At 33.4% G+C, this 135,062-nt stretch overlaps 12 protein-coding genes, 1 long non-coding RNA gene and 1 pseudogene across 20 annotated transcripts; 6 read left to right on the forward strand and 8 right to left on the reverse strand.

Moving 5' to 3' along the window:
- Nucleotides 1-349: 349 nt before the first annotated feature.
- Nucleotides 350-3,000, reverse strand: LOC114737554 (uncharacterized oxidoreductase At1g06690, chloroplastic-like). Its single transcript, XM_028925503.1, has 3 exons — nucleotides 2,677-3,000; nucleotides 472-562; nucleotides 350-387 (listed from the first exon to the last, which is right to left on the reverse strand). The coding sequence occupies exons 1-3, from the start codon at nucleotides 2,891-2,893 to the stop codon at nucleotides 378-380; spliced, it is 318 nt and encodes a 105-aa protein (XP_028781336.1). The 5' UTR covers nucleotides 2,894-3,000; the 3' UTR covers nucleotides 350-377.
- Nucleotides 3,001-3,791: 791 nt separating this feature from the next.
- On the reverse strand, nucleotides 3,792-7,802 carry LOC114737569 (reticulon-like protein B8). 3 transcript variants are annotated; one of them, XM_028925522.1, is made up of 6 exons: nucleotides 6,776-6,787; nucleotides 5,565-5,754; nucleotides 5,302-5,482; nucleotides 5,067-5,208; nucleotides 4,560-4,629; nucleotides 3,792-4,200 (listed from the first exon to the last, which is right to left on the reverse strand). In XM_028925522.1, exons 2-6 carry the CDS (start codon nucleotides 5,737-5,739, stop codon nucleotides 4,031-4,033), a joined length of 738 nt encoding a protein of 245 aa, XP_028781355.1. In that variant the 5' UTR covers nucleotides 5,740-5,754; nucleotides 6,776-6,787; the 3' UTR covers nucleotides 3,792-4,030. The 3 variants fall into 3 exon arrangements, with proteins under 3 accessions (XP_028781355.1, XP_028781353.1, XP_028781354.1); XM_028925520.1 differs by lacking the exon at nucleotides 6,776-6,787 and adding an exon at nucleotides 6,631-6,769; XM_028925521.1 differs by lacking the exon at nucleotides 6,776-6,787 and adding an exon at nucleotides 7,749-7,802 and having other exon boundaries at nucleotides 3,794-4,200.
- A 4,427-nt stretch (nucleotides 7,803-12,229) lies between these two features.
- LOC114737570 (uncharacterized) lies at nucleotides 12,230-13,859 on the reverse strand. The gene is made up of 3 exons (XR_003739442.1): nucleotides 13,804-13,859; nucleotides 13,107-13,174; nucleotides 12,230-12,342 (listed from the first exon to the last, which is right to left on the reverse strand). It is a non-coding gene; the product is annotated as an uncharacterized LOC114737570 (long non-coding RNA).
- Nucleotides 13,860-15,050: 1,191 nt separating this feature from the next.
- On the forward strand, nucleotides 15,051-21,392 carry LOC114737572 (uncharacterized). Its single transcript, XM_028925524.1, has 10 exons — nucleotides 15,051-15,579; nucleotides 16,210-16,412; nucleotides 16,797-17,066; nucleotides 17,159-17,254; nucleotides 17,916-17,995; nucleotides 18,134-18,209; nucleotides 19,111-19,527; nucleotides 19,680-19,791; nucleotides 20,130-20,219; nucleotides 20,599-21,392. The coding sequence occupies exons 1-10, from the start codon at nucleotides 15,051-15,053 to the stop codon at nucleotides 21,390-21,392; spliced, it is 2,667 nt and encodes an 888-aa protein (XP_028781357.1).
- A 2,933-nt stretch (nucleotides 21,393-24,325) lies between these two features.
- LOC114737568 (oxygen-evolving enhancer protein 2, chloroplastic) lies at nucleotides 24,326-26,304 on the forward strand. Its single transcript, XM_028925519.1, has 4 exons — nucleotides 24,326-24,625; nucleotides 25,164-25,396; nucleotides 25,534-25,584; nucleotides 25,957-26,304. Exons 1-4 carry the CDS (start codon nucleotides 24,382-24,384, stop codon nucleotides 26,215-26,217), a joined length of 789 nt encoding a protein of 262 aa, XP_028781352.1. The 5' UTR covers nucleotides 24,326-24,381; the 3' UTR covers nucleotides 26,218-26,304.
- Nucleotides 26,305-28,811: 2,507 nt separating this feature from the next.
- Nucleotides 28,812-39,090, forward strand: LOC114737564 (WD repeat-containing protein 26 homolog). Its single transcript, XM_028925516.1, has 5 exons — nucleotides 28,812-29,142; nucleotides 29,601-30,500; nucleotides 33,363-33,464; nucleotides 36,618-37,247; nucleotides 38,710-39,090. The coding sequence occupies exons 2-5, from the start codon at nucleotides 29,706-29,708 to the stop codon at nucleotides 38,923-38,925; spliced, it is 1,743 nt and encodes a 580-aa protein (XP_028781349.1). The 5' UTR covers nucleotides 28,812-29,142; nucleotides 29,601-29,705; the 3' UTR covers nucleotides 38,926-39,090.
- Nucleotides 39,091-41,215: 2,125 nt separating this feature from the next.
- Nucleotides 41,216-55,560, forward strand: LOC114737558 (DExH-box ATP-dependent RNA helicase DExH6-like). Of its 4 annotated transcripts, none has more exons than XM_028925510.1 (14): nucleotides 45,430-45,756; nucleotides 46,047-46,137; nucleotides 46,292-46,604; nucleotides 46,753-46,827; nucleotides 47,053-47,097; nucleotides 49,000-49,090; nucleotides 49,194-49,252; nucleotides 49,720-49,875; nucleotides 50,489-50,541; nucleotides 51,091-51,124; nucleotides 51,268-51,357; nucleotides 51,437-52,438; nucleotides 53,455-54,573; nucleotides 54,968-55,560. In XM_028925510.1, the coding sequence occupies exons 1-14, from the start codon at nucleotides 45,633-45,635 to the stop codon at nucleotides 55,232-55,234; spliced, it is 3,519 nt and encodes a 1,172-aa protein (XP_028781343.1). In that variant the 5' UTR covers nucleotides 45,430-45,632; the 3' UTR covers nucleotides 55,235-55,560. The 4 variants fall into 4 exon arrangements, with proteins under 4 accessions (XP_028781345.1, XP_028781343.1, XP_028781342.1 ...); XM_028925509.1 differs by having other exon boundaries at nucleotides 45,432-45,756; nucleotides 47,050-47,097; XM_028925512.1 differs by lacking the exons at nucleotides 45,430-45,756; nucleotides 46,047-46,137 and adding an exon at nucleotides 41,216-41,221 and having other exon boundaries at nucleotides 47,050-47,097.
- LOC114737559 (pentatricopeptide repeat-containing protein At5g27110) lies at nucleotides 41,245-44,095 on the reverse strand. The gene has a single exon (XM_028925513.1). It carries the CDS (start codon nucleotides 43,452-43,454, stop codon nucleotides 41,325-41,327), a length of 2,130 nt encoding a protein of 709 aa, XP_028781346.1. The 5' UTR covers nucleotides 43,455-44,095; the 3' UTR covers nucleotides 41,245-41,324.
- A 1,801-nt stretch (nucleotides 55,561-57,361) lies between the features above and the next one.
- On the reverse strand, nucleotides 57,362-63,238 carry LOC114737555 (transmembrane protein 56-B-like). 3 transcript variants are annotated; one of them, XM_028925505.1, is made up of 9 exons: nucleotides 63,125-63,238; nucleotides 61,938-62,147; nucleotides 61,730-61,818; nucleotides 61,507-61,642; nucleotides 59,212-59,286; nucleotides 58,891-59,012; nucleotides 58,735-58,810; nucleotides 58,552-58,611; nucleotides 57,362-57,934 (listed from the first exon to the last, which is right to left on the reverse strand). In XM_028925505.1, exons 2-9 carry the CDS (start codon nucleotides 62,070-62,072, stop codon nucleotides 57,806-57,808), a joined length of 822 nt encoding a protein of 273 aa, XP_028781338.1. In that variant the 5' UTR covers nucleotides 62,073-62,147; nucleotides 63,125-63,238; the 3' UTR covers nucleotides 57,362-57,805. The 3 variants fall into 3 exon arrangements, with proteins under 3 accessions (XP_028781338.1, XP_028781339.1, XP_028781337.1); XM_028925506.1 differs by lacking the exon at nucleotides 63,125-63,238 and adding an exon at nucleotides 62,785-63,092; XM_028925504.1 differs by lacking the exon at nucleotides 63,125-63,238 and adding an exon at nucleotides 62,678-63,092.
- Nucleotides 63,239-82,954: 19,716 nt separating this feature from the next.
- Nucleotides 82,955-83,635, forward strand: LOC114737560 (agamous-like MADS-box protein AGL29). The gene has a single exon (XM_028925514.1). The coding sequence runs from the start codon at nucleotides 82,955-82,957 to the stop codon at nucleotides 83,633-83,635; it is 681 nt and encodes a 226-aa protein (XP_028781347.1).
- Nucleotides 83,636-86,531: 2,896 nt separating this feature from the next.
- Nucleotides 86,532-89,282, reverse strand: LOC114737571 (phytoene synthase 2, chloroplastic-like). The gene is made up of 5 exons (XM_028925523.1): nucleotides 88,827-89,282; nucleotides 88,369-88,419; nucleotides 88,082-88,254; nucleotides 87,618-87,853; nucleotides 86,532-87,091 (listed from the first exon to the last, which is right to left on the reverse strand). The coding sequence occupies exons 1-5, from the start codon at nucleotides 89,185-89,187 to the stop codon at nucleotides 86,719-86,721; spliced, it is 1,194 nt and encodes a 397-aa protein (XP_028781356.1). The 5' UTR covers nucleotides 89,188-89,282; the 3' UTR covers nucleotides 86,532-86,718.
- A 14,387-nt stretch (nucleotides 89,283-103,669) lies between these two features.
- Nucleotides 103,670-105,533, forward strand: LOC114737557 (shikimate O-hydroxycinnamoyltransferase-like). Its single transcript, XM_028925508.1, has 2 exons — nucleotides 103,670-104,160; nucleotides 104,434-105,533. The coding sequence occupies exons 1-2, from the start codon at nucleotides 103,732-103,734 to the stop codon at nucleotides 105,442-105,444; spliced, it is 1,440 nt and encodes a 479-aa protein (XP_028781341.1). The 5' UTR covers nucleotides 103,670-103,731; the 3' UTR covers nucleotides 105,445-105,533.
- A 6,330-nt stretch (nucleotides 105,534-111,863) lies between these two features.
- Nucleotides 111,864-115,950, reverse strand: LOC114737556 (shikimate O-hydroxycinnamoyltransferase-like). Its single transcript, XM_028925507.1, has 2 exons — nucleotides 115,481-115,950; nucleotides 111,864-113,019 (listed from the first exon to the last, which is right to left on the reverse strand). The coding sequence occupies exons 1-2, from the start codon at nucleotides 115,907-115,909 to the stop codon at nucleotides 112,000-112,002; spliced, it is 1,449 nt and encodes a 482-aa protein (XP_028781340.1). The 5' UTR covers nucleotides 115,910-115,950; the 3' UTR covers nucleotides 111,864-111,999.
- A 13,776-nt stretch (nucleotides 115,951-129,726) lies between these two features.
- Nucleotides 129,727-133,122, reverse strand: LOC114737562 (shikimate O-hydroxycinnamoyltransferase-like; annotated as a pseudogene).
- Between the last annotated feature and the right edge of the window lie 1,940 nt (nucleotides 133,123-135,062).

Consider the following 135,062-nt stretch of genomic DNA (forward strand, 5'->3'; position numbering starts at 1 on the left):
CAAGTCGAGCAAGGGAATCTTTAAGTGCAGTGAGAACACTTTGACGACCAAGCCGCCAGGGCAATACGGCACACTTGGTAGCAACATCAATCTCTGCTCCTGGATCTCTCCGTTTTCTTTCCTTGATAAACCTTATATAACAAACAATGAGAAGCATTGATTTGAAAATTTCCTTAGAGGGTGAGCCTCAGAGAGTAATAGTAAGGTTGCTGTCATGTGACCTAGAGGTCAGGGGTTCAAATCCGTAAAATAGCCTCTCTGCTTGTAGGGGCAAGGCTGAGTAAAAATATCCCTCTTTAACTCAAATTGTATGAAAAAGGCACAACTGAAATCTTAGCACATATACCTCCAAGAAAGAACCTCTGAATTTACTGCTCCTAGCATGAGCTGCAGAGGGAACAAAATCTTACTACTCTCACCAACATTGACACTTGTTGAAATCTGGGGGGAAAGAAGATGATAAATGCTCACATTAGAACCGTAATTTCAGCAGTATCAAAGAAGGTTAGACCTCCATCAACACTAGCATTGAAAGCATCTCTGGCAGCTTTATCATCCTTATCTACAGGAACCACAAATACTGATGTCAAAATTTGATTCTTATGGGAAATCTAAAATTATTTCAACCAAAGGAGGATCAAAGCGACTAGAGTTTGCCAATCCCCATCTGAATAAAAATATAAAACAGTGAGGTTCTAATATTTATCCATCCAGTAAAAAGGGAAAAATGACATAATGTGTAATGTACCATGGAGCATGCATACCAAGTAGTAAAACAAGTTTAGAAGTCGTGCTTACTGAGACTGTGGCAGGTTGAGATGCAGCTTGTTTCAGGCACCAAAGCCATCTATCTTGTCTCCTATAGAGGTCTCATATTTAACCTTGTCCCGTTTTTTCTTGTTTTTATATTCCATTTTGACCTAACCAGCTTTTTATGCCTCAATATAAGACTGAATACTGGCGTGTCGTAATGAATTCACTTGATTTAGAAGGTACTCCAATTATGATGGATTTCTATACGAAATCAGTTATTTGATTTTATAATACTTCTTCGATCCTTAATATAAGGCCTAATTAACTAATTTAAATAGATTAATTGATTAAAGATGTCAACTAAATTGGTTAATATAATATGTTTTTTCTAAAACACCCTAAGGATCTTCCTTAATTCTCTCTCTCCCTCTTCTACTTATTATTGCTGGGAGAACACCAATAGGGTTAATTTGAAAAAAATTTTTGATACACATGTAAAATAGATCTTATATATAAGATCTATAATAATTCCCTAATTAGCTTTTATATTAAGGAATGGAGGAGCATTCTTATTTGATTAGTTGGGGTTAGTTGAAGGAGTTAGACACTCACAACATGACGAATTAAGGACAGAATCCATGTTAGGAGAAACACTCATATTTAGTGTTCGGCAGTTGTTCAAATAAAATTGTTTCTAATAAAAAGATAACCAAACATTTTTTTTAAAAAAAAAAACTTAGTAGCTAACTCCTAAGCTTAAAAACTATTCTAACATGACCAAACAAGAGAAATCAACCATTCAAAAACTGCTTGGCCATGTTTGACATAACACTTTTAAAAGTAATTGGATACTCTATTTCCTCAACTTTCCGTGTAAGTGTCCAGAGTTTCTTTTTAAAAAAAAAAAAAAATACAAGCGTAAGCGTCCAGAGTTGTTTGTGCTCCTGCACCAGGCTCAATCTCGACTATATCTAATCCAACATTATGAGCCAAGTCTAACGTTTGGGCCTTGGGCTTCATTCAAGCCCATTCTATTTAGGCACATAACACACGCCCAAGCAATTTTGAACCATCAGTACTGGGCTCTTGATGATGGGTAAGAAAGAGAGTTCCATGTATACCGGGTCAGATCAAAACCCGAAGGGCCCATTTTCTCATACAGATTGGGTTTGAAAAAAGGCTAAATGAAAATGTGTGTTTTAAATCTTGGCCATTAAACCCACGGATTAAATGAGCCAACCCATATAGGTTACAAGTTGGCCCGTTTAACCTAGATCATTTTTTGCCTTTAAATTCGTTTTTTTTTTCGGGTAAGGAAAATTCATTTTATTTGGTTAGAAATGAAGATTTAACTTAATGACTAATAAGTGCTACTAATTTAATATGTCTTAGAAGAAGGTTTAGATTAAATCATGTTGATTATGTGAAATATGTTATTAAAATGAGAATTACATGGCCTAGGGATTAGATTTAATATTTTTTAAAATGTTTTTTGGAAAAAGTGTGGGTTGGCGGGTGGGTTAACCCGAATAACACACCAATTCACACCCAATCCACCCGGTTTGGGTTGAGTTGGTAAAATATCAAATTACCAATCCATATGAAAATGGTGATTAGTGCGTAGCATCCTATCGTTCACCCGATTTTTAATTATTTTTTAATCATATCCTTATAGTTTTATCTGATTTCAATCAAATTTATGTGGTTGTTTTTTATCAGGTCCTAATAATTTCACTTGACAAGATCTGATTAAACTACAAAAACCTAACTAAAAATCAAATAAAACTATAGAGATCTGATAATTAATTTTTAAACGTAGCACGACCGGCATGAATTCACTGTTTTCACTCATTACTTCACTATGGAATATGGATATGAAGGGGACACAAGTCAGTCATTCATAAAAGGGAAGTAGGAATGTACCAGTCCATTTGAAATTGTTCCAGAAAGTAATATCACCCCAGGACCAAGCTCCAATTCCCAGCTTTGTCACCTTCAAGTCAGAACCACCTAACTTGATCTTCTTCTCTTCCTCTGTTTTGAGAGTAGCAGAGCCCTTAGAAGCAACTGATTTTACTCTCTGAACTCTCGAGTGACCCAGAAAACTACCAAACCACGCACTGCTGAGATGAAGGGCCATGAATAGGAAAATGCAATTCAAATTCAACAAAAAGGGGATCTGAAGTATGAGTATGAAAGAGGAAAACCCAAATTAAACCAAAGAACAAATTCTGAGAACAACTGAGACACGATTGCTAAGCAGAGTCCTGAGAGTTTTGAAGGAAACGAAGTTTTTCTTCCCAGAAATTTGTGCCAGCACAATAATTGAGCCGAGTAGGACGTTACGTACTCGCATTTAATTTTGTGGTCACAGGCCAGTACAATAATTGCTTCCAATGGTTTTCCTTCCATTCATTTTATCGATTTTAATGATTTCATTAAATTTTTTTATAATCATTTAATTTTTCAAGGTCATTTTTTATGGGAAATAAATCCAATTTCATTAAATAAGTAGACAGATTTTACTTAGAAATTTGAATACTCAAAAGCCAGAGCTTAAGATCTTCCTGCGCTTAAGATTTTCCTGCGCAATGCTCACTTGCTTATGGCTTAAGATTCATCTAGTATTCTAAATTATTTTTTCAGGACTAACACTCTAAAATATTTTGTAGTTTAGTTAATATCCTAAAATAATTTTCTAAGTACGTCCAGTATCGTAAAGTATTCCATGATTCAATACTCTAAAATATTTTTCACATACGACAAGTACCCTAATTTAAAATTTAGGATAAGACATTTAAAATGTTAAATGTACTTGTAAAAATTCTTCAGGTATTGAATAAAACACAATGCACAATATTAGGGACGCACCTTAACCTATTGCTCATTGTAGTTATAAAAGTAGCACATTTATGTAATTTGCATATTTTTATTTTGCTTATACAATTATCTTTAAGTTATAAGATATTAATTTTCACATGTCTAAAAATTCCTCGTATGAGAGAAACGGTAATGGATATGGGACTCTATACAGTCTATGCACATGAAGATCTGAGGAAATCTGAATTATGCCATGAGAAAACACACGAAGTTCATTCATGACAGATAATTAGGAGACTAAATTTCTTTCTCGCAACTGCCTTCACAAACAATGAAGCCTCCCTTCCAAGTCAAAGACTAAGAAACAGAAGCAGAAACAGCATCCAGCACAATATATTGAAACAGAATATTAAATACAACTTATTCAAGTTAAAACCAGAAAAGCATTACTAGCAATCTAATCATGCTTCTTTCCCTTGAGCTTTCCCTTGGAGATCCTGCTGAGAAGACCGGCATCGAGGTTCCGGAATCGGTTCTGCATTTCATCAAGAGCTTTGTACACAAATTTGTCGACTTCATCCTCATGCCTTTCATACAGAACAGGGAGTGTATGTGCAGCCACAAAACCTTTCCACACAAAATGAAGTATCTCATAAATAACTGAATTTGAATGGAACGATAACAACTTCATTGTTGAATTTTCTACAAATTCAATCCTTGTGAATTTTCCAGAACAGGTCATGCCACATGAAATGATACTAAGCACTTATTTGACATAAGCATTAGAAAAGCCAAGCATAGAAGATTAAGGTTAGAAAAGTCAAGGTCTATACAAGTTCCACATTAAGATCTCATAATTTAAGATTGGATTGTCAAATTAAGATCTTATTTGTATGATCCTTGAGAAAGTTTTTATCTATGTTATGAGTCCTTAGATGTCATTTTCTCTACATACTAAGCATGGCAAGAGAAAGAAGGTCACCTACCAATATAAATGACAGTGAGGAAATTGCACCAGCCTCCAATCACAGCCGCGGCCATCAAGCTTCCAACAACCTGAGAACACTTTAGGTGTTAGTCACAAATTCCTTGGAAAAGGAGAAAATTAGATAAGGGGGGAAGGAGGAGGAGGAGGAGGAAGCTACATTTGAGGGTGTAGTAGAAATATGCATCATTGTGGTATTCAACTCATCATCCGGAGTGAAACTACGCTAGTTTCTTTGCAGTTTGGATAAATTACAATAACTTCTTTTTATAGGCAGAGATTAGTATCGTGCCAGGAATTTGAAGACCAAACAAGAAGCTACCACAAATAAAAATAATATGTCAAAATTGAAAGATGAAGTTCTAAAACAAAGTGAATAGAGTGAAAAGAAAATGCAGAAAGGAAAAAATAGTTTCAGAAAGTGAACAATGGTTTAACCTAGAAAGGTATGAATTTGTATCAAAATGACAATAATAAAGTACAAAAGAGGCATAGAAAAGCAACATACAACAAGAAATTGCTTCAAGTTTCCTGAACAAGAAACATCTTGAAGAAACCTCAAACCTCGGTTAACCTCAGCACCAGCTGTTGTTGCAATGTTGACAAAGAAATCTTCTGGGAGAACAAGGCGGGGTACTTTAGATGGCACACTGTTACCAGGAAGAAAAAGTTCACTTGAAGCAGTATATTACATCAGAATAAACTCATGCAAAAGCAGAGATGAGATGTTCTCTGATAAAAACCTGCTAGAATAGCCTGAAGCATTTGACCAAATAAACTGCACAACCATAACAAGAACCAGAGCGAGGCATGAAAGAGTCAGGAGATGATAATTAAGCCATTCAAAAAGCACCCATACAGATGTTGCACTAGTTAAAACACTAGTAGAAATCTTCTTGTCCCTCCATAACAAGACATCAGCAGCTATGACATCAAAGGATAAAAAAAGTAAACAAGGATAATTATAATCATAATAACAAGAATGAGACAGGTTTCCGCTTCATACTTTTTCCACCCCCTAAAAGATGGTGCACAGGCCTCTGACGTCCAAACAGTCTCCTAAACTGAGAGTTCACAGAGTATGAACTCTCTCCATCAAAGAATGAGACAGGTTTCCGCCTCTCAGTGAATGTGTCCATGAGGTTGTTGAGAAGGTTCTCAGGTGAGATTTTGTCAGACATATTTCCAGAACTTCCCTAAAGTGTGAACCAAAAAACAAAAACCAAAAAAAAAAAAAAAAAAAGGAAGGAAAGATTGTACATTATAATTATAATATCCGCTATAGCAGTATCATTCAGAAAGTCAACAGCAACAGCATGCTCACGGTGAGAGTGAGAACTAGATTGTTTTCTAATGCATGACAAATGAGAAAAGTGCTGGACATCAGAGAACACCACAATGTCAAATAATATTACACAATTCTTTTGAAAATAACTTATTTCCACACATCCTCTATTTTCTTCAAGAAGCAAGCTTCATGACTTTGCTTACTGAAGCTTTAATTCTTCTGTCAGCATACAGCTCTTCAAAGCCAATGACTTCTTTCATCTAGAAAAGTTAACCTCTGTTCAAGTCCTACCAATAAGAAAATCAAGCTTCTTATAAATTTTATCAAGATTAAATTTTGATTGAACCTTAAGCTCTTCATGTAATTGTGCAAAGCTCTCACGGAGACCAACACAACTCAGTGAAGTGTTATGGCCCAATCTGAGCCACGTTCTCTAGTTTTGCGCCAAAATGAGCCAATAGACCTTTAACACCTGGTGTAAGTGTAGCATGAACCATTCTTCCAGATCTGATTGACCATCACAGTAAATAGGGATTGGATGATATGCTAATAAAAGTTGGTAACAATCATATAAAACGTAAATAGAGTGAAACAGGCAGAAATCTGCTGTAGCTTGGGACTTCAATCCCCCAAGCTGTCCTACAAAGAAAACATAGTCGCCCATTTTATTCAATGTTGAATGTAGTGTTTTGGGCAGACAAGCGAGGAAAGCAGCTTACAACTCATCGTAAAAGTTAATTGCTGCAGAGTATTTCCACACCCAACCAAAGGAGGTCATTCATACCCATAGCTTTGATGTCCAAGTAAAACGATGCATCTGCCCCTCTCCCCAGGAATCTGGTTCTTCTGAACTCAAAATCCGTTGGGGGACAGAGAAAAAGAGAGCGAGTGGGGGCGAGAGAGAAATGGAGTGTACGTATGAGGTCCACCTTCTCAGTTGCCATCCACTTTCTCTTCTCTTCTACTTCCTTCATGCTTCAGATGCACTATGCAAACTTCCACGTTCAAAAGATTCAAATCACTCTTCACGGTCACTTGATCAAGTTAGCCCATTAGTGACCAATAATAGAGTGCTTGCAAATACATGGGAAAGAACCTACCCTACTCCTGAATTCTTCACTACATCCATGAAGTTAAAGAAACTTTCCATCTGCAGGCTATATCATGCCTTGAATTCTGCATATCAATTATCAACGTGGTAGGAATTTCAACATCATTCTTATAGCAGCCTGCCCATGAAAGAGAATTTCCCTAATTTATAACAGGTCAACAGTAAGCAGTGCACATTGCTTTTCCTTGGTGGCAAATGGGAAGGACAAAAGGTAAGCCTCAACGATGGAAAAAACATTTTGGAAGATCAAATAATTCATGTCCCGATTTCAATCATATTTTAGAGGAGCAGTACCAAATAGTGAAAAGAAAATTCGTTTTGAACTTGGCCCCATTGAAAAGTTGATAACCCTGGTCCACGGGTGCTGTTGGTCCTGGTGGGGCAAGAGGAAGAAAGGTAGTGGGAACACAAGATTTCTTAATCGCCTCATAAGCTGAAAAAGCGCATATCTAAAATAAACACAGAGATAAATCTTCGTCCTAATAGCACAGTAAACCGTAGAGCTTCCAAAATTTAAACCCCCATCATCTCAGTCATCTACAACTGCGTCATATTCAACGAATTTTCATCCTAATACATTCATCTTCCAAATTTTCGTCCCAATACCAAGAGAGAGATCAGTTTTCATCTCAATCATCCACGACTATATTCATTTTCATACCAAAAAAAATCGTCAACGATTTCATCATAAGCCACAAGAGATTAATTATACAGTAAACATCAATCAGAGATTAAAGGATTAACTAGGCATGCAAAAGATTGACAAGAAATGAATCAATCAGTGCACTAACCGGAGTGCGCAGAGGGAGAATCGACGGAGATTGGAGCAAAAGGAAAAAGTAGGGAGAAAAAGTTAGTGGATGATGAAGTTATTAAAATGGCATTGGAAGAATTTCTGGGTGTTTGAAAACTGCATGCGGAATCTCTTGCACGTTTCACCTCAAAGTGGAAACGGTCATCGTTGACCCAATACCAGTAATCCACCAACCCGGATTCTCAAGTCCCAACTTCGAAGTCATCAAATGTATCTTTTTTTAATTCTTCTTTTTTTTTTTCATCCTTTTCCGTTTTGGAGTTTGCTTAATGGTTTCATTAGCGTTTTTGAACTTTTGATTGATTCTGTCATAGTGAAAAGTTTAAGAGCTGATCAGACAAGATGATAAATTTTCTTATTTTCCACGTGTTCTCTTTTTTAAAAAAAAATAAAAAATAAAAGCTAAGTAAACAATCAATTAACGTAATGTGACCTATATTTACATAGGCTTTTATTTTAAAAAAAAAAAATCAGTTTGACGTAGATAACATGTTGAAAATGTTTCATTTTCACAAAGTTTAAAGATGGAGAAAAGTTAAATGTCATAAAAGAAAAAAAAATGCATCAATTTAAAGTAGCTGTTAAGTAATAGTTTGGTTACAACCAAAAGGTTGGTTTGGACTCAATTACAAGTATTTATAAACACGTTTATGTAAATCAAGATAAAACTTCTCTTATATATTTATTTCATGATATATAAGTTATTACAAATGAGCCTTAGGATTATCTCAAACATTAATGTTTTTTATTAACCAACTCTTTTGTCGCAATTGATTTTTAAGTTTTTAATCTTATCCAAACATGCATTTATGTTTACTTCTTAGTGAGTAAGTAAATGATCGCTGCCAATATTTATATTCCTCTGGTCTTAATTTTTTTTAATTTTGGTAATTTCTTTGATAACCGTTGACAAATGAAGAGTTATACTTTGAACAGAATAATATTTGAAGCACGTCGATTATAAATTGTCCTTCTTATTAGTTTATTTCAAAATGAACAGGTTCGCAATTCTCATATCTCATCCAAAAAACTCAGGTACATTTTCAATTGTATCCAAAAATAAATAATAATAATAATCAAGTGGATTTGTTAGATAAAATATGGCCTATATATAAGATTTTGGATTCGGATAATCTTCAATACACCTTATTTAATTTATACCAATCCATGGAAAAGAAAACTCCCATTTAATATAGCTTTTATGATAAATATGTAAATTTTAATATACTGCCTCCGGTCCTAATTATATAATTAGAACCGGAGGTAGCATATAAAAATGTATGATTTTTTAAAAGCAAGTAATTAATAATAATGCAATTGAAATATACACTTGTTTCTTTACCAGAATATACACTTGTTATGCTTTTATTAGAAAACTTGTCTCATTTTGATGAAAAACTTTAGTTTTAGATGATATTTAAGCTCTTCTTTCCAACATATAATTCTAATCCATACATGGAGAAAACGATATTTATTGAAATGATTATAACAATTATACTTATTTAAAAAATTAAATATTAAAATATAAATTTGAAAATACTAAACTACCTGAAATGATTACAAAAATTATACTTATTTAAAAGACTACATATTAAAATATAAATTTGAAAATATTAAACTATCTGTATGATATAAAAATAAGGACAATTTTAACAATATGACCACAAAATTATATTCTTCCAACATGGATATTAATTTTGTAAAGTTTTTATCTCACTAATATATCTAGAATTATCCTGTTTAACTCTAAATTTTATCATCTATAACCTACAAGAAATTTCCAACAAGGGAAAAAAAAGGTGTGAAAGCTCTCAACTTTTTTTTTTGTTTGAGTAAAAAAGCTCTCAACTTGCAAGATAGCATGGAGGATGAGAAAGAAAAAGAAAAAAAGAAGGCAAAAAAAGAAGATTCATCAACATATTAGGTGGTGTTATAAATATAAAATTATATTATTAATAAAATTATCTTTAAGATAAAAACATGCCAAATTTAGTGTGACCAATCACAGCGTGCGTTGGTAAAATTGAATAAAAAATGTTTTGTTAAGGTAGAGAGCCAAGGATGAGAGCTAGCAGAAGTCATAATAAGTTAATAACAGTTGTTAATCTCATTGCCAAGAACAATTGATATTTTTAAACTTGTATTTAAACAGCTGATTTTTTTAAATAACTCTAACTTTTACTATCTTTTTTAATAAATATTATTCATTTAAGGAATTTGCTTATTTTTTATTGTTTAACATTTAATATCTATTTATATTCCATCCTGCAAATTCTACAAATATAAGCCATTAATGATTCATAATTTTTAAATTTAATTTTTTTAATAAATCAAAATAATAGGATCACTATTTGATTAGCCATAATATTAATAAAAATTATTCAAAATAAATTATTATTAAATCGAACATGTAAGATTAATTTTGTAGTATAATATACATAATAAAATGATTTTACATTTAGGACTGGATTGTAGGGAGTATAGTTTTAAGTAAATCCAAGCAGAATATCATTTAGATTATCTATATTGAAATGATAAGTATGGTTATCTCATCATTCAGGTGGATAACCTTTTAATGATAAATTTATTTTTAAAATTTTATATTTAATTATAAAGAATTTAAATTTTAAGTTCATATACAGCTCTACATATTTTTGGGTCCCGTTCAAATAGACAATCAAATAAAATGCAGTTTTCAATAAATTAGTTTACTTTGTCATAAAATTAGATTTTCTAATTCTTTTGGATTTTTTTGGCCAATTTATATATATCAGATGATATTTTTAAAAATTCATCAATTTTTTAATAAATGATATTTATACATTTAATTAGTATTAATTTATTTATTATAAGCTATTAGCAATGTATATCTCATCTCAAACTTTATAAAAGATCATGTAAAATTTTGTTGGTTGTGTAAAAGTTATGTTATACATTCCAGTAATGTAACTAATAATTAATATAAATATATTTCCCTCCAATAAAAAATTGCGATGAATTGGCAAACATAGCAAAGATTCAAGTTGAGAGAGGAAGAAAACATCAGGAAGAGAATGTGAAGGTGCAGAGACACTAATTCTTTCTGGATTTATTTGAACATCTAATGATTATTTAAAAACTAAACGTGCACTCATACAAAATTTAAGAAATTAATTGCAGATTCCTTCGGCCAAAAAAAAATTGCAGATTCCTGGGTTACAAAGAATCAACGTTATTTAATTTATAAATATTGAGATTTGAGGTTCCGTTTGATATGAAACATTGAAAATAAGGGATTAGGATTGAAATTACAATTAAAACAAATCATTAAAATAGCATTTGGCATAAATAATTACTTATTATATGGGATTAGACAAACTCACAAAGGTGAGATTGAGGAATATCACTTCTTCCTATGGTATTCTCCAATCCCACGTATATAGGTTTGGCTAATCCTCTATAACAAGTAATTTCTCATATTAAACACTCTTTTAATATATTTTCTCAATTGCAATTCCAATCACAATCTCTTATTTTTAATGTTTCCTACCAAACGCAATACGAGAGTTGTTATTTATACATAGCAGCGAACAATGGAACACATGGATTGCGAAAATGCGGCACATGTGCGGACTTAGTTATTATTCATCAGATGATGGGGTGAATAAGCCAATAGCAAAAACAATTGCTAATTGAAAAGTTAATTTGGTCATATATATATATATATATATATAATAACTCAAATTTTATTTTCAATATTTATTAATTTGTCTCCAAGTAATTAATTCCTATACTAATTATATATGTTAATAAGTTTTCATCAAAGGGAATGCATATGAATGATGGGATATTTTAAGAAAAACAATATCTATTTAATATAAATAACTAATTTAATTAATTTTTTTAATATTTATAAATTAGTTATTTAGTTTTTATATTAATAACAGGAGGTACATATAGGTTATAATTGTAACAACGAAACTACTACACTTATAAAGTAATCAATATCAAAAAGTTAACCATGATAGAAAAGAAACTTTGTAAAAATATTTAGAAATACTATCATGGTTATATAAATATCCTAAATCATATGAGATTAACCATGATAGAAAAAGAGTTAAACCAATCCATAAATATGTCTATCATGGTTAAAAGAACTTTCCTAAATTAACTGCGTGCAAAAAGATATTCATAATGGATAGGGCTTTGGGTATTATAAATCTAGAATATCATTTTCAACCATAAGCCCATAACACGATTTTACTAAATAGTACCTTTCATAACTTTCAACAAAATCAAAAGTCATTTCATGTCAAAGATCACTGTGGATTCACCACTCATATCAAACAAAAGAAATCACATGCAAATACCTAAAGGCCTCCGGCCTTCTACCAGCATACAGTCCAGTAACAGTTCTCAAAAGTACACTGTCAAAATAATCAATCTCAAACATATCAGAGTATGTGGAGTGGGCCCTATCATGGCAATATACATCTATCCAACACAATCAAAAGAGTGGAAGCGCTACAATTTTGCAATAGCAGCTCAAGCTTCCGGAGCCTTCCCTGACTGACCCGAACGGGAACTATCACCTGGAAAAGTGTTAAATCAACGGGGTGAGACAAAAGTCTCAGTAACCAGCAATCCTACTTATCAAGCATACAAGTAAGTACTCGTGACGTGTCAAGTGAGACAAAAGCAAATTCATAGTATTCCAACAAATTTCATATTGTCAAAGCATATTAAAAAGTATAATCAATAATCTTTTCACCTCCCTTATATCCACCCACCTTATATCCTCTGACTAAACCCATGGGCTAAATCCTCATCCATGTGACTGGTAATTAGACAAGCTCACCGATCAAGTGATATGGACCGGCCAAAATCCACAGAGCACCAGACCGGACCATGGGTTTCCCCTCTAGTCTACTAGTAGGGTGTCAATGCCCTATAATGAATAATTGGGCCAAAGGACCAATCAGTGTACACCTGATGGCCCTACCACCTTATATCCTCAAATGTACATAATTCACCCCCTTATATCCTCTTTGTTATAGTACCCATCATCAACATCCGCCACCCCTCATATATCAACACTCAAAATATTGCATTCATAAACAATCATCAACATGTAAAAATCAATTGGGATTTTCCATTTTTCAATTGACTCATAATACCTAAGATCATCATAATAGTAAACATATATCTTTTGCAACAAAAGTCTCACAAGACAATTTCAATAACAACATACTTTCATAGCTCACATCGTAATTCAATAATATTTCATAAATTCCTTATAATTCAAAATCAATCACAAACAACCTACGAGCATGAATAATAAGTGGAAAGTGGTTACCTCTTGTCTAGAACAAGTATTACCACAAGGTTAACCCCGTGCTCATACCAATAGCCCAATAATTTAATCTACACAACCAATACATTTACATATCAATACACAAGCTATTTAATTAATTACTTAAACTAACATATATATATAAGTTAAAGTTTCTAATTCTATGCTAAACCCAAACCTCTCATAACCCATAATTAAGTCTTTTAGCACAAAATTTATATATCCTCACAATCCAAAATTTTCATTTAAACATTTCAAGGTATTTACTTTAATACAGATTTTTCTCAAATTTTTAAATCTGAAATTATCATATTTAAAATTCAAAAATCCTATTTTAACTTTAAATCTCAAAAACCAACCATTAGAAATTCACTATACATCAAATGCATCTAAGTAAATAATTTAATCAACAGTTTCATGGTATAAATATCATATTTTCATAAATAAATATCTGTTTAACTAAAATAATTCATTTAAAAATATTAGGTCAGTCAATAAACAAAACTAAACTGATAGAAATGATCTACTAAAATAGCTCTACAATATTATGCTTACCTATCATCAAAACTCAACACTTGCTTCAAACCCTAAACCCAAAAATTATCTCTAAACAGTATAAAACTACCATCATTAGATAGATTTAGATGAGTGGAAAAACTTTCATGAAGAGAGTTTAATGAAAAGAAGTCATTTGGCTTACCAAAATGATCTGCAAAGTTGAAACCCTACTGGAAAAATGAGAGAAGGCGCCGGAGAAGGTGAAAAAGAAAGACGTCGAATATTTTGGCAGAAATTCCAGTTAAAGACCCCATATTAAAATGGGACAAAATTATAGTTTGGTACCCCGTTTTTTTCCCTTTTTTTTTTTTTAATCCGTTTTATTATTATTATTATTCAGAAATTTCCTTATACATATTTTATAAATCTTATTTTCAATAATTCTCTTTTCTTAAATAAATAGAGAATAAAACTCATTTATCAAGCATTAAACTCCTTCTAAACTTAACTAAACACTAGGAATAATAATAAATAAAAAAAATTGGGATGTTACAATAATTAGTACTTAGCTAATAGCCATATTTAGAGTTCATAAATATCATAAATTTTAAGTCATCAATATTATATCAAATGTAAAATATCATATTATTTATAAATTATAATTAAATGGTATTTAATTTTATTCATCATGCAGTAGAACAATAAACTATATTTAGTTAATTGAAAGTTTGATTGAGAAGATCCATGTTCAATTATACTGGCTCCTTAGAGAAAATAAAATTAAAGACCAGCTACATATCTTTTTTAAATTATTGAAAAATTAATCAGAATAAAAATCATCGTCTTATTATTCAATAATAAAAAATATTAAGATTATGAATGATGCATGTGTGAGTATATTTTCCTGAAATGCATATTCTTTTGCTCAAAGTATTTTCAAAATTTATTTTCTATCTTCTTAGCAAATAACAAAGAGTCATTAATTAGCATGAACATGTTCATGTCATATTTCAATTTGTTATTAACTTCTCTAAATCTCAAAAGAATTATAAAATAAAATATGTGCCTATACATATTAATTTTAAAAAATGTGTACATATATATATTTTTGGAAAATATATGATGTTCTATGCCAAATCTTCTTTTAAAAAATATAATTAAATGAATAGAATATTAAAAATATCATCTCATTATCTGAAATATAATGCAAAATCTAAATGATCTTAGAAAATCTAAATGTATAACAAATCTAGTGCTTAAAGAATCTATTTGAACAACTTCTCCATAGAAGAACATGATGAGATCTGAAGAAAATTTATTAAAACAAGCCAGCAAACCAAACCATACATATTATTATTTTAATATATTCACAAATAACATTCTCATGGTTATATATATATCTAATGAGGCAGAAAGAGAACTGGCTGGTTTTGATCCAAAAGTGAGAAGATGAAGAAAGCTTTGAAGTTAGTGGTTCTTTTTCTCTTTGCTATTCCACTATGCGGCCATGCGGAGGAATTCCCGAAGACATGTTCGAACCTTCCTCCATTGGAATCATCTCACAGCTTTCGATACGAAGTCTCCAAAAACGAGTCTTTAAGAGTCGAAGCTATGGCTCATTATTACAAGCACGCCCATCACCATCATCATCATGAATCGCCATGGCCCGACCTTCTTCCCAGAAAGATGCTGAAACAAGAAGATGCATATGAGGGGGAAGCCATGTACAGAGAGATGAACAAGGACGGTGAATATTCGCCTCCTCAAGGTGTTCTTAGACCAGTGTCTCTGCACGATGTGAGGTTGAACCCAGATTCGCATCATCATACTGCCCAGAACACGAATCTGCAGTATCTGTTGATGTTTGATGTTGATCGTTTGATTTGGAGCTTTAGGAAGACGGCTGGTTTGCCTACTCATGGTGAACCTTATGGAGGCTGGGAAGGTCCTTATATTGAGCTTCGTGGTCACTTTGTTGGTTAGTATATATGTTTTTTTTTTTTTAACCTATAGCTATCTTTGTACTACCGGTCCTTCTCGTTTATAATTTACAAACGAGATCTTGTAATTAGGACTGGAGGTAGTATATTGAAATCACGAGTTGCCTCATCTCTGCTGCTGCTCAATTTTTCCACTACTTTCCAAATGTTTTTTTTCCGATTTCTTTTTTCTATTAGATTCTACATGTTGAAATTTTGATATCTCATGGTTAAAAAATGGTATTGTTTTTAATGTTTTATGATTTTTTTAAAAAGAGTATGCATCCTAAAATTAGTGTTGCTGTTTCTTCTTAATTTAGACCCAAATTCTTTGAGAAATCATAAAAATTGAAACAGCACCATTTTTGACTGATAATATGTCAAAATTTCACTAACTTTATTTAAAATCTAATATTAAAAAGAAACAAGGAAAAACATTAAACAAGAAGGGAAAATTGAGAGGGGCAGCTCATACCTCAAATCCAACACTGCCATGGGACAATTTTGGATTAACATTTGCAAGAGAAACTTTTATCTGAAAGTTGACCAATTTAAGTTAATTACAGTAATGTTATTTATATTTAGATGGAAAAAAGTCAATTAACTTTTGGGACTGATGATTATTTCAGGTCATTATTTGAGTGCAACTGCGCACATGTGGGCAAGCACTCACAATGAAGCAGTGAAGGAGAAGATGGATGCCCTTGTTGGCAATCTCTCTTTATGTCAGAAGAAAATGAACACCGGATATCTCTCTGCATTTCCAACCGAGCTCTTTGATCGTCTTGAAGCTCTGGAATTTGTCTGGGCTCCCTATTACACCGTTCACAAGGTACTTATTATATTATATTCTAATAACTCATCGGATATTTAATATAGGACCTAATTGTTAAGTTAATTTTTGTTCTAAATATAAGATCTATTTCTCATATTTATCATTTTATCATAAATTACTCCTATGGATACTTTCTCAACCATAATTAAGTAAGTGAGGGAGGAATAATATTAAGAAAGATGATTATGATGTTTTAGGAAAAACATGTCAAATTTCTTATAGTTAACTAACTTACCCAACTTTTTTAATCTAATTAAATTAGTTAAATAGGTCATATACCGGAGGAGTATTAAAAAAGGTGTTTGATATTATCCACGTTACGAGGCTCGGACTCATGATCAATAATAACCAAACATGTGTGTGTGGGTATGAATAATACAGGTAATGGCGGGGCTGTTGGATCAATATACGTTTGGGGAGAACGAGGAGGCATTAAGGATGGTGACGTGGATGGCGGATTACTTCTACGACAGGGTGATGAAGTTTGTGGAGAAGAACACAGTGCCCAAGTTCTATGAGATATTGAACGATGAGTTTGGTGGAATGAACGATGTGCTTTATAGGATTTACCACTTCACAGGCAATTCTAAGTATCGTACATTGGCTCACATGTTTGATAAGCCTTGCTTTTTCGGCTTACTTGCCACTAAGGTGCATAGCTATTTAATTAGTTAATTAATTAATTATAGTTTTGATGATTAATATTAAGTTTTGAATCTTATTGTTATTTTGCATTTTCGTAGTCTGGTGACATAACGGGTCTTCATGCGAATACTCATCTGGCCGTCGTTATTGGAGGTCAAATGCGCTATGAGATTGTTGGTGACCCGCTTTACAAGGTAAATAAACACACACTCACGTGGAATTAGTTTTGGTGCTCATCGTGGTAATATCGTTGCGGTAAAATATAAACCATTGAGATATAGTTTTAATGATCTAGATTTAAACTTTTTAACCAGTAATTTTTAAATAAAAAAGTTATTTTTTTAAAAAAAACTTACAGTTAAAATATTATATTTATTTTGAATTATGCACCTATTAACAAAAAATAATTTAAAAAAATATTAAATATTAAAGTTTGATCATTTATATTAAATTTGAATGGTTGAAATTTCATGAGCATCATGATACTCACCATGATGAGCACTAAACTAGTTCCATACTCATATATATCCTAACAGATTAATTAAATATCTCTGCATATCCTAAAACCTAGCCTGCTTTTAGAAAATTAAGGAAAATACTTTTAAAATAATTTCATTAATGGGAAAAAAAAAAGATTTCCTTCGTCTACAATGCCATTTGCCCGTGTTTCTTTCTTTCTTTCTTTCTTTTTTTTCCGGGAGGGGGACATGCTCCTAAATCTTTGTTATGCTACTATTTTTCTTTTGAAATATATCATCCAAAATAATCATCTTTAAAAGTTTCAACCCTATTGAAGTGGAATTATATGATTGTTTGATATTTGTCTAACGTTTGCTATTTTGATTTATATGTTAGGAAATATCCACTTACTTTTTGGACCTTGTTAACACTTCACACGCATATGCGACTGGAGGCTCAAGTCAGTCTGAGCATTGGTATGTTTAATATATTTTCATTTAGTTTTGCAGCCATTACTTCACAAATATGTATAATTAACACAAACAGTATTTCTTTTGTTGAAAAAAAAATCTCTTTCGTGCTATTTTTAAATGGTAACGGTTTAAATTTATCAGGCAAAATCCAGACAGAATGGGTGAAATTCTAAAATCCGACACCGAAGAGTCTTGTTCATCTTACAACATGTTGAAGGTACAATATACACACTTTTTTTTTTTTGCCAACAAATATACTCACATGTACACACACAAATTAAATCAGTTAATTAAGGACTAGAGGAGTATCATTTTCTTTAATTTTGGGAAAATATAGGTTCTGGTCTCTAAGGTTGTGTATATAGTCAACTTCAGTCCAGATTTATTAAACCATTAACATTATGGTCAGCTTTGGTCAAGACTTCCGAAGAGCTGATGAGATGTGTTGATTAAGCGGCAATGGCATGATGATGTGACGGCGATGTGTAGTAAAAGAGAGGAATTTAACCAAACTTAACGATAATTTCTCAGAATGGTTCCTTAATAGGATGAAATGCCATGCTCCCTCCTGTCCCTGTCATATGGACTTTCATGACATTTCATAATATAACATATGGCAACCGTTTTAGCAACATATCTGGCATACAAATTATTTGACCAACAGAAAGTTCCTTATAATGTGGCGAACTAAAATTTGAATCCTTATTAAACGAGATGTTCATATTTAATACTACCTCCGGTCCTTAATATAAGACCCCGTTTGACTTTTTGTTTGGTCCTAATTATAAGACCCCAATCCATTTTGTCTATCATATTTATGCATTTTTTTCCAAGATAGTCCTTCTAATAATGATAGTTCTAACCAATACACTTAATTAGCAAGGATATTTTAGGAATGACAACACTTATTTATTACAAATAACTAACTTAACTTACTTCCTTAATCTCCTCAAATAAGTCAACTGGGTCTTATAATTAGGACCGGAGGTAGTATATGACAATACCTTAAACAATATTGCCTTTAATAGGCAGAGGATACTTGTGCTTAGGAAAAAAAATCTTTTTATTTAAAGTCTACAATTTTGCTCCGAGTCTTAATTAACTGTGCTTTCCTATAGGTTGCTCGGAATCTATATAGATGGACAAAAGATGTATCATATGCAGATTATTACGAGAGAATATTAACAAATGGAGTGTTGGGCATACAAAGAGGGACAGAACCTGGGGTTATGATCTACATGCTCCCACAAGGTCGTGGTGTTTCCAAGGCTGTTTCAAATCATGGTTGGGGCTTTAAGTTTGATTCCTTCTGGTGCTGTTATGGCACTGGAATCGAATCTTTCTCTAAGCTTGGAGACACCATTTATTTTGAGCAGGAAGATACAGCCAATAAAAACCCTACTCTTTATATTGCTCAATATATCTCAACTACTTTCAATTGGAAAGCTGCCAACTTCCTCCTCAATCAAACTCTCTCGACTTATTCTTCTTATGACCCTTTTGTCCGTGTCACCTTCACATTTTCTCCCCACCAGGTATTTTATTTATTTATTTATTTATTCAATTTCCTATATTTTCTTCAGCATTATTCATGACTTTGAATAGTGTCATTTGATTATAGTATATATTAATTGCTAATTTTGTAGATATATATGCTCTAAACATGCAAATTAACCTACTTTTGTAGGGAGAAGAGGTGCCGTCTTCTACATTAAACCTTCGTATACCGACATGGACATACGTAAATGACACAAGTGCTTTACTCAACAACGAGCCTTTGAACCAGCGTGTTAATGGAGGTATGTAGAAATTCATTTACTTTCATTTTAAAGAAAAATTAGAGAAACAGACATTAATAGCCTGAAATTACAAGCGGAATCAAACCTGCCATTTTATAATTTTATAGAGACTATATTCATGCTATTATTCTATAAGGTCAATTCATTTAGTTAGATCCATGATACTATAGAAGAGCTTCCATTCATCAGTGGTTTAATTTTGCTCTTGTTGAAACTGATTGGAGATTAAACGAATATTGGTGCAATGATCTATATTTCTTAATTTGGTTTAATTTTTCTCACCAAGTATTAATTAATATCTAATATCTGATTATCTTTCTGTGAATATGTTCATGTAGGGTCATATTTGACGATAACAAGAAAGTGGAGCGCCAGTGACAAGCTCACCCTCATCTTTCCCATCACCCCAAGATTGGAACCCATAAAAGGTAACTAATATCTACATATTATCTCGGTCCCTAATATAAAAACTAGTTGACTAATTTGAGTAGATTAAGAAAATTAGTTAAGTTAGTTATTTGTAATAAATAAATGTTGTCTTTCTTAAAATATCCCTATTAATCAAGTGTATTAGTTAGAACTACTATTATTATAAGGACTATCCTAAGAAAAAATAGATAATTAAGTGAAAAAGTATATTAGAGTCTTATATTTAGGATCAAAATAAAAGTTAAATGAGCTCTTATATTAAGAATCGGAAATAATGTATATGATGATCAATCAATAAATCTTGACGAATGTAATTAATCAGTTTGAATTCATAATATCTCAAAACTGATACAATAATTCACTTGATTTATTTTTCAGATAACAGGCCAGAATATAAAACTGTAAATGCGATCATATATGGTCCATTCCTTCTTGTGAGCCACACGGTTGGGGACGAATGGGACCTTCAAGTTTCTGATCTGAACATGAAACCAGAAGATTATTTGCATGCAATCCCAGCCAATAATCATAGCCACCTCTTCACTTTCTCACAAGACTCTGCAAACTCAAGCTTCGTCTTGACCAACCTTAACGTCACCGACAGTAAAACGTTGGCCATGGAGAAATTACCTCAGACCGGCACCGTGAGAGCCACTCATGCGACCTTCAATCTGGTCTTACTAGACAGTAATAAAGACACATTATTTGCAGATATTAATGATGTTCTTGACAAGCCGGTCTTGCTCGAACCAGTTCATCTTCCTGGGAGGCGCTTGATTCATCAAGGGCCAGAGAAACCTTTATTGCTCTCCAACTTTTCCACTGGTTCATCAGATGATCAGTCTTCACAGTTCAGAGTGGTTCATGGGTTAGACGGAAGAAACGGCAGCGTTTCTATTGAATCAGTGAGCAACAAAGGTTGTTTCTTGTACAGTGGTGTGGATTATAGCGAAGGTGAAGAAGTGAAGCTCAAGTGCAAATCTGCAGATTCATCGAATGGTACAAGTACAACGTTGTTCAACAAGGCTGTCTCTTTCGTTGCCGCTAAGGGACTCAAAGAGTACCATCCCATTAGCTTTATTGCTAAGGGCTTAAACACGAGTTATCTCATGGAGCCTATTCACTCCTTTGCAGATGATTTTTACACCCCCTACCTCAATATTCATCCTTGATTATTAACTATATATTAGGTTTTTCCAAAATTTTATTAGAGCCTTAGTTAGCTAGTTAATTATAAATAAATAAAACTCTACTTTGATTTCTCTCAAGGTTTCTGCTTTTTTTTGGTGTTTTTTTTTTGGTTGCCAACAATTTGGGTGTTGTTATTGGATAACTCTTAGTTGAAGAGTTTGTTACATAATTAAATAGAAACAATGATTATTTACATTACGCAAGCTACTTCCTTGAATTTGACTAGAGTTGCGTGGTCAGTTTAATTTCTTGCGATCACAATCGCCTATGTTTTAAGTAATCATTTCATTAAGCAGCTTGTTAAATTGTATTCCTCTTATCAGTCAGATAATTAATTTGCAAATATTAATAAATTTAATTAAATTATTTGTCATAAATTTATGTTAGATTATTTAAAGGAGTACTTCATTTGATCCTCCCAAGTCCCGACCCCTTTCACATATTCAATCAAATAGCAAAAACAAAAAAATTTGTAAATTTTTTTAAAAAACATAAATTGAGATCTTATATTTAAGATAAAAGTAAACATTCTAATTAAATTCTATATTTATGGTGGCAGGGATTACTTGAATTCCTATATTTATGATGGAAATGATTACTTAAATTATTGTTTATGGAGTAGATAATGTTTGACGGCTTCTCTTCTCAAAAGTCAATACCAGAGGATGCACATAAAAGACAAAATAAATTTAATTTAAATTATCTATTCATCTTTTATTAAGATTTTTCAAATTTTAAAATTTAAAATTGCACTAGCCATTGATAGTCTCCATATTGGATAAAAATTAATTGAAGATTCTAAGAATTTTTTGATCCTACAAAGTTTGTTTTTATTAAATATAATTACTATATTTTTATCATGAAAAAACTTTTATATTTTATATAGATGTTAATATGTTAATTTATGATCTTTCATTAAAATTTGGGTTAAATCAAAGTTACATGTTTCATTCTCCAGTACATGTTTGATTCTCTAAGTTTTTCCCCCTAGATTGATTCTCTAAGTTTACATAAATTCCAAATTAGTCTATTAAATTTTTTTTGGGGCCTGAAGCAAAAGTAGTCTATTAAATTCATAAAGTGTAATTTTCGTTCTTAATTTTGATACGTTAATTTTATTAGTATAAAATACGAACTCAACAAATCTAAACAGTGATTGTGCAATTAAATGCTAACATGTTAATATTTAATTTAAAATTCGTAAATTGAAAAATATTTAATCACAAGACAATTTGATGAAAAATATGTTATAATTTTAAATATTTGTCAATTAACAAATTTTTAAACTGAAGAGCAATAATGGCAGCATTTCATTGCAAAGTGAACATTTTTAGTTAATGAAATTAACGATGTTAATAGTAAACGATTCCTGGCCAAAAAAAATATTAAACGATTGAACATACACTTCATAAGCGTAATTGAACCGAAATTTGTCATAAATTTAAAAGAGAAAGGTATACTTTAACTTTAAAATATGGAGATGGGAAAAGAAACTTTAAATTTTGGCATTTTATAAAACTATGAGAGAGCCACTAGAAAAGAAATATAAAAAATTCAATTTACTAAAAAATTAGGTAAAATATTCAATTAAGGGGAAATATGAAAGACAATCATGCTTTGATACAAGAACCGTCTACCTCTAGCCAAAGCTAATTGAAGGCTGCCACTTTTTTGTTTTTTTTTCTCTTTTTCAAATCAACGTTTTTTACTTTGAAGTATTTTTTTAATGCTATTCAATATCCTGCAATAATTTTTAGTACACTTGACATCCAGCCCAATATCGAGCAAGCTGCACTTTTAACTATTTTTTCAGTAACACCCATTATTTTTTCAGTACTAATTTTAGGATATAGAGTGTTATTAAGAAAAATAATGGGTGCTACTGAAAAAATAGTTAAGAGTTTTAGGATATTAGGTGTCATTACAAGAAAAATAATGGGTGATACTGAAAATATAGTTAAAAGCATAGCTTACTAAATATTATGTATTGCTAAAAATATTTTTAGGTATCGGGTGCACTAAAAATTATTTTAGAATAATATATGTTATTATATTCTTAACTATTACAAGAAAAATAATAGGTGTTACTGAAAAAATAGTTAAGAGTGCAACTTGCTAGATACTAGGCATAACTAAAAATATTTCTAGGTATCAGGTGCACTAAAAATTATTTTAGGATAATAGATGTTACTTAAAAATACATCAAAGTAGAAAATGTTGATTTGAACAAAAAAAAATGGCAGCCTTCAATTCTGGTCTCAAAACGGCGTAGTTTTTGGGTAGAGGAGGAGGGGATGGATGATAAGGGTTGAGGAGGGTGGCGGGTTCCTTTGATACAACCTCTGATTTTGTATTGGGGATTTATAATTTTATACTACGGTTCTAATTATAAGACTCAATTGATTAATTTGAGGAGATTGAAAAAAGAAGTTAAGTTAATTATTTGTAATAAATATGTATTATTTTTCCTAAAATATTCTTACTAATCAACTATATTGGCTAGGACTACAATTATTAGAAGGACTAAGTTGAGAAAAAATGTATAAATATGAGAGACAAAGTGGATTGAGGTCTTATATTTAGAACCAAAATAAAAATTAAATAAGGTATTAAGAACCAGAGGTAGTATTTTGGAGTTTGGACAGGTCATCACTTCCAACCCCTTGTGATCTTTTCTTAATTCCATCCTTGCCAAACACAGTCAAATGACGTGGAGACAATTGGCAAAGGTCTGCCACGTGGCAGCAAGAGAGCCCCTATAACCTGATCCATTGACAAGAATCTAATCCAAACTGAGCAAAAATCATCATCCATCCGTTTCCAAGCGCCACATTTCCATTGACTCATGAGTATCACAAACCCCGCATCCAAATTCAATTCCATTTCCAAGCTCACGATTATTACTACCATTCTCTGCAATTCACAGAGCGCTTAGGAGCTAGAGTGGTGAGTTTGGAACTGTTCACGACAATGGCCTCCACTCAATGCTTCTTGCACCACCACGCCCTCAGTACCGCTACTTCTTCTCCTACTCGTTCTTCTTCTCCTCAGCGTCTAGTGCTACACAACAAGCCAAACCAGATTGTTTGCAAGGCCCAGAAGCAAGACGATGACGGCAGCCTCGTCTCTCGCCGACTTGCTCTTACTGTGCTCATTGGGGTCGGTGCTGCTGCCTCGAAGGTCTCTCCTGCTGATGCTGCCTATGGGGAAGCTGGTATTGTCCTTTTTTCATTCTTGTGATGATGGAGAAATCTGTAGTGATTAGTGATTGATATGAGAATTTGGTATCACGCATAACCCAAAATTGGAAACGATGATGTTAATCAAGTTCTGGACAGAGAGACAAAGAATGAGTTTGTGATGATAGAGTCTACAATCTTCACTTTTGAACTGAAAAACCCATGTGGGGTGATGGAAATGCGTACTGTTTCATTTATTCGTCAAATGATTACTATACATATTACTCATGTCTTTGGTGAAATATTGCTGGTAATTAAGGAAGTTGGTGTATTGCTTTCTCCGAGAATTTATTTTATATCTGGTGCCATGCCATGACTACTTGAACTGCTTTGCTTTGCATTCTAACTGTTTGTGGTAATTAAAGCTTACGATTTACTCTGGGTCGATTGAGTAAAACTAGGCTGCAGATGTGCAATGAAAAAGGAACTGAGTTAATTGGATCTCGTCTGAATGGTTAAGATCAAGCGAATTCTTTGGGAAAATTGATCAAATTATGATTGCTTTGCCTGCAGCCAATGTGTTTGGAAAGCCAAAGACAGACACTGACTTCATTGCCTACAACGGAAATGGATTCAAACTCTCAATCCCCTCCAAGTGGAACCCCAGCAGGGAGGTTGAATACCCAGGTCAGGTTCTAAGATATGAGGATAACTTCGATGCCAACAGCTACGTCACAGTCACAGTCACTGATACTGATAAGAAATCCATTACTGACTATGGTTCACCTGAGGAGTTCCTCTCTAAGGTAAATTCGTGACAAGCTTCCACTTGTTTATGGATAAAGGGCTTTTTTTTTTTTTTTTTTTGTTATAGAAGCATACCTTTTTTGAATGACAGCAACTTCTGACTTAAACTCAAGAGTTGATTCTGCTTCTTTTTCAGGTGGATTATTTGCTAGGAAAACAAGCCTACTTTGGCAAAACTGATTCCGAGGTAATTAGATGGTTTGCTCTGTAACAGAACTATCTCGTGCCTACAGATTGTACACTTGGTTTAAAATCTATGTACAGACACACTTGAGTGTTTCATACAACTGCACTGCCATTGTAAAACCATCTTGACGAGAATCGTGAGATCATCAAATGGGAAATTTATTTCTTTATCATGTCCTTTGTTATTCAAAGCTGATATGTTAAAATGTGAGTGTTTCAACTGCTGATAGTAAAAGAGGAATGAGGCATGATGATCAGTTTAACAAGAATTCAGTCACAGACAGAGTTGATCACTTTTAAGCTTTGGCCTTATAAGAACAAACCAGACAAACTTGTGTGATTTAACGAGTTCTAAACTTTATTAACTGGCCAGGGTGGGTTCGAAGCAGATGCCGTGGCGACGGCAAATATCTTAGAGAGCTCATCGCCCGTGATTGGTGGGAACCAGTACTACTCTGTGACAGTGCTGACAAGAACTGCTGATGGAGATGAAGGCGGGAAGCACCAATTGATCACAGCAACAGTGAAGGATGGTAAGCTTTACATATGCAAGGCTCAAGCAGGAGACAAGAGGTGGTTTAAGGGGGCAAGGAGATTTGTGGAGAGCGCAGCAAGCTCTTTCAGTGTTGCTTAACAATTTTTAATACGTCAAAGGACAATCTGTATGTAAATCATCAACATGTGCATCTTAATTCCTAATTCATGTTTTGAGTTTCCTGGCCTTCCTTTTTTGTTTTTGTTTTTTGTCCCCCTTCCCCCCAAGGTTTCATTATTTTGAGGATATTTGTTATGATTTTAGCGTGTTTGGGATGAGGGAGTTTATAGATACTCGGTTGATTTTCACTGGGGTTCAATTCTCATTCACAGAATCTTTGTCAACTGCTAGCTTGAAGTGTATCAGCTCAAGCAAATTTGCAAACAAACACAATCATATATTCATATTCAATTAAGCATATTCAATCAAAATCAAAATGCACAATATCTTCCCTTGCTTTTTGCAAACTATACTGCTGCAAACAAAGCCTTTGAAAGGAAAATTTGTTATGAAAATTAAATTAAAGTCAAGATAATGTTATAGGTGGACTTCACCAAAGTACTAATAAAGCCAATCACGCAATAGTGCAACCCCAAATTGTGCGAGGGGCAACTTGCGTAATGGTAGAAATCAAGCAATGAACTAACGTGCAAAAGGGAGCAAAGCGGGCGGACTAAGTCAAAGAGTCAACAAAATCAACCCCAAGTACCGAGAATGGGTATCCAGATGTGAACCGTGCGGGAAGGAGAGAGCACAACGTGTGCTCTGTTCAAGATGAGGTAATTTTAACCCCTCCTACCTCTCATCCCTACTAGTTTGCTGGTAAATTGAATTCAATTATAAATATAAGATTTCAATCAATTTTATTCTTACACCAATAGGGAACGTGAGCTGAGTTAAGACCGTTGTGAGACAGGTTAATTTTACCCTACTGATGACAGTGTTACAATAGTAATTCAACCTAGTGTAAAAGAAAATGTTGATTCGCACAATTGGTTATCGCATTTGGTTTATCATTTTTTAGAAGAACTAGAAGATTGAAAAAATTTAAACTATGAAAGGCATCCGATTTAATACTATTTAAATAATTATATTTTTTTAAAAAAAAAAACTCATGAACTTCAAGCTCATGGAACACTTGTGTTCTGGTAATTTATGGTGATACTTTTCGTGTTCATTTGGTCAATAAATTTATGTATTTGGTTTTATATTTCGCTTCATAAAATTAAATATTAAGAATAGTTTCCAAAGTTAGATAGGGTTCGCTTTTGAGGTGCTTTAAATATTAATAATAAGCGCGAACTTCTTTTACACCCACAAAACACATTTCTGCAACGTGGTCCTTGAAGAAACATACAATGCTTCAATTTGGTCATCTAAATATGAATGTTCAATTTCCGCGCTTGATATGCTCACCATAAGATTATTTAGTGGAGATAAGTGACGGGTTAACAGAGAGTTTATATGATCATCAAGTAAATATGATGCAAGTATGTATGAAGTTTCAATAGGGCCATGACCAATGTGTTTAATTGTGAGGTTTTTAACTTGTAACTAATGAGAGTTAGTAGAAAGGGTTAATTTCTCACAACGTAGTAAATTAATATTTGAATTTTCACTTGAAGAAGCACTTACATTTAGTGCCAATAGTACTTCGAATGAGAGTGCTTCCAATAGAACGATACATATGTATAACAAAAAAAATTCTAATATGTGTTAATATAGATAACGTTTTAAGAGAGTTATTCTCAATTGGGTCTGATGATATTTAACTAATGAGAGTTAGCAAAAGGAATTGTTTCTCACAACGTGATAAATTAATATTTGAATTCTTAGTGGGAGAAGTACATACATTTGGTGTTCAACAGTACCTCAATAGGAGTACTTTCAATAGAAAGATACCTATGTGTAACCAAAAAAAAATTCTAGTTTGTGTTAATGTGAAAGCGTCTTTAGAAGAGTTATTCTCAAATAGTTTTGATAATACTTAAATACTCTTCTAGTCTTAAATAAAAACTCATTTTGTAGTGTAATTTATACTACAAAAAGGGTTTTATATCTGGGACTGAAGAAATATAATTCAATTAGATAGTCATATAAAGAAAAAATACAACCATCACCATATCAAATTATCAGGTGACTTATCCCTCTCTCCTCTCCTCTGTCCTGAATACAAATTCCTGTATAAGAGTTTGTTTTAGTTTTACATACAAGAACTTAATCTTTTTTATCTTTCAAATTTATAATTTTTTTTTGCTAAATTCTTTTTATTAACTGCACATATTTCAGAAAAAACCATACATATTTTTTTTTTATAAATATCTAACTATTTGTTTTAATTTTTACAAATTAACTATTCAGTTCTTACAGTATTATATATCAAAATATTTATGTTGGATGGTTTTCTTTTTCTCTTGGCGTAAACCTAACTAAATTGATACTATCAATCAAATGCTAAAAATGATTGACTCAGAAAATGATGCTTAATAATATTTGAAATTACACTAATGCATTTAGTTAGGTGAAGAATTAAGGTTGAAATTGAATGATGAGAGATTAGAAAACGTGGATGGTTGCGTTGAGGAACCAATAAAAAGGGTGATGGTTTGAGGAGCAAGGAAGGTATATACCATAGCCATACCAATACCAGAAGAAAGGAAGAGCCCAAAAGAGATTGGCAAAGGCGCAAGGGGGTGATCGTCATTTCGCGAGCGTAGTAGAAAGAAAGAAGCAGCTAAAGGGAAGGACAGGACAACAGAGAAAGAAAAAAGAAAATCAAAATTGAGAATTCCTGTGGGATTATTATTTATGTAATTCTCATTCCTTCCTTCCTCCTCCCTCTGCATATATAAATACCCCGTTCATCATCTGAAACCTTAGGGACAAGTTTTAGTTTGGGTGGGATTTTCGGCGTCTATTATCTCTGGTAACTGAAGCCAAGAACCGTCCAAGAACAAGTCGTCGGCGCGGTTGAAGTCACGATCGCGCCTCCGGCCTACTGCGGATCGTTCCCCTGCTGTTTGGGTAAGTCGGCGGATCGTTGTAACCGTCGTCATCTTATCCGGGTTCTTGTTCTGCTGTTTTTGGATCTGTAACTTTTGATGCCGATTCCTGTGTTTTACCTTGGTTTGATGGTATCTCTAATTTTTTGGGCCTTGGTTTGTTTGTTTCCGCGTAAAGTGGATTTTTTTTTTTTGGTTCCCTACTGTTGAGTCCAGCCTCTTTCTGGATGGGTGTTTTTGTATTTCACATAGTCTCTGCAGGACCTTTGCTGGGCATCGAGCTAATCTTTCATTTTTCGGTAGACTTTGTTAGTAACATTGTGCTTTGAAGCGGTACAGCTTGAATTTATTGCTCTTCTTCTTTGCCGTATTCATTTATTGTTTCAATGGAGGAGAAATTGAAGTTAAGATTATATGTTTAAACTCTGTAGCTTAATTTTTATGGTATTAACTGCTGATTCTTGGACCATTGATATGCAGGGATTTCTTTCTTTTGCGATTCTTCTGAGGTTTTTCCTGAGTTAAGTTATACTCTTGTATTGTTTTTCAAAGCTGAAAATATATATGGGCTGAGGTGCACATTTCATGGGAGGTGTGGAGGATGAAGAACCAGCCTTAAAACGAATGAAATTATCCTCTAAGGGATCAGTAGCCCTCTCAAACGGTTCATCTTCTGTTGAGCCCATTGGTGGCTCTAGTGATTTGATGGCTCGGCCCCTACAATCAGAAGGGGACGAAGATGTAGTTGGTTCAAAAGGAGTTATTAAAAGAGAGGAATTTGTCCGGATCATTGCAAAGGCTTTATACTCCCTTGGCTATAAAAAGAGTGGAGCACATTTAGAGGAGGAGTCTGGAATACCTTTACATTCATCTGTGGTAAATCTGTTTATCCAGCAAATAGTTGATGGTCATTGGGATGAAAGTGTCGTGACATTGCATAATATTGGTCTAGCAGATGAAAACACTGTCAGGTCAGCCTCCTTTCTAATTCTGGAACAGAAATTTTTTGAGCTTTTGGATGGGGAAAAGATCATGGATGCATTGAAGACCTTGAGGACTGAGATTGCACCACTTCGTATCAATAGTAGTAGACTTCGTGATCTTTCTTCTTGCATTGTGTCTCCATCTCCTTGTGGCAAAAATGGTTCCACTAAGCAAGGTATTGTGAAGGCGAGGTCTCGTTCAAAATTGCTGGAGGAATTGCAGAAACTGCTCCCTCCAACAGTATTGATTCCTGAGAGGAGGTTGGAACATCTAGTTGAACAAGCCCTTATCTTGCAAAGAGAGGCTTGCTTGTTTCACAACTCATTGGATAAGGAGATGTCATTATACTCTGATCATCAGTGTGGGAAAGATCAGATACCGTCTAGAACATTACAGGTTAGAGATGATGTCTTAAGTTATTTAAGGCAATACCATCCTTTTATTATTTGTTGATTGAAGAATTAAATCCTGTCTAATAGTTGAAGCTGTTTCCCTTTTCTTTTTTCCTCCCAGTAGGTATTTTATGCAGAGATCGTTATTTGGTTCTTACTGTTGTATGAAATACTGTATTTTCTTGCTACATCTGGTGGTGATACTTCATTTTTATGTTGCAAAGTTCTAGATTTGTGAATATTAATCTGGCTGTGAGTGGCAATGACCATTGGGTTTCATTTTCTTCTAGGATCTTCAATTCCCTCATTGATATTGGATGACTTAAACTATTCTTAGTGGATTATATTTACCGGTTTAATTATAACTAGACATGTTTCCCATGCATTGCAAGATAAGTTGCATCGTTCATGCTTATAATAGCATGACTTCTTATAGATTTCATTTTATATATTTATAATAGCATTACTTCTTATAGAGTTCATTATCTTGAATGTAGGACCTAATTTAAGAGTTGATGTTGATCTTACATGTAAAATCTATTTCACGTGTTTATCAATTTTTTCCCCAAATTAACTTTATTGATAATCCCTCAACAATAATCAAGTAGGAGAGGGAGAGAAGGAATGAATGAAGATGATTATGGTTTTTAGATAAAATATATCATATTGATGAATTTAACCAACATCCTTAATCTATTTAAACTAGTTAATTAGGTCTTATATTAAGGACAAGGTGAGTATATATTTATACTGGATGTTCCTGCATCACTTTCCTACTTATCGACTTTTACTAGTCTTGTGTTGATTCCTTTCTTTATTCAATCCGAGTTAAAGTACTTCTCTGGACATTGGGGAAGTGTCTGACTCTGCTACATTTTTAGGAAACTGCATCTACTTATAGTGATATGATGCCTTTTACCTTTGGTATATTGGCTGTTAGCTGCCCTACTTTAAATAGTAGCATCGTCACTTTTGTATGACACGGTTGGTGGGATCTCCATGGGCACAAATTTTTGACATTTCACCTAGTTCAACGACTTGAAGCATGCTGCTCAAAGCAGAAGGATGCCCTTCAGAAGACCCCACGTCACATGAATGATTTGCTTGCACTTTAGGTGCAGTGATGTACAAGTTGAAGTTTTGGTGAAAAAGATCCTTCTGTCCCCATCAGTTCTCCATCAATGCCATATCCAGCACCGGTAGTCACGTTGTGTCCCCTTGAGACGACTGGCACACCAGTGCGATACTTATTTAATCAGAATTTATCTTGCTGTACTGTAATTACTTTCCAAGTCCAGTCAAAGGATAAAGATCTGGTTTAGAAAAATTATTTTATTTTTATTTTATTTTCTTTTAAATTTCTTTAATGGTGGTGAATAGGAATAAAAGGTATCCTTTAAAAGCAAAGACAAACAATTTCAAACCCAAATCTGGGTTGGATGAAAGAGTAAAGCTATAGAATTTGTAGAATTTGCTGCTGGTTTAGTTGTTACCCCTTTGGTCTTATTTTTAGGGTATTTCCAGTGTATTTCACACAAAATAAAGAAAACTTTATACTGAATTTACTTTGCCTTAAAATATAACAACTTTCCAACTTTACCTTTATTTAATATATACACTTTCCAAGAGAATAACAAATAACAATCTATGCTATAATAAATGAAAGACATAATAATACGTTCATACTAAAAATTTAATGATGTGTTTTATAAATTTGACCAAGAAAAACCTTCTGTTTGCCTTATAAATAAGACTAGAGAAGTAAGCTGCCATTATTTGCATGTCTTTTATTATTCTTATAATATAGGTAAAATTAGAAAAGCCATGTGCTTGAGCATGTGACATGTTAGGGTTGCAAATCTGATTCTTAATTTTTCCATTGTAATCGAATATAAGTTCTGACTTACATTAAAGTCAAAAAACGGAGAAAAATATGCATGTAAGTTTTGAATTTTGTTGAATTTTATCAAACCAATGTGTAATTCTTCTTACATGGCATGGTTTGATTTAGTACAGCCTTTTTTTTTTTTTTTTGGGGTTTTGGGGTCCTTCCACTTGGTATTCAATCTTATGAGTCCTTAAAATGTGTTCATAATATTGAAGCCGCTAAAACAAGATCTGAACTGTAAACAAAACTGAAGCAAGTCATATGGAACTGATAAATTTTTGGGATGCAAAGTCACAGATGGAGGATTTGATTCTATGGTTGAAGCTTATTTTTTTCTCTGGTCAAATGGCAAAATCAATTCTTAAGTTTGCTAGTGTTCCATGATGGTGTTTATCACCATGTACTTTGCGCTCATTATTTTATCTGCAGAAATCATGCGTCATCTATTCTTTAATTAGTGTTTTAGATTATCATGGTTTTGCCGTCTTCTTACTAGGAAGGATAGAGTTCAGAATTTTGTGGGTAAATCATTTTAGGATGTTGATCTCCATTAAACTGTAAAATTAACTTATATAATTTCTGAGGGCTGACCACTGCTTTTTTGGAGCTGTGTAGATTAGACACCTTCTGAGAGCGTTAAACAGATGAGTAAGAAAATTGCATCCATCAATGGCAAGTGCGAATATTTTGATATAACATGTCAATTTATGAATCTATGGCACTGATCCTACTGAATTACCATTTGTAGCGGTTACTGAATACAAGAGCATTGCTATATGCCTGAGGCTATATTTTAGTGTTATTATTTTCCCTTGGTTGGTCTTTTTTTTTTTTTTTTTTTTATAGTTTTTAATTTTTATTTTCTTTCAAATTCTTCAGTGGTTTGGTTTGTTTCTAAATCTTGTATAACTTGGATAACAAAGTCCTTAATTTACAATGTCACATATATTCTAATTTCCTGATGCTCATTCCCAACAGGTATTAGAAGCACACAATGATGAAGTTTGGTTTGTACAATTTTCACATGATGGAAAATATTTAGCTTCATCATCAAATGATCGATCTGCCATTATTTGGGAGGTACATTGATACTGCTCTGGAAACATCCTTTTAAGTCTTTTGTCCGGTGACATTTATTTCTATATGATTATTTTAGATGTCCTATGTTATTGCTTTAATTCGCATACTTTGTTTCTTTCATTGTTCCAAGGATATCTGTATAATATAACTCTTGGTATTGTATTGCTGAATCGTTTCCAGTTCTAGAGCTTGTTTGGTTCTGTTTTTTGTTTTTTTGTTCTCAAAACAATTTTATGAAATTTTTTTGTAAAACAAGTTTTGGGGGGAAAAACCAAAAAAAAAGCGGTTTGGATAATTGTTATGAAGAATTACATTTGAAAATAAACATACTCAGATCGAAGGGTGAAGTTTTGATGAGAATTCAAATATTCAAAAGGAGAAAAAGCCATACCGAGTGAATGAGAAAGAATTTTCTAATTTTTTCAAACAAGAAATAAGAAATGCAAAGACAAAAAACAAGAAAACAACTAAAATTTGTTTTTGTTTTTAGTTTTTAAAAACAAATTTCTATTTTTTGTTTTTAAAAACACTTAACTAAAAACAAGTAGCCAAACAAGCTTTTTTTTAATTTTTAAAAACAAAAAATTGTTTTTAAAACAAGAAAACAAACAAGGCCTTGGTGTCTTCTATTTTTTATGTCGCGTCAATTGGTGATATTTTATTAGATGAAGTGGCTTAGCTCTGACTCTATAGAATGCCCTTTCAATGGGTAGACCTCCAAAAAAGAAGTTGGCGCTCTGGGTTAATGAGAACTATTATTGTTAGACCCAATGAATGTGTTGGTAAAACTGATTCCTGAAATCTCTATTTGCACTAAAATTTGACCACACAAAGAGCAGATATTTTTGACTTTGGGTTCAGTACAAGTGAAAACCCATCTGAACAGAAACAAAGATGAAAACCAACTCAAATTAGAGAACTCAATAATTGACCCAGGAATTTAAGCAATTAGTACCGTCTTTGCCAAGGTCTCTGGAACAATTGCATTTCTTGGCCACATGCTAACCAGGTTGCTGGAAGTGTTTAACCTACTTCCTATAAGGAGTGCCTCTGACCCGCTTCTAGTTGGTCTCCACACGTCAGTTAGTATTTTGTTCATTATCATTATGAGAAGCTTCTGCCTGTCTTTGATTTACATTCAACGTGATTTGAAATAGTGGTGATACATTCAATGCTATTTGTCAAGCCATCTCCAGGGTTTTCTAAGCCATGGCGTTACTTTCCTAGCTTGCTGTCCTTACATGGATCTTTCTGAAACAATGGGCTGGGATAATGAATTCCCATTGGCAAAGGTTTTGCAAACTCCTTCATAGATCTATAGTAATTTGTTAAAATGACCATTTCACTAATGGCTTAGACCCATTGCTGGCTAACTATTTGTGGTCATAGACGATTTGTCTGTTCCTCAAGTTTGTCATGATTTGATTGAAGGCAGATATAGATGGTGGAAGCAAGGAATGACAATAGGTTGAGCGGGTTAGAAGCAGCCTGATAGCACTAATTGTATCTGGTTGAAGTATTTATAAACTTGTAGCTCTCTAAAATGCTCACCAAATGACTCTTTTGCACCAGTTAAAATGCAAGGGATGCTGTTCTGGTGCAGGATTTTGGGCCGTTCAATATGTCCTCATTTGTCTTGAGTTATGAATACAGCTATTGTAATGTGACTCGCATGTTTTCCTGTTGTGTTCTACTGTTATTTTGATGTGGATTGACCATTTTTCATCATTAACTGTTTACTTTGGATATGTATCATGTAGTGGGGCTTTTTAAAGATTCAGGTTATCTCTGACATGATTTACTTCGCACTTAGAATTTACAAGGCTTGTTTTAAACCCAGGTTGGTCTCTAATGAAATATACAACTCCCTTAGTTACTGTTTGGTATGAGGAAAATGGAAAGAAGGGGAGAGGAGGAAAAATTCTAATGAGCTCTATTTAAAAAATTGGAGAAGTGGGGTTTTAAAATTTTAATAAAAAGAATAAGTAATATGAAAGAGTAATAAAAATTAATTAAAAGCTTTTGACCCTACTTGTTTAATTTTTTAAAGTGAGCTCATTAAAATTTTCCCTCCCCTTCTTTTCCCTCCATTTCCCTAATTCGAAACAGATATATAGTTTATTTCTGGATGATCGCTAATGAGTTTCATATCTTAGAATTGATATGTACCATATTGGACTCTCTCAAAGATTCAGGTTAGTCAATGATGAGGGTCTACTCTTCACTTAGAATTATGCAATTTGAGCTTTGCATGTTGACCTCTAGATCTTCTTCTTGTTCTTGTATTTAGGATGAGCTTCAATTGCCAGTATTAATCAATGTTATCCCTTAAAAGTTTTGCCCACAAGTAATGTCATAAAATTTCTCAGTCAGAAATATACAAGCATATATACATATTTAGGAGAGAAGCAATTGAATTATTGATGTTTGTAAAAATGATACTCTTCCGGTCCTTAATCCTTAATGCAGACCTAATTGTTGATATGATTTTGGTTTTAAATGTAACACCTATTTTTTATATTTATTATTATTTTCCTAAATTATCCTTATTGATACTTTCTGAACCATAATAAGTAGGATAGGGAGGGAGGATATTAAGAAAGATGACTATGGTGTTCTAGAAAAAACATGTTATATTTCTTATAATTAACTAACTTGTCTAACTTTCTCAATCTAATCAAATTAATTAAATAGGTCTTATATTAAGGATCGAAGGAATATATAATAAGATCCTCCCAAGCCTGTTCGCTTTTCAGTGTCTTCTGTTTCAGAATTTGAACCAGACTGTACCTGATATCCTGGTTCCTTCTCCAGTCAAGTAATGAGATTGGACATGTTGCAGAACCAGCTAACCCGTATATACTATATACTCAGATGGCTTTGAAGTGGTTCCAGAGGATCACTTCGATAAATCCTCTGATCTGAACGCCCTAATTATCACTGTTGGTCATAAGTTTGCATTTATCTAAATGGTTTGACTTACTGGATATGCCTTGTATTATTATTTTATTTCTTGATTTGGTTGTTTCCTTTATAAATGGCAACATGAACAATGTCTTCCACCCCCTGTGATTATTAGTGTTATATGCACATATCATATCCTCTCAATAGTAAATTAATGACAGGTTGTTTTTTGGATGCTTCCTTCAATAGGTTGGCATGGATGGTGGACTGTCTGTAAAGCATAGATTATCTGGTCACCAGAAACCTGTATCTTCTGTTTCATGGAGCCCTGATGACCAACAGCTCCTCACATGTGGAGTAGAGGAGGTCATTAGGCGTTGGGATGTTTCTACTGGTCAGTGCCTTAATGTCTATGAAAAAGCTGGTCTCGGCCTGGTCTCGTGTGCTTGGTCTCCAACTGGGAAGTATATACTTTCTGGCCTCAGTGACAAGAGCATCTGCACTTGGGAATTGGATGGGAAAGAATTGGAAACTCTGAAAGGACCAAGAACCCTCAAGATTTCTGACTTGGAAGTAATAGGTGATGAGGAAACTATTCTTAGTATTTGTAAAGAGAAGGTAGTTCAATTGTTCAACAGAGAAACAAAGGATGAGAGGTTCATTGAAGAGGACCAGACAATAACCTCCTTTTCTTTATCAAAGGATAACAGATTGATGCTGGTTAATCTTTCGAACCAAGAAATACATCTCTGGAAGATTGAAGGTGATCCTAAGCTTGTTGGCAAATACAAAGGCCATAGACGCTCCAGGTTTCTCATCAGGTCATGCTTTGGTGGACTGAAGCAAGCATTTATTGCTAGTGGAAGTGAAGACTCACAGGTATGCATTCATTAGCATTCTACATTTTACACATCGATGCTTCAAATGTGTGATCCTTTGAGAATATAATTGTCGAGAATTTGTAAGCTGAATTTATTTTACATCTCTTTAAATTCTGTTTCATGAGGGCGAATGCTTTTTTCTCATACATGTAATGCAGGGTTAAAATAACTAGGATAAATATTGGTATGAAATATTTATGAAATAGTGTTCTTCATGGATTCATTGGTTTTGAAACTTATAATTTAAGATGTCAGTAAAACTAAGAGTGAAGGATAGCTCACTATTCTCGGCAAAAGAAGTACCTCCCCTAAACGCAAGTGTCAAGAAAGTCTTAGGGTATGTTTGGATTAGCATTGGGCAAAACTGACTTATAGTCCAACTAATTTTTATAATTGAAGTTAGAGTAAAAGTCAGCTAGTGTAATGCAATTTATGTTTGGATAGGTGCTTATAAAAAGTCAGTTAAAAAAGTTAAAGTTGTTTGGATAATTAATAGAAAAGTTAGTTTAGTTATAAAATGACTGAAAATGACATCAACTATATTGAATAGTAATATTTGAAATTTTATGTTTTTAATGTGATAATAGTTTAAAAAAATACATAAAATTATTATGATAAAATATAAATAGTTTATGTGTCAAATTATAAAATAAAACTATTTGTTACGGAGAAAAATTTGAAAACACATTGTAGACAATTAATTAAATATACATAATAGACAAACATGAATATAAATTAAAATTCATTTAGTCTCTAATTAAAGTAAATGAAATCATATAACTAATTAGATTGTAAGCTTTTTATAATTTTTTCATAAGTCGGTTAGAAAAATTGATCTAGATTGCGTTGGATAAATTAGTTAGAAAAGTTACTTTTTCTTATAAGTCAACTAGAAAAGAAACCTCATCCAAACAATCTTCTGAGTCACAATAAGCCACAAACCTCAGTTTCATGTTTTTCCGTGTGCTTTTATCATTCCCAACGGCAATCAAAACGAGCCCTTAATGTACTTGAGTATGATTCCTAAGGCCTTGTATTTTGGTACTCTAACCCCAAGACATGGTGCATCGTTTGTAACCCTCAAGAACTAGAGTGATAAATCAGCATACGATTGTTACAATATGAAAATTTCAGCAGGCAAGAAGCTCGTTTCTCTTTGATGTGTAATGCAATATTGCGATCTTATGGTTACAAGTGTGACATAAGGGATCTTTTCTCTCTTAATGTTATATATATACTGCGTTCACCCTCAACTTCTTATGCTTTTGAGCACTGGAAGCCTCTAATTATTAACTTTATCATAACAATGCTTAAAGTGCTAGCTAGGCATTTTTCTCTCCAGCTTTTGTACGGGGGAAGGGTTTTACTTTCAAGTCAGCAGTCACTTCTGTTCAATTCTGTTGGACTACTCACTGAGTTTGAATTGATGGTATTTCCTTTTCCACTGTGGTTGTGTGTAGGTATATATATGGCACAGAAGTTCAGGGGAACTAATAGAGGCATTGCCAGGTCATTCTGGAGCAGTTAACTGCGTGACTTGGAATCCAGCAAACCCCCACATGTTGGCCTCAGCCAGTGATGACCGAACAATTCGAATCTGGGGTCTGAATTGTCTGAATGTAAAGTACCAAAATGCAACCTGCAATGGCATCCATTACTGCAATGGAGCAACTTAAAATTTGGAGCCATACTTATCATAATCACATTCCATTTCTTCTTTCTTTTGTCATTGCAATTGTGTAAATACTTTCACTAACACCACAAGTCGACATTCATGTCAAACATGCATCTGACTTTCTCATCTAGTTCTCATAATAAATTCATGTTTCATTTATCCTTTACCCTTTCTCGTTCTTTCCTGATGCATATGATTAGTTGACTTAGTTATAAAATCAAAGAAAACAATATATAAGCAGTTATCTTGATTATATTTATCAGGTTGTGAATTTACATACAACAAATATATGGTTTTTTGCAGTTTAGTGTTGGATGGTTATTTCCAAGTGTTTATATGCCTTATAATTTATTGGATTAATTGGCATATACTCCTTCTGATCCTATACTTAATTTTCAAATTTAAGAAGGCGTGTGGTTCATTTTATAAACCTTAATTTAGGTGTGTCTCAACATTTAATATAATTTTTTTAATTTTGCCTTTAAATATTTATTTTCTTTTCCTTGTCATACTATCATATCTTTTCATGCATTTTCTTTCCTCTTTTTTTTTTTTTTTTATTATAAGAGTATATTGACAAGTAAGATATTTTTAACTTATTTATTATTTTTAACTAATTTTAATTAACTGTTATTTGTGAATTAGTTATTTAAAATTTATATATTAGCTCAGAAGCAATAACAAATTGCATAAATTTTTGCCATTGTTTTGAAGTGTAGTTGGCATGAGTCTCATTGGAAATGCTAAATCTTTTTATTCACTCGAGAAAAAAAATATCAATGCTTTTATTTAGAGCCGTCAAAATGAGTCAAATGTGTTGACTCATAATTGGTTTGGGTTAACGAATTTGTTCATTTAATTTATCGTAGTTTGATGGTCTAAAAATAAAAATTTTGGTTGATTAGCAAATTCCATCGAACCAACTAAAAAATTGGGAGAATTATTATGAGATCTTAAGAGAATATCGTAATTATTAGTATGTTTTAATGATAAGTTAGAAGTATAAATTTATTGTTATTTCTTACACTAAAACTTGTCATTATATATTATTCAGTTGTTGTGAGATTTTTTAATGAATGTATTGTATAATTTTGATGTCCTAGCTTCAATATTTTTTTCCCTTAAAAAGTGTCATTAATCATCATTCATAATGCTACAATATAAATAAAAACAACTATCAATAAACATATTAATAAATTATCAGTTTATTGTATTGAAAACCATGCAAGTTATCAATTATTAGTATAAAAATGAGTGGCAACATCATCTGAAACGAGAGAATTCTTGTATTATTTAAAACTCGAAAAGGTTATTGGTAAAAGTTTATTTGTTGTCCATTTTAGTAATAGTTCACGATCCAGCTTATTCAAATTGACGAATTAAACAAACTAGTTCATTACTAACTATGAACCGAACATAGTTAGTAACAAGTTAGTTCATCATATTTAGCCCATTTTAATGGCTCTATCTTTAGTATTGACCTAAATGTTTTTGGTGTTTTCACTTGTACCATGAACAATATTTTTGTGAAATATACCAACAGGGTTGGGTCCAGCAGAAGGGACTAGTTCATCACAACGTAGCGAACCAAGATTCGAATCCCTGTTGGAAGAAGTACCCATATTTAGTACTTAACAGTGCCTTGAATAAGATTGCTTCTAATAAAAGAATACCTATGCTTTAGCAAAAATACATATATATATTTGCGAAATATTAGTTAACATCAATATAAATAATAGAACTGCTTGTTTATAAGCCGTATAAGCCAAGAACATGATTCTCTTGAGGTTTCATGCAAAAACAATGGCAACACTGCCTCACTGCACCTAGTTGGGCGATGCTTGTCAAATTGCCTAAATCACATCAGTTTTTCGACCAATGTAACTATTATTTACTGTTCATTTAACATATATAGATATGATTTATAATAAATCATAAACAATGCAATCTTTGGTTAATTTCTCAAACTTGAGGTAATGTATAAATAATTTGACTAATTTTAAGTTACAACTAAGGTCAATGCTTACAAAAACTTTTTTGAAAAAATTATTATGAGGTCCAGAGAATGAAGATAATCATTAAAAAATCTCAGTAACAGGTAAACAGTTGAAACTTATTGTTATTTATTATTAAGCTTTTTTTGTAAATATGTTTCCTACCTTTCTGCAATTCTCCCAAACTATAAAATTCTTTCATCTTTGACTAGATAGCACGGGAGAAGTCTGCAATAAAGCAGAGGAAGGCTAAAATTTCTGTTCATCCGTATCTCCTTTTTTTTTTAGCTTCCCATTTTTTGTGTTTGCTCTGAGATTTATTTGGGGGGGGGGGGAAAACGAGTTGCCTGGTACTGCACAAACGGATCACTGTTTCAGGATCCACGTCATGTTCGTCCTATGAAGCCTATCCATACAAGCAATAAAACCCTGCTTCATTATCAAGATGATCTATGAATGGCAAAAGCTCATCTTTTTCCATGTGATTGGTAAGATTTGCAAGGCATTCATTCACTGATTCTATTTGCCAGTATGAATTGTCTTCAACAAAGAAAGGATGGATCTTCTGATCAATCTCAATCCAGCTACATCCTGGTCTCTTCTTTAGTCCAAGCTCTCTCATCTTTGATCTTACTTTCCGCATCTCATCCCATTTCTGAACAGAAGCATAAATGCTTGATAGCATGATATAAGTTGAGTGATCATCCGGGTCCTTGTCGACAAGTGTTTCAGCAATTTTAACTCCTAAATCAAAATCTCTGTACAATCGACATGCAGAAAGTAATGTGCTTAACAACTCGGTATCATCCCTGATTTCCGGGTCTCTTTGCAGGATCTCATAAGCTTGATGCAATCTTCCAGCACGTCCAAGAAAATCAATGACACATGAATAGTGTTCAACTCTAGGTTTGATGCCATAAACATTGATCATTTGGTTAAACAGAGAAAATCCTTCGTCAACCAACCCAGCATGACCGCAAGCAGATAATATGGCAAGAAAGGCAACTCCGTCAGGTTTCACATTGGACCGCTTCATTTCGGCAAAAAGCTCCAAGGCTTCCGATACACAACCATGAGATCCATATGCGGTGATCATGGAAGTCCAGGACACCAGATCTCTCTCTGGTAAGCACTTGAAAACATCAAATGCTTCATCTACAGCACCACACTTTGCATACATGTCAAGGAGAGCCCCCATAACCACTTCATTGCTTTTGAACTTCTTCTCAATGATAAGATTGTGAATCTCTTTACCCTTTTCTAGCGCTGCTAGTTGTGAGCAAGCTGCTAAAACACTGGCAAAAGTAATAGCATCAGGTTCAACATAAGCTTCTTTCATTTGACTAAAGATGCTAAGGGCTTCGAAATACATCCCTGCACTCGCATATCCCGAAATCATAATATTCCAACCAACTGAACTTGTCTTTGGTGTTGTTGTAAAAACATTTTCAGCTGACTTGACCCTACCACATTTGAAGTACAGATCTAAGAGTGAGCTATTGATAAAAATATCAGGCTGTATCCTGTTTCGTACTATGTAACCATGTATGAGTCTACCCTCGTGAAGACGGGCTGACCGTGAACAAGCCATTATTATGCTACTTATGGTAGTCGAAGTTGGTTTTAGACCTTCACTGTGCATCCTGTTAAAAAGTTTAATACACGAAATACTGTCACCTTTCAAACCATAACCAGCAATCATGGAATTCCAAGCAACTATAGTCCTTCTCGGTATTTGCTCAAAAATCTCTTTGGCCATTTCTAGATCGCCACACTTTCCATACATGTCAACAAGAGCAGAGCTAACAAAACTATCCGAAAGAAACACACTACCTGCCAATTCTTTATGAATTTCTTTTCCCCTGTCCAAGTCCAGAAGTCTTGCACATGATGAAATAGCAATAGTGATTGTCACAGAATCGGGCACAAAACCACATTTTCTCATTGCCTCAAAATATTTTAGTGCCTCTTCAAACTTTCCACAATGGTAATAGCAAGAAATTATTGAATTCCAACATGCCACATCCTTTTCCAGCATTTCATCAAACACCTGGATCGCATGCTCCAACCCATTGCATTTAGCATACATACTCACAAGAGAGCTTCCGACTACAACATCCATTATAAACCCACTTTTTAGCAAACACGCATGAAAAATTTTTCCACAACCAATTCTACCCTTTGCTCCACAGGCCTTAAGAACATTGGGGTATGTGTAAAAATCAGGCTTTAAGTCAGGGTAAACCAATAACTTATTAAAGAGGCTTAGCGCTTCAGTGTACATAAAATTCTTAGTGTAAGCCGCCATAAGGCAATTCCACAAAGATATCTCAGACGGGTTTGCAACGGAACAAAAAACATGCTTGGCATGATCATAAAGGTGGGCAGAGAAGTAAAGGCTAATCAGGTCTTTGCATAAGGCAACATCATTTTGCAATCCTAAAGTGACAACCTTCTGATGAATGAGCTTCCCCTGCTTCAGTGACTTGGACGCAATGCAGGATCTCAAAAAGAGTAGTAGTTTCCTTTTGTCCATTCAACAAAAGAATGAGGAGATAATAGATTTTGTAATTTATCTAAATTGCGCTCCAGTGGAGAGAGGTAGATATGCCTGCATTTGTATGATATTAGATTTACAGAAAATACTAGTTCGAAGAACTATTGGAGCCAATAAAGTGTATGATACGGAGTATGAAGGATGGAGGCTTGCGCGCGGTAGATGGAGAATTGTGCCCGGACATACACAACGCCCCAACATAGAGGTTCTGCGAGCATGATGCCCCATCAAGGGGGCTCTGCGCCGAGCACGATGCCGGAGAAGGAAAGGACGTCGCCATAGCCGGAAAAGAAGCCCCTTAAAGCCGAAGAAGAGTTCGGTGCTTGGATGATCGTAGGATGAGGCTCGGTCACCAAAAAAGAAGCTTTAACCCAAAGGATAATGAGGGAGACCAAGGCAAGGGTCAAAAGAATACCAGGAGGAGGAGTTGGGGAGCCTCATCTTCACCATTTGGAATCTTCACAGATTTAGAGGAGAAGGACGGAGGCGCGTCAGAGGGCTACAAAATTAGCGAAGAAATGGGTTCTGGTACCTATGCAAAAAAGTCGAAAAAGGCTTCGAAATATGTGAGGAGAAGAAAAGCCATTTGTGGCAGCAGAAGGCTTGTTGAGAAGACGTCGCCGTCGCGTCTGAAGAATAGAGAAGATGGAGGCGCAAGACGCAGGCACAATCGGCGACGGCCAGCCGTTTTTCTCTTTTTTGGGATTAAGGCCAAGGTTTTTATCTAGTGGGCCCAAGTGCAAACTGGATCTGTTAAGAAGAGTGGGCCCACTGCCAAGTCCACATTTGTTGCCGGGAAAATGCCCTTTAACTAGCCAAGCCCACCTGACCATACTGTGGTGAAAACAAACTTGTATAAATTGGGCTCTGGTGACGTAGGCCCAACTGGAGCTTTCTTCTACGTTTTTAGTGAAGTGGGCCCAACACGGCCTAAAGATGCCGAAGATAGTGGGCCTGACTTGCATTCAATGGACCTTTCTAATTCCCACCAACCCCAATTTCAGTTAACCTAGCGAACCACAAGTCTCTTCAGTTGCTTTGCCGCACTACGCTAGCTTGCAAGTTGCAGCCTGAATGGAAAGGCATCCACATGCTTACTATTTATAAGCACATCCCATATAAATTGAGTTAAATTTTTTTCTATATATTTATCCCATATTACGTATATCATAGTTTAAAAACTGATTATAAACCATTTTAAATAAGTCGTAATGTGATGAAACATAGCATATGATAATGCAAGTTGCAACCTGAATATTTCATATATTATACTCCTCCGGTTCTATAAGGGTTTTATAGTTAGGACCGAAAGAGTATTATGACTGAAAAATTGTTGTGATTTATATTTAAATAAATGTTTATTAAAAAAAAAGATTAGCTTGAAAAATGAAGGTTTTCTAGATGTTATTACAAAATAGGTTTAGATTTAAAATAGACACAAAATATATTAAGACTAATAAATTTTCAACCAGCACATTCATGTTGAGGGGGAAAACAGCATATAAGCATTTTTTTTAATACTTCATATTATATTATTAGCTCTTCATTGATATAATAATAAATTGGTCTGATAGTTAAAATATTTATGAATTAAAAGAAAATATGAAATAAATAAAAAAATTTGAAGCCTTGGTAAAAATAATTCTTCTTTTTTCGCCAACGCCTTGATAAAAATAGTAAAAATTATAATAATATGAAAATATAATTATATATTCATAAAATTATAATCATAACAAGTCGTGGACAGTACTACGGATGTAAAACTTTTTTCTCGACCACCTATACGCAGGTAAAACTAAGCAAGAAAAATACCGAAGTAATTAATTTAATTATTGAATATCTGATAGTTAAAATATTATAATTATGGATATAATTTATTAAATCTTTATTTTTTGTGATTTGAAACAAAGTTGAAAAAGAAAGTGATTCCGAGGGCATTGCGGAGCGGCCGAAGCTGAAGCGTAGGGCAAAATAAAAGCACCGGAAACAACGAGAGCCATGCGCCTTAACTTGTAGAAGGCCCATGACTTGCCTACTTCCCGCACAGCTGGGTTTCTGAGACTATCATTCTTCTTCTTCTTTCCATTTCTTCTTCGTCGTCAACCTTAGCCTCTCTTCAGTCTCATTTGGAACCTTCGGTGAGATTTTTACGATACAATGGCAAAGAGGAGTCGCTCCGAGAAAGGACTGCCACTTCAGAGCCAGAATCCCACAGTTGACGAGCCCACACGGATTCGACTTAACCAGATATTACAGGAGTTTAAGAACTCTAATGAAAAAGGTATTTCTGGATCTTCGAATGCCCCATGATTTGGTGTTGTATGCATTTGTTGTGGGATGCAGATACGTGATGTGGGATCTGTCTTGCGTATGGTTTGAGATAAGAAATGGACGACCTTGATTATTGGTTATATGATTTGTAATTTCTTTCGTAATTTATTCTTTATAGGTTCATGAATTATGTTAAAACGGCCTATCAAAAGTGATTCTATTCTGTCTCTTACGTTCGCATGGTTTGCTTAGTTTCCTTCTATGTTTCTGACTGAGTTTATCTATTCTTACAATCCGCAGAATACAAGTTTGATGCCACTTTATCCAAAAATGAACGTGCTTTAGTGCACCAAATATCCCAAAAAATGGGTATGAAATCCAAAAGTTCTGGGTGAGTGTTACTGACATTATTTGTTAGATTTTACATTTCAGGCTGCAAGAATTGTATTCTCTGTTTTCTCTCCATTGATATTGGCGCTATTTTCACGTTCTTACGTTCAATTTGCTCTTTATTTTCTCTTTTATGGATTCTACGTTTTGTACAGGACAGCAAAACAACGTCAAATATCCGTCTTCAAAACTGTACATAAGGTTGACGCTGATACAGGATTAGAAAATCTTCCGTATTTTGCATTTTCCGAAGAGGCACAAGCGGTACTAGGGGTTCTATATGCCCATCATCCACCTGGTGATGGACAGTTGGTGGAAGAGATGGATAGAAGACATAATGACAAAACTGATAAAACAAGACAAATTAAAGATGATACTTTCAGCAAGCCATCCATGAGCAAAGCTGAAATCAGTGAGAAATTGGAAGCATTTTCTTCTAGAATGAACAAAACCCCCGCCAAACGAAAGGTTCTATTATTTCTTTTCCGCATGTTAAGACCTTTATGAATTCCATCGAGTACATGACATGTTGTTACTCTTCTTCCTGCATTATTTGCAGTGCTTGCTAAATAATAGTCCTGCCAATGAATGGTTTGTTTGAATTCTGATTTTGCAGATCACAGCACAGAGGTCTAAGCTTCCAATTGCAGCATTCAAGGATGTGATCACATCAACTGTCGAATCTCACCAGGTTATTCAAATGTTTTGACCTGAGTCTTTTTTATTTTTTCAAATCTTGATTGCAGATTGCTATATGATTAAGCACTGAAAAAAGTTCATCGATATTTTAACTATTTACATCCAGTGGGTTAATGTGTTGGTTATTAACCCTTCAACATAATTATCCAGCCAAATATGAAAGTTAGATTTCTTCTTTTCTTTGGTCTCATGGTTCTCTTCATGCGTTTTAAAGCAGGTAGTTCTCATATCCGGTGAGACTGGTTGTGGAAAGACCACACAGGTTATAATTCTTTACTTTATCTCAATTCTGCCACAACCACATATAGTATATAATTTGTCACCCTCTTTCAAAACATTTTTTTTTTCGTATTTATATTCTTGTGATTTTATCATCGAAGATATAATTTTGTGGTGTGAATGGTCCCCCCCTTTTTCTTCAAGCTGTTCTTTTTTTTGCGCTAGGAAGTAAGTTAATGAAACTGTTGCACTATATTATCTTAAAATGATGTCTAAGGTCTCTTTGACATCATATTTGTCTAGTTGAAGCTTAGTTTTCATCTTATAATTTGGATTTGTTCTTCGCTGTTTGATTATCATGGTCATTTGACCTATTGGAGGTATATATGATCAGACTACACATAAGCGGTTCAACCAATCTCTTTCAATGTGTCTTGGATTGCTTGAGTTGATGGGTGCTATAGAATGTATGAACTTATTTTGGGAATAAAACACTTGAAGCTGTTCCTTTTCCCCTTTTTTTTTTCCCCAATTATAGAATTCTGCATAGAAAGAGACAGGAGTAGCCAATTGGAACTATGAATAACGATAGACAATCAACTAAGGAAAGGAAGAAAGCATATGCTTCGAAAGCTATAGCTCATTACACAGAACTAGTAAGCCATAATTGCTGTGTATCTAGACAAGGACAGACAATCAAAATGCATAGGAAGTGATAAATTAAGTGTCAGAATGTGGTCAGGTGGTTTGGACAGCTTCTTTTGCTAATTGACAAAAATCATGAGGTATTACGTCATTGTTTGTTCACCTTGGGCAATGGAATGTAATGGGATGTGGATATAATTGATTTCTGGAGAAAATTGAGATGATGAGGCAGCAGTGAGTTGTAAGCTGAAGATCTGGAAATGGGCTGTATTTCGGACTTACTGCTTAGGACCACTTGGCCTTTGGGAGTTTTACAATCTATGAGGATATTGGTTCCATAACTCGAGGGGATGATGCAGGCAAAACTGTGTTCTCTCATGCTTTATAATACGTGTGTATCTTATACATTTTGAACAGCAAGTTTGGTTTGGATATTTCCCCCCAAACACAACTGACTGAACTGATTGGTTCATACATAGAAAAAACTTAAGCAAACCAATATTAATATGTTTAGATTAGCTTTTGAGGTGCTTGGTTTGATGAGTCTTGATCGATTTAGAACACTCTTGTAGGGAATGATAACGAGTAGTGTGGGAACTTAATTTGGTCTCAGATGGGTGATAGGAACAAGATTAGGTAGTTTAAAGTTGGAGGGATTAGTGTGCATCTTGGACTCTTGGCAAGTAATTACTCCCTCCGTTCCTTATTATAAGAGACATTTGATGCTTATGGTATGTTCCTATATATAAGAGACACTTAAAAGTTGTCTCTACCTTTTTGTGTTGATTTCCTATTTTACCCATATTTATTGTCTCCAACTCACACTCTCTCTCCTTCCCACTTCTCTTTCTTTTAATAATTTAATTGTTCTCTCTCATGCTCTCTCTCCTTATTAATGAGGGCATTTTTGGAAAAAAGATTATACTTTTTACACATTGATTGTTCTTAACTAATTTTAACTGTTTTTTTTATCAACGTAATTCGATTATTCGTCTCTTATAATAAGGAACGGAGGGAGTATCAATTTATAATCTTGTGCGTTTTTGTTGGTGTTTGAAAAATCGGTTTTTGAATTTTACTAGTTCCTATATACTGCCATAGCTGTTATGATTAACTTCATATTGGGCTTGTGTGGTTAAAATTGTGGATGTGCTACGACGTTCTTGATATTTCATGATCTTGGGTTTGACTGACTCAGATACTTTCATCTCTTTGAACATGCAAGGATCTCCTAAGCTTTGTGAAACATTATCCATTTTCTGTGATTGTCATGTTTATCTTAATATTAATTGTGATTCAGGTCCCACAATATATTTTGGATCATGCGTGGGGTAAGGGTGAGGCATGTAAAATAGTTTGCACTCAACCTCGACGTATCTCTGCAATGTCAGGTCTGCAACTCATGCACAATAGTTACACATTTATGTATTCGTACGTGTTGATTTACAATCTTGATTCACGTGTGAAATATTTTCATCTTGTTTTGGTATGCAGTTGCTGAGAGAATTGCTAGTGAGAGAGGTGAGACCATTGGAGAAAATATTGGTTATAAGGTATTTCTTTGTTGATGTATGTGTCAAGTTCATCTTGTTTTGGATTCAATGATTGCATGGGAATATTGGTTTTGAACATTTTTAAGATTGGATCTGTACTGCTTCAAGTGAAGCACACGTACATGCATGCATGAAATGGTGTATATCCCTTTTAATTATAGATTTTCCAGGATTTCAAGGTCATATTGAAGGTTTACAAGTGGCTATTGCACTCGAAAGTTTCCATTATATTACAAAATTAACATATGCAATGATTTTCAAATATAATAAGTCATTAACTTGATTGCTTGCTTTATCATGTGTTATCAATATGGTAATTATTTCTAGTTTAATGTTCGGGTTAATGAATATTACACACTGTGGTGCGATTTCAAGCTGTGAACCATGGAAGAGTGTCTGGCCTTTTATGAGTGCGCACATCACATGATAACATAGTAGTAATTATGCTTTCCGAAATTGAAATCTAGATACGGTTGGAAAGCAAAGGTGGAAAGAATTCATCAGTCGTGCTATGTACAACTGGAATTTTGCTGAGGGTCCTGTGCTCGTTTTCCAAATGTTTGAGTAGATCAAATACAGGAACCATGAAGAATAATGAATTCGAGATCACTCACATAATTATGGTACTTCTCTTACTTTGATTTACTTGATTTTTTACAGCTAGAAGCAGAATGCATGTTTGTGGCTCTCAATCTTGCTTGTACTTTTTCGCCTTAAAAAAAATTGTGCGAAACAGGATTCTATGCTTATCTCCTGTTGCCCTGCCAAACTGTGCCTCCCCATACTTGCATGGACCCTGTAATCCCACATGGTCAAACTGTTTAGTCCTGTGCCCCCAAAACTGCATGCTCTAACAACTGAAATTCATTAAGGAGATACCTAAATACTGATACCGATTATAGAGCCAGAGTTCACCATTAAAGCTTTGTTGCAGGACATTATATTAGAAGCAGAGCTTAGTCATTATTGCTTTGTTTAAGGGTATTTATGCCTTATGTATTCTTGATAAACCAGCGTTTAGCACAGGTTTAGAAGGATCTCTAGCAATTGGCATGTAACTATAATGCTTCTATAAATAAAAGCGTGATCTTTCTCACTCTACAACTCTGCTCCATAAAGTGTATTTGAATGTCTCATTATATATTCGTTTGGAGCCTTATGATACAATGAGTAATGTGAATACATGTTTTGTTTCCTTGCCTTCGCAAAACCTGATAAATTTCATTGCATATTCAGGATGAAATTCATGAAAGGGATCGGTACTCAGACTTCATGATGGCAGTTGTTAGGTACAACGTGATGGAACATCTGAACTCTAGTGTATATTTTTCTGAAATAGATAATTTAGAGCAAAGTTGACTTGTAGGTCATAATTTGCAGCACTTATTTAAAACTGATATTGAATGTTCACCTTTTTTGAATTTTAAATAACAACTGCTGGGATGATTTTTTTTTTTTCCCTTTCTTCTCTAACACGGTTTATTATTGCTGTTTTTTCCTGTTTTTCTGCAAGATGATTCCTTTCTTTTCATGCTTTTCATCATTTGCCTTGGATTTTCTTGGGGAATGGATTAGCTTTTTACCATCTATTTTCTCTTCTGAAATATTTTTTATACAAAAAAATGAGATATTATTAATCCCCAAACAATGTGATCTAATCTCTGTTGCCCCATCAAGAATGATTTTTGAAAGGTGATATCTTGAGATGAACATGTTTGAAGCTTTACATTTGATCCCAAGATCTATGTTCATTGACTAAATGAAGATATGCCATTTACAATGTTTTTCTTACATGATATTTGGATTAATACATTTGCTCCAATGCAACTTACATGCAGAGACATGCTCCCTTCACACCCACACCTTCGCCTGGTTAGTTTGAAGTTCTTGTATTTATATTTATTTCCTTATTTCACTGTCATTCAGTCAAGGGATGCTTTGATTTACTGAAAATTCCCCCCCACCCTGGGTTTTCTTAATATATTTGAACTTCATCCCTTCCCTCAATTTTTCAGATACTAATGAGTGCTACCATTGACGCTGAAAGATTTTCCCAATATTTTGGTGGCTGCCCAGTTATCCTTGTTCCGGGGTTTACTCATCCGGTATCTATATGGTTCTAGATTGTGATTTGACTTTTTTTCCAGTGACATTTTTTCATAAATTTCTGTGCTCTTTCTTCAGGTCAGAACTTTCTATCTGGAGGATGTTCTTTCTATTGTCAAATACAAAAAAGAAAATCATCTTGATAATGCTTTATTAAATAATGTGACTGACAACAATGATTTAAGCAAGGATGATAAAGTTTCTCTTGATGAAGCTATTCATTTGGCTTGGTCCAATGATGACTGCGATCCTCTCTTGGAGCTGGTTACTTCTAAAGGATCCCCAAAGATCTTTAATTACCAGCATTCATTGACTGGCCTTACACCATTAATGGTGTTTGCTGGAAAAGGAAGAGTGGGTGATATGTGTGTGCTGTTATCCTTTGGGGCAGACTGCCATTTAAGATCCAAAGCAGGAGTGACGGCACTGGAGATTGCTGAGCAGGAAAATCAGCGGGAAACTGCAGAAATTTTAAAGAAACACAGAGATTCTGCATCTTCAAACTCCATGGAAGGGCAGAAGTTACTTGATAAATATCTTACAACAGTCAACCCTGAAATTGTCGATGTTGTTCTGATAGAGCAGCTGATACGAAAAATATGTATGGACTCAAAGGATGGAGGAATCCTTGTTTTCCTTCCAGGTTGGGATGAAATAAATAGAACTCGTGAAAGATTACTCCAATCCCCATTTTTCAATAATTCAAGGTTTACCATTATGTCTCTGCATTCAATGGTTCCAGCAAAGGAGCAAAAGAAGGTTTTTTTGCACCCACCTCCTGGTTGCCGCAAAATTGTTCTTTCAACCAATATTGCTGAGACTGCCATAACTATTGATGATATTGTCTATGTCATAGACACTGGGCGGATGAAAGAAAAAAGTTATGATCCATATAGTAATGTTCAAACTCTTCAATCATCTTGGGTTTCAAAGGCAAGTGCTAAGCAACGTGAAGGGCGTGCTGGCCGCTGTCAGCCTGGAATTTGCTATCATTTGTATTCTAAGTATCGAGCGGCTTCCTTGCCCGATTTTCAGGTTCCTGAATTAAGAAGAATGCCTATTGAAGAGCTTTGTCTGCAGGTACTACTTTTCTCCCTCTAGTGATAGAAATTCAATGATAATGTGGGAGACTACTCCCAAAATATTGTAATGATGAAAATTGTGAGTGACCTTGAATTCAGCATATTTTTATACTACATTGAATCAGTTGGCTTGACTAATTTTCCTGTTTTAAAATTGTATCTATCACTGTTCATTTACAGAATTTTTTGTTTGGAGTGATTGAAAACAATGATGCCTTAACCGGTTGTTCATTATTGAATAGTGGAAAAAAAATTTAAATTGTATAAGGAAAAAATAAGAAACAAACTTATCGGCAAAAGTACACTTTTGGTTTTCTAACTTTATACAAGATTTCAGTTTGTCTCTTGATTTTATAGTGTTTTTTCAGTTCTCTAACCCTAATACCATTTGTCTCATGTGATGATTTTTTTCATGCCAATTATTGTTATTTTAAAGAATCAAACTTAATATCTCAACATTTGTGAATGTTTTATCAACATTTAAAATTTCAATATCAACATTTTTTATTAACATTGTTTGGGTTAAAGAATGACTCCTTTGGTCCTATTTATAGGGCAGAGAGAGAATTTTCACATGAATGTACAACTTTACTCTTCATTTATTATTGTGGTAACTTTGTTCTCATAAGGTATATTGTATATTAAATAGGGATAAAGTTAGAAAGTTGTTAAATTTTAAATGAGAGTTAATGAAGTTTAAGGTTTTTATTGATCTGTGTGAAACATGTTGGAAGTGACTTATAAATAGAACCAAAAGAGTAAAAAGACATTTTATAAAATTAAAAGGCCAGAATATATCTTATGTAAAGTTAAAGGACCAAAAATATATTTGTCCAAACTTATCAGTGGGGGGTAAATCATTTTTGGATTTATTTTTTGCTTTGGGGAACAAAGCTTGTTATTATTATCGTCAGGGCCTTTTTGTCATGGGAAAAAATTGCAGTAAATAAATTGATTTTATATAAATGACCTATTTCCTTGTGTTGCTATTGTTTACTGCTTGTTTTGCCTCAGGTGAAAATGATTGATCCAAGCTGCAAGTTAGAAGAATATTTATCGAAGACACTAGATCCTCCTGTTTTTGAGTCTATACGAAATGCCGTCGCAGCTCTTCAAGATATTGGGGCATTATCAATTGATGAAGAGCTCACGGAGTTAGGAGAGAAGCTTGGCTCTCTTCCTGTTCACCCCTTAACATGCAAGTTAATTTTCTTCGCTATATTGATGAATTGCCTTGATCCAGCATTAACTCTAGCATGTGCTTCTGATTATAGAGACCCATTCACCATTCCCTTGTCGCTTGGGGAAAAGAGGCTAGCTGCAGATGCGAAGGCTGAGCTTGCTTCTTTGTATGGGGGGTATGGTGATCAACTTGCTGTAATAGCTGCATTTGAATGTTGGCATAATGCAAGAACAATGGGTCTAGAGTCATGGTTTTCTTCTCAATACTTCGTGTCCCTCACCACAATGCATATGTTACATGGCATGCGGAGACAACTCCAAACTGAATTGATTCGAAGTGGGCTTATTCAAGGTGATGTTTCAAGATACAATGTTAATTCACACAACCCTGGTATACTCCATGCAGTATTGGTTGCAGGTTTGTATCCAATGGTTGGAACATTGATTACGCCCAAAGGTGCAAAGAGAGTTGTTGTGGAGACTGCTAGTGGTCATAAAGTTCGGTTGCATCAACACTCTGTAAATTATAAGTTGCAGTCAAAGGTAGCTGTTGGCCGCCCATTAGTCGTGTTGGATGAGATTACCCGTGGTGATGGTGGTAGTATGTGCACAAGAAACTGTACGCTTGTTGGATCACTTCCGCTCTTACTGCTTTCAGGAGAGATTGCTGTTGCTCCAGCAGAGGATAATATTGATGACCCCAATGGTGAGGATGATGACGAAGGTAGTGAATCTGATGGTGCGACTGAAGATGACATTGAGTTCGATAACAAGCCCGGTGAGCATTGTGAAAATAAGTCCTGTGAACAGGGTGAAGATAAGGTGATGTCTTCTCCGGATAATGCAGTTAGAGTCATCATGGATCGATGGCTTTATTTTGAATCAAGGGCACTGGATGTTGCGCAGTTATATTGCTTGAGGGAGCGATTGTCAGCAGCAATATTACACAAAGTAAGTTTCCTCATTACTACTTTAATTGAAAGTCAACCTCAATTGGACCAGGTTGGTCCAGACCAAAAAATCATGATAAGGTCAAATGTTGCAGGTTATGGCCGCACCTGGCCTGATTTTAATAAAAGAGTTATAGACTAATGAATTTTTTTTTTTAGGGAAAAAAATGCAGTTTTATATGATTCATGCACAAATTTTACTTTTTTAGATGTTTTTGTTTTGAAAAATAAGGAGAGGTCTGGCCTAACCTGGCCCCACCAGGGCAGAGGCTTCAAGTCAGAATCCGGGACCTCTTCTTAGACTTATCTGGCCCATAAACACTTCTGGTTATGCAATTCCAATTACAAGTTGATGATTCTCTTCTCTACATGACACATTGATTTGATATGTGTAGGTATCACATCCCAGGGAACCCCTTCCTCCCGCATTAGAAGCCTCTGTAAATGCTATAGTGCACATTCTGTCTAGTGATGGTCTCTTAGGCATGCCAGATCAGTTCTCAAAGAGTGGTGGCGCAATGGCAAGTCTTGAGGTTCCACTGGTTTCTGCTCAAACTCAAACAAGCCAAAAGAAATCTCTCTCTCTTTCTTCATGCCGTCCTTCAAATGGGAATTTGGAGAATCATGCACCAAATAGCCAACATGTATCCTCTCGCAGGTGAAAATGGAGGTGGAATCTTTTTGGGATGGTGATTGGATATTTTGATCACAGGAATATCTGTATTTCCTCTTGCTGCATGCCGTTCCTCAAATGGGAATTTGGAGAATCATGCCCCAGATAGCCGACTTTTAACTCGCAAGTGAAGATGGAGGTGGGATCTTTTTGGGATGGTGATTTGATATTTTGGTTACGGGAACATCTGTAGGGACATTGAACTGTTGTTAACTAGCTAGTTTTAACATGGACTCTTTGGTCAGAAAATGTTATACAAATTCAATCATACGTGAAAGTTTCAGTCAGGGTCCCACATAAATTTTACATTGATCCCCTCTTTCTTTTGGCCAGACACTGATCCTCTCTCTCTCTCTCTCTCTCTCTCAAACTGCTATTAATCTGCCATGGTATCAGAATCCGCTATTGTGACATTCGACGTGAAGCGCCAGAAATATAGGCTGTCCTGTGTAAGAAACAACCGTTTCACAACCTGGTAGGCCTTGACTCTCAATTTTACAGAAAGAAGGCGGAAAAAAGAAGAACAAAAAAAAAAGAACCATGTCATTTATCAACATTTGATGAATAGGAAGAGGCACATAAAGCATCTTTACATCTTCAATGTTTTTTTTTTTAGCCGCCTGAACATCTTCGATCCTGTCCCCGTATCCCTCCAAGCTTTCAATTTTAGTAAGAATTTAACCGCTACACTCCTAATTATTCTAGAAGTTATGTATTAAACATTTAATCATTATAATGTGGGTGTTTAGATGAAATCAAAATTATAATTTTAAAAATGATTTTACGATATACATATACAAAGTAAAAAGCACTTTTCTTGATACACGCTTATTTACACCAACTGCCTGATATTAGACCAAGTTTGAATGGGTTGTTTCCAACATTGACAAATATGAAAAGAGAACCACTAAAGAATACTCTGGTTCTGTCACCCAAAATAAAAAAAGGAAAAGTCTCGTTCCAAATCTCAGGAACTTGGATTAAAAATGATAAATTACACGCATGTAGTGAGGGCTATGTTTTATTTAATTATGCTAATATACTAAAAGGCAAAAGTGTATCTTTAGTCATCTAACTTCAAAGATTTTATTTTGATCCGTTAATCTTATAAAGTATTTTTTTTAGTCCTCTGGTCATAATATATTGAGTCTCAAATGATAATTTTTTTATACCAATCATTATTATTTTAAAAGAATTAAATTTAATGTAACATTTAACGATATTTTGTTGACATTTTAAATTTTAATGTCAATATTTTTTGTTAATAAAACTTGCCACCAGGTAGCCATAGTAGAGAAGGGCTTGAAAATGTGAAAAGCCCTTGGCAGAAAGAGTAATGTCCAACGCTCACCAACATAAAAGGGTAATCAAGGTAATTATTAATCAATGAATATAAATACTATTGATATGTAGCATTAAAAATAAGAGATAGAGACTAAGATTACACCTGAAAAAAATTATTAAAAAAGTATTTAATATAGATAGAGACTACGATTGCAACTGAAAAAAATTATTAAAAAAATATTTAATATACGAAATTGTTTGTTATATTTGAATATTTTTATAAGGGCTTAACAAGCACTATGGTAGAAATAGTAATGCTCATCGTTCACCCATACAAAGAGTAGTCAAGGTAATCATTAATCAACCAGAAGATAGGTCCCGTTTGATATGTAATATTAAAAATGAAAAATAAGAATTACAATTACAATTAAAAAATCATTAAAAAAAGATTTAACATGAAAAATTGCTTGTTATGTGAAAATAGGATTAGGAAATACTACCTCCTCCCATGACATTCTCTAATCCCACATAAATAGGTTCGTTCAATTCTATGTAACAAGCAATCTCTCATACTAAACACTCTTATAATATATTTTCTCAATTTCAATTTCAATTCTTATTCCTTATTTTCAATGTTTCATATTGAACATGACCATAATATTTGATAAGGAACAATGGGTCCTCCACTCAAAAGACTAGATGTCGAGAGGCACCATATTTAGAAGTCTTTTCAAGTGCGCACAATTTTGAATTCCTTCGTAGGCGACATTGGTCAGTAAGTGAACTACTTACATAACCAAATGAAATCTTCATTAGCAATAAGAAAACTCAATTTCAACACAATTGAGAACTAGGCATTGAATTAACTGAAACTCAGTCATCTTCCAGGTCGAAATTAATGACTTCCCCCAACAGTTTAAACACTTCGCACTGGGATATTCATTATGGCCGTTAATGCAGGCTCTGCTAAAGCTAAGTTTATAGTGACAAGAGAACGAACAAGTATGCTCAGGCCGAAAGGGGGGAAAACCTCGACCTTTTCCGAAAACGGGGCCAATTTAATTAAGAACATAAAAAGGTAGAACTAACATTTATACAATGGCTGAGATTCACAGGGGATCCAAGCACCATTTGTGGTTTGTGCTTCATCTTTCGGTGCACATGTAATTTAAACAGGAAGAAGATGATGCACAGAGACAAAGGTAAGCTGGGGTTATCAACAGTGGGAAACTATACTTTTGCTTTCGAAAAAAATTCACCAATAATCTTCTGAATTTTACTGCCTTTTCGCCAATGTCTTCCTCAGTCCTTTGATGATCTTTGAAAACCATGCCAAGTTCATGATAGCTAGCACTACCGGCACAAGTAGTACTAATAATTGCCCCATGGTATGCATTCTCTTAACCTGTTGGTTAATTAAACAATGATGCGTAAGAATATCTAAATTATATCATCTATATTATTGCATTTAGAAAGACAAGAATACCAAAAGGAACACACGCACACGCACACAGTTTCATGCGCCGCCTTCACATCTAAAACCTTTTTTCTCATTATCTCTTCATAAATGCACTATATACATTCATTTTTGCGAATGTAGAAAAACCAGGTTGAAGCATATCATGATTGACTTTACTGAATCTAGGAATCTTTCATAAATTGGGTTTACCAAAGAATCTCTCTGGTATTAGTTACAAACACGTTATGAATATAAACTCAGTATCTGCCTTGACTAAACCAATCAAATCATTATCTGCTCCAATTATATAGTCAGCATCTGCCCTGAACGAGTGATCACTATCTAACAGAAGTTTACCAATTCATTTTGGTGTATTTTGGCCTCCCTTAAGCTATAATTTTCATTACCCATGTTTTCACATGATGCATTCACTATGACAGCTCTTGAACATTTGGGAAACAATGTGACCCTAAAACTTCGGACCAAAAAATAGAAACTCAAGATCTGATTGTTATAACACATCACACACCCCACTTAATGTTTGAAATTCTGTGTTATATTACCTGGTCAAAGTGCAAGTATACATGGTAGAACATGTAAATGAACAGAAGTATTCTGGCAACCTGCAGATAGAACATCTCAGTAAGGATGTACAAGAATAAGGATTTTTATGTTTTACATAATGATATTTCAAAACAGGATCAGACGAACACAAATATATTCCAAGTTGCAACGAATTAACCCACCAGCCATGCAAAGAATATCACAACCCCATTTACAAGATAAGCTCTGGATCTTTTCATTCCAGCTGCATCAAGATACCTGAGAAAATGCAAGGTGTGAATTAGCAAAAACAATTATTTGATAACTTTAATTGTGCTAAAATATTAGATTAGGATTACCATCTCAAGTTTATCCCTGGAGTTGTTGTCTCAGACACAAGGACCATGTAAGTATAAAGCTGTCCCTCTCCACTCAACATTGCATATGCTACTGCTACCAAGGAGATTAGATGATGAATCACCTGAACCAAAGTTGATATGAACATGAGTTAAATCCTAACCACAACCGAAAGAAAACATGAGGGTGAGGGAACAAAACTCGGCTCAATAGTCATGCCCAGTTGGGTTCATATCACTTGAAATGACTTAAATTGTACATTCTCAACTTAATAATAAAGTATAGCCTTATATTCTTTTGAAGTTAGAAGATATTATCCTTACATACTCATATCCACCAAGAGAAGGATAAAACCAAAATATCATCCCAAGGTCAACAATGAAGTATCCAACAGAAATCTGCAACAAGTTAAAACATAAAAAGGCTTTTAGAACAGCATATATCGCACAATACAGACAATAAACATAGAAAATAAATAAATTAGATTGTTAGAATGTACACAAATGAAGTAGCCAGAACCCTTGGGCAAAAATTTACAGCTAAAAGGTCCTGAACATCAAGCAGAACAAATGCATTCTGATTTCAGTCACTGATTTACACTAAGTAAAACTTCCCATCCAAACTATCTATAGAAAAGGTTAGCTACATGTGTATTATTATTATCAACGATTTCCACAAGTGGTCAAATTAATTCTAGAAGAGCTACATATCCCAGGAACCTTGACATAAATAAATGCATTCGAGTTAAAAACTTATTACTTCTCAACACATTTTGTTTTCAAATTGAAAAATTCACGTACTGGTTCTTCAATACGCAGTATGGTAGAATATCCAGGTGGTATTTTCTATTTACAAATCTTGTCAACCTTGGTTCCATAGTAGCAAGTCGTAAAGATGGGAATAGATTCATCATTCACAACCACCAATGAAAGATTCCTCAAGAAGTTAAACAATTCATTTAATCTCCGCTGGTCATGTGAAATCAAGAGGGAAGTCATTTAAAAGGCATAGGCACATGAGCCAGAAAGAAGGAAGCTGATTTCATGATGATTGGGCAGTCAAGAGGTGATAACTTTCCCTTTTCATGTACATAATTGCCTATAATCCAATCACAATCTCCATTCCACTTTTTTCACTCTCTAAAGCCAGCAGAAGCCCTAAGCTCCTTTAATTAACATAGACGGTAGCAAGAGACGCAAAAAATGGTTATCCCATATCAGCTTAGTGTGAGACACAGAACTCCTATACAAAGCAAAGTTCAGCCTTGTCGCTAAAATAACTTCTAGGAGTGGGTTCTCCTCTACATCAAAAAGGCAGAGCTCTCAACCTCTCATAATCTCAACCAATTATTTCATTGTATTTCTAGTAGATCTCAGTCATCCAAAGCAATTGGAATAACGTGACATATCAAATAAATTAAAATATAACCTAAGCGTGACAGACAGGAGAAAGGAGATCATAAAAGAGAATGCAAAAGACACATAACATAAACTAAATACTGCGCATTAGCAAAAATGGGGCAGGTTTCAAGAGCTAAAAGCTGATGCTTGGACTTAAACTTCTTCTCAGATGGCCCTCCACCAAGGACTTCAGCATTTCAGATTGGTTTGTGAGAGTCTAGAAGATGCTTTCCCCTGATTTATCCAGATTTTTGCATGAAAATCCTAAACTCCATCAAAATAAAGGTTTGAGAAGGCTTACCCATCAATGCAAGTCCCTATTGCACTTGGCCAAAAAGAATGATAAATGCATTTATAACGCAATAGTCCTATCAGAAATCTATAAATTGTTTTACTTGACGAGTATACGCACTTCAAAATAAGAAGATAGCATCTCTATATTGATCCATTAGTCCGACATCTAAGTAATGGAGGGACATCATTATAATCTAGTTTCTTTAGTTCTGATTCCCTGAATTGGCATGGCTCATCATGATTTCTCGCTTATCATCTAGTTATACAAGTATCCTCACTGTTTATGGTATTAGTGTGTCACCTTACAGTATTGGTGTTACACGCCAGCTTTTGAGTCATTTATCATTCCACAATATTTCTCAACAAAAAATCAATGGTAGTCAGTATACCACAAATTACCAAAAACCTGCATAGCATGCACTACTATTAAATAAATAAAAGCCAACTCATTACACTTTATTAGGCGAACAAGATTTATAGAAATGACTTTAAAATTAAAATAGATATTTCTATATGCGATTATGGTTTTTGGAAGCATAGATCACAAGATGGACAAAAGATACAAGTAAGGAGAAGAGGAAATCCTCATAATGTATCTATCAACTTTATTTCATCCGAAAATTACTTATTTTGTGTTTAAAACAACAGACATATTCTAAAATATTATTGACTTCGAATTGTTTGTGTTGATAAAAGTAGGCATGTTTAAACAAGACATGTTTACTATCAAGGACTCTATCCTTCAAACCATGCAAATCCTCTATACCACCACAACTCACAAGCTGTATGACTTTGATTAAGGAATTACTCAACTCGTGCGTTACACCCTTGATCTACTTCACATGACAGTTGTATTAAAGGGGGAAATCCAATAGGAACTTCAAAGGGATAAGAGAACAACAAAAAGAACCAAAGCATTCTTACCCCCAGCCCAAATGTAGACAATGGAGATGTTCGAACGGTGAGGTCAGTGAATTGGTTCTCAGAATATAGACTTGAGCAAAATACAAAGTACAAAGACATAGTCGTAATGAAAATGGCATGAACAGTTGATATAGCACTGCAAAAGAACAAACGAATCTTCATTAATATCTTAAACCGTGAAAAAAAAATGATAGAGCTTTGAGAGAATAGAAGATCCAGTCACCGGTTATTCCACTCAATACGTTGGATTTTTGAAAGGCTTGAATAGCTCTTAAAGTAAACTGTACTGATCAGCTGTGTAAGATCATAGACCTGAAAGACAACAACTAAGAGATAAACATAAGATCATAAAATAAAATACATATTACAACATCATTGAGATTAGAATGACTTTATAACGCCATAAGAGCATAGTTAGAATAACAATATACCATCTTGCAAGTGAAAATGCCACCAACAATTGAAGTATATGGAATCAGAGGGTCAGCTAGTAAATATTCCTTCACAAATAATTCAGCCTGACTCTGATATGACTTAAATGCCATCATTTCTTTAGAACTCAGCATCGCACCTCCAGCCTTGGTCGATAAGTCTTCTAAAGATTGTACGTGCTTGTTTGCACTCACCTTTTCTCGAGTTCCCTATAACATGATTTAATACAAGCTTCAGGAGAAGATACAAAAAGCTTGCAGCTATAGATAAATGCCAGCATGATTTGGCTAGACAAGAAAAATCATTACTGAGTCGTCGCATTATACTGGGGCAAATAACGTGAAACAACAGCATTAACCATAGGCTTGATAAATTCAACAAAAGTAGGATTTTGCTACGTGAAAATGCAAATATTATGTGAAAGCAGTATCGTGGAAATTAAAATAACACGTCCCCAAACAATCAAAGGAAAAAAAATATTAAAATCAACCGGCAATGACATTACAGCCCAAGAAACTAGGGGGGAAAAATCATAATATGTTCCTTTAAAGCTGAAAGATCGACAATATATGATTGCAATTGAGTCGGCCCAAATTAGTAACCTAAATCCTAACATATTACTTCTTTCGATATCACTATAGCTGATGAATTCTAGCACAACAAAAGGAGCATGGAAAAGGAAAACATAGCAATAGCTTCAGGTGCAAAATACAAAGCAATGAAATGGAAGCACATAGACCTCTCAATCAATCACATTTGAGTCCATGCAAGATTGTCAAAGCAAAATATACTGCAATTTCCCAAAAAGAGCAATTGGGTACACTGCACGGGCATTTTAGGAAGAACCTAACGCATTGTTTCCCGTAAATAATAATATTCAATCAGTTTCCAGAGCAAGCCACAGTAAAGGGAAGACCATCTGCAATATATTCCCCACCAGGGAGTTCTATAGGAGATAGAAACGGGCAAAAGAGAGGGATTTAAAACTGCAAATCCCTAAACAGAAAACCGTTGCTAAACATGAAAGAGGCATGACTGAAACAGAAGGAGAGTTATGATGCGTTCGGGAATCAAAAACAGAAAAAAAGAATCCGCTTTGGGCATCATAATGGGATGATAACACTATAATCGCGGAAAGCAAAAAGGTTCTTTCTCATTTGAGGGAGCGAGAGAAAGAGTGTGTTACCCGAATTGAAGAAAAGTCTCCGGTAGTTGCTGGAAAGTGAATCGTTTGGTGGGGGGAGAGAGAGAGGAATGGCAGGGAGCTTGGTGCTTACGGGGCGAAGAAGTCACACAGGGGATGAGAGAGAGAGAGAGACGTTGGCTGAAGAAAGCAAGCAGATTGATGGTGCTTCGCTGTCACGTGAATGGGGAAGGAGATTGGCCCAACATCAATCAAATCAAATAAAGGATTGATTCCCATCTATTTATTTATCTAATCTAACCCACCATCCGCTTTGCTCTCTATCTCCATTAATGTTTTTTGTTTTGTTTTTTAATATCTTCATTAATGTTTTATTGTGCCATCCATATTTTAATTAATATACGAGAAAAATTTTATCTTATAAAACGAAAAAAATAATTTTTTTAAGAGAAATTGAAAAAAAAAGATTTTAGAATTATAAAAATGCAGATAGGGACCCTTGACAACTTCACTTTGGATTTTGACAAATAGTAAAGTTGTCAAGGGTTCTTATCTGCATTTTTATAATTTCAAGGTCTTTTTTTAATGTGATTCTCTTTTTTGAAACTGATTTTTAATGTGATCTCAGATCACCCTTTTTTTTTATACACTGGCTTTGTTTTTTTTTCTTAAAGGGTTAAGACAGAAATTTGTTTTAAAAATTTTTACTCAAAAGTACAAGGTGTCCAAAAACTTTTTTGAGTTTTTTTAAATTTAAAATCATAATAGTTCCATCGCCTGCTATTAAAAAATACTAATAATCAATGTTACTATTTTAAAGATAAATGTTGTTTTTTAACAATATGGAATAAAATTGTTATAATTTTTAATTTTTGAGATAATATTAATTTAAAAAATTCTAGATACCTAATATTTTTAAGTAAAAACTTTTAGAATAAATCTATATCTTAATTTTTCCCTTAACAAATAGAGTCGATTTTATTAATTACGGAAGAACCAATGCAACGTAATACACGGAATGTTGGGCAAAGAGGGGGAAAAAAGCACACGGAAACATGCAACTTAAGCAAATCAGAAATACAACAAATACACTTATGTATATGAATAATGTCAATTGTATATGAAGAAATATTTTAATAAAAAAATTAAATGTGACTTGTGAAAGTTAGTTAACATATAAAAAATTTTCTGCCTGCTGACAAAAAAAATTACAAAAGGCCAAGTTATATAGACTTGACTTTAATTAATTTTTTAGCTCCGTGATTTGAGTAATAGAATAAATAATAAAACTTTTTATAATTAAATTAAATTGGATAATAAATTAATTCTTTCACTGCACTATTCTATTATACCAATATATTCACAATATAATTTTATAAAAAAATATTTACTTTATAATATAATAGGTATGTGAATTATGATAATAAAAAATGTTAAAACAAGTCAAGTAGCATGAGAAGCATGAGAAGAATCGCAGCAATCTTATGAAATCATAAATCAAGGGATAAAACCTTTTTATTAAATATCTTGCATTATCATCCCAATACCTGTCATTGCAATATTTTTAAAGACGGCTGGGAAAAAAAATAAATTAAAGGTTCCCAGCAAATAATGGTTTAATTATTATTTATATTTTCAGCAAGATTCCGTTTTATGCTTTATTTCTTTCTTTTTTTTGGTTTCTTTTAATATATGTGCGTGTGTGTCCCTTCATGTGACTAACCCTTCGTAGTCCATGGATGTTTTTCTAATTTCCTAGACACCGACATCTCGACAAGAATACAAATATGTACGACGTGCGATAATAAAAAATATTATTAATGCAACATCCATACACACATACACTCTTTTTTTTTATCATTTTATTAAGATGGACGTATTATTTTATCTTTTATTTATTATTTTATAGATTATAATAATATATATAATAAATAGATGTGAGGTTGGAATTTTAAGGAGAAATTAATGAGACTGTAGATTTTTTTTTTAACTCCAATAAAAAATACTATAAGTGTTTTATAAATAGTACATTAATTTGTGAATAAAGAAAATTATTATTTATAATAAATAAGTATTGTCTTTTGTCAAATATCATTTTTAATCATGCTTATCATAGAACATTTAACATATTCAATTGCCATAAGGGCTACTTGAGAAGAATAGATAAAATAAGAAATAAAATAAATTGAAATACTATCTCCGGTCCTAATTATAAGAGCTAATTGACTAATTTGAAGAGATTAAGAAAAGAAGTTAAGTTAGTTATTTGTAATAAATATGTATTGTCTTTAATAAAATATCATTGCTAATCAAGTATATTGGTTAGAACTACCATTGTTAGAGGGGCTACTTTGAAAAAAAAAGCATAAATTTAGAGACAAGTAGATTGAGATCTTATATTTAGAACCAAGATTAAAGTCAAATAATGTTTTATACTAAGGACCAGAGGTAGTATTATACTAATATTTAGAATCAAATTAAATTTCTAATTAACTCCTATATCAAGTATTAATGTTGAATTAGAGAAGGATATATATATATATATATATATCTCTTCTTTCTGATTCTTATTATAAGATATTTTTAACCATCTCGCTGAAAATAATGGTTTATGATTTATTGCTTTCTTTTTAGGTTTTTTTTAATTACGTTCCTTCGTGTGTAATTCCCTCACAGTCCATAATGGTTTTCTAATTTTGTAGCCACTAACATCTCGACAAGAATACAAATAGGGAAAAATACTAGAAAATACCCTTAAATATATGAAAACCTAGATAAGTGCATGTGAAAGCAAACTCCATATCAGACCTAGGGTACTGATTTGGCATTTGCAAATGTTAGCCAAAGATGGAATTGCCTCTAAGGAAAATTTAAAAAAAAAAAAAAAAAGACGGAATGCGGGAGAGGTTACTTGCACTGTGTCGTTTTTGTGCCCACATCTCTGCGACACAATCACCAGTTGTCGTGAGGGGAAGGAACATCATGCCTATGAGGAACTGTTTCGACCGTCGTGAGGGTGAGAGGAAGCGGCATCGCCTTCAAGGGAACATCATAGCTGTGAGTGGAGTAGTCGCTGTCGGAGGAGCACTGTTAGTGTGAGGGGAAGATCGTCACCATTACTGGGGTCTGGTAAGTTGATTATTTATTTATTTGCACGGTGGTTGTCGTTGGGCAATCAATTACATCAGACATGAGAGATTTTGGAGAGTAATAAGGTTATTAGGTTGAACTTAGAGGTGTTCAAAGGCCGGCCCGTCCATATCGGCCCGTTCCGGTCTCAGTCTTATTGGGACGGGACGGACCTGTCCGAATTTTTCAGGACGGGACAAACCGGGACGGGACGGGGTCGTCCCGTCCCGGTTCCTTTTTTTTTTAATTTTTTTAATTTTTTTATCCTATTTATATAATATCATTTTTTTTCATATTTTTTTTAAGATTTGAGACTATTGTATGGAACTATAAATATATTTATTTAGAGTTTTTTATATTGTTGATGATTAGAATTTTTAGCAAGTTTTTATTGTGTTAAAAGCTTTTGTTTAGAGTTTTTAATGATTATTAAATGTAATATTTTGGGCTTTTGTTGAACAATCTATAGGCTATTAAATATCACTTACATTTCCAGATCTTCTATTATATCAGTACCACTTTCTTTCTTTTTACATGCTACGTCTAGATGGCCATGCCTCTCATTATACTGAAAAAAGTTCTCAATCTCACCATTATCAACTAAATCTATTAGTGTCTTCTCATCAAAACTTAATTTATATTTCATCTCACAATTATTACCATCAAATCCAAACCATAATGATATCTTCCCTCTCAAATCTTCAACTGTAATGCCTTCTTTTATGCTCCTTAGCCTCACATTACCCCCGTTATATTGAACTCCACCTTCCTTGTTAACTACAAATGTCTCTCCAACATGAAAATAACACAAAAGTTCCTTCAAAGAGGTTGGGCCACCCAAGCTAATGCCTTCTGCCATGCTCGAATCTGCAAAAACATAATAAACAATATACATTATTCACTTTCGTCACTGTCTGTAACAGAACCCCACTTCCTCCCTTACCAACAACACATTAGTTTTTCACAAGTTTGCCTTATATGTTAACTACACACTTCATCGTCTCCTCACTATTCATGCTCATGCTTGCCACCCATGCTAATGCCTTCTGCCATACTCAAACAGTAAACAATTGAACCCTATATCGGACACCAACGAAGTAATTTGCTTAACACTTTCTACCAATGCAGACCCACAAAATGAAAGACCAAAACCTATGAATGAAGTTCTTTGCAACACCAAAAAATAATAACCCAACACCTTCATCTCTTAAACCACCTAAAACCCACTCACCCATATACACAACCTGCCGAAATAACGACCATCAGGAGAGGAGGAAGAAGAAGTTGAACTTCAGACAGTATTAATGACTTTAAAATTAAAATTACCTTGCCTTTCTTCAACAGCTTCTACTGATTTTCATTCCCTCCTTTGCCTTCCCACAAGCTCCCCGGGTCACAAGCTTCATTCTGTATTGTCTTTCTTTTTGTGCATTTATCTGGGCCAATTATGTTTTTGGCCAACATTTGCAAATGCTAGATCAGTACCCTAGGTCTGATATGGAATTTTGCTTTTCACATATTTAAGGGTATGTTCCTGTCTTTTTCCCATACAAATATGTACGACTTGTGATAATCACCTTCAATATCAGAAATTATTAATGCAAAGTATTGTGTAGATTATTATTTTCTTAAAAAATAATAATATATATAATAAATAGAAATAAAGCTGGAGAACTATTGAATTTTAAGGGAAAATCAATGAGACTTTAGATTTTTTTTAATTTCAAGAAAATATATTAAAAGTAATTTATAAATAGTATATTAATTTTTGAATATTAAAAAAAATTAGTTAAGTTAGTTATTTGTAATAAATAGTATTATCTTTATTAAAATATTATTGTTAATCATGAAACATTTAACATGTTCAATGGTTACTTTAAAAAATAATAAATAAAAATGAGAAACCTTCCCGGTTCATAATGGCTTTCTAATTTCGTAGCCACCGACACCTCGACAAAAATAGAGAAATGACCGTACGGTTATTAACCTTTTTTTTTTTTTTCCCCCAAGCAACATACGGTTATAATTATTAACCTCAACAACAAAAATTATTAACGATACTGCAATCAAACGCTACGCTGATATTGTGTGCGTGTGTGTGTGGTTTTTGGGTTTCTATTTTAAATTAAAATTATAGAATATAAATGAATGGTGATTGGTGAAAAGGTCCTATGTAAAATATACAAGTATTCTTTTACCCTTTTAATTTTATATAAGTTCCAATTTGATCTCTTAATTTTAAAAAATACTACCTCCGGTCCTTAATATAAGACCCTATTTGACTTTTATTTTGATCCTAAATATAAGACCTTAATCCACTTTGTCTCTTATATTTACTCAATTTTTTCCAAGATAATCCTTCTAATAATTATAGTTCTAGCTAATACACTTGATTAGTAAGGATATTTTAGGAAAGACAACACCTATTTAGGACAAATAACTAACTCAACTTACTTTCTTAATCTTCTCAAATTAGTTAACTGGCTCTTATAATTAGAACCAGAGGTAGTATATTTTTAGTAAAAGGATCAAACTAAAATATTATATAAAATTAAATGATCAAACATATATTTTTCGCCAGATATATAAGACCAAATTTCAAGTGATGATCATGATCAACATGCTTAACCCATGGAATGCTACAAGAGAGAGTTCAGATATAATTTTTCCCTTTTATAAAATTTAGATATCGTTTGTTTTTTTAACGATATCAAAGTTTTCTCTTCTTGGTTATCATAAGAATTTTTTTTTTTTTACTTTAATGTCATCCCGAAAGTTTAAAAACATAACAATTAGCAATGTTGTCCCATCTTATTAAAGAATTAGCAGTGACTATTAAATTATTAATATTGACTGTTAATATTTTTAACAATAAGAAATGATATTGCTTAATTTTAACACTTCTAAAATAATTTTAAATCCAAATAAACTTCCGAAACAATATTGCTGCTAAGTGAAAATTTGGCCAATCTATGCATTAATCCTATTACAGTAAAGATTAAAATTTGGAAATCTTAATGTTTTATGGTTTGACAGCTAGAGTCAAAGTTCATATGGGTGTCTTGGTCCCAAAAAATAAAAAGAAAGTTCATATGGGTGGGAAATGAATGATTAACGACATCGTGTGACGGAATGGAAAAAAAAAATTATGTTTGACGGTATGAATGTATGATTATATTTGGATTAATATGATTTTGAGTTCTTTAAATTTGTGCTTATTTTGATTTTGATCCCTTTAATTTCAAATCATATGTTTTAATCCTATAAAATTCATGAAAAACATGGAAACGGAGAAGAGAAAAGAAAATACCCCTCCTAACTTAAAGAAGAGAAAAACTATATTTAGTGAATAAGCATATATTTTTTGGCCAAAAAAATTATATTCAATTCTTAATTTAATTGTTAAAATTTAAGATATATTATGTCTTGGTATATCCATATAACTTATGGAATTTTTAGTAAATACTTAACGTTAATATTTTATTGAATGTCAACAACGTAACTTGATCATTGTTGAATTATTTTATAAATGTGAGTATGTGAGAGAGATCAATATTAATTTAAAAAAAGAAGAAGATAAAAATAGTACAATTACATAGTTCACCTGATTAAATAAAAATAATATATATTGAAGCTTTTATAATGGTATCAGTGAGGCCATATTGTGCAATTTATTGTGTTCACCATATTTCATTTATTACCTCCTTATGTATGCCCGGCCAATATGTAGATGAGGGGTATGGCCGATGGCCTGCTCTTTTAAATACGGGTATATATATGTTTATATTTATAAATGTTTTATGTATAATATTAATTAAATTTAGACAAAATCATGTTATTTCTATTTTATACATTTATGTAGAACTAAGTATTACCAAATAAAATTTGAACATTGTCGAATGGTTGGATCAAAAGTAATATGCAAGTCCTGGTGAAAAAAAAAAAAAACTAATAGGGAAGTGAGACTAATTAAACTTGTAATACTCCTCCAGTCCTTAATATAGGACCTAATTGCTGAGTTGGTTTTGATCCTAAATATAAAAATCATTTATTATATTTATTAATTTCTCTCTAAATATTCTCTCAACTATAATCAAGTAGAAGATGGAGAGGAGATATTAAGAAAGATGATTATAGTCTTTTACGAAAAACGTGTCATATTTTTATAATTAACTAACTTACCTAACTTTCTTAATCTAATCAAATTAGTTAAATGGGTCTTATATTAAGAACCAGAGGAGTATTTAGTTATCTATGATTTTTGTTGGGCAAAAAAAAAAAGTTATCTATGGTTTTTAATAATAAATTCGGTAACCATATATATGTGTGTGTGACATCAAATTTGGAAAGTAAATTACGAGCACATAATTATGATGAAGGAATAATAATGGAACTTAATTTTGATAATTAATGCTACTGGGGAGGACCATACCATATGATGAAGATTTGAGTATGGAATAGGTGTCCTCGACCAAAAAAAAAAAAAAAGAGTATGGAATATTGTCCTCCTTTAGCGGCGCTCGTGTGTCGTATTATTCATTGGGTTTCGGCGTCATGTTTTGTTTTATATTCCATCCTGTCTTCCCGCTGCTGTTTTATATTAAATAGGAGTATTATTTGTTTTGTGGGGCCAAAGGAAAATAATTAGACACAAATTATGATTTTAAAAATAATTTTATGATATATAAAATAATTATATAAAAAGAGTTTTGTCTTACATACTTGAAAATACTTTTTAAAAATGATTTTACTATAATACAAACACCCCATGGTTTTCAAATTTATTGCTATCTAGTTGAGGGTTAATATAATATTTCAGTTCAATTTGTTTGTCATCTTTTCTAAAATATTTACATTGATGGGAAGCAATTCTCATAAAAAAATAACTTTAAATTAATCAATATATATAATTGAAGGTGATAATTGAAAAAGATCAAAACATATTTATAAAAAATAATTAATTTTGTTGATATTTTTAAATTAGTTATTAGTTATTTAATGCTCATAGCTAACATATGTTTGTCTCCATCCCGCTGATTGCTGATGAATCAGGTCCCCAAAAAGAAAGGAAAAATTACTGTAGAGTCCCACAGAAAATATTTTACTACTAAAGGTCCCATGAACTGACAAAACAAACAAGGTCCAAAAAACCGGACCGAAAACTAAACCGGTTAAGATAGAGCTGGTAATACGGGCGAGCCCGCCGGTTACGGGCTGGCCCATGGCAGGCCTGAAAACCTGCGATTCAGTCTTTTTAGGACCGCCTTCTGGCGGGCTGGGATTTTTCCAACCCAGCCCGCTAGGCTAACCCGCCAATTTTTTTTATTTTTTTAAATAAAAATTTACTCAAATTCCTAAATATCTAAATAAAACATGCAAATATAGAAATTATAAAAAATAAAACATAGAATACAAAGTTTAAACTTTCAAATATCTCAAAATATTAAACATGATTACATAATCCATCCATCCAAAATGATTTAATAAACAACCAAATTAAAACATAAATCCAAATTAACAACGGTACAACACTACAAAGTTATAAACATAATGTGTCAAATGCTCAATCATGACTCATGATTGCTACATGGTGCGTTCCATTCAAAAGAAAAATTAAAAAAAAAAAAAGTAAAACGGGCTGGCTCGCCAACCCTGCAGGTAAGCCCGCCGCGATTACGGGCTTGGCAGTTACAAGCTTAAAAGATCCATTTTAAAACGATTCCAATTTTTATCAACCCAACCCGCCACTTCTTAGCAGGTTGGCGGGTTGAGCCCGCGAGCTCAACCTGTAACATCCTGAGTTTTATCGGGTTTTAATAGCCTATTTTGGGTTGATTTTGAGGATAGATTAGTGATTTAATCTTGATCTTGGTGTTTGGGTTGGATTTGAGGTTTGTTGGAGGAACAGGTGAACGTACCCCTCTCAGGGTATGTTCGCCGCGGCGCACCGGGAGTTTCAGAGGGGAGTGTCTTCTCGGAAAGGTTTGGCCACGGCGAAGTCTAGGGGACGCCGCGGCGAAGTTGTCGAGGTGAGCGAGGCTTCCCTTTCGGGAAGGTTTCGCCGCGGCGAAGGTAAGGGCACGCCGCGGCGAAGTTCTTCTGGGCGAGCGAGAGTTTCCTCTCGGGAAGCTTTCACCGTGGCGAAGTCGGGTTTTCAGGCTAGTAATCCCTCTCGGGATTAGTTCGCCGCGGCGAAAGGTCACGATTCTATATAGTCGCTGGAGGGTTCAGTTGTGCGAAAATTAGAAAATCTGAAGGAGGAGAGAGGAGCTCTGCTAGGGTTTCGGTTTTGAGGCTTGGGAAAGACATTTCTAAGGATTCATTACCTCAAGTAAGTGATTTTAACCTCTAATCTTCTTTCTTTATTGGAATTTCTTGGAATTTCTGAGGATTTTTGGTGGAACCCTAGGATTTTCTAAGTTGTGATGGAATGGAGGTTTTTGACCGATTGTTTTGAGTTTAATTGATTGCATTGGATTAGTTTAAGTATTTAATCGGTGTAGTTTTCCTGGATTTAAAGAATCTTGAATTTTTGGAGCTAGGGTTTATGGAAATGGATGATTTGGGATTGAGGATGATAATGTAGAGATTGATTTTGAGTTTTGTGAATTGGGTTATGTTAAGGAGGGTTAAATTGGATGTTTAATCGGTTTAGAATTGTTGTTGGAACCTTAATTGCTCAAATGGGATGTTTGGGTGTAGAATTCCATAGTGGGTCCTTGAGGTTGTGAATCTTAATTGATGTCTGGAAAGGAATTAAGGTGTTAATGGATTGGTATGACTTTGGAGTGTTGCCTTGATAGATATACCCTTTGAGTTGGGTAGAGTTCGGTGGGAGATAGGAATTTTGTATCCCCAAGTGTTGTTTTGGCCACATTATTAGTTTGAAAGCTAATATATGATGGTTGTGTGTTTGTGTGCTTGTGTAGACCAGTTGTGAGTCTTGGTGGTGCACGGGGCCACATCGTTGGTTTGTTGTTCCTTGCTCAGGCGAGAGGTAACCACTTTCCAATCCTTAGTACTTGCTTCTGTGGTATTGTGAGTAGATTTATGTTTTGTGCTCCAAATACTAATTGTGTTCAAACTATATGTTGTATATAAACAGGAAAAACCGTCTTGTGGGGTTTTGATTTATGATGAATGCATTTTTGGAATTGTGAAAGATATGCCACTGAATGAGGTTAATTGTGAAATGATTATTACTCTTTGATTATGATTTGAGCATGATGCATGATTTGGGATTTGGTGATAGTTTGATAGTTACTACCACGTGGTAAGGCCTCCATTAATGCATGATGGTTGGCTTAGTACGTCCCCCATAGTGAGGGATAGGCCTTTTGGCTCCCTACGTCCCCCAGAGTGAGGGATAGGCCTTTTATGGCTCCTTACGTCCCCCATAGTGAGGGATAGGCCGGCTTCGGCTCCTGAAAATCCCCCAAAGTGAGGGATTTGGTTAATGGGAATTGCATCATTTCACTCGCATGATTTATTGTGGCTATCTTGTTATTATATTACTTGTGAACTGCCCCACTTGACACCTCACGAGCACCTATTTAGTAGTACCTAGTATTGGAAAGGTTGGTTACTGGGACTTTGTCTCACCCCGTGGTTTACAATGTTTTCAGGTGAAGTTTCTAGGCGTGCGCCTTCGGGAAGAGACGCAGAGGCTTAAGCTTGGTTAGCTTTAGGCCTCTAGCCTTTGTTTATGTATGAATATGTTGTATATTGCCACAGTTAGGGGTCTTTGGTGATATTTTGATTGTTGATCTATTGTAAATTGGAGGATACGTTACCTCCTTGTTTTAGTTGGCCGGAGGCCATTGCTATTGTTTTATGGAACTTTGTTATACCTGGTGGAAAACAAATTGGATGGGCTGATTTTTGGATGTATGTTGTTACCCGGGTCAGAGGCTCGGAGGCCCAGTGGATTATGATTGAATGAATGATTTCACTTGCATGCAACGGTTTAAATGTGAATTCAAAATTATGCAAATTTCTTCCTACTATGGTAGTTCATTTAACAGCTCTCCTTTTCTACCATAGTAGAGGTTTTATGATGAGTTAAAATGTCTTGAGGTAGAGGGTTTTTACACAACCCATATTACTGGCTCTAGGTCAAGGTACTGATTCAAGGGTTAATGGGTCAGATTGGGGTCAGACTGGGATCAAACCGGTAATAATTAAAATAACAAAATTTAATTAAAATGTATAAAATATTCATATTTAAATTTGAAAAAATAATATTTAATTTTATTTAAAATATACAAACTATATTGTTCATGCATATAAATGATTTTTTTCTTTTCATTTCTGATGTGACCCTCTTTCTTTCTTTCTTTTTTTAAAATTCTCTCTCCTCCTTTTTAGTTTGAGTGTTTAACATGCCAGATATAGTAGAGGGCATGGGCTAATAACTGACAGCCTTTTTTTAGCCTTGCATTCATTCTTGAACTTCGAATAGTGTCTTTGTCTTCATTCTTCTTCTTCTTCTTTTTTCTTTTTCAATTGTGTCTTGTGCAGGTGACCATTACTTCTTCGTTCTTCATCACATGGTCTTACTTCTTCAACTTCAAGCAACTTCCATGGTTTCTCTCTTCACAGATTTGGTCAGCTCTTACAAAGGAGGACGATGGCAATGAAGTAAAATGACAATGACCATCTTTTTCCCTTCTCCTTGCCTTCATTTCCTTACTCCTTCATATCTGACCTTTGACCTCTAACCTCCGTCCTTCTCTTCTCCTTCTCCTTCCTCCTCTTCTTCTCTTCTGGATAAAAATACAATAGCCCAGTGCAAACCGCCAAACCATCAGGTTACTCTGGTTTTTACCAATTCACTTCGGTTTAAGCCAGGTTATATCGGGTTGGTTTTCTCTCGGTTTAAGAGGTAAACTAGACCAAACAATTGGCTGGTTCACCGATTTTGGGTCTAAACCGGCCGGTCCGGTCCGGTTTTTTATACAATGAAAACAAATCTAAAATCCCTAGGGACCTAAGTGTGAATAATCTGAAACAATCAATTACAAATTTGCCCTTAATAACTAAAGAAAAAAAAATTCACCTATCTGTTTGAATCCCACCCTTCTCCTTCAACCCTCATCTCCTACTCCGTTGGCCCTGATCTCCTATTCCGTCGGCATCCTGCAACATGACCTCTCCACTGTTTTGACCAAGAGTCACAATAGTCTTGGTCCTCTCATGACAATCAAGGTCTTCCTCAAGAAGCTGTTCTCAAGGCCATTTCGGGTTTTTTATTTTATTGTTTTTGCTTGCAATTATTTAATTCATCATATATCAATTGATGCTTTGTTTCTGATAAAAATGGTAGGTTTTTACTGTCATAACCCCGGTAATGTAATAGTTAAATGTTTTGTTAATGGGTACATTGAAGGTTGATAATGTAACTGTATGACTTGTCGTTAACAAGTGATTGTGACAGGTTGATATGAAGGATAGAGCCGAGAATTAGGGCCGGCCCTTCAGGGCTGGCGGGCTTAAAAGGGCCGGCCCTCCAGGGCTGAAATTTTAAAAATACCCCAATTTGCTAAGCCCGACCCTTAAGCTACAGGGCCAGGGCCGGCCCGCGGGCTTTTGGCCCGTTTAAGAAAAAATACTATTTTTTATATTTATCATATTTTTATAAAAATATAAAAATAAACCAATGAAATTATTAATAAAAGACATAAATATGAATAAAATTAAGTCACAAATATAAAATATTATCATATATAAATATTCATCAATATCTAAGAACATCTAAAACATTCATTAACAAATAATAACATCTAAAAGTTTTATCTATAATGCAATTGTGTAATAAATAAACATTATCATTAATCTTTTGAAACTTCATCATCACTATAATTAATTATTTTTCTTCATAAGTATGCTTTTCTTTCGTAACAAAAATATCAAGTTTTTCTTCTTTATAAGAATTTTATTTTTACATTTTACAATATAACTATTATTTTACTTTAATGTGAGAAACATTGTTGTTAAAACTCATGAATTTCTAATTTAAATTATAGAATCACAAGTTATATAAGTATAAAAATATTCTATTATCAAATATATATATATATAGTTTAAAAATATCGATGCATATAATATAAATCAAATCATTATTAAAGTCCAAATTAACCCATTTTTTAAAAATTTAATTGGATAAATTATTGTCTAAAACTAAATTTAATTTTAAAATGATAATAATAACTAAATATTTGAAATATTATTAACAATGTAAAAAATTAATAACATTAATATTATATAAAAAATTTAAAAAATAAAAAAATTATAAAAGGGCTTAAAAGGGCCGGCCCTTTTAAGCCCTCGGCCCTCCAGGGCCAGCCCTCCAGGGCTTATTTCTCATTTTAAGAGAAAAATATCAAGCCCGGCCCTCATAATTTCAGGGCCTAAAAAGGCCGGCCCGACGGGCTCGGCCTGTTTTCCCGGCTCTAATGAAGGATGACAACCTCAAGTGGGAAGCATTTGTTCTGTTACCTCCATATAAGAGAATAATTTATTAATGGTGTAGAAGATGAAATGCAATATGTTGGAGATGGTGTAGAACAAGAATGATAAAGGCTTGGGAGAAGTTAACAGAAAAAAAAAAAAACAATATGGTGAAAGGGCTAAAGAAATTAGAGTCCCACAGAAAAGAAAGAATCATATTGTTCCCTTCCACACATGATGTGCTCCGGGATACTATATGGAAGTTTGCAAGCACTTAAAGAAAAGTGAAGATAAGATGAAAAGGCTGAAAAGAATTGGTTTTGATAAATTGTCAATTAATGCTTGCTGATTACTTATCATTCACTACTGTCAAGGTTGTTAATGCCTACTGATTACTTATCATTCACTTCTGTTAAGGTTATTAATACCTGCTGATTAGTTGTCTTTCACCACTCTCAAGATTGTTAATGCCTGCTGATTACTAGTCATTTACTACTGTCAAGGTTGTTAATGCCTGCTGATTACTTGTCATTCACTACTGTCAAGATTTTTAATGCCTACTGATTACTTGTCATTCACTACTGTCAAGATTTTTAATGTCTGCTAATTACTTGTCATTCACTACTATCAAACTTGTTCTTTTTTCTGTTTCTTTTTTGCAGAGAGATTATTTCTACCAAGTTCTTCGTAAAGTGAAGCCAGCACTATTTGACAAAAAGGACAAAATTGATGAGAAAGTCATGTGGGCAAAAGTACATGTGCAATCTAACACGTGAGTTGTTGTTGTTGTTGTGCACAACAACTAATTGTATTTGAACTTTTAGGAGATAATGTTCATTGACTAAAGTACTTGTATTTGTATTTGGACAAAATATAATGACAGTTGAATGTTAATTTATGTTAATGTGTATTGATATTGTTTACTAGTTATGAAGTTTTTTTAATGGCATTTATGTGTTTTGATAACCATGAAATTCTTCATTTCAAACCCGGATCATGTCTATAAATGAAGACTTAATAAAATTGGATAAATAAATGTTAATCATGATGACATGATAGGTATATACCATAGTCCTCTATGCCAGATCCATTTATAACTTCAACAGCGACTTTTGATAACCCGAGAAAAAGTAGTTAACAATCTCGACAGTGCCCTTGACAACTTACTCTGTGGGATATCACAACTTCTAAAAAAATTGTATTATCAGCACATATAATAACCTTAACAATATAATAAAAAGCATTTTGAAGTTATTAACAGCTTTAAGTGAATCCAATAGGATTACAGTAGATTTTTATTGTAGAGATTTATTTACAACCTCAATGGCGGCTGTTGACAACCCGAGGAGATGTGGTTGACAACCTCAACAATGTCGTGACAACTAACTCTATGAGATATCACAGCTTCTACAAAAATTAAATTATAACTAAATCATATCATATTACAACTTGCACACTAAAATCATGTATTGAGAAATCATTGAATAATATAAGTGAGAGAAATTGTCACTTTATATCAATAACTTAATTCAGACTGCCAATAACAACCTCCACGACGTCTAATAACAAGTTCATGACAACCTATTGACAAGTATAACAAAATGGAGATATGATATTATATCAAATTATAACTAGATGTCATTTACCACTTTATATATCTGTACAATATAACTACACCAAATTTATATTTTATCTATAAGGTCCACAAATGTACACTCATCAAAGGTTACTATAAATTTCATAACCATTCCATTACTTTCTTTTCCCCCAATTGGTGCTACCATTGTTCTAAATTCTTCATATGATGTGCCTTCTTTTATCATTCTTGTTCTCACACCACCTCCAACATATTACATTTCACTTTCTACACCATTAATAAATTGTCCCCTATATGGAGGTAACAGAATAAATGCTTCATACTTGAAGTTGTCATCCTTTATATCAATCTGTCACAATCACTTGTTAATGACAAGTTATACAGTTACGTTAACAACCTTCGATGTACCCATTAACAAGACATTTAATTATCGCATTAGAGGGGTTATGACAGTAACAACCTGCTATTTTCATCCATTTTCATCAGAAACAGAGCATTAATTGCTATCTGATGAATTAAATAATTGCAAGCAAAAACAATAAAATAAAAAACCCGAAATGGCTTTGAGAGCAACTTCTTGAGGAAGACCTTGATTGTCATGAGTGAACCAAGACGACTGTGACTCTTGGTGAGAATAGTAGAGAGGTCATGTCACAGGATGTTGATGGAGTATGTTGATGGAGTAGGAGATGAGGGCCGAAGAAGGAGGGTGGGATTCAAACATATTCATGAATTTTTTTTATTTAGTCATTAAGGACAAATTCGTAATTGATCGTTTCAGATTATTCACACTTAGGTCACTAGTACTTCAGAGTTGTTTTGCTATTTCATGGGACCTTTTAGCAGTAAAATGTTTTATGTGTAACTCTACAATTCTCCCAAAAAAAAAATCCTGATGATGAAGGAATGGAGAATATCCTCCACACAATTCCTTGCAATCCAACGGTATTCTGAAAATTTAATTCTAATTTTGAGAATTCTGAACCTTCTTCTGAACGGGACAGATTCGTCGCTGCAAATTTGAGATGGCGAAGTCGCAGAAGAAATTTGAGGGAGCTCCGATGATCATAGCAATGAAAGGCCATCCGGGCACAGGCAAAAGCACTCTGGCACATTCCATAGCCTCTTCCCTTCGTGTTCCTCTCATCGACAAAGACGATGTTCGCGACTCCACCGTGCCGCTCCAACACCTCCCCACACCCACTCCCACCTCCCTCCTCAACGACCTCTCCTACCACGTCATCTGGCAGATCGCCTCCACTCAGCTCCGCCTCGGCCTCACCGTCGTCCTCGACTCCCCACTCTCGCGCCGCGCCCACCTCGATAGCCTCATCCACATCGCTGACTCTGCCGGCGCGCGGCTCGTTGTCGTGGAGTGCAAGCCGAGCGACCAAGCCGAGTGGCGTCGCAGGCTGGAACGGCGCTCCGGAAGCTCCCATAAGCCGGCCACGTGGCGGGATTTAGAGAGGCTTCTGGAAGGGTACGGTGGGTGCACAGAGTACGATGTGGGTGAGGTGCCGAAGATGGTGGTGGATACCACCGCGACGGTTGGGTTGGAAGAGGTTTGTTCTGGTGTTCTAGAGTTCATAGCGTGTCATGGTGGGCCCTCAATGGGTTATCACCAATCCTCCAAAGAGATTTGGACACGTGTGAGAGACCCTTGATACGGGTTCCACCCTTTATTTTGCTTTTGTTATTTTTTGGCCAGAACCCCGGAATTTTTACTTTGAGTTTTGGCTCCACAACCACAAATTAATGTGTATATAAAAATGCTTATGACAAATATAAAAAAAAAAATCTTATCCCTATTAATTTGGGGTTCATTTCCCATTAAGAAAGTCAATGAAAAATTATTATGCAGGTGCGTATAGTTTTTAAAATGTTTCAATGGTATTTACACATACTCGCATTTGGTAAAAAGCCAACATTTGCTGGGTAAAAACTTTGTAATGATGCCAGTACATGGGATTATTCATCTTTAAATGACATGACTAAGCAACCGCAATAGCAATGATTCTATATGTTTGATGATAGCAACTAATTCATAACAAATCAAGGATTAGTAACAAAAATATAGGTATCGTTCAGTACGAAACATTAAAAATAAGAGATAGGACTTGAAATTGTCATCGAGTCGTCAGTTTTTGGCAGCATGTGCCTGGGCCTTGAATCATTCTCAACCAAACCCTTCGGTTAGTTCTTTTCTCCAGGCTTAAAGCCCAAACCATTGGGTATAAACCCATATCTTCTGATCCATGTCCATCACCCTATTGATCTTCTTTTCAGGAGAAGGCCAAGAGAGTAACCCACTGGTGGGACCTACTTCCCCTTTGCAAATGAACACACTCTAACGTTGGCTCTCAAAAGTCTAATGCTAGAGCTACAACATTTTCTTAATTATAACGGCAGATAATAACGACCTTAGATTATAAGACGAATCAAACTTACAACATCCCACTTATAAGAAAACTTTTACATTACTGAGTTACAACGTCATCGAAGTCTAGCAACAACGTTAGATGAAGAAGGTTTTTCTCATTTCAAAGTTTTGATAACATGTTTGATTTGGAAGGACAAGCTTGACTAGTAATTATAAGCCTGAATACACTAAGAGTTCCATTGAAAAATAAGTCAAATGTTATGAACATGTAGGAGGTGACGTGGTGTGCAAAGCTCTCTTCTCAATAGCACAAACGGCTATATCAACTTGCCAAAGCGATGAAAACATGCCAGCATTACCTTATTTTACATATTATTTTTAAATTTTAAACTAAAAAAATTATGCAATATAAAAAGGAGCAAGAATTGGATCATTTTGATCAAATCTAGATAGTCTAGATGTCGTCAACAACATCGTTGTTGACCAAGAGTTTGAACCAGAAAAATATCGCATGATTGTCCTCTTGAAATACAGATAACCTAGACTGAATTTTAATTCAACCTAACTAATTAAATCAGACATTTAATATATTGAATTCATCTTTAACTCATATTTATGTCTCATTTTTTTCACCAACTATATTTATGTTTCATTTATTATTTCTTATGTGATAAAAAAATTAAAATTAAATGCTCATGTGATAAAAATAGTCAAATTTTTAATAAAAAAGTAAATATCTATCACTTTTTTTTTTTATGTAATACCTATTTGAGATTTGAGTATTATGATATCCATTTTAAAAGTGTTTTTCATTTATATGGACTCAAACTTCAAGACCTTCCACTTATCAAGTCTTTTTCTTCATGAGAAATTTTTGTGAAAATGCTCTTTAAAACCTATCTATATAGTATCTCCGGTCTTTAGTATAAGAGCTAGTTTACTTTTATTTTGATCCTAAATATAAGGTCCAAATTCATCTTGTCTGTCATTTTTATCCATTTTTTTAAAATATAATTCTTGTATAATTATAATTCTAACTATATACTTGATTACCAAGAATAATTGAGGAAATATAACACATATTTATTACAAATAACTAACTTAACTAGTTTTTTTAGTATACTCAAATTAGTCAACTAGATCTTATATCGAGCATCAGAGGTAGTGTGTGAGAAATTTTGAGAGAATTTCTTTCTATCTTGACCTCATGATGATAAATTTATTGCCTTTTTAGTGATTAATAGCGTCATATTCTGTTTTATTTTATAATTACAATATTCTCTTATGCATACAAGAATATCATACTATTTTTTAATCATCATTAATTAGTCATAGGGAGCCAAATTTTGTCAATGATACGTACGTAGTCTAACATTTTAATTAAGCGACTACACTATATTTATTACTACTATTATAAATGAAGGGAGCAACATGATAAATTATAAGTTATATACTATCTCCGTCCTTTATTATAAGATCTAATTTTTTGAATAGGTTTGCCTTTTTTTGTAAAATCTATTTTGAGTTTGTCTGAACACTTAATACACTAAATCCTATTTTACATCTAATTTAATGCATTTAATACATTTCATTTCTTCATTTATCTTACTGTTACTCTCTCATATTTACCCATTTATATATAGGAGTATATTCAGAAAAAAAATTACATTTGGTACATATTAATTGCTTTTAATTAATTTTAACTGTTTTCTTAAACCGCGTAATTTAGTTAAAAGGATTTTATAATAAGAAACGGAGTAGTACTTCTCTGGTCCTATTTATAGGGCAGAGAGAGAAGTTTTTTTGTTGTCTTATTTATAAGTCACTTCATTAAATTTTTATCATGAATGTACTATATTGTCTTTTATTTATTATAGTATAGATAGTTATTTTTTTTTAAAGATGTATATATCAAATAGGGGTAAAGTTAGAAAGTTGATATATTTTAATGAATAGTTAATGCATTTTAAGGTTTTTCTTAATCTATGTAAAACATATTGAAAGTGTTTTATAAATAGGAGTAGAAAATAGGAGTAGAAGAGTATATGTACACACACAAGCTCACTTGTGACAATATCATTACAATTTTATTACATTTTGAAATTATTGTTTCAAACGCATAAATATGGGTGAAAAACACGAAAACTGGACCAATAAAACAACGACATGAGCACATTTCAAAGTCAGAATCAAAATCTGCATATACTGCTCTATAAATTCATCAGGCCCCTCTTCTTCTTCTTCAATACCATCGATCAACTCAAATTCATTCTCTCTTTCACTTGAAGAATTTCTTCTGCTTCAAGAATCAACAATGATGGCGAGACGACCGAGACAGAAGAACAGGAAGCTGATCGCCGACCCCAGAACCAAGCATACCACCTTCTCCAAGCGCCGGTGTTCCATCTTCCAGAAAGCCAGCGAGCTCTGTACTTTGTGCGCCGTCGAGATGGCTCTCGTCATCTTCTCTCCCGGCGGCAAACCCTACTCGTTCGGCCATCCTTCTACTGATGCAGTAATCGACAGACTCATCACTGGTTCTGCAGATCCCATCCTCCGTAATTCTTCTGAAGAAGAAAAGGCCCAGCGAGAAGCGATCATGGCGGAGCTGGACAAGGAGTACAGCGATCTGAATGCGCAGTTGAAGGAAGAGAAGGAACGAGGCAAGGAGCTGAACCAGGAGATGAAGAATCTTCCAGATATCGAGAAGATGAGCAGAGATGAGCTGATGAAGTTGAAGGAATCACTTGAAGCTCTGAGAGTGAAAATACGCAGTCGTAAAGAGGAGCTTTTGGCTGGGAAGGGTACTGGGGATGATGATGATCTGAGATTAACGTTGGGTGGTGTATTTTCTGGAGGAGAAGCTTCTTCTTCAAGCTCTGCAAAAACTGATCATCATCATCAGGCCGGAGAAGAAGATTTTTCTGCAAATGCCGACGATGGAGATGATGGTGATCTTAGTCTGAATCTATCACCTTTTGTTCCCGGTGATGCATAAGGCATTGAAAATACATCAAAGGAGTCTTGTATTTAGCATTTGAATAAATAAAATAAAATAAAATAATAAATCTTGATTATATAATTCTGCTATCTGATGTAATATATATAAGATACAAATAATCGAATTATTATTACATAGATAAAAATTAAAGTTTATTAAAATGGTCAAAGGCACGTGAAAAATATATCCCAAAAAATATACTTTTATTTATAGAGAGAAAGAGTGAGAAAAATATATATGAGAGAATATATGGAAAAAAGAAATAAGAGAAGGTCTATAAAAAAAAGAGAAGATAAAATATAATCTTTAACCGACATATAGTAATTAATGCAGATCCATGTACCCCTCTTAAGTTACTCGTAGAAAGAGGTTTTGGTCCCAGTAAGTCACTTAAGTCATTTTTAGTATGTTTGATGTTTATTTTCTAATTTCAATTTTATTTAATTGTGATTGGAAAGAGAGAAAAAATGGAGAGATATGAAAATTATTGGTAAACGGAGAGAGAGAAAAAACTTTAATAAGGATAAAATTAATTTTTTTTTCAATTTAATACATTTCTTGACATGTGAGAATATGTTACAAATGATTTATATTAAGGAGTAAGGTGGTAACTAGTAATGGTAAAAATGGAAAAAAAAAAAAAAGAATTAAATTTTCAGATATATACAGAGTATAACTTATAAAAATTTAAAAAAAAACTTATAAAAAAACCAACCCTACCCAAAAAATGGTAAGATCGAGAGGGAGTATTTGCTAATATAAAATAATTAGTTTGTAGGCTGAAATAATTACGTTTTTGCACTTTTACTTAAGAAATCAAATTTATTGATCTTGGATTCTCTTGACTGACGTTTCCATGTTGATTTTGTTAAAAACTAAATAAATAAATAAATAAAAAACGTTTCCATGTTGATTGAAGAAAGTCTCCACATCGACTTGCTTCCAGTTTCCAAGTTAAAACAATCTAAGGTGCGTCTTACATTTATGAACCAGACTCACTAGGCTGGTATTTTTTTAAGATAACAAAGCAAGGTCATGTTAAATATTAATGAAAAAAAGACACACAAAAATAATTAGGAATACAAATGAAGAAAGTACATTAAATTTTTAGATGAACACAATTGCTAGTATTTATAGAATACGATGTAACAATTATTCTTTTTTCCCATTTTATCCTCCCTTTTATTTTACATTATTTTAAATCTTAATTATCTTTAACAACTGTATTATTAAAAATATATACGTAATAATTATACATTAAAATTCGAAAGAGGATTTATATTTAATAAACCAATGGCTTCCCCTTCAAATCTCATAATCCTCTCTCTACATATCCAAAATTTGAATGAAAGGTGAAAAGTGCTTATAAATACTTTTATGTAAGTCTAGACAAAATTTCTTCAGTATATATATTTCATATTACTTTCGGTCTTAATTATAAGAACCAGTTGACTAATTTGAGAAAATTAAAAAAAGAAGTTAAGTTAGTTATTTGTCATAAATGGATGTTTTCTTTCCTAAAATACCCTTGCTAATTAAGTACTCCTCCGGTCCTTATTATAAGATCCCATTTGACTTTTTATTTGGTCCTAATTATAAGACCCCAATCCATTTTGTCTCTTATATTTATGCATTTTTTTCCAAGATAATCCTTCTAAAAATGATAGTTTTAACCAATATACTTAATTAGCAAGGATATTTTAGGAATGACAACACTTATTTATTATAAATAACCAACTTAACTTACTTCATTAATCTCCTCAAATAAGTCAATTGGGTCTTATAATTAGGACCGGAGGAGTATATTGGTTATAACTACCATTGTTAGAAGGATTATCTTAGAAAAAAATACACAAATATTAGAGACAAAATGGATTGGGGTATTATATTTAGGACCAAAATAAAAGTCAAACGAGGTCTTATATTAAGGACCGGAGGTAGTATTTCATAAATTATGATTAAAAAACTATTTTTAAAAGTACTCAATCGAAGCTCTAAGTACATGAATGTAATTCTCACCAAAAAAGTAAAACTGCCCCTCCTCAGTGGTTTTTTTTTTTGGGGGGACAACCTTCTTCAGTTTTTGAAACAAGAAAAAGACTTGCGTGAGCAAGCGGGCTTTCAGTTTACATCTGAGGGTCCATATAGTAGCCCAAGGATTTTGACAACGTAACATGAACTTCATCCAACGTACGGAGAGTCCCATGTGATTTAGACCATAAATTCCAAGGAAGAAACACTGAGTCCAAATATATATAGTCCTCCGGTCTTTTAATATAGAATCCAATTATTGAGTTAGTTTTGATCCTAAATATAAGACCCATTTCTCATATTTATTAGTTTTCTCTAAATTACCCCACTATAATCAAATAGAAGAGAGAGATGGGGTATTAAGAAAGATGATTATGGTGTTTTAGGAAAAATGTATCACATTTTTTATAATTAACTAACTTACCTAACTTCTTTAATCTAATCAAATTATTTATAATTAACTAACTTACCTAAATTTTTTAATCTAATCAAATTAGTTAAATGAGTCTTATGTTAAGGATCGAAGGAGTATATATATATAACCTTATAAATTGCACTTCCTAAAAAAATTATTATTAAAAAATGGCAGATAAAAAATTTTAAATTTAGACCACTCATATCAAATAATGGGATACTTGCACTAAAGTGTAGGGCCATGATCACTTTTTTGCGTTGTGAAAATCATCAACTTGCACACCACTGATTACAATATTACTGTTCCTACCCAGTCTAAAAGGAATACAGTGAGTTGCAGGATTAGCTAGCAACATGAACTGCAGGATTTCAAGCTTATTGCCTCCTTATTTAACCCACCAGGGCCTTTAAAGGAAAACACACACACACACACACACACACACACAGAGGAGGCTTAATTATATATTCAGCTGTTTTCTCTTGAACACCGTGTAGAATATATCAAGTAATTAATTTACAAAAATGATTACTTTTCTAAAATCTAGTGAATAGAATCTACAAGAAGCTCAAAAGAAGATTGTTATTGTCGCTTCTGCATGAGGGAAAAAACATAAAATAATGAATAATATAATCACTTATCTCTTAAACACTTGAGTTAGCTTTTGTTGCGGTCCGAGAAGAGCTTTGCCATAGGCTGCAGGAAGTGATAAGAGCTTCTTAGCTTTGCCAACATAAGCCCTTTTTGTGAAGTTATTATAATCATTGGCTTCAATTTCGTCTAATATCTGTTTGTATATTAACAATGACGCCCACACTGGCCATCTGCTTGCTGATTCCAGCTCTGTTACTCCTTTCTCTGCTTCCTCAAAAAACATCCTTGCCCTCTTTATCTGTCCCTTCATGAAATTCCGCCACTTGTCGGTCACTCGGCCCTCCCAAATGTCTTCATCCGATAGGCCTGCTTGCGCCAGCTCATCTTGTGGCAGATATATTCTCCCTCTTCTAGCACTATATATATATAAGATTGATTGATGAGAATACCAATAGAAGTGAGTTAATTTCATTCATGTGTGTATAATTAAGTCTTTGGATTGAAGTTCCATGTTTACTCTGAAAATATTTCTGAGAGTTATAGACATCAAAAGAAAATTGAGACGCAATCTAGCATATGAACTTTCAAAAGTCAATGTTAAGTAAAAGTAGTTTACCAACCTCCATTAATGTTAAAGGTTGACTATAAAAAGGTGACAAAACACCAATGTTAAGAGATTATTGCACAATAGCTGTAGTGTAATGATATATAAGCTCTCCTTATAAGTGAAAAGTCACGAGTTTGATTCTGCTTGTAATTTCAGGTCATTAGTGCCTACTCTTTTAATTAAAAAAGAAAAGAAAAACGGAGATTATACGCTGCATTGCATCATAATTTTCTTTGGGATGCTTATATAACTCCTTTAGGAATACTTTTAAGGCAAAAATATACTTAATCCTATAAATAATCTTTATAATTTTGAAATGAAATTAAGAAGCTTACTCTTCTCCAACGTCTCTGAGGATGTTGGTGAGCTGATTTGCAATGCCAAGGGCCAAAGCAGCATTGTAAACAGTCTCAGCCGAAGCCTTTGATTCTGGAGATATCCCCATTACTGGCACACTCATAAGCCCCACTGTGCCAGCCACGTAGTAGCAGTACAGATACAACTCGTCAAAGTTGCTGTATCTTGACTTTCTCAAATCCAGCCTCATCCCCTCTATCATGTCTTTGAATGGCTATCATATTGATTCAAACACAAACATATTAAGTGTGAGCAAGTACTTCAAGCACAATAAATCTCTAAGCTAGCTTCAAGGGATTTTAACAGTAAGTCACACTACCACAAAATATGTTATTTTCATCTGTTCTAAAGGTTTTTTTTCGTCTGTTTAGGAGGAGAAGTTGACAAAGTATACTACAGTATACATACATATATACACAAACATGTATACGTATATATGCACCTGAATATCAACTGGGAATCTGGAGACAGTATCAGAGAGGGCAGCATCGTACATGTCATAAGGACGACCTGCAAAAACGTCACTCAGCCTTTGCTCCCACCTGTCTAAGGCTTTTGGAGTTATATGTGGAGCGTTTGGCCCATCCACTAGTTCATCTGTTCTTCTGCACCACACTGCAATAATTTGTGGCCAAACATAATTTATATATTAATTGGTATTCTTATCATCAGCCATATGGATGGACCACTCATTTATTGCTTAAGTTGTTTGAGAGCAACCACACATACCGTAAATTGCCCATATTGCCTTTCTTCGCTCTGGCGTCATCAATTGTGTTCCTGCAATTTGCATTTGAAAGGGACAAATCAGCTCACGCACAAATAATAAATGTCCTAAATACTGTTTACTTTAATTATTATCTTATTTGATTCTTCAGTCAACTTGCCAATTAAATAAAACTAGCTAGTTTTCTCTCTAGTGATTCTACCTGCATACTTGCATGCTGGAATTCTTAATGATTTACTTTGATCTTGTACAACGATAGGAGATCATAAAACATTGAGTGGGAGAGAAAATTTATAGACAGAGGGGGAAACTTCCATTATCCTCTTTGGATAATAAAGAAGCTCTTCGAATTCCAAGCTTAATTATGGAATAAACTAATAAACCGACTGTATAAATATTATTCATGAGTGAGAGATATAAAGAAACAAGAGAAGCAGTAATGGTATGTGTATAAAAGTACCGAGGTAAAAGGTCTTGGCATACTCAGCACAAACTTCACTACAGCGATCATAAGCAGAATTCAACAGATCTCCATTGGCGAGATCAGTTTCAGTGTAATCGTCTTTGTAAAAATGATCTAGGGTTTTCTTCTGCTGTTTCACCAGAGCTGCTTGCTTCAGGACCACCTCGTACACCCTCTCCTCGGACGATGATGATCTGGAAGGATCTGCAAATACACTCGAAAACGCAGAAACCACAGTTCTCTGCGTAAATCTCCCACTCCCACTTCTACCTACTGATGATGATGATAATCCTCCCAACAGAGAGTTAATGGCGTTCTCTTTGGGTCCACATGTCACCCAAAGAGGAACACCAGACATCTCTCAATATCAATGAAACCTGGCAACTGGGTTCTTCTTCTTCTTCTTCTTCTTTCTCTCTTTGTTTCTGGTTTTTTTTCTGGGGATGAAGATGGAAGAAGACTGAGAAGGAAAAAGAGGGAGAAGATGGGTGATGGGTGTGTTTTCGTGGGAAAAAAGAGAAGATATATGAGTGGTGGTGAAAAGCGTCGGCACGTAATGGTCTCAAGCTAGTTGCACATGTGTATTAGAGAAGATAGGGAGAGAATTGTGATGGCAATTTTACCAAAATACGTAAACAATAAAAATAATTATCCAAATACTAAATCTTTTAAAAGTCGTTCACGCGAAATGAACTTTCACTCTGATAGCTTATTTTTTTAAGTGAAAAAATAAAGTCGTTCAGGCCTAGAACATCTTCAATCATCTTCATTTTTATTTTTGGAAAAAATTACAACTAAGGACCCAATTTCATCGGCTTCCCCATTCGTCCCCGCCCTTAAGTTGTGGAGCAAATTACAGTTAAAAACCCATCTCACCATGTCTATTCCTCATCTTCTTTGCTCTACATCTTCTCCCGAACAGAATAGATATGAGTAGATTTTGTAGAAAAATTGCTTTGTATCTTCGCACTTAAATTTAGAAGAAAATATATAAATAAATTAAATAAACAAATATTTAAAACTTAACATGTTCACAAATTTTATGAAATAGCTAAATAAAAATATTAAAAACTTTAAGTTCTTAAAATATTCTGATTTTTCTCCAATACCCATTTTGATCTATTTTATTTTTATTTTTTTGAATTATTTAAAATAACATGACACTCTCACTATGAAAGAAGGTTCTAATATGTTTTTAGTGTTTGCTTATTAAATTATTTTTTAATATTTTTATTTGGCTATTTTATAAAAAATTTTAAACTGTTAAGTTTTAAATATTTGTTTATTTAATTTATTCATATATTTTTCTTCTAAATTTAAGTACCAAGATACAAAGGAATTTTTCTACAAAATCTGCTCATATTTGTTCTATTTAGGACAAGATGTAGAGTAAAAGAAGATGAGGCATAGATATGATGAGATGGGGTCTTAACTGTAATCTGCTCCACAACTTTAGAGGGAGGGACGAACGGCGGAAACTGATGAAATTGGGTCTTTAGCTGTAATTTTCGCTGAAATGAAATGGATGGTGTGACTTTCATTTTTAAACTTTAAAAAATAAGCTGTCAAAGTGAAAGTTCATCTCGACGTGAACGATTTTTAAAAGATGTAGTATATGGGTAAATAATTTCCAGTGTAGTATTTGGATATTTGGGTAATTGTTTTTTACTGTTTACAGTAATTCGAATTGTGATTGGAAGGCTTTATAGTAAAGCAATCCCTGTGAGGAATACGCTTAGGGCTACCTTAGCTACACACTTGTAAACGTATGGACAGTGAGCTCACAGTAATCCAGAGCATGATCGACTTGTTTGTTGTTATCTCTCTCTCTCTGATTTGATTTTTGGCAGATTATCAGGATCTTTTTTTTTTTTTTTGCCTTTTCGATCTTTTCTTTTGTTGATGATGATGTTATTAATGGCTACAATTTTGTGTGATGCAGTCCATACTCTAATATTTGTTGTTTTGCTTTGTACAGAGTTGCAGCTGAATGAGGGATTTGTCTTCTTCACGTTCTTGTGATGGTGTTCGCTTTTGCACCCCATATATGGGGTCCTATTTTTGAAAGCAACAACTTTGGTTCTTCTTCTAAAAGAACAAAAAAATATGAAAAGGTTAAAGCATGCTTGTATAATTTTATTTTTTTATTAATTTTTAAGCTAATTGACCGGTCTCTATTTTAAGGCACTTTGCGCTTTGTAAAAGGAGTGGGTGATCTTTATTATAATTCGGGTATTAATTATATTTTTAATACTATCTTCATGTTTTTTGTGCTTTTCAAAACAAATTTAATAACTTAAGTGACTCTTTAATTTTGGGGCTGAAGATGTCTTGTGATAAGAATTGGAGAGAATATTTATATTCTCTTCGTCCCTTTTTATAAGCAATGTAACAACTATTATTACTTTTTGTCTCTAAATATACACAATATTTACAAGTTATCTCAAATTATTATAGCAAATTTTTTATTTTGTCCCATTAAGCATTTATTTTAATACTCAATATATTTATCATCTTAATTTCCAAACTATCATCTCTTTTCATCACGCATTTTTTTTTCATAATTCTTTTTATTATAATATTTTTCTTATTCTCTTTCTTATATTCTCCCACCATAAATAAGGATATTTTGGGAAAAAATTCCCAATTTTTATTTATTTATTATCTTTACCCAATTTTTTTGACCTACATAATAGAATTTAGGGTTGCTTATAAAAAAGACGGCAGGGAGTACTCATCATCACACCTAGAACCCAGTGTTTTAGCTTTTATTTGCTTGATAGTGTCTACTAGCATCTATTAGAATTTCGTCAATTCTCTCCGAACAAAATATTATTCACACAGAATTAATTTTTAATAATATTAATTACTTACAATTAACTTAAAATGAAATCCGAATTCTTTAACACATGCCCATGCATTTATTGTGTCCTCAGCTTGGAAAAGTTTGAGGCCAGGAATGGTGGGAATCTCCCATCCATTGAGGAATCGTGAGGGCACCAATAAGTCAATATTGGCCAGCCTGCAGACAATATATTCACATGTGCAGACCCCCCCGCTGATTCTTTATGAAAATGACTTACAAAAAGCATGTACTATTTTTCTTCTTAGTATAAGACCTAATTGTTAAGTTAATTTTAGTCTTAAATATAAGACATTTTTTATATTTATCAATTTTTTTTAAATTATCCCTATAGATATTCCCTCAACCATAATCAAGAAGAAGAGAGAGAGAGGATATTAAGAAAGATGATTATGATGTTTTAGAAAAAATATGTCATATTTCTCATAATTAACTAACTTATCTAACTTTTTTAATATAATCAAATTAGTTAAATAGATCTTATATTAAAGACTGGAGGAGTATTTATTAAATAAATCCTATATACTCCGTTAATCCACAACATCAGTCATTTTAATCAATTCATCTATATCAAAAAAACTCTATTCTTATTTACAAGCCACTTGTTTCTAAGCCTGTAATCCAAGAAATATATTAAATTGATATTCCCCCCCCCCCTTTGCCCTTATTAAAGGAATGGTAGTAAAACAAAATATGTTTTATATATTCTCTCATCTATTGAAGTCAACAAGAGTAAAATTGAAAAATACTCATTAATTATCCTACAAGTGACTTATAAATAGAAATAAAATAGTACTAAATTAATTAAATGTATTTCAAATTGAAAACTTTTTTTCAAGTTTACCGTATTAAAGAGGCTGTGAAGGATAGGAAAAAGAAAACAATGAGTTGCATGCTTATATTTAAGTAAAATTGATAAATAAATATTAATTACTTTTTAAGTGGTTTATATTTTACATTAAATTATTCTTCTAGAAACGATAGGGGGAGTATATAAGTCGCAAATAATATAATGCCCTTCACCCCAAATTTTAGACATGATGATGTCAAATATTGAGATTGTAGAGGAAGGTGATTGAATCATTGAAGTGTCGTGTTAGGAAAGGGGGCCATACATGAATGAACGTGCGGAAATGTCCAGATTGGAGTAATCCAAAATGGGTGTTTGTGGGTTCATTTATTGTGTATGTCAGAGAGATGTTTCTCACGCACTTTATGAATGTCCCCATCCGACCTTTTGTGCCTCTTTCTTCCCATTTTTGTGGTAAGTTGGGGATGTGGACAATTAGGTGACATCAAACAAATTGTATTGTGTTGAATATGTCTACGTTCATGTCCCCAGCACAATTCGGGTATTTTTGGTACAAATAATAAATTGGTCCACATAAAAAGTGGTCTCTATCCATTTCATCTTTTATACTTTGTTTTATAGTTTTAAATATAAGAGTTGGCGAATAAGTTTATTGTCCTCCTAAAAATAAAATATTAGTATATTTTATCTCTAAAATTATACTCCTTCTAGTTTTATTTATAATTTCAAAATTTAAGAAGGATATTAGTTTATTTTATAAGTTTCAATTTGAGTTTGTTTTAAACTTTAATGCCTTTTTTTTTTTTTTTTCCAATTTTCCATGCAAAACCCTATACTCATACATTTAGGTTGTTCGGATGTAGAAACCTTAGTAATCAAGATTGGTATAATAAGAAGGATGGCCATAGTTTTTTATTGTATGTTTCTCCTTGACTTTGGCCTATTCCCTGGTATTTCAACATGTGTGTGTATTGCAAAATGTCTGTTGGTTAAAAAGATGAAATTAAAAATAGACAATAATCACATCAAATTTCTTGTATTCATTATGTTGAGTTCTCTCATCTCCTATGGTGATGTGTTCAAAAATAGGACATATGAATATATGTAATTGCAGAGGTTTCATATAATAGGGGAAATTAATTTTGAAAGTTCTTATAGTTTTATCTTCTAGTTTTATTTCTTTTTATCGGATCCTTATACTTTATGCTTCTAAATTTATAACTCCTTCCCTTGATAAATCGCCAACTGCCATTAATCCATTGATATACACGAGCTTTCTCTCTCCCACAAGCCATGATTGTCTCTCTTTAGGAATGGATTCTTCATTTCCATAGATACACAAGACAAGTTTCATTTTCTTGTAATAGATTCTTCATGTCCATCGGATCAAACTCCCACTTTCTAAAATGCACCCTCAAGTCCCTGTGCAGCTGTTCAAAATCATCCTACTACCTAATCTTCTGCTGCAACCCAAACACCAGAAACCAACCTTCATTATATTGCTCACAATACCATTAGACACACACACACACACACAGAGAGACAGAGAACGTGAACATGAAAACAAACCTCGTGAGGCATAGGTACGGGTGACATTTGCTTTATGACTTGGATGTCTCGCTGGTTAGTTAGGATTGGGTGTCCTTGTATTATACTCTTCCTGTCCTTAATATAGGACCCAATTATTGAGTTAATTTTTGTTCTAAATATAAAACCTATTTATCATATTTATCAATTTTCTCTAAATTGTCCTATAAATACTCCCTCAACCATAATTAAGTAGAAGAGGGAGAGAGGGTATTAAAAAAGATGATTATAGTGTTTTAGGAAAAATATGTCACATTTCTTATAGTTAACTAATTTACTTAACTTTTTTAATCTAATCAAATTAGTTAAATGGATCTTATATTAAAGACCAAAGGAGTAGAATAATATCATGGCTAGGAGCATAGTATGAAATATTTGAGTTTCCATTGATCTATTTTGAGTTGCTTCATGAATACTCTATTCGCCAATTTTGAATTAAAAGATGGACACCAGAAATTTATCACAAAATCACCATTGTTACTCATACCAACCTATCTGAAAAGATGCGAGAAAAAGAGCCATGGCTTGGAAAGAGAAAAAAACAAGCGTATTTGAATGAATTAACGCACTTGATATTATTTACTGAAGGAGTCATAAATTTAAGGAAATAAAGGATAAGGATTTAATGAAAAATAATAAAACGAGAGGGACCTAATTCAAAATCAGATGAAAATATAAGGACTGCCAAATTAATTTCTCTAATAAATAACGTGGATGATTTTTATCCCAAGAAAAATTCTGTGGATAATCATCAATCAATAAATAAAATAACGACGGGGTTGGCCAAAAACAAAATTGACGACTGAGGGACAAAGTGTACTTCTATCAACAAAATTTTTATTTTGGTTGGAAATTTTTTTAATTTTAGTCTTCCTTTTTTATGGCCTCATATATAGATAAGTTTATTCACAAACTTTTTTTTTTTTACCAGAGAAGTTTATTCACAAACTGAAACTTCATGTATCTAGGAAATAAAATGACAATATTATTAAACCAAGTAAAGGTTAGATTACCACAGAAGTCCATCTTATTAAAATAAAGGCTCAGATTAAAAAAAACTCAAGAAAATTAGAAAACCAGAGCTACTTGGGCCAAACCAAGGAGAATATGCTGAAAGGAAAAAGAGAGAGATAAAACCCAATTTTAGATTCAAAGTGAAACCAAAATGGGCCTTACGTGAATACATCAAACAGAAGAAAAGGACAAACACAGACAATATAGCCGTCAGCCTCCATGAACTCCTCCTTGAAACCCAGCAGTTCAGCACTTGCGGGCGACCATCCAACAGATTCAAGTAGTCTCACTCCGCTCTAAAAAAACCAAGAAGAAACAAACATAAGTTTGAATTTCAAAAAACTTAGAAGAGCTTTAATTTTAAAGCTCCCAACCTAACAGAAATTAGTTTTAAACTCAAGATGATTTGAGAATACTCTAAGTTATACTTCAAAAAAAAAAAAAATTACTACTTATCCTTCGAACAGTGGCTACGTGCACTAATATCTCCCTCTGGGATTTGGATATCCACCATAGCAAACTATCCTACACAGTGTTTGAAGAAAGGATGCCAAATTAACCGTAGCATCGTTGTGTTTGCTTATGAGCTTATCCTCTTCACGCTCACGCTTCTTCCGATGCTATCGTGACTTCCTTCCTCATCATCTACTTTCCAATGCATCCTTTTGGCATTGCAAAGTGATCTTCATTGTCACTATTCTTCCTTGTTCAAATACGCAATCGCAACTGAGGAATGCTGGTTCTCACCCTTGTTTTGCTCTTTAATTTACAGTCTAGATTAGCAGCGTGCCTGGCTTTAGGCTTCCACTTGTCTTGCTCATCCCTATGCTCAAAAGGTGAAGATTTGTTGCACGGTCCTACCATCACTCAATGGAAAAGGGCTAAAAAAAGTGTTTGGTTAACCCTAGAAGTGTTTTTCAGAAATATTTTTTTACAAATCAAAATAAACTTCTTCGCATATTTAGTTCGTATGTCATAAAAACACTTCTGAAATTATGATTTTGTTTTTATCCAAACACCTCCAAAGTTTGCTGAAAAATGGCCTTTCTAGCTCCGGATCTTAGTTGGTGTTTTGGGTAGGAATTGTGTCTTGAATCTGGGGCGCTTTTGTGATTATTCTCTTGTACTCACTTGCGCCTAATCTTTTCTACTCTAGACTGATTTTATCTTTTAATAAAGCTACTTTTGTGGTTGGAAAAAAACCACAAGAAAAAGAAAGCTGTTGCGCATAGATATGCCTAAAATAGTGCAGCTGATTCTTCTAATAACTATTCCTTTTTTAGATTTATTATATCAAATGTAATAAGTTCAGTTTCTAAGCAACTTTATTTGGTAACAAAATTTCTCCATCTATGTTCACCTAGAAGAACAAAAATCTCCATCTTTGCTTCCCCAGAGAAGATCTATCCACATCACAATAACTACAAAACTTGATGCAACCAACTAGCATCATCTAAACTATACAAATCTGTAGTAAAGAAAGATAGAATATATATGTGTGTGCATACATATCTATACACACACACAATGTGTTATTTACACATAAAAAGCATTCCAAATTAGTTCATCACATCCATTCCCAGCCAGATACTCAAAAACTCCAAAAGGTGCCGCCTTTTGCAAGCTGCACTTATTGAAGTATTGTAAGTCACCAGCGCTGAAAGGACTGACAAATACGATCGATCAATCTCTCATGTGGCGCATTTTTTGAGAGAATTCCAAATATTTGCCTTTATCAATATACCACAACTAATAATTTTCACGGAACGATTCCCCTGCATTAAAGCAATGTAAATAAAAAAATTCGATCTCAGTAATCAAAATGGAAAACAGAAAAAACTTGACCATTCGTTATATAAAAGGTGGAGACGTTCCCGGTGATGCCTTTCGGCGCAAAGAAGCCATTTGTCCAACACGTCAGGCTTGATTACCCAGCGATTAAGGGCCATAAGTAACTCAATTTAACCAGAAATATAAATTCAGTTACTTATGGTACCTTAATCAATGGATTCCGCCCAAATCTTCAGTAAAGATTGATCAAGATGCGATCGAATGAATTTAAAGCGTCGTCGATGTTGATTAAATATGGTGATTGGAAGGGAAGATGGTGAATCTGGAGACTAATAAGGGGGTTAAGGAAAAGAGAGAAGGAAGCGATCGAAACGGAGAAGACAGAAGGAAAAGACGAAGTCTGGGAAGGGCAAAGAAGATCTGCAATTCGGATCTGAACAAGATCGTCTCTCTGATCTGATGCTTCAGATCTGAAGGATCTGATGAAAGTTGAAACTAAATAAGGAGTTTATCTCCTGGCGGCGACACTGTCAGGAACTGATGATGCTAGATGCAACACTGTATCTAAACCTAGACCGCTTTACGGGCCTTTTATAGCAGAAAACTTCTAAGAAAAAATTTTATATGACTCTTTTGCTCAAAAAAAAAAAAAATTTTATATGACAAAAAAAATTTCCCTTAATTAAAAAATTAATTAATTAATTAAAAATAACAGAAAACTTAAATAATAATAATAGTAATAATTTCCCCCTTATTTTAGATTTATTTTGCCTTACAGTTTATGCTCAGTTATTATTTTTATTTTTTTTCCAAAACAGTCACTTTGTGCTTGGTTCTATGCACAGTTGACGGGTACTTAGCACGATTTGCGGATTCAATAATACTGTTCGTTTGCAATATATTAACAGTTTGTTATTTTTTTAAGGTGTTTGAATGGATCGTAATTAAGCTGGATTTGTGACTGAATAATTATTATTTTGGAGAAATTATATTTATTTGCACATGTATATATAAATATAAATGAGGTCTGTGCAGTGAGAAAAAATATTGACACTTTTCGGGTTATACTACGTTCATTTCATCAAAATTGCCACTGGCGAGCATGTTGGAAATTCAAACTGTCCTAAGCATGATATTAAAAATATACTACGTTGATGTTATGTTTGATCAAGTTACCCAAAGTAATATGGGCAAATTTTACCAAAACTAAAGTATGAAAAAGCATGTCAATAGTAAAATAGTCGTTACCAAACAAGTTCTCATATTTTCTAGTTTCTAAATGTAATGAACAGACTTTTTTTCAAGTATCTTATTCTGAAAACATGTTCTAAAAATATCAGTTCTACAAATATTATGTTTTTTTTTGGGGGGGGACCAAACATCCCGTCATTCTCAGTTTTACCAGATTTGGCACTGTCACTTTTCCAGTAAATGAATGGTTTCAAAATCACACACTCATTTTCTTTTCTTTTCTTGTTTTGCTTTCCTCTTATGTCAAAAGGTACAACCCTCCATCAAGATATTCCACAGATACTTCCAATTTTATCTGGACCCTGCCGCGTTAATCGCGGTATTGCACAGTAACTAGTTTAGAATTAGAAATTTCTTGGCACGAGAATAAAATATTTGATTAGATTTGAAATTCTAATAAATTACATTATCTAAATTAGTCAAGATTCACTTTTACATAAGTATATTTTTTTATTCATTCAAATAAGATTAGAATTAGAAATACACAATTTAGGGAAAACATATAAAAATTTAAAGTTAATTATTTATTTTTCATTTAAGTTCCCAATTGACATACTATTTAATTATGATACTACCTATTTAATTCAATCTATTCAAATCTTAATTAAGATATTATTCAAATTTAAATTAATTATTAATTTTTTCATTTGAACCTCTAATTAAATGATGCTCCTTGTTTAGTCCAACATATTCAAATTGCAATCAAAATATAATTTAAATCTTATTAAGGGAATATATAAATATATTCGAATTCCATATTGATTGATGATTTTAGATCAAAAAAATAAACGAGACTAATGACTCTCCCAAAAATTCTCCTACATTCAACAAAACTTAAAATCATCATCGTCAACGATCATCAACACAGATCTGCTAAGTTAGTATGAACACGATTTCTTGACGCATATTGTTACAGTAACCATCTTAACTTCAAAATAATCCACTAATCAATATACAATAGCTAGTCTGATTATTTCAACGATCATCAAACAATTCCCCGGCAAATTTATAACGCCTTGGATTGTGCCAACATTACCGCTGATATTTGATTACCCAGTCATTAAGTGACATAAGTAACTTCATCCAATCAGAACCAGAGATTCATTTAAATGAAGTCACTTATGTCACATTAATCAATGGGTTCCACCACAATCGGCGGTAGATATATGGATCGGACGGCTAATCGACGGCGATCTTTATATGGATCGGAAGTGAAGATGAATAAGCGGGAGACTGAAGGGAGCGAAAGTGACCATGCTTCAAGATTTCAGCGCCAGAGGCCGGTGAACTTTTCGGAGTCCGATGCAACTTTGGAGTTCCCCTTCTTGGCGGCGTGCCACAGATAGGCGATATGCGACGCTTACCTAAACCCTGGACTTGCTTATATACGCACGTTTGGGTTATAAATATCCAGATTATGTGAATTTTATAAATTTAAAAGTTGATTAAATGTAATATAATAAATATGAAAAAAAATACGACACATTTTCTAAGAACATCCTTATATGTCAAAAAATGAGTAAATAAGTGAAGTTTAGACAAGGCTTTCAACTGAATTAAATGGAGCTTTATTGGAGACACACTCAGAGATGCTCGCTTTCCAGACAGCTTCATTAGACTCATCATGCACTGTATTACAACTCCCACCATGCAGGTCCTTTGGAACGGTTCACCTTCTACTCTCTTTCAACCCCGAAGAGGGATTCGTCAAGAGGATCCCTCTCTCCTTGCATGTTTGTTCTTTCCACAGAGTGTCTATCACAAACCATACAAGCTGAGGTTTTTTTCAGAACGGTGGGAAACAATTAAAATGGGGGAAGAAGGCGTCCTCCTCCCCCATTTATTTTTTGCAGATGATCTAGTTTTATTCAATTCAACTAAACCAAGGCAAGTTAGATTAATTAAGAAGATCTTTGTTGACTTTTGTTCCTCCTCGGGTCACTCTGTCAGCTACTCCAAGATGCTTATATTTTTCTGAAAGAATGTCAAAAGACAGGATGCTGATTCTATCTGCGATTACCTTAATTGTGTTAAGATTGATTAACTTGGAAATTACCTTGGAGTGCCTCTCCTTCACTTTTGGGTTACCAAATATACTTACCAGTATATCATTGATCGTGTCACATAGAAACTCTCAAGTTGGAAAGCAAAATCTCTCTAAGTCTATAATTTCTACTATCCCCTACTATGCTATGCAAACCTCTATGTTACTCGCTACTTGCTGTTCTGAAATTGAACAATTGACCAAGCAATTTATAAGGGGGCCTGATGCAAATCGATCACATAAGCATTAATTCAGTTAAGTGGGAGGATCTCTGCCAACCTCAGAACAATGGATGCATGATGTGGTCTTAAGAAGCTAAGAAGCCAAAATATCGCTTCTCTCTCCAAATTGGGCTTCAATTTCATTAGCAACCTAGATTTTTTTTTTTTGGGTAGAAGTGTTGAGAGCCAAATATGGCTGGCATCTAACCACCAACCCTACTCTCAACACTAAAACATACATGTTCACATGCTTCGAGGAGCATTGCCAAGTCGTGGCCTGAAACTCATTGGGAATTCGCCGGCATTTGGGAGGTGGTAGACATGTAAAGTTTTGGTCTGACAACTGGATCGGGGAATTGGGTCCTCTGAAAAACCTGCCCTATTCTGTCATCACGGCTGGCCTCCTAAGTCTCCCCATTTGCAGCTTTGTAGATGCTAATGGACAATAGGGATGGGATCTTTTCCAAGATATTCTTCCAATGTCAATTAACCATGTTATTGCAGCCACTAAACCGCCAAGTCCTAATAATGGTGCTGCATAATGCTTAAGGGGAGATACACCAAATGGGTTTTGCACAATGTCCTCGGCGTACCAACCAATCAAAGAGAGCTTTTGGAAGAACTATCACCACTGTTGGAAACTCATATGGAAGTAGCCAGAAGCACAACGCATTAGATCCTTTATCTGGATGGCTTACAAGAACAAGCTTCTCACCAACATCGAGAGGAAAAGAAGGAATCTGATCTTACCCTAGATGAAACATGAGCTTTGTGGATCAGGACTCAAGGACATTAACCATGTTCTCAAACATTGTCCCTTTGATGTTGCTTGTTGGAAACTACTCATTCTGGAACTCAAGCTAACAAATTTGCTTCCCTTGCCGATTCAAAAATGGTGGCTCCATAACATAGGCCCTTGACGATTCAATCGATGATGGACTCTTATGTTTGGAATCACTACCTGGAAGCTTTGTGGGGCTCAAAATAAGCGCTTCTTTGCCGGTGAATCTTTCCACCTGGGAGAGCTACCTGCAAGTAGGAATGCTGTCGTTGATCACACCATCGATCTAGAATCGCTATTGATTGCTTGTCTTGATTTCTTAAGGATTGTATAACCCTTTTTTTTGGCTCCTTTCTTTCCCTCATGTACATACGTTAGACTTATGGTCTCTTTTTTGAATGGATGAAGCACCAGTTTATTTTAATAAAAAAAAAAGAGCAAATAAGATAATTAATATACTAAGACTAATTATTAATTTTACCCATTATTAGGGGCAAAATTACAAAATTACCCTTTACTGATAGAAATATAATGAATTGTTATTTTTTTAACTCAAAACGATGTCATTTTAGATTTAATAAAAGAGAAAAATATAAAATGTGAAATTAGAATTCTTTAAATAATTGTTACATGTATTTGTATAATTTTTATTTTTTTTACTGAAATTTGTTTTTGATATCCTCAAATCACTTTAGATTTGAGACTAATTTTTATTAGGCTGAGAGTGTTAAGATTAAAGTCCTCCCAACAAATGCATTTCTCAGGATTTGCATTTGTGTTCTTTTTCTGAATGAGGCTACTTACCATCTCAACTAACAATTTGTTGGTATTTTTTCCTCAAATTTATTATACGTGTGAGTTCGTACAAATTATCCTTTTTTAATAATATTTAAAATCTTACTAATCAAAACATCAAGCTAGTACAGAGACTATCCTCCTTCGTCAAAATCCACCCCTATCAGAAAAGGTGGAGATGGGTCAAGGAAACAAAAGTTAGCTTCTATGTCATAAGAAGCATTCGCCAACCTGTCAGCATAGGTATTGTTCTCTCTATCACTGTTCAAAATAAGAACCTGCCATTCTCTATAGAAACTGCTCCTAACATCATCAACTAAGTCCTTAAAAGGACGATCATCATCACACAATCTAACAAATAGTGAGATTCATTGATGAGTTCCAACAAATAGTGAGATCATTGATGATTCCAAACAGGGAAAATTATACACATGAAGCCACCAATCCATCTATTTTCGTCATCTTTTAATACACCTCCACAAGCACTTCTTCCATCAACAAGCACAGAGCCATCAACTTCAAGTTTAACATGACCTGCAAGGAGATTAGAAATTATCCTTTAGAGAAAGGATAAAATGTCGGCCAAAATGTGGGAGCAAGGACGGATTGCCATCTAACTCTTGCATTGGGACAATACAAAGTATCCTTTAGAGAAAGGATAAAATGGGAACCTGAAGAAAATCAATCAAATTATAAATTATAGCGTACTGCCGTACTCCATAAATTAAGGAGCGTCCCGTAGTTAATAAGACTGGGTTCAAAGTCACGGTGGTGTTAGAAAACAAAACAATTCGAAAAAAAGAGGCAAAGAACGGCTCAACTATATTTGCCCACACGAAAGAAAGGAGCTGATGTTGGGAGGGAAGAATTGAGAAACCGGACCCAGTCTTCCTTTACTTTACCTACTCCTTTCCTATGTGTGGGGCCCTTTAATTTGCTCCTAATAAAACGTTCATTCAAAAGTAGACCGGCAGCAAATTCTGGCTGCGCCGGTATTTGATACACACACGTATGAATTATCCAAAACACCTTATGTACGTTAATATATAATGAATCAAATTGAACGTAAATAAATATAAAATTATCATTTTAAAAGCAAAATTGACACGATCTCTATAAAAAACAGTGCAACGCGTATTTATATATATACTCTTTTGATTCAAAATATAACTATCAAATAACTAATTCATACAGTGTAAGAAGTTAGTTAAAATTGATTAAAGATAACATATAAATATGTAAAAAAAATGCAATCTATTCATGGGAGAGAGAATGAGTAAAAAAGGATATGAAAGAGAATAAGTAAAAAAAAAAACAGAAAGAGACATAATTATAATTAATGATCAAAATGACAAAAATGTATCAATTAATGAAGTTTATAACAAAAACCAAACCCTTTCAAAAGTTTAAAGGCTTATATTTCGAATAGAGTATAAAATAGAGACGTTGCTTTAAATTCGTTGACAACTTCCACGTTGGAATTATTAATACACGAGTGTTTACACAGTGCTTATGCTATCTATAATTCCTTACACTCATGTACGCACCTTTTTAGTCCAACGGCCACCAACCGCAAAAGCAACTTTATTACATATTATCCACCCCTCTCTCTCTAGGTTTTATTGCCTATAAATCTACGCAAACCATAGCCTATTTTCTTCATAGATAGCACACCCAACTTACTCATCTCCACAATTAAGATACACAAAGCCATCAGAGCTCAACCCTAGTTATTCTGACCAGAATGGGCAGTATTGAAGGTGACAAAGCAGGAGAAAATAACTTTACGGTGACGGTGACCAGGGAGGAGGTGGTAGCTGCCGTGTTGCCCTTGCAAGAGCATTGGCTTCCGCTCTCCAACCTCGACCTCCTTCTGCCGCCGCTGGACGTGGGAGTTTTCTTTTGCTACGATAAGCCGGCGGCCACCGGGACTGCGGTGGTCGGGGCTTTGAAGAAGGGCTTGGCTGAGGCTCTGGTTTCCTTCTACGCCTTTGCTGCCGAGGTGGTGACCAACTCCGCCGGCGAACCGGAGCTCCTCTGCAACAACCGTGGGGTTGATTTCGCGGAGGCTGAGGCTGACGTGGAGCTGAGAAGCCTCGACTTGTATAACCCTGATGATTCCATTGAAGGAAAGCTCGTTCCTCGGAAGAAAAACGGCGTGCTTGCTGTTCAGGTGACATCTTGAACTCCGGTCTGTACTATAAACAAGTAATAAACAGAAAAGTTAATAAAAATACAACTATTATTCCTATTAATCTGATTACACTGTTAATAAAATCATATTATTCAGACAGCTCAGCAATGATTTGTGGAAGACAAAGTGAATTATGTTTTTGAATTTAGTTAGGATCAAATAAACTCTCAACTAGATATCATATTAAGGTGAGGAGGAAGTTTATAGTTTATGTAATTCATATTCACTTACTAAATATATAAAACATTGCAGGCTACATTTCTGAAGTGTGGTGGGATTGTAGTGGCATGCTCTTTCGATCACCGCATTGCCGATGCATACTCCGCCAACATGTTCCTTGTCTCTTGGGCCCACTTGGCCCAGTCTTCCAAGCCCACCATCTCCACCCTCGACTCTCGACCATGTTTCCGCCGGTCTCTCCTCAGTCCACGGCGGCCTGGTGTCATTCATCCTTCCATCGACCGCATGTTTGTCCCGGTCTCCGAGCTGCCTCCTCCGAAGCAACCCAGTGCCGAATCCTTATCCGACCCCGTCATTAGTCGGATCTACTACATCCCTGCCGACCAACTGAACCATGTCCAGTCACTCGCGAACTCATCGGCCACAAACGTCGTCGGCGATGGCGTCAAGCGAACCAAACTCGAGTCTTTCTGCGCCTTCTTGTGGAGGATGGTTGCTGCAAGTGCCAACAGCAAAAGGGTCATCACCAAAATGGGAATTGTGGTGGACGGAAGGAGGAGGCTCAGCAATGGTCGTGACAAACAGAAGGCTTCTCTCATGGGATCGTATTTTGGAAACGTACTTTCGATACCATACGGCGAGAAGTCGGCAAGGGAGCTGACGGAGAAGTCGTTGAGTTGGGTGGCTGACGAAGTTCATGGGTTCTTGGAAGACGCGGTGACCGAGGAGCACTTCCTGGGCCTCGTAGACTGGGTGGAGGCTCACCGCCCTGGAGGTGCGGTGGCGAGTGTATATGTCGGCGGCGGAGAGGAGGGAGAAGAAGATGAGAGTTCAGCTTTTGTGGTTTCGTCGGGGCAGAGATTCCCAGAGGAGAAGGTGGATTTCGGGTGGGGGAGGCCGGTGTTTGGGTCGTACCACTTCCCGTGGGGCGGAGAGGCCGGGTTTGTGATGCCGATGCCGAGTCCGGTGGGGAAGGGCGACTGGGTGGTTTACATGCACCTTCGAAAAGGACAGTTGAAGAAGATAGAATCTGAAGCGGGTCAGGTGTTTAGGCCCTTGACTTGGGATTACCTTCTCCATTAAGTTAATTATATATTTTTGGCAAACCAAAGGCTTGTAAGTTTAATCCTCACCTTGACCACATTTTTGGGACCACTTCACTTCATACGTCCCTCTCCGCATGCAGTGCGTACTGTGATAGAGGTGATAGAATGATGGAATTTTAATAAATAAAAAAAGGACATCTTAGTATAATTGAAAAAAAAAATTGAAATATTGACTTTTCTCTGCATCCTTTATTTTACAAAATGGGCTCGTGTATGTTGTGTTCCACAATATTTTTGTGATTAATAATTTGCTGCTTTCATTGAAGAGAGAAATGAAAGGAATGGAATTTGTGTGATTTTGTTAATTACGTTTAATTTTTGGCCTTCTTTAATTTGAAGAATTCGTGGGATAATCCCCATAATATACATATATATGGGAATAATGGAAGTAGAAATATTTGAGCTTTTGCTTGGAGCAATTCATTAGGAAAATGTGATCGTCAAAATATTTAGGGATAATAAAATTTTTGGTTTCTCAAACTTCTCTTAATTAGCAATTTGATATTTGGAATTTAATTTTTATCAATCAGATCCCTAATTAATCAAGTGTGAACATGAGAATAAACTAGACTTAGAGAAAACGGCTGAACTAGCACCTAACGAGTAAAAAAAAAAATGGTGTTAGACCAGTCAAGATAATCTTCCAGGTCAAAAAATAAAAAAAGACCAGTCAAGGTAAATATTAATCACATGTTTTCTTAAGATAATTTTAATCCATTTTTTATTTAATCTATAATCCCTCTAATAAGTCGAAGTATATATCCAAGTTTTTAAAACTACTTTCTCCCCTGGCCAACCCTTCAACCCCATTTGCCATTTCCACTTATACATATACATTGATATATGGTTCTTTTATTATTTTACCTTCTTTTATCTTATTTTATTTGCTATTTTTTTAAATATCAAATTAGAAGTCTTTAAATAATGTTTATAAAAAAGAATTCTTTAAATAATTGTAACATGTGTCTGAATAATTTTTATTTTTCATTAAAATTTTAGCATCGTATAACTTCTTTATTGCTATGTGAATGCTAAATTATTCTTGCTAAAATCCGTGTATATTTATTAGAAAACTTTGGAAGAGAAATAAGCCTGAAAGATTCTATATTTTTTTAAAAAAATAAAATAAGAACAATTTATAATAGAAAACTTAGTTAATACCATGTTAAATGACTCATAATTTTTTTTAAAAAAACGCATATTGACCATAAGCTTAAAGGCTAGTTTTGAAATGGAGGTAATAAATTAATAATAATAACAAGAAAAATAAAATAAGGAAGGAGAGAAGACAATAAAATATTCTAGAAGGCACCGCTGTGTTGTATTTCCTGATCTTTCTCTGCTTAAGATAATGGTTTAAGGGTCAATAGGTCAAATCTGGGGAGTTAACTCTAGATCAAACTGATTATATTATAATAATATAATTTAGTTAAAAATAAAAAATATAAGAATATTAATAATCACTAATAACTAATAACAAAATATAAGAAAATGTAATAATAGTTTGATTGTAATAATAACAAAGTATAATGATATTGAGAATTTTGATCTTTATGATTTCTCAATAACTAAAGTTAATAATAATTAATGTAAAAATCATCACTAAAATTCATTCAAATCTATGGTCATTGAAATATTAGGAACTGAATGAATAAAAATGGGACTAATAGTAACATAATAAACTGATTCATTACCTGTTTTAAGTAATAGCAAAATTGGCACATTCTCTCTCAAAAAACGGCAAAACACGTTTTTGTAGTGTAGAGACGATGCATTTAAATTAGAAACAATATACTCCCATTACTTTAAATTCCTTTGACATGAGTGGCCGACAATGAAGAAGTTCATGAGTTCTTGAAAAAGAAGCAGTGAACGGAGGAACATTTCCTGGGCTTCATAGATTGGGCGGAGCAGGGGAGGCTCACCGCACTGGTGGTGGTAGCTAGGGAGGCGATATATATCGCTGCGGCAAAGACGTACGGAGAAGAAGATGATAGGCCAGCTTTTGGGGCAAGGGGAGGCCGAGATGCCCGCTATGTGATACTGATGTCCAGTCTGGCATCATATATAAAATGCATGATATTTTGATATTTTATGTTGATAAAATGATGTACTTCTGAATTTTTCAGGATTTAAAAAAATAAAAACTCTAAAATTATATATTCGCGTGTTCATGCACATGAGATTCGACGCATCTACATGTATATAGATGCAGTTTGTGGGGTATGTGTGTGTATATACTCTTCCGATCCCTAATATAAGACCCATTTAACTAATTTGATTAGATTAAAAAAGTTGGGTAAGTTAGTTAATTATGAGAAATGTGACACGTTTTTCTTAAAATACCACAATCATCTTTCTTAGTATCCCCTCTCCTTCTTTTACTTGATTATAGTTGAGGAAGTATCCATAGGGGTAATTTAGAGAAAATTAATAAATATGAGAAATTGGTCTTATATTTAGGACCAAAACCAACTCAATAATTGGGTCCTATATTAAGGATAAGAGGAGTATATATATGAGATATGATTGAATGAAGAGAAAAAGAATTGAAAACAAGGTTGAAACCTCACGTCATGAATAATATAATGTATTAATTATTTCATTTTGATTAACCTGCCTGTATAGTTTAATTAAGTGTGTGTGGATAAGTAATTTGGTGTCAAGATGATATTCGTTGAATAATAAAAGCAAGTAATCCAATGGGGTGAGTTGTTAGGAGGCCACCTAACGTTTTTGAGTAATGAAACTCACAAAATCACAATTGATGCGTGCGTGGTAGTGTGGTAGGATTAAAGTTGCGAGATTGTGTTCCACATCAATTAACATGCATATGTCTAATCAAAGCAAAGATGATGATTAAGATCAGAGATACTTGTAACATTGGCAATCTCATCATTTAGAGTTAAATGGCTCTGTCAATGATACTACTCGCTCCGTGACTCCATTTATTATTATGAAAAACAATTATAAAATCATGTGGTTTAAAATATTAGTTAAGTTTAGTAATAACTATCCCTCTGGTCCTTAATATAAGACATATTTAACTAATTTAATTAGATTAAAAAACTTAGGTAAGATAGTTAATTATAAAAAATATGACATATTTTTCCTAGAGCGCCGTAATTATCTTCCTTAATATCCTTCCTCCCTCTTTTATTTGATCATGGTTGAAGGAGTATCTATAAAGGTAATTTAGAAAAAATTGATAAATATGAGAAACAAGTCTTATATTTAGGACAAAAATCAACTCAACAATTTAGTCTTATATTAAGAACCAGAGGAGTAACAAATACATGAGATATATGCATTTTTTCAATTTTTTCTTGTATGTAAAGAGCGTATATGAGAGGTAATAGGTATTGCGGAGAAATAATCAGTGTGGTATATACTTAATGGGGTAAAAATGAAAAAAAACACAGTTTAAAATTTCAGATGAAAAGAATTTCTTATATTTAGAGACACCATTACGATTAGAGAGATTGTTTCTTATATTAAAAAAAAAAAAAAGGTAAGCCTAGTGACATGAATACTTCTCTCAATTCTCAAATGACTTCGATGTTAGGAGTTGCTTTTCAGAACCAAGACATCAATTGCCAGTAATTGATCGGATAACGATCTATTTAACAGAAATGAATGCTCGTCGTAACCAGTAAATTATTAAAGCTAATGCCCACTTTCGTTTACCGCAAACAGAAGTGAATTAATTAAGATTTAATAGTACCAAAAAGCAAAAAGAGGGGAAAAAAAAAAGGTAGTTGTTGATTTGTCGTGACTTTAAGCCTGTCCCAGAAAGATCCCGCATATTAATTAAGATTTAATAGTACCAAGTCGGTTGGTTTTGTTGGTCAACCAATCCATTAGACATGTAATCAAGATTTAAACATCATATTTTGTTATGTAAATTAAATTAACCCTCAGATCCTTATTACTTCATCCAATTTAAACTATAAGCATCAAATAACTAGACCACAAAATAATAAATATGTAAAAGAAAATACAACTTATTTTCCTAAAACATGTTTATTTATGGAGAGGGTAAGTGGCAGAGACAATAAGTTAAAAATAAAAAATATGTTAAATAATTAGACAAATTGAAAATTTATCTTATGAAAAATCAAGCCCCTTGAAAAATTTGATGCTTATATTTTGAACAAGAAGAGGTGTAAGCTTCAAATAACTAATTTGCCTTGAAAAATTAGTTAAAAGCAATCAATGGATAAGAAATATACTTTTGTTTCTCAATATGTTCTTATGAGAAAAAAAGATGAAAAAGAATTTATAAGAAAATGTAATGAGAGAATGTGTGACAAAGAAAAAAGAATAAATAATTAAGGATAAGTAGGACGGGAGGAAGTACTTATTTTTAAACCAAAGGCTACATAATAAAGAGAAAAAAAATAATTATTTTAATCTCTATGGTTTTGAGCCAATTTTTTAAAATTTAATCCTCCATTTATTATTAATATATGATTTGGATGATAATTAATTTGAGGTTGAATTCGATCTTTTAAGTACGTACCATATCTGAATTATTGGTATTTTAATGTTGAAAATTGTGGGATCAAATTATAATTCTTTTAAATTTCCTACTTTGTCAACCCTTAATTTATATGTGGATTAAACACCTCGAGACAAATATCAGCAAGAGGAAAGGGCAAGCTCAAAGCGTATAAGTGGTTGAGGGCAAATTTTCATATGATGACTTTTTTTTTTGGCCATTATCCATGTTGGATTATGGCTATCCGCCCTTGGTAGATTAGCCTAGGTCCATTAAGTCATGGGGTTGAAGTACAAATTATGGACATTGTGAGTAACTAGCTAATATATATTCTTGTGGTTCTATTTGAAAAAGAGAAAATGAATTTTATGGTTCTATTTATAGTTAGGACAGTGAAAGAAATTTTTTGTATGAATGTATAATTTTACCCTCTATTTATTATTGTGTTAACTTTGTTTACATGAGGTATAATGTATATTAAATAGAACTAAAGTTGAAAAGTTGTTAAATTTTAAATGAGAATTAATAAAGTTTAAGTTTTTTCTTGGCCTGTGTGAAACATGTTAGAAGTGACTTATAAATAAGACCAGAGGAGTATCCAATATGGATGAAGGTACAGTGAGGGAATGAAAAAAATACTGATCGTTTTCCTTACTTATGGGATCATAACTCTCAAAGTAACGTACTTATGGCAATAATACTCAAGTTACTTATAAGCATAACACCCAAGTTGTTTATGGGTTCGTAACTTCTAAACCATGAATTATGCAAGCTAGCTACTTTATATATGTTGCCATTTTAGTCTCTATTCTCAACAATGCAGGTGATGTATTTGCTGTGCGTCTATAACCGTGTCCGATCGTAATCTGATTCAGTGTAAGTATTTCTAGGTACGGGCATAACCTCATAATGGTAATGTATGAATTTTTACATTAGACGATTAATTATAAGATTAATTAAAACTATATAAGCTTGAGCCTTTAAGAGAGTCAAACGATCGAATCGAAAGACTCTCCTCAAACTTTTATAGTTTAAATGAATACTACTCTTTATCAAACTAAGAAACAATTTCATGTCTCTCAAAGACGTTCGCCGGAAAAAGCAAACTCTTCATGAGTAGGACTCAACTTTTCATTCTTAACTTTCTCAATTTCGCTCTCCTACCTTCCACCAAGCTTCTGTTTTCATCAGACTTTTAATATTTGTGTTAACATCTTTGATTCTGGATGATGGACTATGATTTTACACAAATATAAAAGGAAGAAGGATCAGAAACATATTCTGCTCTGTTCATATGGTCACACTGCTTTGCCATTTTCATTGGAAAAAGAAGTCCAAATTGTCCAATTCTTTTGTTTTTTTTCCCCGGAACTACCATGCTTCCTGATAAGCCTTTTACTGGATTTATAATTAGAAAAGATTTCTTGGATTTGGAAAGTACTCCTCCGGTTCTTAATATAAGACCCATTTAACTATTTTGATTATATTAAGGAAGTTAGGTAAGTTAGTTAATTATAAAAAATGTGACACATTTTTCCCAAAACATTATAATCATCTTTCTTAATACCTTCTCTCCATCTTCTACCTGATTATGATTGAGGGAGTATCTATAGGAGTAATTTAGAGAAAATTGATAAAAATGAGAAATTGATCTTATATTTAGAACCAAAACCAACTCAATAATTGGGTCTTATATTAAGGACCGGAGGAGTAACATTTTGGAACTTGTATGCATTAATAGAAGAAGGATTGATCCGCACAGTTTACCACGGCTTCCTCAAACAATGTCATCTGAAGGGATATGAACATCCTACTGAAGTTGTTCTGTCTGTTTCTGTTTTCATCCACCCGGTTTGATAATCTTGTTAATTTCCATTAAAAAAAGGAGGAAAATCTCCGTTAAATATATAAGATTAACATTTCAAATTAAAATTACATAAAATTGCACTAATAATGTAGCACTTTTATTCAAATCACACATTCACGACCATACACATTAATAATATCAACAGGTAGTATACATGTATATAATTAATGAAGAAGGTAATCCCAAGTCAAGGGCCTAAACACCTGACCGGCTTCAGACTCAATCTTCTCCAACTGTCCCTTTCGAAGGTGCATGTAAACCACCCAGTCGCCCTTCCCCACCGGACTCGGCATCGGCATCACATACCCGGCGTCTCCGCCCCACGGGAAGTGGTACGACCCAAACACCGGCCTCCCCCACCCGAAATCCACCTTCTCCTCTGGGAATCTCTGCCCCGACGAAACCACAAAAGCTGAACTCTCATCTTCTTCTCCCTCCTCTCCGCCGCCGACATATATGCTCGCCACCGCACCTCCAGGGCGGTGAGCCTCCACCCAGTCTACAAGGCCCAGGAAATGCTCCTCCGTCAACGCGTCTTCCAAGAACTCATGAACTTTGTCGGCCACCCAACTCAACGACTTCCCCGTCAGCTCCCTTGCTGACTCCTCGCCGTATGGTATCGAAAGTACGTTTCCAAAATACGATCCCATGAGAGAAGCTTTCTGTTTGTCACGACCGTCGCTGAGCCTCCTCCTTCCGTCCACCACAATTCCCATTTTGGTGATGACCCTTTTGCTGTTGGCACTTGCAGCAACCATCCTCCACAAGAAGGCGCAGAAAGACTCAAGTTTGGTTCGCTTCACGCCATCGCCGACGACGTTTGAGGCCGATGAGTTTGCGAGCGACTGGATGTGGTTCAGTTGGTCGGCAGTGATGTAGTAGATCCGACTAATGACGGGGTCGGATAAGGACTCGGCACTGGGTTGCTTTGGAGGAGGCAGCTCGGAGACCGGGACAAACATGCGGTCGATGGAAGGATGGATGACACCGGGCCGCCGGGGACTGAGGAGAGAGCGGCGGAAACATGGTCGGGAGTCGAGGGTGGAGATGGTGGGCTTGGCCGACTGGGACAACTGGGCCAAGTGGGCCCAAGACACGAGGAACATGTTGGCTGAGTATGCGTCGGCAATGCGGTGATCGAAAGAGCATGCCACTACGATGCCACCACACCTGAGAAATGTAGCCTGCGATGTGCAGATTTCATATTTAATAAGTGAATATAAATTATATAAACTATAAACTTTCTCCTGACCTTCATGTGATATCTAATTGAGAGTTGATTTGATCCTTCAAAAACATAATAATTCACTTTGTCTTTATTATTCATTTATAATTTTTTTAAACTAATTTATTTAACTTATAAATTGATGTATAATCTGTTACCTGTATATGAATGTTACCAACGAGAACTTATAATTAGGATTAGAGGTAGTATTTTAAAAAAATCATACTTATTATAATTAACTATTTTAACTCATTTTGTAGTTATATTTAAATTAGTCAAAAAATTATTACATTACTTTTCACAAAACCAGCCCGGCCCACTCCTTAAAAAAAAAACCTTACATATGTACGGATGATGTAGTTCGCTTCAGGTTTGGGGTAGGTTATAGGGTGCAACTGCCATCAACAACTTGGTCCTATCTCCATGCATTTGCTATTGTAAAGTTTATATATGATCAGCTTATTTGAAAGGGTGGTAAGTTTTAATTTTCAAAAGGAAAAAGAACACAAAGAGATGAGTTTAGCCTTTTTAGGGTTAAAATACAAATTTATTCTAAAAAATTTTATTCAAGAGTGCTTGGCACATGAAAATTTTAGGTACTTTGTTTTGAAAGTTTAATATTGTAGTAATTTTATCCTCTATCATTAAAAAACCAACACTAGCCATTAATACTTTTAACGGTATGGGGTAAAATTGGCACAACCTTAATTTTTCAGGAAAAATTTGCATCCATAAAATCTTTCGATTGCCTAATGCTCCTAAATGAAATTTTTCAGAGGAAATTTGTATCTTAATCCAATCTTTTCAATAGGTTAACATAAAATGCATACTGCCTCCTCCAATCCTCCAATCCCTAACAAAAGATCTAGTTGAGTGTCAGATTTGGTCATAAGTATAAGATCTTAATTTACTTTATCTCTCATATTTATCTTTTTTATCAAAATTAATTTACCTAACTTATATAAATAATAATTTTTTTATACAAAGGAAAAAGATGAATAATAATGTTATACAAAAGTATTTCAGGAAAATCATGTCATATTTTTTATAATCATGATTTTCTTAAAAAAATAATCTTCACTAAAAGGTATTATTGCAGAAAACTTACGCATTCCAAAATTCATAATCATCGCTATTTTTAGCTCTTGTCAAAATTTGGTTACTAAAATCAAACATTATATGAACTATTGCGGTTAGATCGAACTAATCATGATTAGGGTAGACCCTAACCGGGTTAGGCCTTATCCATGATTGAGACTTAGTCCTACAAGGTATGTGCACAATCATTGCTAAGAAGTTTCTCAATAATATGATTATATTAACACTAATTATTAAGACAGCTTCGTTATAAAATTAATTTCTTTGTAGTGTTTCATTCTTGCAAGTTTAATCATTTTATAATTAAAATATAATTCGTCGCTTTATTTGTAAGCTTTCAAAGATCATGGTCAGATTAGATGACATGTGCATTCCCATATGCTCTTATTCTTATTATTATGTTTTTCAATGAAAAGATAGTAAGTTTTTTTTAAATTAATATAATTATATTACAAGTGTATGATAAGTTTAAAAAACAACTATTTGTTGGTTATTTGTTAAAATAATATATACTGTCCAAACTTCAAACTGTTCTAACGTAACAACGTAAAACCTATAATGTTATTATTGTAAAATTGCGTAATTGTTTGAGAACCTAATAACAAGGAGACAAATAGATGTAATATATGTGTGTAAATTCCTTCCTTCTTTGGAGAGTACCCAACTATGTTTTTTGTTTAAAGACTACACATATTAACTTAGATCAATCACATAAAAGTTACCCTTTTATAAATATGATAATCAAATATACTAACTTAGGAATAATATTAGTAATTTTATGTTATCAAAATTATGCCAATCGTTTATGTTTAAATAACTTTTCCTTTTTTCCAAATTTTCTCCAAATCAAATAGAGTTGTTTTTCAACATATTTTTCAAAACATCATAGAACTCTGAACTAGTATTTTATAGATATATATTTATATACACACACACAAAAAGATAGGGGCTGAAAAATTATGTTTTTATAAACACGGAGGGAGCACCCATTAGTAAAGAAGAGTATTATTTTCTTTATTACAATAAATATATTATAATAATTATCTCGATTAGTTATAAAAATGAAATAATTTTACCAGGAGATATTAATTAATAAATTAATTATGATTTCATACAATTATTTAATAATCATTATATAATTTTTAGAAAATAATTTTATATATATTATAAGTAGGATAATATGTTGTTCTATATAAGCCTAATGCCATCATTCTTATGATGATAATAGTAATTTTTTTTCAGCTTTACAGTTTTTTTTTTGGTCAAACAACTTCACATTTTATTACTGTTTATCAAATATAGACCGTGGTTGAAGATGTCACCTGAATAGCAAGCACGCCGTTTTTCTTCTGAGGAACAAGCTTGCCTTCAATGGAATCATCAGGATTGTACAAGTCCAGGCTTCTCAGCTCCACGTCAGCCTCGGCCTCCACGAAATCAACCCCACGGTTGTTGCAGAGGAGCTCTGGTTCGTCGACGGAGTTGGTCACCACCTCACCAGCCAAGGCGTAGAAGGAAACCAGAGCCTCAGCCAAGCCCTTCTTCAGAGCCCCCACTACGGCAGTCCCGGTGGCCGCCGGTTTGTCGTAGCAAAAGAAAACTCCGACGTCTAGAGGCGGCAGAAGGAGGTCGAGGTTGGATAGCGGAAGCCAATGCTCTTGCAAGGGCAACACGGCAGCCACCACCTCCTCCTTCGTCACCGTCACTGTAAAGTTATTTTCCACCGCCCTGTAACCTTCAATACTTCCCATTCTGGTCAGAATAATTAGAGTTAACCTCTAAAGCCTTTGTATCTCTGAAACGTGTGGAGATGAACAAGTTCGATGCTATCTATGGAGGAAACAGGCCATCTTTGCATGGATTTATATAGGCACTAAACCAGAGAGAGAGGGAGGGAGGGAGGGAGAGAGATGGGTATAGAATATAATAACGTTGGAGTTGGTGGTTTGTCGTTTCGACGTTGTCCTGCAGATATCTAAAAGGAAATAAAAGCATTATCTAGGAAGGATTTTAATAATGCAAACAGTGGAACTTGATGTTAATGTATCACCGGAATTGAAACTAGTACAAGTCACGTCTAAACATTGTGAATATATTGTGTACGTCCCCTGTTTTTAAGTGCATATGTGTTTCATTGATATGATCATAGCTTTTGCTAACATACAAGTACGTATAATTCGTAGAGTTGTTGTTGGGTAATTAATGTATTTGGTTGACGAAGTTATATATATACATATATTACCTCCGGTCTTTAATACAAGACACTGTTTGATTTTTATTTTAGTCCTAAATATAAGATCCCAATCCACTTTGTCTCTCATATTTATATATTTTTTTTCTAAAGTACCCCTTCTAACAATGATAGTTCTAGTCAATACACTTGATTAGTAAGGATATTTTAGGAAAAATAATATTTATTTAAGATAAATAACTAACTCAACTTACTTCCTTAATCTCTTCAAATTAGTCAACTGGCTCTTATAATTAGGACCGGAGATAGTGTGTGTATGCAGGATTTGCAACTACGAGGTGTGTTTATTTTGATGAGGGGTATTGTATATGCTAAGTGACTTGCAGGCGTACTTAAAACACCAGCGTAACTATTGGCGTGTCGTTGAGAATTGACTTTTCTGACTCACCAATTAGTAATATGGTATCAGAGCCTGTTTCTATTGGACTTGTCTTGACATTTGAGCCTTCTTTTTCTCCGCCGTGGCCGAGCATTACTCTGATGGTCGTCATCTTTCTTTGCAATCTCAGTCCTCGGAAACGATGGCGCTCCACCCTTATTAACTGTTTCTTCTGTTTTGGATGGACACAAGTATATACCACCCCTGGCCTCTCTAATTTTGTTTTTCTTATTATTGGGGAAATTTAGGAGTGGGTAAAGGAAGATTAAGTTAGATTTTATTATTATTAGTCGGCACCTGTCGAGCAGACACAGACAAAAATGATTGGCATATTTATGGCACCAATTTGATTAATCAATTCCCATGTATGAGGATTATCAGGGTGATTGATTATTAGCATAACAAAGTAATTAATCCAATACTATAATGTAATCTCAATGACAACATATTACAACGAATTAGGTAATCCCCATTATCGAGTTTTAATTTTAACTTTTGTACTTAATAGTATCAGCCTAGACCAAATCCTTATGATGAAACTACAAGAACTAAAAATCACGATTTAAAACTTTACGAACTAAAATCAAAATTTGATACAATATTAATCCTTGACTAAAATACAAATTTCATGTTATGATTTTCTTTTTTTGGGTGGCATACCAAACACATTATTCCCTTTCATTGCTGATGATTTTTTGAACGAGACGGGCGCTCAATGTTAGCTTGGATGAAGTAGGATGAGATATAGGCAGCAAGAGCTCCAATCAAGATCATTTATGTAAAAAAAGCCGACAACCAATGAGTTATTAGTTGAGATGGTAAGTAGTTTCACCTTGTTAAGAAAAACGCAAATTTAAATCCTAAGAAGTATACTTGTTAGGGAGGTTTTAAACCTTTAACCTTAATGCTTTTGATCTAACAGAGATTAGCTTCAAGGTCAAAGTGATTTGAGGATACTACAAGCTACAACAAGATGATTTATATAAAAAGACTTATTACAAGGATATTTTATTATTTTAGGGTATGTGTCACAAAGTACCTTGGCATACAAACTTTAATTTATATCACAAAACTCTAATTATAATATGTTCAAAGTTTCAAAAACACACACACGCATTCGTTTAATGTACGTTTTTTTTTTTTGGGTGAACGTTTAATGTACGTGTTAGTTTACTCATATTTGTAACATTTCCGTATTTGATGACAATTCTTAATTAGCTTCTTACGCGTGAACGTAGCCATAGAGGCGGGGGAAGAAATAAGGATGGATGGATGTTGTCCTTTCTCCTTTGTTAAGTATCAAGTGGCAATAAATTAGTTTAAATGAGACTTAATCGTAGGCTTAAAAGGGTTTGCTCCACCTAATAGATTGCTGAAAAGGTAATCTCAACAGAGAACAACTTTAAAAAAATGAGCATATGATTGAATTTTATTTGGGGGAAAATACCTGGATTGCGTACTATTATTCTTTAATTAAAATTATATACCCATTTACATAAATTTACATTATTCAAAGAAAGTCAACGGCATTTGAAAATCATTACTATCACATTTTCGGAAGAATTGCTAAAAGCCAAATTTCGAATATTCCCACTTTTCATCATTCCCATTATAAGGATTTTCATGAATTCTTTGTTTTTTTTTAGCAAAAAGGATTTTCATTAATTCTTGAAGTTAACTATGGCTAGAAATTATATACTAGTTAGAGATTTAATTTGATAATACATATAAAACTCTAACTCACTTCATCTCTTATATCCATTCATTTAATTTTTTCCAAAGTAGTATCCATAATAATTGCACACGTTAAAGTATTTTTCTTATAATGTACATGATTAACAATGATATTTTATTTTTGCTGGCAAAAAAAAAACAATGGTGTTTTACAAAAGACAACACTCATTTATTATAAATAACTAGCATAACTAATTTTTTTAATATCCATAAATTTGTTTTCTAATTATTATATTAAGGACCGATATTTAATAAAACCAATAAATTTTTTTTTCTTTCCACTATATAATGAAAGCAACGAAATCACTCAAAAATTCCAGAAAAATAAAAACATATCTATATCGCAAAACGTACGTATAAATTAATTTATTTTGCACATATTCTGGAAGATATATATATATATATATATAATATTTTCTTAATTAAGGATATAACATTAAAAATATGTATTGTTTTCACGTTAGAAATTATAAAGTTAGATCACTCTAAATTTTAAGAGGTTGATTCTTTCAGTCAGGCACATTTCTATTATAAATATAATAGATAATAATTTCAAATACATTTAACTCATCCTATAGGCATAGCAAGTAATATATATATATATATATATATATATATTTTATACGTTATATGATCTTTTTTTTCTTACACTTTCTTTACATTTTATGAGGGAGGAGTATAAATTTTAAAAAAAAAATTAGAACGTTATGCAATTTCATTGACCCTTGAGATTAAAAAAAGCATAATTTATTGCCCTCACTTAATCTCTGACGTAAATGGTTTGGTATGATAGTGTCGAAAAACAATAATGTTCGGTTGGTAGTATGGCAAGTGGCTAAATCCATCTTCGTTTATTTATCATACAATATGGTACGGACTAAGTTAATTCTGGTTGGTCAAATAAAAGACTAATATATTAAATTTCATCTTTCAAAAAAGATATATGGCCAAAAAAAAAAGAAATTTTACTTAAAGACTTAAATTTGAAGAAAAATACTAGGCAATATTTTTTAATATTCATTTTAAAAATCATCAATCAATGATACTCTTCTGGTTCTTAATATAAGACCTAATTAACTAATTTGAGTAAATTAAAGATATTAGTTAAATTAGTTAATATGATATATTTTTTTCTAAAACACCCTAAGCATCTTCTTTAATTTTGTCCCTCCTTTTCCTATTGATTATTGTTGGAGAAATATTAATAGGATTAATTTGGAAAAAAAATTAATAAACATGTGAAATAGGTCTTATATATATGACCAACATTAACTTTCTAATTAATTCCTGTGTTGAGGACTGGAGGAGTAATTTTCAAGGTGGCCGCATGTATTTTTTAAGATAATAATCTGACCTTATCGACAATTAAATTTGTAATTTTCAGAGCATGAGTAATCATAACTTAATTATGACATTAATTTTATTCATTAAATTTTGTTTTATTTCCAATATACTACTACCTCCAATTCTTAATATAAAAGCTAGTTTGACTTTTAATTTGGTAAATAAATATAAGATTCTAATCCTCTTTATCTCTCATATTTTATCCATTTTTTTAAAGTAGTCGTAGCAATTGTACATGTTAAATGTTCAATCAAATGATAGTTTTAGCTAATACATGATTAGTAAGGGTATTTTACGGAATATAATACTTAATTATTACAAATAACTAACTTAACAAACTTCCTTAATCTACTCAAATTAATCAACTAGTTCTTATATTAAGGAGTGAAGTGAAGATAGTATTTTAAGAAACTACAGGGAGACGACATATAATATGGGGAACGCAACTTACATTAAGTTACATGTTTCCGTTTGGTTAAGGATGTAGAGAAGTCAATATCGTCAGATAAACGGGTTGCCATAAACAAAATTGTGAAGAGCCAAGAATTAAATGATACAAACAGATCAGCAATTATGTTACAGAAATGACAAGCTGAATACATAGAAGTTGCGTAAACTTCAAATGATCGTGAAAATAATTATTTCAAATAGGATTATATTAATTAATTAATTAATCAATTGGTTATTTATTTGTCATTATTGAGAATTTTAGATATATAGATAGATACAATCATCGTTTTTCTTTTCTTTTTTTGGTCATTTCGGTAAACAGATATCTATCGTGCAATGAATGAACAACGAACAGGTCAGATCATTTACAGGTTTATAAGGCGGAAGAGATCATTGATATATACAACGACGTCGTACTCAAGTTAGTCTCGTCAGATCCATTTGTCTATATTCTGGAGAAGAATCTTTGGGGAATATAGAAGAAGAAATTAGTTGTGAATAATAAAGAAGCCTACATCACTTATTCAAATACAATTATGTGAGAGAGAGAGAGAAGAAGAAGAAGAAGAAGAAGAAGAAGCAAAGTAGGTAGCACCTAAAGTCAAAAACGTAGTTAGGGGAACTCTAATGAGTCCGACCAAATTAGGGGATTAAATATCGGATAATACTATTTATTAGTGGTCTTCTATATTCTCATCTACTCAATAACCTGAATAGTCAAATCTGTCCCTAAATTAGTTGTTTAATTAAACACTTGCACAAATTCTGGGAATGTTCTATTGAGTTTCTGACCATTTAAAAAAAAAAACTACTTAGACGTCAAAAGTAAAAAATAAAGGAACTACTTCTTTAATTTACAAGTCATTTATACACATGTTTATATTTTATATAGATCGAGAAAAGCCTCAAACTTTATAAATTCTATTGTTAAATTCAACAATACTGTTCAAGTTTATTCCTATTTAATATGCATTATATTTTATAAAGACAAAGTTAACATAGTAAATAGTAATATAGATAAAGGATGAAATTGTATATTCAAATAAAAAAATTGTTCTCTCTGCTTCATAAATAAAATAAAAAATTTCTTCTTTATCTATCTTATAAATAGGAGTAGAGGAATGGATTTCGGACCAATAATCGTGTTTGAAGTATGAGGTGGCAGACTCATTCAAATGGATTAAAATTAGGTACAAGGAATACACGCACAAATATACAAGGAGACTTTGAAAGTCTGAAAAGCAATTATTAAAGTTGGATCATGTCCTTAACAATGTGATCTGGCCAAGTGAAGTTGAATACGTTGATCTTCCCTCAACGACCACGAGTAGTGACTTTATTATTATCATAATTATCATCATCATCATTATTATTATACAATTTTACGCACACATACAAATATGTCAACATGAAGTTTGAGGTTGGGATCTCATCTCAGCTTGAGATGTCGTTCTTTAAGAATTTGCACCCTGAACTTGGAAACAGTAATTTTGGCAAATCATTTTTGGGATTATATATATGCTGAAGACTGTAGCGTATTGAAATCAACGAAATTAGTTTCAGTATTGATCATAATGATAAACACTTGATATTCATCAAATCTTAACGGTTAAAATTTAATATGGATGGTCGAGATTTTTTTTTTTAAAAATGTTTTCCTTAATAGGTGGATAATGCAAAACAAATGCAATATTTTAACTATAAGTTTTTTAAAAATAATTTTTATTTAAAAATTGTTAGCTAACATTTTAAATCTAGATCATTAAAACTTTATCTGAGTAGTATAGATTTCACTTTAGCGATGAGTATTATGGTAATTAACATTGTGATGAACAGTGAAACTAATTCCGAAATCAACATGCTTTCAAACTTGTTCAAATTTTCTTTTGTTATAATTAGGTGTTGATAGACAACTTTTTTATGTATTTGGTGGCGTCACCTTTTGTAATTCCGTTCATGGATGAAATTTTTTCTTTTCTCAAGATAAAACAAAGCTGGTCGCTACATTTACAAGGCTTTATAGATTCTTGTTTTCGATAAACTAAATAGAGTTCCTCGTACATTATACATGCTTTACGTGAATTTAATTTTTCATAATTTATTAATAGTATAATGCAGGCTTAATTATACAAAGATTTACAAGGAAAATAATTTTATTATCATGTCTCTAAAAGCACTTATAAAACCCTTTGCTCATTTTATTATTAAAAGGTCACATTCTCCCCATGGTTAATCAAATAATTCACTGATTTAGTAATGACCTTCTAGTAAATTTTAGGTATTCTATTTCACATTATATCTACGTCCTGAATAATAGAGTGAAGTTTTACAATATTTATTATATAAAACTAAAATTGCTATACTAATATGGAGCACATGTGGTATATAATAATATATAACACTACGTTGACACATTTCTTTCATATTGGAACACTAACTAAATGCTTTTAAAAACTTGTATAGCGAGTACACACATGTATGAAAATATTATACATTCTAACTGCCGGCAAAAAAAAGAGAGAGAGAGAGAGACAATATATTTGAGATTTTCTAGTTGAACTTTTTTTTTTTGGGGTTTGCCAACCTAGTTGAATTGTACTATAATATAAAAGTTTGGACATTTAATCACCAAATTAAAAAAAGAAAAGAAACAAATACAAAAAAAAGACGTAAGTACCCTTATTTTTGTTCAAGTTTGAAGATTTACGAAGTTCTTTTACTTTCATTACCTAACATGACAGTTAATGGGAAACGTCATGCTTAGCACCTCGTTTAGTTTCGAAAGGGGGAAAAAAATTACATCTCGATCAAGACTCAAATGTTAATTAAGGTGACATTATCCTATGCATGGTTAATTAAATAATTTTAATAATTTATTAATGACCTTCTGGCAGTAAATGATATCTTCCACATTCTTTTTCATGTTTTGAATTATAGAGTGATGTTTGACATTTTTATATAAAATTATATTATATTACAATTACTATATTAAAATTGGTTGTTGGTTCTTGGCTTATTAATTACTGCTAGTGGGACAAATATAATACATAGAGTCTCGAAAGCATATGAAGTCCATGGTCATTAATTAACAAACAATATATTTAATTTCTCCGGTGGAATTATATTAACAGAAGTTTGGTCATTTATCTAAAAAATAAAAACGAAAATGAGAAACATATATATAGAAAAATAGACGTACGAACCCTTATTTCTTGGTCAACTTTGGACATTTGCAAATTGGGATACCCTGTTTAACGTATTCACTTTCAGCCATTACGTAACGTGACGTGTTAATGGAAAAAATTATGCTTATTATCACCCCGTTTAATTTTGAACAAGGAAAAAAATACACATCATCAAGGCTAAAATTTTGGATATATCTAAATTTAATTTTTATTATAATTTCTCAAGAAATTAAAGTTTACGAGACTTACTATCAAAATCTAAGAAAAAGGCAACTACTAATTTATAGAATGAAAACACGAAAGCTTTTTAGCAAGTAGAAGTAAAAAATCGCAGGTTTGATTTCATGTATAACTTTTAAGCTGTTAGTGTATGCTACGCTTTAAAAGTGGATAGACTTTTGGTAAAACTGCAGCATAAGCCTAAACAAAAGTTGCAAGTGCAAGCTGATAAGCAAAAAATTGTAACTTCTTATAAAAGGGGAAATACTAACAGGGACACTTCCAACAAACACAGACACTTTTTATCAAATAATATCATAAAATATACTAGTAATTCTCTCTAAGAATTCTCTTTACTTGTTTCATCTTTATTTCCTTCAGACGCTGATCGTACATTGCCAAATATTTGGAAACAACTCCTATTCCGACTTGTTTATCTTTTCAGAAAAATCGAAGTATATGTTTAGTTGTTTATGTTTGTATCAAATCTCATTTCAGTCCTTTAGATTCCGTAAAATATATTTTTAGTTTTTTAATGTTAGCAAAGTTAGTTTTATAAAACGAAAAATACTGAATCATCATACTTGAGTAATGATTATGCAATTAAATGCCGACATAGCATGCTTTCTTTTAATCGTTTTAATTAATATAATATTTTTATATTTTAAGTTGTCTAGCTTAAAAAAAATGGAAACAACTATATTTTTAGAATGCTTCGTAAGAATATAATTACACATTCATTATCTAAATTTGATGAGTCAACATTTTCCGACTAATGGTATTAAGATTGAAGAACTTAAAAGAAACTTTATAAGGAACTACAAATGCAAACATAAAGTAGCCTATGTACATTTTTCTAAGAAAAATGAACTAGGAAGTATTTATCGTATGCGTTGTTCCTTAAAATTTCCTATTTTTAAGAATAATATAATATCATCATTAACATTATACTACCTCCAATCCTAATTATAAGACCCAATTGACTAATTTGAGGAGATTAAGGAAGTAAGTTAAGTTAGTTATTTGTAACAAATAAGTGTTACAATTCTTAAAATATCCTTGCTAATTAAGTGTGTTGGTTAGAACTATCATTATTAGAAGGACTATCTTGGGAAAAAATGCATAAATATGAGAGAAAAAATGGATTGGGGTCTTATAATTAGGACCAAACTAAAAGTCAAACGGGGTCTTATATTAAGGACCGGAGGTAGTACTACCTCCGGTTGTTAATATAAAAACTTGTTTGTCTTTTATTTTGGTCCTAAATATAAAATATCAATCTACTTTATTTTTCATATTTATTTTTTTAAGGTAGTCCTTATAATAATAGTAGTTCTAGCCAATACAATTGATTAGCAAGGATATTTTAGGAAGGATAACACCTATTTATTACAAATAACTAAATCAATTAGTTTTGTTAATTTACTTAAATGAGCTAAATAGCTCTTATATTAAGAATAGGTAATGTTAGAATGAAAGATATATAAAAAAATTTGTAATTAAGAACATATATAATATAATAAATCATCTCGTAGCTCAAATTCTTTAGCTACTTCATCTTCTTCAGTCTGAACAGGTAAGAATTCCATGAATCTTGGTGTGACATATTTCTAATTAACACCACGTCATTCTAACAGTTGATTTTGTGTGCGTGTGGGTGGGTGTGGGTGTAAAATATAGCCTGTATTATAGATGGTGGAGTTGGTGAGAAGAACCAACGAGCCGAGAGCTGAAAGGCATCTAAAAGATGGGTTAGATAAACCTCAATAGCAAATCTATTAACCAATAAAACCAAAAAAAAAATGTCATCGGCAAACAATGCATAAAATTGTTTTAAGAAAGAACGTATATAGATACTCCTTTCGTAATATGAAACAACTACAGGCCATTCAAAATATTAGTTAAAAATTATGAATGTAAGATATATGTGTGTGTTTTTACAATTATATCCTTATTTATAAAGAGAGTACTTAAGAGATAATGAGTAAAAACTTATTGCAAAGGGATAATAAATGGTATATATTTAATGAGGTAAAATTAGAAATATTAATTTAAAATTTTAAAGAAAGAAAATTTATTTTTTAGATTTAAGAACATCAGTATAAGAGAGATTATTTCTTGTAGAAAAGGAAGGAAGAAAGGAAGGAGTAAATCATTTTAGCTTAACTCATTCTTCATCATTTTTACTCTTAACGTTTAGTAGGTAAGACTTGCTTACTAGACATGTATGTGATGTTCATTTTAATCAATAGATGACTGTCAGCTAAAACAAATTAACAATATATTCACATCTTTAATACATCTCCTGTGATGCATTCATGTCTCACTTGGCTTACTAACAAGTCAATATATAATAAAGATAGTTTCCATTGCAAATACATTAAACACGACCAATAACTGATGAACCTACGACGACGAGTATATCAAAGACTAAGGTAATCCCAAGCTAAGGGCTGAAACATATTTGCAGCCTCACACTCTATCTTCTTCAACTGTCCCTTTCGTTACCGTCACTTTGAAGTTCGTCTCTAAACGTTTGGTCAAAAAGTATTATTGAACCCAAAGAAATTAGACATTTAATTTCTCCCAACATATTTTTTTATTTATAAATATTTGAATATATATAATTAAAATATTTGAACCAACAGTTTTGCTATGGGAGGTCAGATCCCTTAATCCTTTATAATCTCACATTAAACCTCATTAATAAATAACTTATTGTGATGAGAGATGGATTAGATAACAGATTGAGCTACTCCCGTTACTCCAAAATACAAATTGCTTTTAGAAAAATACAACTCGATTTAAAATATAAATCACTTGAACAATAATCAATATTTATTTATCAATTTTGTCTAGGAAATTAATACATAAATGTATAATTTCTTATATTTTTTATTTCCTTCACAACCTCATTTAATATGGGTAAAGTTGGGAAAAGTTTTAAATGTGAGAAAATCTTAATAAGTTAACTATCATGTTTTGATTATAATGAATCAGTTAAAATGACTTATATCATGGACCAAAGAAGTACTAGACAAAACATGGACACTCATGATTATTCCCTTTCTATTTAATTTATTACATTTTCTTCATATTTTTTAATATATTCCGTACAAACCAAGAAAAACTATAAACTTCATTAATTTACCTTTAAAATTCAACAACTTTTGAGTTTTATCCTTATTTTAACATACATGATGTTCTATGAAGATAGGTCAATATAATATTAAATGAAGAGTAAAATTATACATTAATATAAAAAATTTAACGATACGACTTATAAATATGACAGGTAAATTTCTTATCTCTCTACTCTAAAAATAGAACCATAGGGGTATTTAATAATGAGATATTTTACAGTGAATAGGGTCCTTACACATCCCTTTCTCTATCCTCAAGATCCGAGGGGTGATAGGGACAAGTGGTTTGTATTGAAAGTTAATAAGAATAATGGCTTTAAGAATCTTAAGAAACTATGCAAGTAGCGCATTCATTTTCAGTGCCCCCCATACATATAGCTAAATGCAACTACAGATGGTAAACAAGGAACACAAATACAAACAGTCATCCAACACACCCCGCACTCCACTCGTTAAAGGTCCTTTCTTCATCAATCTTGTGGCTAGATTGTGATAATGTCAATCGCCACTTGTTAAAGGTCCATTTGATGCTTATTTAGAGGCAAAGCCTTCTTCACTAATCTTCACAAGGATAAACTAACTCGAGTAACCAAATGAAACCTAGCAACAACATGCTAGAAATCAAGCACAACTCAAACTGATTAAAATTCTACCTGGTTCTCTCGGTTTGGCTAGTAAATAGGCGAATCAATCTTCTGACTGATCCGGTTAAGAATTTTTAAGCATATTGATCGAGTTGGATCTTATTTTATTTTATTTTTCTTATCATCATTCCATTAGATTTGTGCTTTAAGCACAACTCAGTTTGTTTTGTAAGATTATATTGGTTTATACATGAATACTTCATTTAATTGTCAATTAATATCTTTTTATTTAAAAATTATTTTTTTAAGAGTCATACTTGAATATTTTATATATGTTTCATCATAATTGTTGTAACCATAACACATAGCATTGTGCTACTATTGAACTGCTTCCCGCAGTTCGTCTTGAAGCATTAATTTATCAGTTATTGGAAAGCCATTCTTGCTTTGATGAGATAATCTATATTTTTTTATGAAGCTACACATACTACTCTTTCTAATCTGGTATCAAATATAATAAACAAATAACTACTTCACTATTAATAATTATTTTTAAATGGGCCATAAATTCGAATAACATAAATAATGTATCGAACATAAATTTGGGCTAAAACAAGTTTTCTAAATTCTTATATTGGAACTGGTTTGGGTGCTCATCCTAAGCTCATCTTTAAGAAGAGCACCCAAAGTTCATCCCATCCGAACTGTCCAAATCTAATATGAATGATTTAAATTTAATATTTTTAATTAATTATTTTTTAATAATAATTATTTTTAAAAGGTAATAGTTAAAAAATTATCTTTATTTTAAATTTTATGCACATTGAAATAATTGTTTTAAAAAATAAAAAAATAAATTTGAGCTATTCAAATGAGATATGAATGGTGTAAATGAGGTAAGCTTTAAGTGCTCATATTTAAGAAGAGCATCCAAACCGGTTCCTAAATTAAAAACTGGATAGACTACTAAATTAAAACAATGGTGTTGAACCACCAAGTTCTTGTGTCTAAAAATAATCCGTATAAAATTGTATCAAAAATTTTTAGTGTATAATGTCCAATGTGCATGCATCAAATTTTTCTAAGGAATAAATAAGATTATTCCCTTTAATTATTATTATTATAAGAACATTTATTAACATTCTTAATATAAGATCATTATTATCTAAAACATTAATTTTTTCTTTTGAGTCTCCTTTGCATTGATATGTCTCAATGAACTAAACAAACATCTTTAATTAATAAACTTCAATGAGAGTAATTTTAAAAATGAAATTTAATTGAATTATTTAATCTATATAAATTTATTACTCCATCCTTTTGCTGGCAGAATTTTTAAGGAAAAATGACAATAAAACACCTTCTGAATTTCAAAATGACAAATAAGGTTTCTGAATAAACAAAATGACAAAGAAAGTATTAGGTACCAATATGGAATTTTGATTTTTGGCCTCAAAACATGTTGCAAAACCCATTGACAAAATAGTAACTCTCACTATGAAAGTTGTAAATCCCATTATGTGTTTTGTAAAATTTAGCATGGAATTATATTGTTTTTTTACAGAAAAGTTACCCAACCTCTCAAAACAGGTTGCAAAACCCATTAACCAAGTAGTAAATCTCACTATAAAAGTTGTAAATCCCACTATATGTTTGTAAAATTATAGAAAACTTGCCCAACCCTTCAAAATAGGCTGCAAAACCCATTGACGAAGTAGTAACTCTCACTATGAAAGCTGCAAATCCCACTATATGTTTTGTAAAATTCAAAATCAAAATTTCAGATTGGTACTTGATGCCTTCTTTGTCATTTTATTTATTCGGATGCCTTATTTGTCATTTTGAAATTCAGAAAGTATTGTATTGTCATTTTCACAATTTTTAATGCATCTTTATACGGCCCGTTTGGAACATTTGGATACAGCCTGCACCAGGATGGATTCAATATTCTTTTACTACTCACCCATACCATTTTTTTTAAATATATATATAAATGATCAATAATATAATAATCTAGTAAATGACTTACTTTAATTTCAGTATATGTAAATGTATGTAATTTTCATTTTAATGGATTAACTTTTTTTTCTTCTTGCAAGCTAGTGGGTTTTTTTTTTTTTTTTTTACGAGCACAAGCCAGTGGATTACTGTTGGCTAAAACAAATTAACAATATATTCACATCTGTGATCAATCACATAGCTAGATGCGTTTGTCTCTCATTTGACTGAGTCAATAAGTTGAAGATGCTCTCCAGTTTCCATAACATTACAAATACATATCAAAGAGTGAGATAATCCCAAGTTAGGGGCTCCAAGGTATGTGCAGCCTCACACTCTATCTTCTTCAACTGTCCCTTTCGTAGGTGCATGTACACCACCCAGTCACCGTTCTCCGCCGGGCTCGGCATCGGCATCACGTAGCCCGCGTCTCCGCCCCATGGAATGGTATGACCCGAACACCGGCCTCCCCCACCCGAAAGCCACCTTTGCTTCTACGAACCTCTGCCCCGACGATACCACAATAGCCGGTCCATCATCATCTTCTTCTCCTTCTCCGCCACAGTATATCCTTGCCAACCCAGCACCAGGGCGGTGTTCCTCGACCCAATCTATAAGGCTGAGGAAATGCTCCTCCGTTGTCGCCGCCTCTAAAAACTCATGAACTTCATCGGCCACCCAACTCAGCGACTTCTCAGACAGCTCCGCCGCCGTTTTCGCACCGTATGGTACTGAAATGACGTTCCCAAAAGATGAGCTTAAAACCGACGCTTTCTCTTTGCTTAGTTTCTTTCTTCCATCAACCACTATTCCCATTTTGGCAATGACCCTTTTGTCCTCGGCACTGGCAGCAACCATCTTCCATAAGAATGCACAGAAAGACTCAAGCTTGGTTCGCTTCTTCACTCCATCGATGACAGCATTTGAGTTTGCGAGTGTTTGAATGTAGTTAAGTTGGTCGGCGGTGATGTATTAGATCCGACTAATGAGAGGATCGGGTTCGGAGCCGGGTATGGGTTTCTTCGGGGGTGGTAGGTTAGAGAAGGGAACGTACATGTCGTGAATGGAAGGGTTGATGCGACGGGGAAGCCGTGGGCTGAGCAGAGATCGCCGGGAAGATGGTTGGGACGGAAGAAAGGCCGGTGTGGGGCTGGTGGGCTGGGCCAACCGGGCCCAAGATACGAGGAACATGTCCGCTGAGTAGGCATCGGCAATCCAATGATCAAAACTGCATGCCACTACTAAACCACCACACTCGAGAAATGTTACCTGCGGGATATATAATTTGATAAATGTGATTAATACTACCTCCAGTCCTAATTATAAGAACTAATTAACTAATTTGAAAAGATTAAAAAACAAGTTAAATTAGTTATTTGTAATAAATAGATATTGTCTTTTCTAAAATATCCTTACTAATCAAGTGTGTAGGTCAGAATTATCATTATGAGAAAGACTATTTTAGGAAAAAAATACACAAGTATTAAAAAGAAAATGGATCGGGGTATTATATTTATAACCAAAATAAAAATCAAATAAAGTTTTATATTAAGAATAAGAGGTAGTAGTTAAAATTAATGATTGAGAAACAAGTATAATACTCCTCCAATGCTAAATACAAGGACTAAAAAATAATTTTCAAGCATCACATCATGTGGGGACTTAGATATGCTTAAAGTGGTAAGTACTTTTGAGTCCAAAAAAAAAGTGGTAAGTACTTGCTTTACTAAAGTGAGAAACAAAAAGTTCGGTGCCACTCTTCTCAAGCACATGGATAGAGCTTTATTGTTACTTGTATGATAATGATTTTCCAAAAGGCAGAAGCAGGTCCAAGAGACCTGGAGGAAAGTTATGCACGACATTTTTAAGATGCGAGTAATATTATTTTCATTCGCGCCTACTTATATTATTCTAATTTTTAAGTGAAGATTGAATTAATAATGAATTTCCTTCGAGATGTAACGAACACTATTGAGCATTTTGTACTCCCAAAACTCAAATCAAGACAAAATAGTCTTTACCAACTAATAATTTGGCTTTATTTTTTGTATGCTCAGGAAACAGTTTTGGTGCTCATTGCAGCGATAAACATTATGATACTCATCAAATCTTAATTATTCAAATTTAATATAAGTAGTCGAGATTTAGTTTTTTATATTTTTTTTAAAAAATATTTTTCTTTCCTGGGAATATAATCCAAAATAAAGTTAATCTATTAACTGTATATTTTTTAAAAACTTTTTATTTAAAAATTATTGGTTGAAAATTTTAAATTTAGACTATCAAACTTGTATTTTAATGGCGTAGATTTTACCATAGAAATGATCATCACAGTATTCAACACTACGATGAGCACTGAAGCCACGAAGACAATGGAACCGGTTTCAATACTCTACACAAGAATGAGCACCATGATGCTCTTTCTTTATAGTAAAATCTGAACCATTCAAAACCAATTTTAATGGTCTAGATTTTTAAATGGAAGTTTTTTTTAAAGATATTACATTTATTTTGAATTATATACTTATTAAAAAAATTTTAAAAGAAAAAAATATTAAATATTAAATCTCGGACGTCCATATTAAATTTGAATGGTTGAAATTTAATAAGTATCATGATATTTATCATTGGTTATAACAACCTTCCATGAATTTCAATAACTAACCAAAAAAGAGATTATCTTAATAATTTTTAATGCTGTAACTCTCCGTATAACCTTTCTTATAAGCTTAATATACAAGAACATGACTTTTCAAAAGCAAAGGAGAACGTGTCAGAATCAGTTTTGATACTCATCATCTTGATGAGCACCCTAAACTTATCAGATCTAGATCATTCATATTTTATTTGGAGGGTCCATATGTGATTTTTTATTTTTATTTATTGAAAGTCATTATTTTAATATGTATAAAATTTAAAATAGAAATAATCTCTTAACTATTATTTTTTTTAAAAAATAGTTTTTCTATTTAAAAATAATTAATTAAAAATTTTAAATTTAGACTTAAATATAAATAGTAATAAGTTTAGGATGGATTACAAGAACTGAAACTGATTTCAAAACACGTGGCTGCACTTGCAATTGTTTCCATTTTTGTGACGACACACCCACACCACACACGACTTTCCAAAAGAAAAAGACAACAGGTCTCTGCATGCGCATGCACTTGCAATTATGTGTCCTTTTCTGTGACGATACACACACGCACACATACATATACATACATGTGTGTGTATATATATATATATAAAGAAATTACCTGTACAGCCAGGACGCCATCTTTCGTCTGAGGAACAAGCTTGCCTTCAATTGAATCATCAGGGTTGTACAAGTCAAGACTTCTAAGGTCAACGTCGGCCACTGCCTCCACAAAATCAACCCCTCGGTTGTTGCAGAGAAGCTCCGGTTCTCCGGCGAAGTTAGCCACCAATTCTCCGGCAAAGTCGTAGAAGGAGACCAGAGCCTCAGACAAGCTCTTCCTGAGAGCGGCCGCCACCACGATGGAGATGGCAGTTTGCGGTTTGTCGTAGCAAAAGAAGACGCCGACGTCGACCGGCGGGAGAAGGAGGTCGAGATTGGAGAGTGGAAGCGAATGCTCTTGTAACGGCAACATGGCGGCCACCACCTCTTGCTCGTTACCGTCACTTTGAAGTTCGTCTCCTTTCTTGAAGCTTCTTTACTATCCATTCTGGTTATTATGATACCAATAACCAGGTCAATTAATCTCTGAAGACTTGCTGGCTTTGAATGGAACTGGTTCAAGTTTCATGGATTTATAGACACACTTCAGGACAGAGAGTGAGTGGAATGGAATTTTATCCTTTTTGAATAAAAAGTTCAAATGATGTTAATATGTGGTTGAGGTGAAAAGGGGAAATGAAGAAAGAATTGGAAAAAAAACATGTGGTTGAGGGGAAAAAAAGGGAATGAAATTGAATTTAACAGTCCTTATAGTTGAAAATTGGATTTAATCTTAAATATAATATTCTAATTCAGTTTATTTTTTTATTTTTCTCAAAACATTCCTATTAATTAAAAGAAGATCCCACTAAAAGAAGTTTCAAAGCACATAACTACAGAAGATATATAGTTTAGGGAGATCAATGTATATTTATGATAATGACTAATTTAACTAAATTTTTTTAATGTCCCTTCGAAAACATCCGATAAAAACTTAAACTAATTTTCTAAATATTCTCAAATTAGTTATTTAATTCTTACTCTTTCTATTTTAAATATAAGATTTATTTTATAGTGTTGTATTACAAAATGAATATTATATTTAAGACCTGAGTCATTATACTAAGGAGAGGAGGTATTATGTGGATGAGGAAAAAAAAGAAATGAAGAAACAACTGGAAAACAATAAAATAGCTAATTTAGTGGGTGCCATTTCATTTGATACGATAACAAGTACGGGTACCATAGAGCCCATGTTGAAGACTTTTTTTCTTTTTTCTTTTCTCCAATTTGATACCGTTTTGTTCTTGTTCTTTTCCTTCCTTCCCTTTTTTTAAATTAAAAAGAAAAGAAAATAATATGGACTTAATTTCAACTTCTCACTCAACTCTAACCGCATGCTGTAAAATGTCACTTTTTTAAATATTTGTTTTGTTCACCCAAAATAAAAGACACTAGTCTAATTGGGGATGAACTGCCATATAATCTTTGCTAGTCAAACTCCAAAGATGAGAAGGACAATCATTTAGAAGAGAGGTATGCGAAATCCCCTCCTTAGCCAAGGCGTGAGCAAGCCGATCTTGGTTACTAGAAATGTGTGTTGTCATTAGCTCCCAATTGGATCTTATCATCGCTGCTATATTCCCTGCACAACTTGTTAACAAGAATCGTAGCATCCCATTCAACAATTAGGGCACGTTTGGATTGCCCTTTGAAGTTGCAAAAGTGCCCTAGAGTCTATAAAACTGAGGTTTGGAGCTAATTTAGGCATTGTGAGTTGTTTGGGTGGTCTTTTAGCCTAACTAACTTCTAAAGCAAAGAGAGAAAAAAAGATAATTATGAGATGCGAGATGAGGGTTTGAAGATACTAGTAAGTCCTACTTTGTTTTAATAAAAATAAAAAAATACTCAATAATTAAGTTTCTGGCAGAGAGAGAGAGAGTTTTTTCTTAGTCTTATTTATGAGTCATTTCATTAAATTTTTGACATGAATGTGTAATTTTATCTTTTATTTATTATAGTATATATAGTTTCTTTTTTAAAAGATGTATATATTAAACAGCTGTAAAGTTGAAAAATTATTATATTTTGATGAAGAGTTAATGCAGTTTAAGGGTTTTTTTTTTGTCTGTATGAAATAAGCTAAAAGCACCTCATAAAAAAAAATCTTCATTAAAAATCTAATTGGTGGGAAATTTTTATACACACAGGTAGCAGCACTTTGCAAATTAAATTTTTATACAAACCCTTTAACTTAAGTCCTTTTTACTAATTTAAAATAATCCTTATTGTAATTTTCTCACAAATAAATATTTTTATTTTATAATTTTTATTTTAATTGGTTTTTAATAATTATCACATTAAAATCATATAATATAAAATACTAGTATTCAATAAAGTTTATGTTTATATTTTATATCTTTTGCCGCCAAGTTC

This window comes from Neltuma alba, unplaced genomic scaffold (genome assembly GCF_004799145.2).
Source record: "Neltuma alba isolate B1F8T4 unplaced genomic scaffold, ASM479914v2 tig00013463_pilon, whole genome shotgun sequence".
NCBI classification, from domain to species: domain Eukaryota; kingdom Viridiplantae; phylum Streptophyta; class Magnoliopsida; order Fabales; family Fabaceae; genus Neltuma; species Neltuma alba.

Coding starts and splice junctions, on each gene's coding strand:
- LOC114737554 (XM_028925503.1), bottom strand. CDS start 2,893: ATGGCCCTTCATCTCAGCAGTGCGTGGTTTGGTAGTTTTCTGGGTCAC. Junction 563..2,676: donor GAACAATTTCAAATGGACTG/GTACATTCCTAC, acceptor TGGTTCCTGTAG/ATAAGGATGATAAAGCTGCC.
- LOC114737564 (XM_028925516.1), top strand. CDS start 29,706: ATGGGAGGTGTGGAGGATGAAGAACCAGCCTTAAAACGAATGAAATTA. Junction 30,501..33,362: donor TACCGTCTAGAACATTACAG/GTTAGAGATGAT, acceptor CATTCCCAACAG/GTATTAGAAGCACACAATGA. Junction 33,465..36,617: donor GATCTGCCATTATTTGGGAG/GTACATTGATAC, acceptor TTCCTTCAATAG/GTTGGCATGGATGGTGGACT.
- LOC114737557 (XM_028925508.1), top strand. CDS start 103,732: ATGGGCAGTATTGAAGGTGACAAAGCAGGAGAAAATAACTTTACGGTG. Junction 104,161..104,433: donor ACGGCGTGCTTGCTGTTCAG/GTGACATCTTGA, acceptor AAAACATTGCAG/GCTACATTTCTGAAGTGTGG.
- LOC114737555 (XM_028925505.1), bottom strand. CDS start 62,072: ATGCTGAGTTCTAAAGAAATGATGGCATTTAAGTCATATCAGAGTCAG. Junction 59,287..61,506: donor TGTCTACATTTGGGCTGGGG/GTAAGAATGCTT, acceptor AACTTGTTGCAG/ATTTCTGTTGGATACTTCAT. Junction 59,013..59,211: donor CTCTTGGTGGATATGAGTAT/GTAAGGATAATA, acceptor ACTTTGGTTCAG/GTGATTCATCATCTAATCTC.
- LOC114737568 (XM_028925519.1), top strand. CDS start 24,382: ATGGCCTCCACTCAATGCTTCTTGCACCACCACGCCCTCAGTACCGCT. Junction 24,626..25,163: donor TGCTGCCTATGGGGAAGCTG/GTATTGTCCTTT, acceptor CTTTGCCTGCAG/CCAATGTGTTTGGAAAGCCA. Junction 25,585..25,956: donor TTGGCAAAACTGATTCCGAG/GTAATTAGATGG, acceptor TTAACTGGCCAG/GGTGGGTTCGAAGCAGATGC.
- LOC114737556 (XM_028925507.1), bottom strand. CDS start 115,909: ATGGGAAGTATTGAAGGTTACAGGGCGGTGGAAAATAACTTTACAGTG. Junction 113,020..115,480: donor ACGGCGTGCTTGCTATTCAG/GTGACATCTTCA, acceptor TGCACATCGCAG/GCTACATTTCTCAGGTGTGG.
- LOC114737560 (XM_028925514.1), top strand. CDS start 82,955: ATGGCGAGACGACCGAGACAGAAGAACAGGAAGCTGATCGCCGACCCC.
- LOC114737572 (XM_028925524.1), top strand. CDS start 15,051: ATGAAGAAAGCTTTGAAGTTAGTGGTTCTTTTTCTCTTTGCTATTCCA. Junction 15,580..16,209: donor GCTTCGTGGTCACTTTGTTG/GTTAGTATATAT, acceptor TGATTATTTCAG/GTCATTATTTGAGTGCAACT. Junction 18,210..19,110: donor CATCTTACAACATGTTGAAG/GTACAATATACA, acceptor GCTTTCCTATAG/GTTGCTCGGAATCTATATAG.
- LOC114737558 (XM_028925509.1), top strand. CDS start 45,633: ATGGCAAAGAGGAGTCGCTCCGAGAAAGGACTGCCACTTCAGAGCCAG. Junction 49,253..49,719: donor GAGAAAATATTGGTTATAAG/GTATTTCTTTGT, acceptor ATTGAAATCTAG/ATACGGTTGGAAAGCAAAGG. Junction 51,125..51,267: donor CACACCCACACCTTCGCCTG/GTTAGTTTGAAG, acceptor TCAATTTTTCAG/ATACTAATGAGTGCTACCAT.
- LOC114737569 (XM_028925520.1), bottom strand. CDS start 6,663: ATGCATCGTTTTACTTGGACATCAAAGCTATGG. Junction 5,755..6,630: donor CTTGGACATCAAAGCTATGG/GTATGAATGACC, acceptor TTCACACTTTAG/GGAAGTTCTGGAAATATGTC. Junction 5,209..5,301: donor GCTTCAGGCTATTCTAGCAG/GTTTTTATCAGA, acceptor TCCTGGTAACAG/TGTGCCATCTAAAGTACCCC.
- LOC114737559 (XM_028925513.1), bottom strand. CDS start 43,454: ATGGACAAAAGGAAACTACTACTCTTTTTGAGATCCTGCATTGCGTCC.
- LOC114737571 (XM_028925523.1), bottom strand. CDS start 89,187: ATGTCTGGTGTTCCTCTTTGGGTGACATGTGGACCCAAAGAGAACGCC. Junction 88,420..88,826: donor TGCCAAGACCTTTTACCTCG/GTACTTTTATAC, acceptor TGCAAATTGCAG/GAACACAATTGATGACGCCA. Junction 88,255..88,368: donor GGCAATATGGGCAATTTACG/GTATGTGTGGTT, acceptor AAATTATTGCAG/TGTGGTGCAGAAGAACAGAT.